This window comes from Salmo salar, chromosome 11 (genome assembly GCF_965601325.2).
Source record: "Salmo salar chromosome 11, fSalSal1, whole genome shotgun sequence".
Classification (NCBI taxonomy): Eukaryota; Metazoa; Chordata; class Actinopteri; order Salmoniformes; family Salmonidae; genus Salmo; species Salmo salar.
Genome location: NC_138301.1, coordinates 7420677 through 7536190, shown reverse-complemented (window position 1 = coordinate 7536190; position 115514 = coordinate 7420677). Strand labels below are relative to the sequence as shown.

Genomic DNA, 115514 nt, shown 5'->3' with positions numbered 1-115514 from the left:
GATCTCTGAGGAGGAGGAAGAGGGAAGATTTCTGCTCCATGGATCCCAATGGTGGCATCCTAGGGCAATGAGACTCACTTTTCCACCCAGGAGATGGGCTCAGCACAGGGACTGTTTAGTGTGTACAGATCCAAAATAATTGGATTGGTGTGACGTGGAAGAATATGGAGGAAAGTCCCCTAAGCCCAATTAACACACTAGGTGTAGCCATCAGCAATTGACTGCCTACCAAAGGTGTGTAGGGGCTAGGGGGTCTTTCCAGACTGACAAGAGAGAAAGAGAGGTAGAGAGAAAGAGAGTTGGATGGAGGGTAAGGCCTGATCTCCCACATTCCTTCTCTCCCCTCTCCTCCCCCTCCTCTCCTCTCAAGCCACACTGTCAGATGTCAGACATATGGGGCTTTAACGGTGGTGTGTATTCATGGATGCCAAGGGAAGCCAGGCTTCCCGAAAATAAAAAAAACATAATTTATCTTTCGTCTCTCTGTGTTTCATAATTTTCCTTCAATTTGCAAGAGGCTGTATGTATCTCACTGGAGAAAGCATCGGAGCGAGCTAAACAGCGCTTCTCTTTCTCTGTATGTGTAGCCCATCTATCTGAGCTCAACTGTGAATGGTCCTGGTGCACCAAAAAAAAAGTGTCAAGGGAAGCCAGTTTGGATGTGGCTTCACACCAACCACATCACATCAAAAGCAATACGTAATTTATAAAAAAAACTGGAATTGTTGTGTCTCGTGTTTTTGTCCTCCGGTGGCTAGCTAGCTAGCTATAATCCTCCTTTTCTTAAATTAACCATGGAGGGAGATAGGAATTTGGACTTGTGGGTTGACTTTATTCCCCATACTGGTCAATGATTATAACGGCGATTCTGGTCCAACAATAAATGCTGGCCTGAGAGGAGGGAAGTTCAATGTAGCTAGCTAGATGTAATAGGCTAGCGTTAACTTGCTGGCCTAGCGCATCAAATCAAATTGTATTTGTCACATGCGCGAATACTTACTTTCAAGCACTTAACCAACAATGCAGTTTTAAGACAAAAATACCTCAAAAAAGTAAATAAATAAAAGTAACAAATAATTAAGGAGCAGCAGTAAAATATAAAATAACAATAGCGAAGCTATATACAGCGGGTACCGGTAAAGAGTCAATGTGTGGGGGCACCGCATTGCCCATGAAAGGAAGTTAGGATAGCAAGCGAGCATTTTAGCCAGGTAGCCTAGGACAACAAAACAATTAAGTGTGTGCTGTATGACAGAGAGGAAGATGTCCTTGGCGTTTCTATACAAGTAGGGTGAGTCAACATGTTTTTTCAACTTGCACGCACGGACACACACACACACACACACACAAATCAGTGCCATGGACAGCCACATCATATTTAGCTTACGTTGATTGGATTAAATTGTTTTTGATATCTTTTAGTTGTCACTGTATTAGACTAAGCACAGGTGATTTGATGATGATGTTGAAATGGTGTTGGAATAGTCAAGGCAGCTCCTGTTTTCTTTTCGACTTGCGGTAACTCTCTGTGGTTCTAAATCAATGGTTGTTTAGTGGTACGAACATTTAGGAAACATTAACTTGCTGGACCATTCTGTAACTGTTTTCTACATGTAATATGCTATGTTGCTCTCCGGTTTTGTGATGAAACAAAGGTGCGATGGAATTTATTCTGCCACTGTCTTCATATTGTCTCGGCTTTAGGCCTATATACCACGGTAGCAAGGCATACTAACCATTATACGGTGGCACAAGTGTGACATCACTCGTGTATGTTATGGTTGTCATCCTATTGCTGATAACCATAATCATTTCTGGAAGCTTGGGTTCCTTCCCATTCCCATGCTTTTGGTAAATAACCACATTAGCCATCAGTCTCTGTGCTAGATCAGTTATTGTGTTGCTAACCATAGGTCGGTAAACGTAACAGAAATCATTGCTCTGTTTTCTGCTACCCATAGCACTGGAATGGTCTTAGCAAGAGCTAACCTGCAATTCACTACTGTTAGCCATAGCAAAGGATCACTAACAGTCCAGTGTGTTCTGATGTCCTCTGGGCTGCAGGGGAATTAACACATCCCGCTCCATTCCCTTCTCTCTCTCTTTCAACTGGCCCATTTATTCTCTCTATGCCCACTCTCACTCTCCCTCACTTTCTGTCATCTTACTCTCTCACGGTCTCTCTCTCTCTCGCTCGCTCGCTCTCTCTCTCTGTCCATGTCAATATTCCTGTTTTCTTTTATTTATTTTGTCTCTCTCTCAATTAAATTCTATTAAATGATGCTTTGTTGGCATAATTGCATAATACAAAATGCATTATGTCTTACCCTTCCTAGCTCCATCTCTCTGTCTCTCGCCATTAAAATAACATCAAATTGATCAGAAATCCAGTGTAGACATTGTTAATGTTGTAAATAACTATTGTAGCTGGAAATGGTAGATTTTTTATGGAATATCTACATAGTCGTACAGAGGCCCATTATCAGCAACCATCACCCTGTGTTCCATTGGCAAGTTGTGTTAGCTAAACCAAGTTTATCATTTAAAAGGCTAATTGATCATTAGAAAACCCTTTTGCAATGATGTTAGCACAGCTGAAAACTGTTTTACTGATTAAAGCAGCAAAACATCAGTCTCAACGTCAACAGTGAAGAGGCGACTCCGGGATGCTGGCCTTCTAGGCAGAGTTCCTCTGTCCAGAGTCTGTGTTCTTTGCACATCGTAATGAACGAAGCAAAGTACAAAGTTATCCTTGATGAAAACCTGCTCCAGAGCACTCAGGACCTCAAACGAAGGTTCACCTTCCAACAGAACAACGACCCTAAGCACACAGCCAAGAAAACGCAGGACTGGCTTCTGAGTTTCCTTGAGTGGCCCAGTCAGAGCTCGGACTTGAACCCGATCAAACATCTCTGGAAAAATAGCTGTGCAGCAACGCTCCCCATCCAACCTGACAGAGCTTGGTAGGATCTGCAGAGAAGAATGAAATAAACTCCAGAAATACAGGTGTCCCAAGCTTGTAAGGTCATTCCCAAGAAGACTCGAGGCTATAATCACTAGCGGAGGTGTTTCAACAAAGTACTGAGTAAAGCGCCTGAATACTTATGTAAATGTGATATTTCCGATATTTTTTATTTGTTATAAATTTGGAAACATTTCTAAAAACCTATTTTTGCTTTGTCGTTATGGGGTATTGTGTGTAGATTTAATACATTTTTGAATAAGGCTGTAACGTAACAAAATGTGGAAAAATTCAAGGGGTCTGAATACTTTCCGAAGGCACTGTGTATTGTACCAGTCAAAAGTTTTGACACAGCTACTCATTCAAGGGTTTTTCTTTATTTTTACTGTTTTCTACATTGTAAAATAATAGTGAAGACATCAAAACTATGAAATAACAAATATGGAATCCTGTAGTAACCAAAAAAGTGTTTAATTTTTTTTAAATATATTTTATATTTGAGATTCTTCAAAGTATCCACCCTTTGCCTTGATGACAGCTTTGCACACACTTGGCATTCACTCAACCAGATTCATGTGGTAGACATTTGGAATGCACAATTAACAGGTGTGCCTTGTTAAAAGTTAATTTTTGGAATTTATTTCCTTCTTAATGTGTTTGAGCCAGTCAGTTGTGTTGTGACAAGGTAAGGGTGGTATACAGAAGATATCCCTATTAGGTAAAAGACTATGTCCATATTATGGCAAAAACAGCTCAAATAAGCAAAGCGAAATGACAGTCCATCATTACTTTAAGACATGAAGGTCAGCCAAGGTCAGCCAAGTGCTATGATGAAACTGGTTCTCATAAGGACCGCCACAGGAAAGGAAGACCCAGAGTTACCTCTGCTGCAGAGAATAAGTTCAATAGAGTTAACTGCACCTCAGAAATTGCAGTCAAAATATATTTAGATTTGTTTAACACTTTTTTGGTTACTACATGATTCTAAAAATGTGATATTATTCTACAATGTAGAGTAGGTGTGTCCAAACTTTTGACTGTTACTGTATATATATTGGCAATAGGGGGGCAGATGGGGCGCAGCATGCCCCCTTTTTCCTGTCTGGCTGTTCTCACCCCCTCCCTGCGACACCCTTTTGAACCAGCCCTGGAGCTCTTGGCAGAGAGAACTCATTTCACACATTGCCAGATCAGAAGTACCTTAGGGCTGCCCCAAAGAATGCCTGTCAGAAAAGGGGAACACAGTATGGAAATAGCTAGCTAGCACAAACCCTCGCAGGGGCAGTCTCATCAAGACCGGGCCTTGCACGTGTTCATTCATTGCAAATGCATGGATAGTAGGACTTGTAAGTGTGAAGATTCTGATTGTCTACCTTACTTACATGTACTTACTTAGTACTCTATTTTATTTTTAAATGGAACAGTTTTTATATTGGCAAATCAGTAACTACCCAGCTTAAAATACTAGGGAGAGAGAATCTTTTTGTAATGTTACCCTTAATGTTCCCTAACATTTTCCATTAGTTAGATGAAAATTCAATCTATGTTAGCAAAAACCTTCTAAGAATCTTTTTAGGATGTTTTGGTGTTAAAGTTAGGAGAACATTCCCTTTATGTCAAGCATAAATTATCTAGAACGTGGTTACAAGGTTCGAAGTCGGTCCCTCCTTGTTCGGGCGGCGTTCGGCGGTCGACGTCACCGGCCTTCTAGCCACCGCCGATCCACTTTTCATTTTCCATTTGTTTTGTCTATGTCTTACACACCTGGTTTCACTCACCCAATTACCTGCTTATTATTTAACCCTCTGTTCCCCATGTTTGGTTGTGAGTGATTGTTTGTTGTATTGTGGTCTGTATTGTGGGCTTGGTAATTCTCTTGTATTTTGATGACTTTGACGTTACTTTTATTTACTCATCTCTGCTGTCCTGCGCCTGACTCCTCAGCACCAGCTACACATAGATCCTTACAACAATGTTCTAGACATGTTTTTTGGGATGTTGCAAGAATATTCATGTGTCCAGTTTTCTGTGTGTTAGGAGAATATCCCATCAATGCCCCACCAAACATGCGCAGAATAAAATCAAATTGTCTTGGTCACATACGCATATTTAGCAGATGTTATTGCAGGTGTAGCGAAATACTTATGTTCCAACAGTGCAGTAGTATCTAACAATTCACAACAATACACACAAATCTAAAAGTAAAAATGTTTAATTAAGAAATATATCAATATTGGGACGAGCAATGTCAAAGTGGCATTGACTAAAATGCAGTAGAATACAGTATATACATATTAAATGAGTAAAACAGTATGTAAACATTGTTAAAATGACTAGTGTTCCATTATTAAAGTGACCAGTGATTCCATGTCTATGTATATAGGGCAACAGCCTCTAAGGTGCAGGGTTGAATAACCGGGTGGTAGCCGGCTAGTGATGGCTATTTAACAGCTATTTAACAGTCCACAAATACAGTCTGATGGTCTTGAGATAGAAGCTGTTTTTCAGTCTCTCGGTCTCAGCTTTGATACACCTTCTGGATGATAGGCCGTGGCTCGGATGGTTAATGTCCTTGATGATCTTTTTGGCCTTCCTTGTCACACACTGATCTGTTTCACCTGTCTTTGTGCTTGTCTCCACACCCCTCCAGGTGTCGCCCATCTTCCTTATTATCCCCAGTGTATTTATACCTGTGTTCTCTGTCTGTTGCCAGTTCGTCTTGTCTTGTCAGGTCTTACCAGCGTGTTTTCCCGTCTCCCTGCTTTTTGAAGTTCTGTTTCCTAGTTTTGACTCTGACCCATTTATGAACCTCTGCCTGTCCTGACCATGAGCCTGCCTGCTGTTCTGTACCTTATTGACACTGCCCTGGATTACGGACCTCTGCCTGCCTTTGACCTGTCTTTTGCCTGCCCCCTGTTTGGGTCAATAAACATCTGTGACTGTAGCTGTCTGCATATGGATCTTATCCTGAGTTCTGATATTTGTGACATCGGGTGCTGTAGGTGTCCTAGAGGGCAGGCAGTGTGCCTCCAGTAATGCTTTTGGCAGACCGCATCACCCTCTAGAGAGCCCTGCGGTTGCGGGCGGTGCAGTTGCCATATCAGGCGGTGATACAGCCCAACAGGATGCTCTCAATCTTCCTAAAACATTAAATATTAGTGTTATAAATACATTTCATGGGAATGTTGCAAGGACTTTAATCTGTCCAGTGTTCTGATGGTTAGTTGAACATTCCATCAACGTCCCACCAAACCTACACAGAACATGGTTGCCATGTTCTCACAACATAATATATTTATGTTCTAGATACGTTTCATGGGAATGTTGCAAGAACATTCATATGTCCAGTTTTCTGATGGTTAGGAGAATATTCCAAAAATGTCCCTCCATACATACACAGAACATCAATCAATCAAATGTATTTATAAAGCCCTTCTTACATTAGCTGATGTCACAAAGTGCTGTACAGAAACCCAGCCTAAAACCCCAAACAGCAAGCAATGCAGGTGTAGAAGTACGGTGGCTAGGAAAAACTCCCTAGAAAGGCCAGAACCTAGGAAGAAACCTAGAGAGGAACCAGGCTATGAGGGGTGGCCAGTCCTCTTCTGGCTGTGCCAGGTGGAGATTATAACAGAACATGGCCAAGATGTTCAAATGTTCATAGATGACCAGCAGGGTCAAATAATAATTATCACAGTGGTTGTCGAGGGTGAAACAGGTCAGCACCTCAGGAGTAAATGTCAGTTGGCTTTTCATAGCCGATCATTCAGAGTATCTCTACCACTCCTGCTGTCTCTAGAGAGTTGAAAACAGCAGGTCTGGGACAGGTAGCACGTCTGGTGAACAGGTCAGGGTTCCATAGCCGCAGGCAGAACAGTTAAAACTGGAGCAGCAGCACGACCAGGTGGATTGGGGACAGCAAGGAGTCATCAGGCCAGGTAGTCCTCAGGCATGGTTCTAGGGCTCAGGTCCTCCGAAAGAAAGAAAGAAAGAAAGAAAGAAAGAAAGAAGAAAGAAAGAAAGAAAGAAAGAAAGAAAGAAAGAGAGAAAGAGAGAAAGAAAGACAGAATTAGAGAGAGCGAATTAGAGAGAGCATACTTAAATTCACACAGGACACTGGATAAGACAGGAGAAATACTCCAGATATAACAGACTGACCCTAGCCCCCCGACACATAAACTATTGCAGCATAAATACTGGAGGCTGAGACAGGAGGGGTCGAGAGACACTGTGGCCCCGTCCGACGATACCCCCGGACAGGGCCAAACAGGCAGGATATAACCCCACCTACTTTGCCAAAGCACAGCCCCCACACCACTAGAGGAATAACTTCATCCGCCAACTTACCATCCTGAGACAAGGCCGAGTATAGCCCAAAGATCTCTCCCACGGCACAACCCAAGGTGGGGCGCCAACTCAAACAGGAGTATCACGTCAGTGACTCAACCCACTCAAGTGACACACCCCTCCTAGGGATGGCATGGAAGAGCACCAGTAAGCCAGTGACCCTGTAATAGGGTTAGAGGCAGAGAATCCCAATGGAGAGAGGGGAACCGGCCAGGCAGAGACAGCAAGTGTGGTTCGTTGCTCCAGTTCCTTTCCATTCACCTTCACACTCCTGGGCCAGACTACACTCAATCATAGGACCGAGCGAAGAGATGAGTCTTCAATAAAAACGTAAAGGTTGAGACCGAGTCTGCGTCTCTCACATGGATAGGCAGACCATTCCATAAAAATGGAGCTCTATAGGAGAAAGCCCTGCCTCCAGCTGTTTGCTTAGAAATTCTAGGGACAGTAAAGAGGCCTGCGTCTTGTGACCGTAGCGTACGTGTAGGTATGTACGGCAGGACCAAATCGGAAAGATAGGTAGGAGCAAGCCCATGTAATGCTTTGTAGGTTAGCAGTAAAACCTTGAAATCAGCCCTTGCCTTAAAAGGAAGCCAGTGTAGAGAGGCTAGCACTGGAGTAATATGATCACATTTTTTGGTTCTGGTCAAGATTCTAGCAGCCGTGTTTAGCACTAACCTGAAGTTTATTTAGTGCTTTATCCAAGTAGGCAGAAAGTAGAGCATTGCAGTAGTCTAACCTAGAAGTGACAAAAGCATGGATACATTCTTCTGCATCATTTTTGGACAGAAAGTTTCTGACTTTTGCAATGTTACGTAGATGGAAAAAAGCTGTCCTTGAAACAGTCTTGATATGTTCGTCAACAGAGAGATCAGGGTCCAGAGTAATGCCGAGGTCCTTCACAGTTTTATTTGAGACGACTGTACAACCATCAAGATTAATTGTCAGAATCAACACAAGATCTCTTTGTTTCTTGGGACCTAGAACTAGCATCTCTGTTTAAAAGTAGAACATATGCAGCCATCCACTTCCTTATGTCTGAAACACAGGCTTCCAGGGATGGCAACTTTGGGACTACACCATGTTTAATCGAAATGTACAGCTGTGTATCGTCCGCATAGCAGTGACAGTTAATATTATGTTTCCGAATGACATCACCAAGAGGTAAAATATCTAGTGAAAACGTTATTGCAAACGTAATAAAATGGTGGTCTGGTAGTCCAGAATTATGAGGAAAAACATTAAGATCCACAACATTTATTCCACGGGACAAAACTAGGTCCAGAGTATAACTGTGGCAGTGAGTAGGTCCAGAGACATGTTGGACAAAACCCACTGAGTCGATGATGGCTCCGAACGCCTTTTGGAGTGGGTCCGTGGACTTTTCCATGTGAATATTATAGTCACCAAAAATGTGAATATTATCTGCCATGACTACAAGGTCCGATAGGAATTCAGGGAACTCAGTGAGGAACGCTGTATATGGCCCAGGAGGCCTGTAAACAGTAGCTATAAAAAGTAAATGAGTAGGCTGCGTAGATTTCATGACTAGAAGCTCAAAAGACGAAAACGTAATTTTTGGGGGGTAAGTTGAAATTTGCTATCATAAATGTCAGCAACATTTGCGGGATGCGCGGGGGATATGATCACTAGTGTAACCAGGAGGTGAGGCCTCATTTAACACAGTAAATTCATCAGGCTTAAGCCATGTTTCAGTCAGGCCAATCACATCAAGATTATGATCAGTGGTTAGTTAATTGACTATAACTGCCTTGGAAGTGAGGGATCTAACATTAAGTAGCCCAATTTTGAGATGTGAGATATCACAATCTCATTCAATAATGACAGGAATGGAGGAGGTCTTTATTCCAGTGAGATTGCTAAGGCGAACACCGCCATGTTTAGTTTTGCACAACCTAGATCGAGGCACAGATACAGTCTCAATGGGGATAGCTGAGCTGACTACACTGACTGCTAATGGCAGGCTCCACTAAGCTGGCAGGCTGGCTAATATGGTTGACATATTCTCAGAACATAAGATACTTATGTTCTAGACACGTTTAATGGAAATGTTGCAAAAACATTCATTTGTATTTGTATTTCTTATGGATCCCCATTAGCTGCTGCCAAAGCAGGGGTCCAGCAAAATTAAGGCAGTTTATACCATTTTTAAAAATTTTACATTTTAGTCATTTAGCAGACGCTCTTATCCAGAGCGACTTACAGTAGTGAATGCATACATTTAATTTCATGCATTTTTGTACTGGCTCCCCGTGGGAATCGAACCCACAACCCTGGCGTTGCACACACCATGCTCTACCAACTGAGCGACAGGGATGGCCTGTAAAACATTACAATATATTCACAGACTTCACAACACACTGTGTGCCTTCAGGCCCCTACTCCACCACTACCACATATCTACAGTACAAAATCAATGTGCACCGTAATTTCCGGACTATTAAGCGCACCTGAATATAAGCCACACCCACTGAATTAAAAATAAATAAATATTTTGAACATAAATAAGTCGCACATGTCTATAAGCCGCAGGTGCCTACCGGTACATTGAAACAAATGAACTTTACACAGGCTTTAACGAAACACGGCTTGTAACAAAAATAAATAGGCTTTAACGAAACACGGCTTGTAACCGATAATAAAGAATTTGCAGTAAGCTTTAGTTGTCTTTTTGCACTGAGTCAATTCCTTACGCTGCTGTTTCCAACGTCTTATCATCGACTCATTAAGACCAAGCTCCCGTGCAGCAGCTCTATTTCCTTTTCCAACAGCCAGATCAATCGCCTTCAACTTGAAAGCTGCATCATATGCATTTCTCCGTGTCTTTGCCATGATGAGGGTGACAAAATGACTACCGTAATCAGAATGATGGGAAGTTTGAGAGCGCTCGATTTAATCTAAACAGTAAACCAAAAAGTTGTTTGACCTTAACCTGTTCGGCAATTTCATTGGTCTAATGAAAGCTTCATGCCGCCAAAAAACTGAGCACGTCACAGAATGTGTTTTTTTGAAAGCGGGAAAAGTCCATATATTAGCCGCGTCATTGTTTAAGCCGCGAGGTTCAAAGCGTGGGACAAAAATTGCAGCTTATAGTCCGGAATTTACGGTACGTGTGTGTATAGTGCATATGTTATCGTGTGTGTGTATGCATGTGTCTGTGCCTTTTTGTTTGTGTTGCTTTACAGTCTCCACTGTTCCATAAAGTGGATTTTTATCTGTTTTATAAATCAAATTTTACTGCTTGCATCAGTTACTTGATGTGGAATAGATTTCCATGTAGTCATGGCTCTATGTAGTACTGTGCGCCTCCCATAGTCTGTTCTGGACTTGGGGACTGTGAAGAGACCTCTTGTGGCATGTCTTGTGGGGTACGCATGGGTGTCCGAGCCGTGCGCCAGTAGTTCAAACAGACAGCTCGGTGCGTTCAACATGTCAATACCTCTCATAAATACAAGTAGTGATGAAGTCAATCTTTCCTCCACTTTGAGCCGGGAGAGATTGACATGCATAATATTAATATTAGCTCTGTGTGTACATCCAAGGGCTAGCCGTGCAGTCCAGTTCTGAGCCAATTGCAATTTTCCTAAGTCCCTTTTTGTGGCACACGACTGAACAGTAGTCCAAGTGAGACAAAACTAGGGCCTGTAGGACCTGCCTTGTTGATAGTGCTGTTTTTTTGTAGGGGGTAGATCAGCTTTAATATTGCAGATAGAGAGTAGCTTCCATCAATGTAATTGTCTGCATCACTTCCAATTGATAGTGATAGTGCTGTTAAGAAGGTAGAGCAGCGATTTGTTATGGACATACTTCTCCCCATCTTAGCTACTGTTTTGAGCATGACAGTTTACAATCCAGGGTTACTCCAAGCAGTTTAGTCACCTCAACTTGCTCAATTTCCACATTATTTATTACAAGATTTAGTTGAGGTTTAGGGTTTAGTGAATGATTTGTCCCAAATACAATGCTTTTAGTTTTAGAAATATTTAGGACTAACTTATTCCTTTCCACCAACTCTGAAACTAATTTCAGTCACTGTAGTAGCTGACATGTATAGTGTCAGCTACTGCTTCGAGGCAAGCAACATTGAACCATGCATGAGAGCACCACCTGTTCCCGGGGACTGTGTGACCATGCTCTCCGTATCTGAGCTAGACCATCACTCAGACCATCACTGATATTTTCGACCTCTAACTGACGCAGCCTGTAAAGCCTACATGTTGTAAGTAGCCCACCATAGTCCCTGTGCCCAAGAACACCAAGGTAATCTTTCTGAATGACATCTGTAGCCATGAAAGGCTTTGAAAGGCTGGTCATGGCTCACATCAACACCATCATCCCAGACACCCTGGACCCACTCCAATTCACATACCGCCCAAACAAATCCACGGAATTTCTATTGCACTCCACACTGCCTTCTCTCACCTGGACAAGAGGAACACCTATGTGAGAATGCTGTTCATTGACTACAGCTCACCGTTCAACACCATAGTGCCCTCCAAGCTCATCACTAAATTAAGAACCCTGGGACTGAGCACCTCCCTCTGCAACTGGAGCCTGGACTTCCTGACGGGCCGCCCCCCAGGTGGTGAGGCTAGGCAACAACACATACGCCAAGCTGACCCTCAACATGGGGGCCCCTCAGGGGTGCATGCTTAGCCCCTTCCTGTATTGCCTGTTCACCCACAACTGCGTGGCGGTGCACGACTCCAACACCATCATTAAGTTTGCTGATGACACCGACAGTGGTAAGCCTGATCACAAACGACGATGAGACAGCCTATAGGGAGGAGGTCAGCGACCTGGCTGTGTGGTGCCAGGACAACAACATCTCCCTCAACATCAGCAAGGCAAAGGAGCTGAATGTGGACTACAGGAAATGGAAGGCCGAGCACGGCCCCATTCACATCGATGGGGCTGTAGTGGAGCGGGTTGAGAGCTTCAAGTTCCTTGGTGTCCACATCACTGAGGATCTATCATGGTCCACATACACCAACACAGTCCTGAAGAGGGCACGACAACGCCTATTCCCCCTCAGTTGGCTGAAAAGATTTGGCATGGGCCTTCAGATCCTCAAAAAGTCGAACAGTTGCACCATTGAGAGCATTTTGACTGGCTGCATCACCGCTTGTTATGGCAACTCCTTGGCATCCGACCGCAAGGCGTGCTACGGCCCAGTACATCACTGGGGCTGAGCTCCCTGCAATCTAGGACCTCTATACCAGGTGGTGTCAGAGGAAGGCCCTAAAAATTGTGAAAGACTCCAGCCACCCAAGTCATAGACTGTTCTCTCTGCTACCTCACGGCATGTGTTAGTTACAATGTTAGTTAAAAAGTTTGTTTAATAGTTAACCAAATAGCTACACGGACTATCTGCATTGACCCTCTTTGCACTACCTTTTTTGACTCATCACTTACGCTGCTGCTGTTTATTATCTATCCTGTTGGCTAGTCACTTTATATGTACATTTCTACCTCAATTACCTTGTACCCCTGCATATCGACCCGGTACTGGTACCCTGTGTATATAGCCATGTTTTCTTTACTTATTGTGTATTTATTATGACTTTTATTATTATGTTTTATTGCTTTTCTATTATTTCTCTATTTTCTCTCTCTCTGCATTGTTGGGTAAGGCCCATAAGTAACCATGTCACTGTTAGGCAACAGCTGTTGACTAACAGTGACAGCTGACTGTAACAGCTGACTGTCAGTCAATTACTTAAGTTAACACAATTTCTTTAGTAAAAAGACAGGCGCTCAGACTGGCCTCTGCCTGGGGGTATCCAAATCACTAAGTTCGCTCCTGGCCATCGTGGGTGGAAAGAGAGGAAAACAGAGGGAAAGACACAGACACACACACACACACACACTCACGCAGGTGTTTCTTTGAGAAAGAGAATGCCGCACAGACACAGGTCCTTATTCTCTATTTTGTATTTACATTTTTGGGGTGGGGTATTTTCATTTTCTCCTCCATTTGCAAGACAATTAAATATTGTATTGGCATGTCTGTATTTCTGTTTGTTTCAGAACTTCAATCATATAGTTGGCGTGCCTGTGCTGTGTAATCCCTCAAATACTTTAAGCCCTGCAAAGATGATTTATTACTCATAAATAATCTTTAATTTCTCTTGCTCATTTTGTGTCCTTTCCACTCCCCCAAACTGTGTAAGATTAGTGTCAGTAGGAGGGAGGGAACAAAGGAGGGAGGGATGGGGGAGGAAAAGTAGAAAATAGGGAAATGGAGGTCAATGAAGACCCCCCTTCACGTTGAACTGTAAGCAAATCAGTAACCATCCCCCCTCTTCCACACACACACACACACACACACACACACACACACACACACACACACACACACACACACACACACACACACACACACCACACACACACACACACACACACACACACACACACACACACACACACACATGCATCCACACCCTTCAATTACTCTACCAATCCCCCTGCACACCCACACAGCCAGATGTGTAGACACATACACACACACTAAGGAAACCTTCACTGCGACCAGACATGTACGTCATATACCTTCTCCATTGATCGGTGGTCATGGAAACAAACTCCCTACAGTACACCAGTGGTTGCTATGGAGTGGGCCTGTTGTAATGTAGTATTTATTTCTTTCTCCTCCCTCCTCTCTTTATTCTCTCTTCTTCTTTACATTATGTTCTCCTCTCAGCAGTAACCACAGATCTCAACCCGGATTCTATCCTTAACGCTTAGTGGGACTGCCTGTCTGGTTTTCCGGCTTTTCTCTAGACACTGTGGATTTGGGCATTTCTGGGCATTCAAGGCATGTCTCTGTCACTGATTGCATCTAAGAGAGAGGGATAGAGAGAAATATGAAGAGTGAGGGAGAGACGGAGAAAGAGTGTCTGAAAGAATGAGAGTGATAGAGAGGGTGTATGTGAAAGACATAAAGTGTGGGAGCGAAAGAGGGAAGAGACATTCAGGAGTGCAAATGGAAAAAACTGTCTCTATCAGGAGGAAAGTTCATTTTGGAGGTAACTGTATGTGTGTGTGTGTATGTGTGTGTGTGTGTGTGTGCGTGTGCGTGTGTGTGTGAGAGTGTGTGCTTGTGTGTACACGCACTTGATGGTTGCTTGAGTTGATTTATTGCTTAAGGGTTGTTTTTTTTTACCAAAGGAGATTGTAGTTATTTGTGTTTCAGTGGTGTACACTTCTGCAGCTTGTTGTTGTCATTGTCACTTTATCCAATCCTTTTTTTATTGTTCAGAAATGTGGTGGGTACTCTCTTCGTTCGCGGGACTTTATCCTGCTAACTGTTCCAAATGTCTGAACTGAATTTGGTCAAAGGGCTTTTATGTACTCGGTGCCATCGTCTTGGAACGCCTTACAAAATACTTTTAAACTGGAAGAACTTGTCCCGATTGGTATTTTTAAATCACTGATGAATGATCTTGAGACTGATTCCCTGACCTGTCACTGTTTTTAATTTGCTGTTTTTGATTTTGTTATATTCTTTGTTAATTCTATGGTTTTTACTAGATTACTTGTAGTTTTTCATGTTGTTTGTCTGTAATTTTTGTAATGACTTGGCGCTGCCTATCTTGGCCAGGACGCTCTTGAAAAAGAGATTTTAAATCTCAATGAGCCCTTCCTGGTTAAATAAAGGTTCAATAAATAAATAAATAAATACAATTTCAGATCTATATACTTGAAGTGCCTATAGGGTGGTAGGGGTCGGGGGTCGATTTGTAATTTGTAATTCGTTGTGTACCCTTAGAATGAAAACTGGAGTGTGTCCATATGTCTATGTTTGTTTGCACATTTGATTGGATTGCAGAGCTGCACTTTCTTGTACAGGAGTTTCACAGTTTGCATGTTGCTGCTGTTTGTTTTCTTTTTTTCTATTACTGTTGATGAAGTGATTTCTGTAGCCATGCATGCGGTCGGTGACTGATGTGGTCAATGACTGTTGGCCCTCCTGTTCTTCCACAGACACAAGGGCTGACCGCTCGGACAGGAGGAAACTCTTCCGACACTACACTGTGGGGTCCTACGATAGCTTTGACGCCTCCAGGTAAGGGTACACACACACACACACACACACACACACACACACACACACACACACACACACACACACACACACACACACACACACACACACACACACACACACACACACACACACACACAAACAAGTATAAGCTAAGTGGAGGTTTATGTGAAGTTGTAGCGTGTCTCGTTTTTTCTCTAGTTTTCAGTTGAAGTTATCCTTCAATTTTTCTCCTCTACATCTTCTCTCCCGTTGTCTTATCCACTCCCAGTCACAGGCTTAATTTCCAAGGTGTTGGATTTGACCACTAGGCAATTCCTCCACAGTGCCAGCACACACAGTGTTGGAAAAATTACTCAATAAAAAGAAAGAGTAAAAGAGTAAAAGTAAAGATACCTTCATAGAAAGGGACTCAAGTAAAAATGAGTCACCCAGTAAAATAATACTTGAGTAAAAGTCTAAAAGTATTTGGTTTTAAATATACTTAAGCATCAAAAGTAAATGTAATTGCTAAAATATACTTAAGTATTAAAAGTAAAAGTAGAAATAATTTCTAATTCCTTATATTAAGCAAACTAGATGACACCATTTTCTTGTTTAAAAAATGTGCGGCTAGCCAAGGGCATACTCCAACACTCAGACATCATTTACAAACGAAGCATGTGTGTTTAGTGAGTCCACCAGATCAGAGGCAGTAGGGATGACTAGGGATGTTCTCTTGATAAGTGGGTGAATTGGACCATTTTCCTGTGGTGCTAAGCATTCAAAATGTATGGACACCCAAAAGTATTTTTGGGTGTCAGGGAAAATGTATGGAGTAAAAAGTACATGACTTTACTATTTATATTTTGTACAACTTTTACTTTCACTTCACTTCATTCCTAAAAAGGTAAAGTATAGATACCCCAAGAAAACTACTTAAGTAGTACTTTAAAATATTTTTACTTATGTACTTTATACCACTGCGCGCACACACACACACACACACACACACACACACACACACACACACACACACACACACACACACACACACACACACACACACACACACACACACATAGAAACATCATGCAGCTAATCTTCAGGGAGCACTGATGGCACATGACCCCTCAGTTTCAATCGGCACACACAACACACACCGGGCCAAGCGTGTCACTCGGGTGTGTTCTTCATTGTGTTCAAATCTCATTTAGCTGCAGCAACCCAGCGGGTTGAGACAAATGTCCTTGTCCATACATGAATTTGAAAGCTGCTGGACACTATTAAGCTGGTTTCAGATAAGGCCCTTTGTATTTATTAGGCACCCGTTCAAACTAATCACAGACCAGAACAGAGAGCAACTACTGCTTGCCTAGTTAAATAAAGGTTAAATGAAAAAAATATATATAAAAAATACGCTAGCAGGGTGTCAAACCAAAGCATACAGCTACACAGCGTGGTGCCCGACCACTATGTATACCACGGACCATTATGGACCATTACACCACTACAGAGTGTTATAGACCTTTATAGCTAGACCATTACAGTCCATTTTAGACCACTACCCACAGCATGTATTGTGATATAGGCATATCTCCCATAAGAGACCGTTCGAAAATTACTGTGTGGGGGACCAAAATAGGGGAGGGGGATGCAACTTTTTTCTTTGCTTTGGGGAGGGTTGTTTTGTTTGTTATTGGGCACACTACAGCACAGTGAAGGGTATAGTGCATCCCCCCCCCCGATTTACATTCACCGTTTTGGCAGGTTTTCCTATATTCCATCCTAGCCAACTTTCCCATCTACTTACATATGCCTCCCTTTTGGAACCTGTGGTTCAACCAATAGAAAGTGTTCTATGGGACACTTGTTTTGCCACAGACAGGCCGTGCGCTGCAAGACACAGTTTTGTTGTGTGAATGAATGAAAGGATTTCCCTCTGTTCTGTGTAGGCTACGTTTATAATGTGCGGCAGTGTATCAATTTATCACCGCCAGATCACATCCCACCAGAGCTACATGTAGCCTACGCTCTCGTCATTCAATCTTCCCCGCTAGTTCATTACCAATTTTGTTGCCGTTTTATACTCAGCAAGCTAGAGTGCTCTAAATAAGTATATATTTTTATTAAAAAAAATGTTATGGACTAAACTATAGGCCTATATTGTTATTCTTGGACTCGCATTGGGTTGGGCTAGGCTAGTCGTTGAATAGCCCATTCATAGACGCTAACTACCTTTAGCGCCTATAGATAATAGTAACTTCTGGCCGGGGGAGTTTTGTTAAGAGCCCTCAACACTTGCTCTAAATGTTAAGACGTTGGTAACTAGCTGTTGCTAAATATCTCAAACTAAAAGCATCATTTTTGGGACAAATCACTCGCTCAACCCTGAACCTCATTGAGCAAGTTGAAGAGAATAAACTGATGGGTGTCACCCTAGATAGCAAGCTATCATGGACATGTCCCGCCGAACCGCTTTTTATCACCAGCCTGCTTAACCTGCAGGTGCCCGGCCCACCACAAGGAGTCGCTAGAGCGCGGTGAGCCAAGTTAAAGCCCCCCCGGCCAAACCTCCCCTAACCGGGACGAATGCTGGGACAATTGTGTGCCACCCTATGGGACTCCCAATCACGGCCGGTTGTGATACAGCCAAGGATCGATGTTGGGTCTATAGTGACGCCTCTAGCGCTGCAATGCAATGCCTTAGACCGCTGCGCCACTCGGGAGATCCTAGGAAAGTATCTTTCATAATTATTTTCTAAAAACTAAAGGTTAAATTACTACACACCTTTATTGGGTTAGGGTTCCCACACCAACCATATTTCCATGTTACCGCGCTTGTTTATGGAAAAAATGACGGAAGACAAAGTCTACTACCTGTGCTAATTAGCTATATGTGTCTCCAAACACCTGTGTGTAAACAGAAGACGGACGCAACAAACGTGTTGTCACTGAAAAATACTGGCGGATGCAACTGTGTTAAAACTGCATAAAACAGTGTACAGAAAGTGTATATTTTGCATTTGTCAAATTATTTTCATGTGATATGAAAGTAGAGGGCTTTATGTATCTAGAACCACACCACAATTGAGAATCGATTCACATTTAGATGGAGTATTTGGCTGTTTTGGCTGCCAGAGCCAATTTGCCTATAAACAAAACGTGTAAGGTCCTATAAGGAGTATTGTCAGGCTCCTTAAGTCCATCATTGGCCTAGTCGTTCAAGAGCAATAAGGAATAGAGAGAGGTGAATGTGAGAGAGGCCACTCAGGTCAGTGAGTCTGTGGAGATGCCAGTGGAGAATTGCACAAGAAGGGAACAGTGAAGTCAGAACGATATATAGACTAAATTAGAAGTTAGGCTAATTTATATATGCCTATTAATGCATAATGTGTATGCTAGCCTGTATATTCGGCCTTCGTAAACTATCACAGTGAATATGCAAGACAGACAAAAAAACGTTTGAACATATATAAGTGGGTTGTCAGGGGTGCGTAACTGGTGGCATGGAAGTCAAACGCAGGAGAGCAGAACTTGGTAAATAACCGGAGCCGTTTAATGTACATAACTACCGGCATACAAAAATAACAAAACACATGGGCAACAAAACCCGTATCACACCAGTCACAATAAGCACACGTACTTACAATAAACAATTCCCGACAAGGACATGGGGGAGTGTGACAACCAGACAAAACAAATGGAACATGGAAAATGGATCGGCGATGGCTAGAAGACCAGTGACTTGGACCGCCGAACACCGCCCGAACAAGGAGAGGAACCGACTTCGGCAGAAGTCGTGACATGGGTACACAGACTTAGATATCGTATAAGCCTTCACTCATTCAATTTTAAATGTGGTGTAAATTTAAGCAAAATTGACAAAAAATGTGGATACGGACAGGTTGCATGTTGTTTCAATTTTTTTATGGTTGTCAATTTCATCTTCATAGACTACTATTGCATAGATGTCTCTCTCCCAATCCCCTTTAAACCTGCCTTGTCAATTAATTTGATAGGTACATTGTTTTAGCATTATCCTAATGTAGTCTACTATCTGATAGCCTACAGCCAGGATTTAAAAGTAGGTCTGGGTTTTAATAGGATACATTTTCAGGAAAGGAGAAATGTGATTTGCTCTTGTGTTTGAGATGAGCTGGTAGCTTTGATTGATGGGTCATTTTGATGGGTGTGTGTGTGAGTTCAGAAAATTTCCTAAAGTAGTGTAGGTCTGTCTGGACTCCGTCTCTTTAATAAAAGAGGAGGCATGATCGATAGTCTATAACTGAAATGAGCATAACAAAAATGTAGGTATGTCATGATGATCAATCAATCAAATTTATTTATAAAGCCCTTCTTACATCAGCTGATGTTACAAAGTGCTGTACAGAAACCCAGCCTAAAACCCCAAACAGCAAGCAATGCAGGTGTAGAAGCACGGTGGCAAGGAAAAACTCCCTAGAAAGGCCAGAACCTAGGAAGAAACCTATAGAGGAACCGGGCTATGAGGGGTGGCCAGTCTTCTTCTGGCTGTGCTGGGTGGAGATTATAACAGAACATGGCCAAGATGTTCAAATGTTCATAGATGACCAGCAGGGTCAAATAATAATAATCACAGTAGTTGTCGAGGGTGCAACAGGTCAGCACCTCAGGAGTAAATGTCAGTTGGCTTTTCATAGCCGATCATTCAGAGTATCTCTACCAACTCTAGAGAGTTGAAAACAGCAGGTCTGGGACAGGTAGCACGTCTGGTGAACAGGTCAGGGTTCCATAGCCGCAGGCAGAACAGTTAAAACTGGAGCAGCAGCACGACCAGGTGGATTGGGGACAGCAAGGAGTCATCAGGCCAGGTAGTCCTGAGGCATGGTTCTAGGGCTCAGGTCCTCCGAGAGAGAGAAAGAAAGAGAGAAAGAGAGAAAGAAAGAGAGAAAAAGAGAGAAAAAGAGGGAGAATTAGAGAGAGCATACTTAAATTCACACAGGACACCGGATAAGACAGGAGAAATAATCCAGATATAACAGACTGACCCTAGCCCCCAACACATAAACTACTGCAGCATAAATACTGGAGGTTGAGACAGGAGGGGTCGGGAGACACTGTGGCCCCGTCCGACAATACCCCCAGACAGGACCAAACAGGCAGGATATAACCCCACCCACTTTGCCAAGCACAGCCCCCACACCACTAGAGGAATACTTTGAACCACCAACTTATCATCCTGAGACAAGGCCGAGTATAGCCCACAAAGATCTCCGCCATGGCACAACCCAAGGGGTGCGCCAACCCGGACAGGAAGATCACGCCAGTGACTCAACCCACTCATGTGACGCACCCCTCCTAGGGATGGCATGGAAGAGCACCAGTAAGCCAGTGACTCAGCCCCTGTAATAGGGTTAGAGGCAGAGAAATCCAGTGGAGAGAGGGGAACCGGCCAGGCAGAGACAGCAAGGGCGGTTCGTTGCTCCAGGTCCTTTCCGTTCACCTTCACACTCCTGGGCCAGACTACACTCAATCATAGGACCTAGGGAAGAGATGAGTCTTCAATAAAGACTTAAAGGTTGAGACCGAGTCTACGTCTCTCACATGGATAGGCAGACCATTCCATAAAAATGGAGCTCTATAGGAGAGAGACCTGCCTCCAGCTGTTTGCTTAGAAATTCTAGGGACAGTAAGGCCTGCATCTTGTGACCATAGCGTACGTGTAGGTATGTACGGCAGGACCAAATCGGAAAGATAGGTAGGAGCAAGCCCATGTAATGCTTTGTAGGTTAGCAGTAAAACCTTGAAATCAGCCCTTGCCTTAAAAGGAAGCCAGTGTAGAGAGGCTAGCACTGGAATAATATGATCACATTTTTTGGTTTTAGTCAAGATTCTAGCAGCCGTGTTTAGCACTAACTGAAGTTTATTTAGTGCTTTATCCGAGTAGCCGAATAGTAGAGCATTGCGGTAGTCTAATCTAGAAGTGATAAAAGCATTGATTAATTTTTCTGCATCATTTTTGGACTTTTGCAATGTTACGTAGATGGACAAAAGCTGTCCTTGAAACAGTCTTGATATGTTCGTCAAAAGAGAGATCAGGGTCCAGAGTAACGCCGAGGTCCTTCACAGTTTTATTTGAGACGACTATACAACCATCAAGATTAATTGTCAGGTTCAACAGAAGATCTCTTTGTTTCTTGCGACCTAGAACAAGCATTTCTGTTTTGTCCGAGTTTAAATTAGAACATTTGCAGCCATCCACTTCCTTATGTCTGAAACACAGGCTTCCAGGGAGGGCAATTTTGGGGCTTCACTATCTTTCTTCGAAAATTACAGCTGTGTGTCATCCGCAGTGAAAGTTAACATTATGTTTCCGAATGACATCACCAAGAGGTAAAATATATAGTGAAAACAATAGTGGTCCTAAAACGGAGCCTTGACGAACACGAAAATTGACAGTTGATTTGTCAGAGGACAAACCATCCACAGAGACAAACTGATACCTTTCCGACAGATAAGATCTAAACCAGGCCAGAACTTGTCCGTGTAGACCAATTTCGGTTTCCGATCTCTCCAAAAGAATGTGGTGAACGATGGTATCAAATGCAGCACTAAGGTCTAGGAGCACGAGGACAGATGCAGAGCCTCGGTCTGATGCCATTAAAAGGTAATTTACCACCTTCACAAGTCTCAGTCTCAGTGCTATGATGGGGTCTAAAACCAGACTGAAGTTTTTCGTATACATTGTTTGTCTTCAGGATGGCAGTGAGTTGCTGCGTAACAGCTTTTTCGAAAATGTTTTGAGAGGAATGGGAGATTCGATATAGGCTGATATTTTCTGGGTCAAGGTTTGGCTTTTTTAAGAGAGGCTTTATTACTGCCACTTTTAGTGAGTTTGGTACACATCCGGTGGATAGAGAGACGCTTATTATGTTCAACATAGGAGGGCCAAGCACAGGAAGCAGCTCTTTCAGTAGTTTAGTTGGAATAGGGTCCAGTATGCAGCTCGAAGGTTTAGAGGCCATGACTATGTTCATCAATGTGTCAAGAGATATAGTACTAAAAAACTTGAGTTTCTCCCTTGATCCTAGGTCCTGGCAGAGATGTGCAGACTCAGGACAACTGAGCTTTGGAGGAATACGCAGATTTAAAGAGGAGTCCATAATTTGATTTCTAATGATCAGGATCTTTTCCTCAAAGAAGTTTGTGAATTTATCACTGCTGAAGTGAAAGCCATCCTCTCTTGGGGAATGCTGCTTTTTAGTTAGCTTTGCGACAGTATCAATGAAGTTAATTTAGGATTGTTCTTATTTTCCTCAATTAAGTTGGAATAGGATGATCGAGCAGCAGTGAGGGCTCTTCGATACTGCACGGTACTGTCTTTCCAAGCTAGTCGGAAGACTTCCAGTTTAGTAGAGCGCCATTTCCGTTCCAATTTTATGGAAGCTTGCTTCAGAGCTTGGGTATTTTCTGTATACCAGGGAGCTAGTTTCTTATGACAAATTTTTTTTGTTTAGAATATACAGTGGTAAGAAAAAGTATGTGAACTCTTTGGAAATACCTGGATTTCTGCATAAATTGGTCATAAAATTCGATCTGATCTTCATCTAGGTCACAACAATAGACAAACACAGTCTTTATTGAACACACCGTGTAAACATTCACAGTGCAGGGTGGAAAAAGTATGTGAACCCTTGGATTTAATATCTGGTTGACCGTCCTTTGGCAGCAATAACCACAACCAAATGTTTTCTGTAGTTGCGGATCAGACCTGCACAATGGTCAGGAGGAATTTTGGACCATTCCTCTTTACAAAACTGTTTCAGTTCAGCAACATTATTGGGATGTCTGGTGTGAACTGCTCTCTTGAGGTCATGCCACAGCATCTCAATCGGGTTGAGGTCAGGACTCTGAGTGGGCCACTCCAGAAGGCGTATATTCTTCTGTTGAAGCCATTCTGTTGTTGATTTACTTCTGTGTTTTGGGTCGTTGTCCTGTTGCATCACCCAACTTCTGTTGAGCTTCAATTGGCGGACAGATAGCCTAACATTCTCCTGCAAAATGTCTTGATAAACTTGGGAATTCATGTTTTCGTCGATGATAGCAAGCTGTACAGGCCCTGAGGCAGCAAAGCAGCCCCAAACATGAATGCTCCTTCCACCATACTTTACAGTTGGGATGAGGCTTTGATGTTGGTGTGCTGTGCCTTTTTTCTCCACACATAGTGTTGTGTGTTCCTTCCAAACAACTCAACTGTAGTTTCATCTGTCCACATAATATTTTGCCAGTAGTGCTGTGGAACATCCAGGTGCACTTTTGTAAACTTCAGACGTGCAGCAATGTTTTTTGGACAGCGGTGGCTTCTTTCATGGTCTCCTCCCATGAACACCATTCTTGTTTAGTGTTTTACGTATCGTAGACTCGTCAACAGAGATGTTAGCATGTTCCAGAGATTTCTGTAAGTCTTTAGTTGACACTCTAGGATTCTTCTTAACCTCATTGAGCATTCTGCGATGTGCTCTTGCAGTCATCTTTGCAGGATGGCCACTCCTAGGGAGAGTAGCAACAGTGCTGAACTTTTTCCATTTATGGACAATTTGTCTTACCTTGGACAGATGAACATCAAGGCTTTTAGAGATACTTTTGTAATGCAAGTCAACAAATCTTAATTTTAGGTCTTCTGAGATCTCTTTTGTTCGAGGCATGGTTCACATCAGGCAATGCTTCCTGTTAATAGCAAACTCAAATTTTGTGAGTGTTTTTTAAAGGGCAAGACAGCTTTAACCAACATCTCCGAATCTCGTGTCATTGATTGGACTCCAGGTTAGCTGACTCCTGACTCCAATTAGCTTTTGGAGAAGTCATTAGCCTAGGGGTTCACATACATTTACCAACCTACAATGTGAATGTTTAAATGATGTATTCAATATAGACAAGAAAAATACAATAATTTGTGTGTTATTAGTTTAAGCACACTATGTTTGTCTATTGTTGTGACTTACATGAAGATCAGATCACATTTGATGACAAATTTATTCAGAAACCCCGGAAATTCCAAAGGGTTCACATACTTTTTCTTGCCAATGTATGTGTGAGGGCTGATGACAGGTGCAAGTTTTTCCTCTCTTATTTAATGGGAGGAACTGAAGCAAATGCTCCTTGTCATAAATGAATCATCTTGTAATATTTTTGGTAGCCTCCATTATTTCTCTCTCATTAGCCTCTCTAACCACATTGAACAACATATTGTAATGAAAATAGTAGGGAGAGTGAGCTCGCCTGCCGCAGTGGTGGGTGGATCCTCAATCTTCTATCCCGTAGCCCAGCGTGGCATCAACTGTGCCACACAACTATGCTTAAGTGGCAGATTCCATATCCGCGCTTAGAAACACAGGGTTGGTACACTATTGCCAAGGAAGTTATTGTTGTCATAATCATTATTACGTTAATTCAACAAAGGGGAGGGTAATATAATTATTTTCAAGTACAAGGGGTGAAAATATTTTTTCCGTTGGGCAGGGGGGTAAGAATTCATGACAACTTCAGTTGGACCCCTCTCCTCCTAATCATTTTCGAATGGTCCCTAACCCAACCAGATAGATTCTGTCAAGTATCGCGATCTTTTCTCTCTCTCTCTCGCTCTCTCTTTCCCTATAATACACACACACACACACCTTCCTTTGGATGATATACAGTGCATTCGGAAAGTATTCAGACCCCTTGACTTTTTCGGCATTTTGTTACGTTACAGCCTTGATCCATTTTTTTTTCATTTTTTAAATTATCCTCATCAATCTACACACAATACATCATAATTACAAAGTGAAAACAAGGTTTAAAAAATGTTTGCAAATTTAATTTAAAAAAAAACAGAAATACCTTATTTACCTAAGTATTCAGACCCTTTACTATGAGACTCGAAATTGAGCTCAGGTGCATCCTGTTTCCATTGATCATTATTGAGTTGTCTCTACAACTTGATTGGAGTCCACCTGGGGTAAATTCAATTGATTGGACATGATTTGGAAAGGCACACACCTGTCTATATAATGTCTCAGAGTTGAAAGTGCATGTCCGAGCAAAAACCAAGCCATGAGTTCGAAGGAATTGTCCATAGAGCCCAGAGACAGGATTGTGTTTAGGCACAGATCTGGAGAAGGGTACCAAAACATTTAGGCAGCATTGAAGGTCCCCAAGAACACAGTGGCCTCCATCATTCTAAAATGGAAGAAGTTTGAAACCACCAAGACTCTTCCTAGAGCTGGCCAAACTGAGCAATCAGGGGAGAAGGGCCTTGGTCAGGGAGGTGACCAAGAACCCGATGGTCACTCTGACAGAGCTCCAGAGTTCTTCCAAGGAGATGGGAGTACCTTGCAAAAAGACAACTATCTCTCCATCAATCCACCAATCAGGCCTTTATGGTAGGGTGGCCAGACGTAAGCCACTCCTCAGTAAAAGGCACATGACAGCCCGCTTGGAGCTTGCCAAAAGGAACATAAAGGACTCTCAGACCATGAGAAAAAAGATTCTCTGGTCTGTTGAATCCAAGATTGAACTCTTTGGCCTGAATGCCAAGCATCATGTCTGGAGGAAGCCTGGCACATTCCCTACAGTGAAGCATGGTGGTTGCAGCATCATGCTGTGGGGATGTTTTTCAGTGGCAGGGACTGGGAGACTAGTTAGGATTGAGGCAAAGATGAACGGAGCAATGTACAGAGAGATCCTTGATGAAAACCTGCTCCAGAGCACTCAGGACCTCACACTGGGGACAACAGGACAACGACCCTAAGCACACAGCCAAGACAACACAGGAGTGGCTTCGGGACAAGTCTCTGAATGTCCTTGAGTGACTCAATCGAGCATCTCTGGAGAGAATTGAAAATAGCTGTGCAGCGACGCTCCCCATCCAACCTGACAGAGCTTGAGAGGTTCTGCAGAGAAGAATGGGAGAAACTCCCCAAATACAGGTGTGCCAAGCTTGTAGCGTCGTACCCAAGAAGACTCGAGGCTGTAATCGCTGCCAAAGGTACTGAGTAAAGGGTCTGAACACTTATGTAAATGTGATTTTTTAAATTATTTTTTAAATACATTTTCTCTAACAAAATTGAAAAATATGTTTTTGCTTTTTCTTAGTACTGTGTGTAGGGGGGGGGGGAAACAATTTATTACATTTTATAATAAGGTTGTAACGTAACAAAATTTGGAAAAGGTCAAGGGGTCCTAATAATTTCCGAATGCACTGTAAATATACAGTTCAAGGTGAACAACTGATAGTGGCAAGTGACCATCATTGAATAGCCTATGATAACATGTCATTACATCCAAACCTGACTACTAAGCTACTATTATCTGTATCCCAAGTTGAAGTAGGACTTTAAAAAAAAAATGCTTCTAACTCTATTTTCTTTAGGCAGAGACACCAAGGCTCTTTTTGCTCTTTAAAGATTCATAATTGATTTTTAACAGACAGAAGGAGATTTAATTTTACATGAGCCAAGACATTTCCTGGCCGACGGGCACAGGGGGAGAAAAGGGCGCCCAATGTCGACCGGCAGAGGAAGGAATCTTTCTCAGATTTGTTGACAATGTCAACATCAAGGACAGGAAAGAGGAAAAACAAAAGGAACCAAAAATAGCCTGTAAAGATAGCTGTATACACTGAGTATACCAAACATTAGGAACACCTTCCTAATATTGAGATGCACCCCCCCCCACCCCATCCCCCTTTTGCTCTCAGAACAACCTCGATTTGTAGGGGAATGGACTCTACAAAAGTGTTCCACAGGGATGCTGGCCCATGTTCACTCCAATGCTTCCCAGAGTTGTGTCAAGTTGGCTGGATGTCCTTTGGGTGGTGGACCAATCTTAATGCACACGGCAAACTGTTGAGCGTGAAAAACCCAGCAGTGTTGCAGTTATTGCACCTGACTCCTACTACCATACCCCGTTCAAAGTCACTTAAATATTTTGTCTTGCACATTCACCCTCTGAATGGCACACAAACACAATCCTTGTCTCAATTGTCTCAAGGCTTAAAAATCCTTCTTTAAACTGTCATATCCCCTTCATCTACACTGATTAAAGTGGATTTAACAAGTATCATCAATAAGGGATGATAGCTTTCACCTGGATTCACCTGGTCAGTCTCTGTCATGGAATGAGCAGGTGTCCTTAATGTTTTGTATACTCAGTGTATATCCATGTGTACACATATCTAGCCTATACATAAATGGCTCTGCCTGTAACAGGAAAGGACAATTCAGGTATTTTGGTATTTATTTTATTAGGATCCCCATTAGCTTTTGCAAAAGCAGCAGCTGCTCTTCCTGGGGTGCACACAAAACATGAAACATGACATAATACAGAACATGAATAGACAAGAACAGCTCAAGGACAGAACTGCATCAATTAAAAAATCTATTAAAAAAGGCACACGTAGCCTACAAATCAATACTGGTCATGTGGTTCGACATTTGAATTAGTGCAGTGGTCACATCACCAGGACTACCATGCATTGATATCCCACAGAAGCCTATGGTGTGTTTATCCTCTGGCCCCACATTGTCCACGTTTTGACACTTGTATCTGTTATTGTCACTCTGCTGGTTGGATAAAGATGACTCTATCGATAACATGCAAACTCTCCTCCGTCAAACCATAGGACGTGGTTAAATCAACAAAGCGGCGATGCTTCAGGTGATAACGGTGCGATTCATGTCATTGACCACCTGACTCCATGTCTTGACAGGTCATGGGCGATAACCTCGTGTGCTATTTTAATGTGTGATCTTATTGTCTTATTGTTTTTGCTGATTATCCTGACAAGCTAACGTGACTGGGTGTTTTGAATAAACGTTTTTAAATAAAAAGTGGTGTTATTATAATAACAATAATAATAATAACAGTAATAATATAACCAGGATGTTGTCCTTTAAAAAAAAAACATATTGTGTTGCTAAGGCAACTCTGCATTTGCTGCTCTGTTGCTAGGAAGGCAGTTGCAGCTCTCTATCTCTCCTCTCATCCCTCAACATCCCTGTTTAATGTGTCTCATATCTCATCCAGTGTCTGGGTGGATTTGACTGTTTTCCCCCTTCATTTGCTATGGTAGAGTACACACACACACACACACACACACACACAAGGTGGCCATGGTGTGAAAGAAGAATAAAATGAGGGAGATTGTGAGAAGTGTTTACTGCCAAGTCAAAGTTCAATAGGTGCCTTTCATTCCCCCCTAATCCCAGCTCTCAAGGCAGATAAACATTAGCAAATGAGCATGCCACGCTAGTCACACTGTGAAAGGTTCAAGCTATGAGCCTTAAGTATATCGACTGAATGGTTCAAGCTGCAGATGTGGCAGGTAAAGGGTATATAGCAGTATTACTGGTAGCCTGGTAGGCCCACTGTGGTGTTGATGGGGCTGTATTGCTTGGACCACGTCATTGCTGTTTGTAGATGGGTTTTTTTTCTGGAGGTTATAGAGGTGAAGAGGTGTCTGAGAATTGAATTGCTTGATTGAATGTGGCTGTGACTGACGTGGTGGCATTCTGTTTTTGGAGTATTAGCATACAGGTTTGAGTGCCCAACCTTTGTGCCCAATCGCATTTGGAGTCAGGCTGGGGAAAGAGGATTCAACAAAAAAAACATTTTTATAAAAACTGTATCAAAGCCCCATCCATGATTTTAAAACCACAGCAATGAAACTGAAAGCAACATAATTACCTGAATATCTTTCCTTCCCTCTCCGTTTCTCTCGTCACGTTGCTTGGGCGCATCTGTCGCCTTGGATTACATTAATGAAAAATGTAATGCAAGCGCATGCGGGCTGCGTCCCTCTGTGTCACCCACCGCCACCCCACGCCATTGAGTGGGAGGACACCCACCTCTCGACTCGAGTGAAAGGGTCAATCACTCATGCATGGCCTCCTGTTTTCGTGCCCGCGCACTGCCATGCTGGTCACGCTCTCCCTTCTCTCTTTTTCTTCTCTCATTCGTTGCGCGCACTCCTCGCCCAGGACTCCTAACTGCCTGCCACCATCCGTTCCTTTTCTCCCCCCCTCCTCCGCGTCAAGCCACGCTTTCATCATCATTTATTTAGTCGGTAATGCTGCTTCTATCCGACGTCACGCTTCGACTTCGTCGCCATCTCCGGCCTCCGCTTGTCGCTCCCCCGAGTGGTTTTCGGCCGCAGAGGAGAGGAGCGGCGGCTTTTCTGGAGATGCGGGCGCCGGACTGCCACTGCCAGCGTTGTCATGCACTTCATTTGAGCTAAAAGGGGCCGAGGCAAGGAGCCCCTCCGTCGGGGGCTGCCCAGAGTAGCTTACCGCGATGAACCTGCACTCAGGGCGGGCGGCTGTGGCCGTGATGCGGATGATGGGCTGTAATAACGGGCGCTTTGCGCGGCATTTTCTCCACAGCGACTGCGTGGTCGAGGAGAAGACGGTGGTCTTGACCAAGAAGGAGAATGAAGGCTTCGGCTTCGTGCTGCGAGGGGCCAAAGGTAAGATTCTACCCTGGTCTCTCCCCCCTTCTCCTTATCCCTTTCTCATGGTTACTGTATATGTAGGCACTGCACATTAAACAAGATAATAACAGCCTATGTATCTTATATGTCTCTATATGATAAAACTTTAAAGAGATTAAAATGGTATTTCCCACCTGAAGTAACCACAGGAACCCCTCCGCTCTGTATGTCAGTCACCTATAGCCTACTGTATAATGTAAACAACTTATGAATATATATATGAGTCTGTCTGTCTGTCTGTCTGTCTGTCTGTCTGTCTGTCTGTCTGTCTGTCTGTCTGTCTGTCTGTCTGTCTGTCTGTCTGTCTGTCTGTCTGTCTGTGTGAGCGTCAATATCTAGCCAGCCAGACACCACCATAACTGAAGCAGAAACACACACACACACACACACACACACACACACACACACACACACACACACACACACACACACACACACACACACACACACACACACACACACACACACAAACAAAGACTAACTGCACCTCTGTCCACCTCTCTAGAACAGAGGCCCTCATGGGTCCAAATAGTTGGACCTGTTCCGAAATGGACCTGGGGCTTTCCCATCTGGACATGATTTGCATAAATTCATTTTTTAAATATAGAGACCTGTTCCAAACGGACCCAAGGACAACTAGACCCGTTCCGTATAGACCTGGTCAGATCCAGACCCGATCCGAGTGAGAGAAGCAGCAGAAAAGTCCGTTTTTAAACTACTTTATTAACTAGAGTTGATAAAGCGCAAGGAAGAGGGGGTAGAGAGAGGTGAGGCTCTTGCAGGGGCTGTGCTGTGTGTGTAGGCTACTTTGAGTGTGAGTGAGTGACACGGGAGGAGGGAGGGAGAGACAGCAACCAAGGAAGCCGATGCGCTTTATTAAACTAATAACTGCCATAGGTAAGTTATTTATCATCCAATATGATTCTGAGTACCTGTCTTGACTGCATCAAACCGGGTGAATCTAGTTAAGCTTCCTATCTAGCTAGTGCTAGGCTAATTGAGGCAGTAAGCGCTTTCTCATCTTACACAGTTACAAACAACAACAACATTTAGAATATAAAGTAGCAACCTGCCTGTTGGCTCTTGGTAATTGTAGCCTATTCTTCTCCTTTAACCTTTTATTCCGTCACTTTAATTGCATCTTCTATTGATTAATATCTCCTAACTTTTGCCCCACACGGAGACTCTATGACTGTAGCCTGTTTTTTATTTTTTTGTTTTGGGGACCTTTAACGGAATGTGACTGGCAGAATGGGTGTTATATGTGGAGGATGAGGGTTGCAGTAGATATCTCAGATAGGGGGGAGTGAGGCCTAAGAGGGTTTTAGAAATAAGCATCAACCACTGTGTTTTATGACAGGTATACAGAAATGAGCAGTTTACAGAAGAGTATAGAGTGCAGTGATGTGTCCTATAAGGAGCATTAGTGGCCAATCTAATAGCCAAATGGTAAAGAACATCTAGCCGATCGAGAGCACCCTTACCTGTTGATTTATAAATGAAGTGTCCGTAATCTAGCATGGGCAGGATGGTCATCTGAATCAGGGTTAGTTTGGCAGCTGGGGTGAAAAAGGAGTGATTACGATAGAGGGAACCAAGTCTAGATTTGAATTTAGCCTGAAACGTTGATATGTGCTGAAAGAAGGACAGTGTACCGTCTAGCCATACTCCCGAGTACTTGTATGAGGTCAATGACCTCAAGCTCTAAACACTCAGAAGTAGTAATCACACCTGTGGGGAGAGGGGCATTCTTCTTACCAAACCACATGACCTTTGTTTTGGAGGTGTTCAGAATAAGTTTAAGGGCAGAAAAAGCTTGTTGGACACTAAGAAAGCTTTGTTGTAGAGCATTTAACACAAAATCCGGGGAGGGGCCAGCTAAGTATAAGACTGTATCATCTGCATATAAATGGATGAGAGAGCTTCCTACTGCCTGAGCTATGATGTTAATGTAAATTGATAAGAGTGTGGGGCCTAGGATCGAGCCTTGGGGTACACCCTTGGTGAGAGGCAGTGGCTGAGCAGATGTTTTGACTTTATACACTGCCCTACTTGAGAGAGGTAGTTAGAAAACCAGGCCAAAGCCCCTCAGAGACACCAATACTCCTTAGCCAGCCCACAGAATGGAATGGTCTAACATATCAAAGCTTTGGCCAAGTCAAATAAAAATAGCAGCACAACATTGCTTAGAATCAAGGGCAATGGTGACATCATTGAGGACCTTTTAAGGTTGCAGTGACACATCCATAACCTGAGCGGAAACCAGATTGCATACTAGAGAGAATACTATAGACATCAAGAATGCCAGTCAGTTGATTATTGACAAGTTTTTCCAACACTTTTGAAAAACCGAGCAAAATAGAAATAGGTCTATAACAGTTAGGATCAGCTTGATCTCCCCCTTTAAATAAATAATTATTATGAAATAAATAATTATAATTATTTATTAAATAAATAATAAATAAATAAATATTCTGCTACAAGACCATGGTGCTTGCCTACGGAGCTGTGAGGGGAACGGCACCTCCGTACCTTCAGGCTCTGATCAGGCCCTACACCCAAACAAGGGCACTGCGTTCATCCACCTCTTGCCTGCTGGCCCCCCTACCTCCGCGGAAGCACAGTTCCCGCTCAGCTCAGTCAAAACTGTTCGCTGCTCTGGCACCCCAATGGTGGAACAAGCTCCCTCACGACGCCAGGACAGCGGAGTCAATCACCACCTTCCGTAGACACCTGAAACCCCACCTCTTTAAGGAATACCTGGGATAGGATATAGTAATCCCTCTAACTCCCTCCCCCCCCCAAAAAAGATATAGATGTACTATTGTAAAGTGGTTGTTCCACTGGATATCATAAGGTGAATGCACCAATTTGTAAGTCGCTCTGGATAAGAGCGTCTGCTAAATGACGTAAATGTAAAATGTAAATGTAAAGGACACACCGTGGCTGCCTTACAAGCAATGGGAACCTCCCCAGAGAGGAGAGACAAGTTAAAAAGGTCAGAGATGGGCTTGGCGATTATAGGGGCAGCAACTTTAAAGAAGAATGGGTCTAAACCATCTGACCCAGATTCAAATTTAAGGATTTCCTTTAGTACCTTGGACTTAGTGACTGCCTGCAGGGAGAAACTTTGTAGCGGGGCAGGGGAAAAAGAGGGAGGAGCATCGGGGCTAGTCGCGTTAGAAGGTGTGGGAGATGAGGAAATGTTGGACTGGCAAGGAGGCATGGCTGAGTCAAATAGGAATCCTGACTTAATGAAGTGGTGATTAAAAAGCTCAGCCATGTGCTTCTTGTCAGTAACAACCACATCATCATCTTTAAGGGACATGGGCAGCGGTGAGGAGGAGGGTTTATTCTCCAGGTCTTTAATCGTTTTCCAGAACTTCTTGGGGTTCGACCCACAGAGAGAGAACTGCTCCTTAAAGTAACTAACTTTGGCCTTCTGGGTAGCCTGAGTGCACTTATTTCTCATTTCCCTGAAGGAGAGCCAAACAACCTGAGTATGCGTGTGCCAAGCCTTTCGTCAAATGCAATTCTTGAGGTGGAGTAACTCTACAAGATCATGGTCGAACCAGGGGCTGAACCTGTTTTAAATTCTAATTTTCTTTATGCGGGCGTGTTTGTTAACAATATCACTGAAAATATAAAAAAAGATGGTACAGGCAAATTCGACAGAGGGGATCAAGCTGATTCTATACCAATTGACAGAGGCCGCTTATTGCCACTTTGAAGACTTATGATTGTCAAACAATTGCTACACGCGCCACTCTCGTGAAAAGCAAAGAGCAGAAGGATAAATTATAAAAATGCTCTCTCTCTACTGCAGCAGTCACGTTCGGATCTATATGGGTCCTTCTGGACAAGTCAGTCAAAATGACACATACCCGATACCCGTGACAATCATATCAGATCCTACCCAGACCCTTGACATTATTTTGAATTCTGGATCTCGGGTATTCGGGTACAGGTGGATCTGTGAAGACCGCTACTCTAGAGCACACACTCACACATCAATATCAACCTGCGTATAGGACATGTTGTCAGGACATTAGTGCGATTGTCCACACGTTGATATTACACCACCCATTGATGCTGTCTAAAAATAGCCCGCTGAGCGGCTGTTTTGGTTTCTATGATGATTACAGCCATGTCATAATCCGCACTGTCAAACGCTGCGAGGTGGCATTTTCTCATTGATCTGCACTGTTGAGAGGTACATTTTTAACTGTCTGGACATCCTTGTTTTTAGGGGGGGGGGGGGTGGAACAGACAGGGATAGAAGAAGAAAGTGACAGAGAGAGGAAGAGAACAATTTAGCCTAAAAAACAACAAGCCGAATGTACTTGAGTTGTTCTGACACTGCCATCACCCAAGGGAACTGAGCCAGCCCTCTTTATCCTCTGGCACTGTGCACTTCACACACACCTAATGCTCACAAACACACACAACGGAAACACACAAAATCGCACGAAAACACACACACAGACACACAATGCACCCACTCTCACATAAAATCACAAATGAATGCTTGCGCATACATGCACGCGCATACATACACGCACACGCATGTGTGTGCACACACACGTGCCTAGCATCTCTCTTACAGTAAGAGGGTGATGTATTAGAAGTGTCACTTGTCACCATTGGTTTCTGGCTGCCACGAGGACACAATGTGAATATCACTGGCCAGTGGAAGGTGGAAGAGAGGAGAAGAGATGGGAGAGGGGAAAGAGAGAGAGGGTGACAGGCGATAAGGGTGAAGGGAGGGAGATGGGGGAGATGAAATAGACAGCAGTATAGGAGATGGGAGAAAGAGATCTTACTGCCCCTACCACCAGAGCAAACCTTGTGTCTCACACACACACACACACACACACACACACACACACACACACACACACACACACACACACACACACACACACACACACACCACACACACACACACACACACACACACACACACTGCCATGCATAGACATTAGGACAGCAGTAATCTAATCTGGCTGTGTTGATGACAGCACAGTGTCTGCAGCCTTCCACCTTATTGAATTGGCAATGACCTTTGTGGTTTTATTGGTGATTAATGGATTATCTCTGCTTGTCTGTCGTTTGTTTGTATGTCTGCTGACCACAAAGTCAATGCTAAACCCTGTTGAAAATAAAGCTCTTTGTGTGTTTGTGTGTGTGTGTGTGTGTGTGTGTTCGTGTGCATGTGCGTGTGTATAGATCTGGAATGGGGCTAGATCTCCATAGACTCAGTATTGAGGAGGGGAGTGGTGTTCAGGATAAGGTGACCCACTTACCTTCTCTCTCTCTCTTTCTCTCCCATAGCGGACACGCCCATCGAGGAGTTTACTCCCACCCCTGCCTTCCCAGCCCTCCAATATCTGGAGTCGGTGGATGAGGGAGGAGTGGCCTGGCAGGCGGGGCTTAGGACCGGGGACTTCCTCATTGAGGTAAGTGTGTGTGTGCGCGTGCATGCATGTGTGTGCATGTATGCGCTTTTATGTGAGAGTGAGTGCATTGTGTGTCTGTGTGTGTGTTATTGTACGATTGTGTGTATCATACTACTATTCACTTCCTGTCCCTAACAGAGTTCTTTCTTCCTGCTGCTAGAAGCAATGAGATTGGTTGTAGAGATCCATTTTGGGATGAGTGAGAGCTGATTGGTGATGATATCTGTTGGCGCTTGAGTTTTGGTTCAACTTGATCTTAGGTCCCTCTTTACAGACTGCTATTTACCTGGTATTTATTTAAAAAGCACAAGCTAGTATGATCATTATGTAATAATAATGTTATAATTAAATGTGTCTTTGGGATTATTACAACAAGCCCGACTTTGCAGCTTTTGATACCAGGTAGTTAGCACTTGTCCTGTTTCTGCTCAATGCTTTGAGTTTTGGAGGGCTTTTGGATCAGACCAGTGATTCCCAAACTCTGGGTCAGGATCCACCACTAAGTTAAGGGTAGTTCCCTGTCTGGTGGCAGATGTGATTGTGTCCAGTAGCATTGGTTTGTTTATTGGTGGTGAAAGGCTTTAGGTGGGTCACAGCCAAGGATGTGGTGGAAAAAAACTACATCCAGGTAGTGATAGCCAGCTTAGGCTAGCATCACACAATAACATGGCCTTCCTGAGACCTGAAGTACTGTTTTTGTGGGTACTTTTTGGGGTCTGTTTTTGTGTTCTGTTTTTTTGGGATAATGCTTATGATGGTGCTGTTTGAGAATTGTTTTGAACATGGTTGTGAATCCCTGTTGGGCTGCGTGCACACTGTATGCGTGTGTAACGAGTGCGAACACTGCAATTGTAATCAGTGCAGTGCTGTGGTTGGGGTTTGTCTTGGCTCTTGCTAAATGGAGCATCTCTCCCTCGCTCTCTGCCTCCATCTCTATCTCCTCTCTCTCCCTCACTCCTCTCTCATGAGCTGTTACACACACTGCCCCTATCTTTCCCATCATCTCTCTATTACAGCATCTTAAACACAGATTACCCACTGGGCAAAAACTGGTTGAATCAATGTTATTTCCACATAATTTACACCCCAAAAATCAATGTGATGATGTTGCAACAATGTGGAAAACTGATTGGATTTGCAAAAAGTCATCAATGTAAGGGCATTTCGTATTTTTTCCACCCAACTTTTAACCTAAACCTTTTTTTATACGTTTAATTCACTTTAGTTGACAACTCAACCAAATGTAAATCAAACTAGACGTTCAACTGACGTCTGTGCCCAATGGGTACAGCATCCTTGGTCTTTCTTGATGTGAGAGGAACTAGTCATGGTTTAACTCGTCATCATTCTGCAAAGTTGGTATTGAGAGGCCTCCTTTACAAGCCATGGAGGAAATAGAAGATCAAGACTTTGTAACCCTGGGATTGTACAGAAATATCCTATAGTTGGGAGGGAGAAGGACATGTTTCAAGACTTTACTGCTTCCTGAGTTGTATTAAAAGAGAGAGAAAGAGAGGGAGATGAATTTGACAACCGTTTTTCAAGTTCTCATATTTTTTTACTGTTGTCAATGATTACTAATTGTTGTTGTCTCTGCTGTTCTGATGTTCTCATCATGTGCTTTTTTGGTAATGTATGTTCCGGTAACCCTTACTTCACTTGTCGTACCAATAAAGTTGATTCAATTGTATTGAGATGAGACAGAGTGGGAGGGATCAATCATATAAAGCGTGATAAAGCGTGATAAAGCTTGAAACCTGTCTAAGTGTTCTGTCAATGTTATTGAACTTTGTTTCTGACGTGTTAGAGTGTAGGATGACTTGTCTCGGGTCTGTACTGTTTGTCTCTGTTGATGTGACCTTTGCCCCTTTCGTTGTCAGGGTCAAAGGTTAAAGGTGACAGTTTTACTGCAGGCTGCAGAGTTCACCAAGCTGTTTTTGGAGATGAGGGATCTTACATTTACATTTACATTTAAGTCATTTAGCAGACGCTCTTATCCAGAGCGACTTACAAATTGGTGCATTCACCTTATGATATCCAGTGGAACAACCACTTTACAATAGTGCATCTAAATCTTTTAAGGGGGGGGGGGGGGGTTAGAAGGATTACTTTATCCTATCCTAGGTATTCCTTAAAGAGGTGGGGTTTCAGGTGTCTCCGGAAGGTGGTGATTGACTCCGCTGTCCTGGCGTCGTGAGGGAGCTTGTTCCACCATTGGGGTGCCAGAGCAGCGAACAGTTTTGACTGGGCTGAGCGGGAACTGTGCTTCCTCAGAGGTAGGGGGGCCAGCAGGCCAGAGGTGGATGAACGCAGTGCCCTTGTTTGGGTGTAGGGCCTGATCAGAGCCTGAAGGTATGGAGGTGCCGTTCCCTTCACAGCTCCGTAGGCAATCACCATGGTCTTGTAGCGGATGCGAGCTTCAACTGGAAGCCAGTGGAGAGAGCGGAGGAGCGGGGTGACGTGAGAGAACTTGGGAAGGTTGAATACCAGACGGGCTGCGGCGTTCTGGATGAGTTGTAGGGGTTTAATGGCACAGGCAGGGAGCCCAGCAAACAGCGAGTTGCAGTAATCTAGACGGGAGATGACAAGTGCCTGGATTAGGACCTGCGCCGCTTCCTGTGTGAGGCAGGGTCGTACTCTGCGAATGTTGTAGAGCATGAACCTACAGGATCGGGTCACCGCCTTGATGTTAGTGGAGAACGACAGGGTGTTGTCCAGGATCACGCCAAGGTTCTTAGCACTCTGGGAGGAGGACACAAGGGAGTTGTCAACCGTGATGGCGAGATCATGGAACGGGCAGTCCTTCCCCGGGAGGAAGAGCAGCTCCGTCTTGCCGAGGTTCAGCTTGAGGTGGTGATCCGTCATCCACACTGATATGTCTGACAGACATGCAGAGATGCGATTCGCCGCCTGGTTATCAGAAGGGGGAAAGGAGAAGATTAATTGTGTGTCGTCTGCATAGCAATGATAGGAGAGACCATGTGAGGATATGACAGAGCCAAGTGACTTGGTGTATAGCGAGAATAGGAGAGGGCCTAGAACAGAGCCCTGGGGACACCAGTGGTGAGAGCGCATGGTGCGGAGACAGATTCTCACCACGCCACCTGGTAGGAGCGACCTGTCAGGTAGGACGCAATCCAAGCGTGGGCCGCGCCGGAGATGCCCAACTCGGAGAGGGTGGAGAGGAGGATCTGATGGTTCACAGTATCAAAGGCAGCAGATAGGTCTAGAAGGATGAGAGCAGAGGAGAGAGAGTTAGCTTTAGCAGTGCGGAGAGCCTCCGTGACACAGAGAAGAGCAGTCTCAGTTGAATGCCCAGTCTTGAAACCTGACTGATTAGGATCAAGAAGGTCATTCTGAGAGAGATAGCAGGAGAGCTGGCCAAGGACGGCACGTTCAAGAGTTTTGGAGAGAAAAGAAAGAAGGGATACTGGTCTGTAGTTGTTGACATCGGAGGGATCGAGTGTAGGTTTTTTCAGAAGGGGTGCAACTCTCGCTCTCTTGAAGACGGAAGGGACGTAGCCAGCGGTCAAGGATGAGTTGATGAGCGAGGTGAGGTAGGGGAGAAGGTCTCCGGAAATGGTCTGGAGAAGAGAGGAGGGGATAGGGTCAAGTGGGCAAGTTGTTGGGCGGCCGGCCGTCACAAGACGCGAGATTTCATCTGGAGAGAGAGGGGAGAAAGAGGTCAAAGCACAGGGTAGGGCAGTGTGAGCAGGACCAGCGGTGTCGTTTGACTTAGCAAACGAGGATCGGATATCGTCAACCTTTTCAAAATGGTTGACGAAGTCATCCGCAGAGAGGGAGGAGGGGGGGGGAGGAGGATTCAGGAGGGAGGAGAAGGTAGCAAAGAGCTTCCTAGGGTTAGAGGCAGATGCTTGGAATTTAGAGTGGTAGAAAGTGGCTTTAGCAGCAGAGACAGAAGAGGAGAATGTAGAGAGGAGGGAGTGAAAGGATGCCAGGTCCGCAGGGAGGCGAGTTTTCCTCCATTTCCGCTCGGCTGCCCGGAGCCCTGTTCTGTGAGCTCGTAGTGAGTCGTCGAGCCACGGAGCAGGAGGGGAGGACCGAGCCGGCCTGGAGGATAGGGGACAGAGAAAATCAAAGGATGCAGAAAGGGAGGAGAGGAGGGTTGAGGAGGCAGAATCAGGAGATAGGTTGGAGAAGGTTTGAGCAGAGGGAAGAGATGATAGGATGGAAGAGGAGAGAGTAACGGGAGAGAGAGAGCGAAGGTTGGGACGGCGCAATACCATCCGAGTAGGGGCAGAGTGAGAAGTGTTGGATGAGAGCAAGAGGGAAAAGGATACAAGGTAGTGGTCGGAGATTTGGAGGGGAGTTGCAATGAGATTAGTGGAAGAACAGCATCTAGTAAAGATGAGGTCAAGCGTATTGCCTGCCTTGTGAGTAGGGGGGGAAGGTGAGAGGGTGAGGTCAAAAGAGGAGAGGAGTGGAAAGAAGGAGGCAGAGAGGAATGAGTCAAAGGTAGACGTGGGGAGGTTAAAGTCACCCAGAACTGTGAGAGGTGAGCCATCCTCAGGAAAGGAACTTATCAAGGCGTCAAGCTCATTGATGAACTCTCCAAGGGAACCTGGAGGGCGATAAATGATAAGGATGTTAAGCTTGAAAGGGCTGGTAACTGTGACAGCATGGAATTCAAATGAGGAGATAGACAGATGAGTCAGGGGAGAAAGAGAGAATGTCCAATTGGGAGAGATGAGGATTCCAGTGCCACCACCCCGCTGGCTCGATGCTCTAGGGGTATGCGAGAACACGTGGGCAGACGAAGAGAGAGCAGTAGGAGTAGCAGTGTTATCTGTGGTAATCCATGTTTCCGTCAGCGCCAGGAAGTCTAGGGACTGGAGGGTAGCATAGGCTGAGATGAACTCAGCCTTGTTGGCTGCAGACCGGCAGTTCCAGAGGCTGCCGGAGACCTGGAACTCCACGTGGGTCGTGCGCACTGGGACCACCAGGTTAGAGTGGCAGCGGCCACGCGGTGTGAAGCGTTTGTATGGCCTGTGCAGAGGGGAGAGAACAGGGATAGACAGACACATAGTTGACAAGCTACAGAAGTGTTGTTTCTTGTATTATTGTCTCTTGTGTCTTTAGAGAACTGTTTCACTTTGATATCCTTTTTCTTCTGTCCTGATTTTCTCTTTCTTTTCTTCTGTTAACTAGATATTCTTTGTTGTTCTTCGTTAGCTAGCTAGCTTCTTCCAAAAGAGTCCCTAGCAACTTCTTAGCAACTGGTAAACAATTCAGCTAGCTAAGATAACTACAATTTTATGAAAAATAGTTATTTTTCAAAAGCCTATCTTCTTTGTTTGTTGCTTGTTTTTTCTCCTATTCAGTCTTGCAGTTTTCTTTTGCTTTTTTCCGATGTACTTCACTCTTCTCCCCTCCCCTCTTTTCTCCTCTCCTCTGTTGGACTGTCTGTAATGGCGAGACTCCTTGCTGTTTATGTCTGACCTCTTGTTCCTCAGACACTGCAGTTTTTGGCAAATCTCCCCCAAAATCGAGATTCTATATGGAGTGGGCTGCGCTGCATTACTGTGCCCTTAGCTGATGGGCTGGACTGCATCTTAGATGGCACCGTAAAAATGGCACCGTATGAGTCTTGAACAGTATGCACCATATACCAAAACACACTTTTTATCCCCAAAATGATTTGGCAGATAAAACTTCCATTTCCTTCCAAGAGGCTGAATGTCTCTAGCCTTTTCAGTCTATACAAACTACGGCTTAGGAGCTAGTGGCTTACTAATGTTAAGTGGAGTGTATGGCCCAAAGTATGGAGTGATTTCAGTGCCAACAGTGCCAATTGTATTTCAATTTCATTTGTTTTAAGATTTTGAATTTTATATTTTAGAATTTGAAATGCGCAAATTGATTCATTGAATTCATAAATTGAACTTGTATTTCATGATTTGAAGCTAATTTTAATGAATATTGCATTTTTTTATTGAATATTCAAATTCAATATTTATATATTCATTTTCAATATGGTAGATATATTCATTGGTTGTGAATCAAGTTTACAAAATATAATTTCATGTTTATCAAAGTTTCAAATATTCAACTTCTCAGATGTATTCAGATTCAGTTTTTAAATCCAGTTCTCCAAATTCAGATTCAAAACCAGAGACAACATCCTGCTACTTTGCCAGCCAGGAACAGTAGGGGAGAACAGATAGAATCAAATGCTGTTTGTGGTAAACAAAAGCTCCTGGTGGTTTCTGAAGCCAATGCCGGAGACTTGAAACTAACAGTAACACATTTCTAACTCAAACGATGTCAAACTAACACGTCTTCCACTCTCAGGCAAGGTTCTCATGACATAAGCATAGATCACCAAACCACACTCTTTTAATGAGTAACCTTGCTGTCACGTTGGTATAAAGGGTCGGGAGACAGGCGCAGGAATGCGTAATAGTTTTTTTTTATTACACCCAAATTACACGGCACGGCGACGAAGACCAAACAAACACTATACAAAACACAGGGTTGAAACCCAAACAAAAGAGCAAGGAGCACCTCGAATAAATAACACAAGCGCACGATGATTAACACACGGGACGAGACCCGTAATCATCTGCGCAATCCACAATGGCACGAAAGCCAACACACACAGCACAGGTACACACACGCACCAACGGACATTGGAACAATAATCGACAGGACACTGGTAAACCAAGGGCACACTTATACAATTACTAATCACTGGGAATAGGGGCCAGGTGTGCGTAATGAAAGTTCCGGAGGGCTCCGTGACACTTGCTGGATCTTGAAGATTTGTATTAGTCTAGCAGGTGTGGATCTTCGAAACTCACTCAGGCTAAAGAGTCGTCCCCTGCACAATTGAAGAAGGCTTTTTTCAGTAACATGGTGGGTTGGAATGCTTTAGAAAGGTGATCATGTGTGTTTGTGAGGCAGAGGTCATGAGTTTGAACCTCTGTTTTTGTATTTCTACTTATTAGGGATCCCCATTAGCACTTACATCACACATAAAACAAAAGATAAAACAGTACATCATATAACATTATTACACCACTACATATCTACAGTACAAAATGTATAACACCACCATACAACAATATTACAATGTACGTGTGTGTAGAGTGCGTGTGCTAGAGTTTGTGTGCGTATGTGTGTCTGTGTGTGTGTCTTTTCACAGTACCTGCTGTTCCATAAGGTGTATTTGTATCTGTTTTTTAAATCTGATTCTACTGCTTGTATCAGTGACCTGATGTGGAATAGAGTTCCATGTATTCATGGCTCTATGTAGTACTGTGCGCCTCCCATAGTGTGTTCCGGACTTTGGAATTGTTAAGAGACCTCTGGTGGCATGTTTTGTGGGGTATGTATGGGTGTCCGACAGACAGCTCGGTGCATTCAGTTTGTCAACACTTCTTACAAAAACAAGTAGTGATGAAGTCAATCTCTCCTCCACTTTGAGCCATGAGAGATTGACATGCATGTCATTAATGTTACTTCTCCGTGCACATTTAAGGGCCAGCCGTGTTGCCCTGTTCTGAGCCAATTGTAAGAGAGGCTTCCATTAAAGAACACCCTCTGTTTTCTGTTAGATAGGTAACTCTTTATCCACAATATAACAGGGGGAGTAAAATCCATTACACATGCGTTTTTCCAGGAGCAGACTATGATCAACTATGAACTGAATCAGGGGGAAGCGGTACTCGTTAAGCAAGCAGTGTGTCTTCCCTTACATTAACTTCCATATAGGCTTCGGCTAAGTTGGCTAACACAGTCTTCTGACATACAGGAGACCTAGTTCAAACCCAGGAGGTCACAAAAGCAAGATTAAATAGGGAGTGGAAAGGCTATGACAGGGCTATTCATCTGTATATTCTTATCGGGGCCAAATTGTTATCATACTCCCTTCTAACGTGTCCTATGTGGCCTGTGATCATAATAGAGGGGAATAGAAAGGACGTCCATGTCCAGAGTCTTCACTTTTAAGAATGGGGTCATAATAGCTTATAGCCAAAACAGTTCAAACGCTAGAGCCAAATTCATAGGAAGAAAATACATTGGCTTCAGAAACCGCCAGAAGCGGTTTACCACAGAAAGCGTTTGATTCTAACTGTTCTCCACTAGCTTTCCTGGCTGGCAAAGTACCAGGATGTTGTCTCCGATTTTGAATCTGAATTTGGACACAGATTAGCCATTATACTGACCAGATACTCTTGTGGCTGCTCTAACAATGAAAATACATTTCATAAAAAATGAAAGGCAGTCGAGCGGAGGCAAGATCAGGGGGGACCATTATAGCCAATGAGAGGGTAGATATATACACATGTGAACAACAGGTGCAGCAGTTTCCACTAGTTACCACAGCCACAAAGTCAAAATTGCTTTTTGGTTTTAATTTAAGGTTAAGGTTAGGCATAAGGTTAGCAGTGTGATTACAAATTCTACATTTTGGAATTAAAATACAATTTATGATGGCACTGAAATCGCTCCATGCAAGCCAAGCATTTTGGGTATACTGTACTGAAAGTAGCTGCCACAGCAGTGGTGCTGACAGGGCTAAGTAAAATGGTGGTGGTTAGCCCAGATAAAGATTGTTAGCAGATTGCTACAGTACATTGTCATTTCTCAAATGTAGCAGCTTTCTCGCTCTCTCTCTCTCTCTTCCTCCCTCTCTCTCTCTCTGTCTCTTCCACTCTAATTCTCCCATAGCAGTCCAGGACACTGAATATGGTACAACACAGTACAGTACAGTACAGTACAGTACAGTACAGACAGCGCGTCCCCGTATCTCTCTGCCCGTGTGTGTTTGAATAGAGATAGAGAGATGGGGAGGAAGACTGTAACGCCCCTCTCTCCCGGGTCAGGAGAGTGCTGTGTGTGACCACTGTATGTATGCAAAGGCAGCTGCTACCCTCAACCCCCAGGTGTGTGTGTGTGTGTGTGTGTGTGTGTGTGTGTGTGTGTGTGTGTGTGTGTGTGTGTGTGTGTGTGGGTGGGTGTGGGTGTGTGTGTGTGTGTGTGTGTGCGTGTGCGTGTGTGTGTGTGACAGTCAGATCTCTTCCCCACTAATGCTACACAAACACAGCTGATACAAATACAAAGTCTCTTACTATACCATAATTCTACCAGTGGACTGATAACACTATGTCTTTTCCAACTTAGTTACAACAAACCAGTAAAGCCAGTCTACGTCATTTTAGCGCATTGCTAATAAACACTTTGCAGTGGGACGTTCTAGCACTGTGAAAATGCTACGTTGCTAGCTAGCTCAGTTCCCTGCTAATATAGCAGTCAACCATGCTTTCCCAACAGACCCCAGGTCTGTGCTCAGTGATATTGATGAGATTACAACCATTGCCCTTGACACAATTATGCCTGAGTGAGTGGCCAATTTTCTCTCTGACAAGCAGTATTGTGATGATAGCCAGAGGGTCTGGAATAGCTAGCGCTGGAACCTGTTAACTTCTAACCTGCATCCACTTAGAGCTATGGATATGCAGTGTTCAGCAGACTATGTTTCGGCCGGGATTAGTTTTACTGTGGGAGGTCAGGTAATAATGTATTACATGCACAAGCACAAAACAGCAATCGTAATTTTAGTCCCTTCTGAATCTGCCATGTCATTCGTTTTCACATGGTGGGAGAGTTTATTTGTTTATTCAGATTCCCATTAGCTTTTGCTGAAGCAGCAGCTATTCTTCCTGGGGTCCACACAAAAATATGAAATGCGACAAGTAACAAAACACTGGTAGACTAGAACAGTCACACAAATTTAAAATGCAATGATATACAAACAATACAACTAAAGAGTAATGTGTGTAGATTGTGTGTGTTAGAGTGTTTGTGTGTGTCATTTCACAGTCCCTATTGTGCAATGAGACATTGTTTTATAAAAAATAAATTAGGGAATTTTGCTGTTGGCGTGAATAATTAGAAATGGAAGGGAGTTCCATTCAATCATGGCTCTGTGTATATATACATTCGTTTTGGACTTGGGGACTGTGAAGAGACCCCTGGTGGCATGTCTTGTGGGGTATGTATGGATGTCTGAGCCGTATGTTATTTATAATGCAAACCATCTGGAATTTTCCTCACAGTAATATTTCTCATAAAAACTAGAAGAGAGCAGTTAATCTCTCATCAACCCTCAAGACGGGCATGCATGTTGTTGATGATGGTTCTGTATGTGCAGGTACGGACATGGTGTGCTCTGTTTTGAGCCAGCTGCAGCTTTGCTAGGTCTTTCTTTGCTGCAATTGACCATATTACGGACAGTAATCAAGATGGGACAAGACCAGAGCCTGAACAATTAGTACAGTTTTTTATAACAGACATACCCCTCCCCATCTTCACACCAACTTTGTGAATATGATTTTGTATTTGTATTTATTAGGCAGCAGCTACTCTTCCTGGGGTCCAAACACATTGTCACTTACATTACACATAAAACAAAAGATAAAACAGTACATCATATAACATTATTACAACACTACATATCTACCATACAAAATGTCACCATACAACAATTTTACAAAGTACATGTGTGTGGAATGCGTGTGCTTATGCGTATGTGCGTATGCGTGTGCCCGTACCTGTGTGTATCTCTTCACAGTCAGCGCTGTTCCATAAGGTGTATTATCATTTTTTTGTTGATCTGATTCTTCTGCTTCCATCAGTTACCTGATGTGGAATTGAGTTCCATGTAGTCATGGGGATTCTGAAGAGACCTCTAGTGGCATGTCTTGTGGCATATGCATAGGTGTCCAAGTTGTGTGCTGCTAGTTTAAACAGACAGCTCGGTGCATTCAGCATGTCAACACTTCTTACAAAAACAAGTAGTGATGAAGTCAATCTCTCCTCCATTTTGAGCCAGGAAAGATTGACATGCATATTATTAATGTTAGCTCTCCGTGTACATTTAAGGGCCAACCGTGCTGCCCTGTTCTGAGCCAATTGTAATATTCCAAGGTCCCTCTGTGTGGCACCTGACCACACGACTGAACAGTAGTCCCGGTGCGACAAAACTAGGGCCTGTAGGACCTGCCTTGTTGATGTTGATGGTGTTGTTAAGGCAGAGCAGAGCTTTCTTTATAATGGACAGATTTTTACCCATTTTATCTACTGTTGTATCAACATGTATTGACCATGACAATTTCAAATCCAGTGTTACTCCAAGCAGTTTAGTCACTTCAACTTGCTCAATTTCCACATTATTCCACATAGATCAGTTTACTGTTTACACTCCGTCTGCTGTTTTTATGAAATAGTTTCCATTAAATCGTTTTTAACTCCGGTCACAAACTCGGATACCTCCTGCGTCTTGACCTGTTGTTTTGGCCTGGTGTTTCCGAAGTTTTATTTTGTTTATTTTTATTTTGCTCATAAGTGTTTGTGTCAACACCTGCTACCAATTAGCCAGCCAGCTAGCTAGCTAACTATCTATGTTGCAATGGAGCCCGCTTCGCCTGGAATAGCTAACGAACGTTTCCAACGCTGTAGAAGCTGTGTTTATTACGCTCTTGTTGGGACAATATTGACAATCCGTAGTTCCAATACAGCAATTGTTTGTTTGCGGAAGATTACAGGAATGAGGTAGCTATACTTAGCAAGCAAATTTCAATGCTGTGCGAACTTTTGGGGAAAATGCAAATTGGAACTTTCTCCTTCTCAACTCCTGTGGCTGGACGCTGCTCGGGCCTGATGGATGTATCCCCGCCTTGTTATCTTTCCCTATCCAAATGGCCTGTGCTACCTGGAACTTGCCTGCCGAGGAAGTCGTCTTCATCTGCTTTTCCTACTCCATCTTGTAGTGGAGTAGACAGAGAAGAGCAAGAGGATTGTTCTAATCAGTGCTGGTTCCATGACACAAGTCATGGAAACCGAAGGCAGCGGCATTCTTCTAACTGGACTGAAGTGTCTGCGAGTGGTTCGGAGCAGATTGACATAAGGGATAGCTTCACCGCACTGGTACCTGATTTTTCTGCGCCTTCATCGCTGGGATTGCCTGTGTCTGTGGCGGCTGTGCTGACTCCAGCAGCGGCTTCGTTGCCGAGTTCGGCTCCTTTCCCTCTCTCTGGATCTGACGGACCACTGCCTGCTGTGGGACCTATCGCCGGGAGCAGCGGGCATGTGCTATGCTGCTTTTCGCGTGACTGTGAAAGGTTTAACGAATTGTGTGTGATGTTGGAATGGGCTGATTTCTCCGGCCATTGTATTGGGCAGATCAGTGGTGAGAAATGTCTCAGTCCCTGGAGCAAAAACTTTGTGCTATCCAAGACCACGAATACAGGACATCAATAAGCTGTTCCTAATGATTTTAAACAAGCATCAGGAAATTTAGTCTAGCATAGTTCATGTGGGATTCAATTACATTATGAAGGGCAGCTCAGAACAGCTGAAGATGGATTTTAAAGAACTGATTGGGTCTCTGTTTGACACCAACAAACACCCCATAATATCTGGTCCTGTGCCCTCCCTAAATTGTTGCCTTGAATGTTTAAGCAGACTATTAGCCCTCCATGGCTAGGAGACTATTGAAGCTCTGTGGTTGTGACATTTATTGACAATTTTGATACCTTCTGGAAACAAAGCTCATTTTATAAGGAGGATGGGATCCACCCAAATCATTTGGAGAATGGGATCACCTAATTTATGTTCCCCTAACTCTATGCAGTAATCATGTGCCTATGAACCAAAGTTATACTGTTAGCACTGAGGCGGTGTGCCCTAGTAGGAAGTGTGTGCAGCTCACCCTGCACTAACATAAATAACACGAGCATGTGTGCTTCTGCTCAGCTTCTCAGTAAAGCAATGAAAACAGTCAAGCATTCCAGAAAAGTGTTAAAAATAGCCCACGTTAACATATGTAGCTTAAGAAACAAGGTTCATGAAATCAATAATTTGCTATTTACAGATGACATTCATCTTCTGACATTTCTGAAACTCACTTAGATAATACCTTTTATGCTACAGTGGTAGCAATACATGGTTATAAGATCTACAGAAAATACAGAAATGCCAAAGGTGGAGGTGTGACCGTTTATATTTAGAACCACATTCCTGTAACGCTTAGAGAGGGTCTCATGATAAGGACTGTTGAAGTAATATGGCTACAGGTTCATCTGCCTTACTTAAAGCCCATTCTGGTGGGAAGCTGCTATAGACACCAAGTGCTAACAGTCAGTATCTGGATAACATGTGTGAAATGCTTGATAATGTATGTGATACCAAGAGAGAGGTATGTTTTCTTGGCGATTTAAATATTGACTGGCTTTCATCAAGCTGCCCATTCAAGAAAAAGTTTCATGATTCATATATACATTTCTTGAATCTTGTTTCTTAGGCTACACATGTTAATGTGCGCTGTTTTTAGCACTTTTCTGGGATGCTTGATTGTTTTAATAGCTTTACTGGGAAGCTTAGCAGAAGTAGATATTCTCATGTTATTTATGTTTGAGCTGATAGTGCAGGCTGAGCTGCACACATTGGACTTTCTACTAGGGCACACCTCCTCAGTGCTAACAGTATAACTCTGGTTCATAGGCACATGATTACTGCATACAATAGCTGAAGGATCAACAGAGGCATTCAGGGCAGTTAGAGGGGCATACATTAGGTTACTTACATTGTGTCTGCCAACGCCCCAGGGATAATGTACATTTGCTGCAGCATTATGACACCTCAGCAACACAATGGTAGGGATTAACTTGTTATGGATAGGGGGCAGTATTTTCACGGCCGGATAAAAAACGTACCCGATTTAATCTGGTTATTACTCCTGCCCAGAAACTAGAATATGCATATAATTAGTAGCTTTGGATAGAAAACACTCCAACGTTTCTAAAACTGTTTGAATGGTGTCTGTGAGTATAACAGAACTCAAATGGCAGGCCAAAACCTGAGAAGATTCTGTACAGGAAGTACCCTGTCTGACCATTTCTTGGCCTTCTTTGTCATCTCTATCCAAAACAAAGGCTCTCTGCTGTAATGTGACATTTTCTAAGGCTCCCATAGGCTCTCAGAAGGCGCCAGAACGTTGAATGATGCCTTTGCACTCTCTGGCTGAAAAACAGTAGCGCATTTGGTAAGTGGTCGATCTGAGAACAATGAGACGGGCGCGCGCATGCATGTGAAGACTCCATTTTGCCTTTTTCAGTCTTTGAACGAATACGACGACTCCCGGTCGGAATATTATCGCTATTTTACGAGAAAAATCGCATAAAAATTGATTTTAAACAGCGTTTGACATGCTTCGAAGTACGGTAATGGAATATTTTGAAATTTTTTGTCACGATACGCGTCCGCGCGTCACCCTTCGGATAGTGTCTTGAACGCACGAACAAAACGCCGCTATTTGGATATAACTATGGATTATTTGGAACCAAACCAACATTTGTTATTGAAGTAGAAGTCCTGGGAGTGCATTCTGACGAAGAACAGCAAAGGTAATCCAATTTTTCTTATAGTAAATCTGAGTTTGGTGAGTACCAAAATTGGTGGGTGTCAAATTAGCTAGCCCGTGATGGCGAGCTATCTACTCAGAATATTGCAAAATGTGCTTTCACCGAAAAGCTATTTTAAAATCGGACACCGCGATTGCATAAAGGAGTTCTGTATCTATAATTCTTAAAATAATTGTTATGTTTTTTGTGAACGTTTATCGTGAGTAATTTAGTAAATTCACCGGAAGTGTTCGGTGGGTATGCTAGTTCTGAACGTCACATGATAATGTAAAAAGCTGGTTTTTGATATAAATATGTACTTGATTGAACAAAACATGCATGTATTGTATAACATAATGTCCTAGGAGTGTCATCTGACGAAGATCATCAAAGGTTAGTGCTGCATTTAGCTGTGGTTTTGGTTTTTGTGACATTATATGCTAGCTTGAAAAATGGGTGTCTGATTATTTCTGGCTGGGTACTCTGCTGACATAATCTAATGTTTTGCTTTCGTTGTAAAGCCTTTTTGAAATCGGACAGTGTGGTTAGACTAACGAGAGTCTTGTCTTTAAAATGGTGTAAAATAGTCATATGTTTGAAAAATCGAAGTTTTCGGATTTTCGAGGAGTTTGTATTTCGCGCCACGCCCAATCATTGGATATTGGAGTGGTGTTCCGCTAGCGGAACGTCTAGATGTAAGAGGTTAACTGAGTTGGGCTTGGGTCATTGATAAGTCAAGAGGATTCAGCTGGACTCCATCATTCCTGTAGAGCATCTTCTGTTTCCAGAAAGTGTCAAAGTTATCTGTAAAAGTGATTCCAACAGAGCTACTGCAATCTTTTAGCCATGCGTGTAATGCCAGTAGCCTGAATCTTTCACACTCGCGGCCTAACGATGGTACAAGACCTAAAATAATTGGCCGCTTTTTGGTATCTTTCAGTGCTAGAAAGAGCTCTTTAAAATTAATTTTCAGAAGTTCCGAGCTAGCCCTCCTAATGTCGTTTGACACCACATGGACTACGACAGCGTCAACTCCCGGGAGCTGTCGTAGAATGGTCGGAAGCAGACTTTTAATGTCCTGTACTCATGCTCCAGGATATCGCAGGGTTTTTGCCCCGGGAACCATTGTGTTTCTTACCATAGAACTCGAGATGACGACAGCTGGTGCAATGGCTAAGGCGGTCCGGCCATTCTTTTGCCTCGAGTTGTTTCGCAAAAGTATTTATTACCTTTTAGTTTTATGTGTGGCGTAAACACAACCAGTCACAATGTTTTAATCTGATTAGGCTACTTCAAAGTCTTCTGTAGGCCACCTGCACACGTTCGTCCAATCCACTAATTCCAGCATCCAAACTGTACATTTGATGAATGGAAAGAGACATCTGTTACAAAAAAAAGAAAGTTTAATGGCATTCAGAGAATGTCAAGCCAAGCCTTCGATAATGGGTACAAGGTAAGGAGGGATGTATTTTCTGTTTGTCAGGAATGGCATACTCTTTGATTGTGATGTTGAAAACACAAATCATGATGTTGAAGTGCCTGAAGTCGCTAATCAGTATGCAGTTATGCTTTGCTTATTGGTTGTGTGGAGCATTGGCACAGGAACCTGTTGGTGGAAAATTCATTGCATATATTTTATATAATTATAAATATAGCATAAACATTTTGAGAATCTGATTTCCCCCTAGCTGATCATTGTCTGCAGCCAGCTCTGACTGTAGTGTAATGACACAGGCAGGGAGAGTGAGCTCGTCTGTTGTGGTCAGAGAACCCTCTACCTTCTGGCCCGTGCCACAAAAGCATGCTGAAGTGGTTAAGTCTATATACACATTTATTTTAGCATTTATTTATTGTTATTTTTGTTATTAACATACATTTTTTTGTTAATTCAATTGGGGGGGGGGGGGGGGGGTTGCATATACAGAGTTTAACAGGCGATGCACCTAGTTTGGGTAATAACATAGGAACCAATTGATGCTTAAATCTAAGTGCTATGTTTTTTTGCCCATTGCCTCATTCACGCGGCAATATGACACTTTGTTATATATTAACTTTTCCAGTGCCTATTTCTCTTTTAAAAGATGAATCCAATATTAATGAGCCAATGTATTTATAAACTGACAAATATGTCAATGAATTAAATGTCTGCATGCAGTTCATAGTTATTATTGATATTATTTAGACTTTCTCCAAACTGAAAGCCAGTATTAAGTTATCCCTAGACAAGTTGAAATATCTTCACGCCTAGAACAGCCTCCATGCTTCCGTTATAATGGTCAGTTATGACCGACTGGCTCGATTAGGTCTTATGTAGCTACATTTGAAATTGTGTTTTTTTACAATGGATAAAAGTAGAGACTCAGAGCTAGAAAATTGTTTATCATACACTACAGTTGAGGAACAATAGGAAAGGAATTCTGCTTTGAAAGTTGATAAACTTGTAACCCCACTTTTGAGAAAATGGGCCTTTTTGGAACACTGCCTGGAGAGCTCCTCTTTGTCTACACCCATTCAGCATTGTTCACACCCTCTTAAGCCTTAGCCCCACCCATCTCTTTATGTATTCACATGTGAGGCCATGTGTTAAACAGTGAATATGGTCGTGTACTAAGCAACCAAAGATTTCAAGACTAAAGGCTGGTTTATACTATGTCTATTGACATGTCTGTATACAGTTCATTATTACTTACAAGTTAATGGCTTGCTAATTACAGAAAATAGAGTGTGAAGAAACAAAAGAAGGGCATTCTACCAGAGAATTTTAAAACTGTCTCATTTGCCTAACATTACATCCATATTTGACTTTGGTGCAGGTCATGTTGTTCTTCACATTACTGTCTCTGGTAAACACACACTATATCAAATAAAATCAAACGTTTATTTCTCACATGCACCGGATACAGGAGGTGTAAACGGTACTGTGAAATGGTTACTCTTTTGTTTAGACATGTAGCTAGCTATCTAAACAATGAACCATAATCCCAACTCATAATGTTACTACCCTGCATGAATCTACAGGTAGCTAAAGCTAACCAACTAGGTTCAATGTTGGCTATCTATCTAACATTAGGGTATAACTATCAATGCAAATGGCTCTGAGATACAAATAGTATTACTACACAGATCATACACGTAACGTTAGCTAGCGGGCCAGCCAGCTAGCGGGCCAGCCAGCCAGCCAGCTAACGTTAGCTAGCTAGCTAACAGTACACTTTAACTTGCAATGAAAACAACTTTCTGACAAATTTATAAACGTATAATATCTGAAAATGTAGCTAGCTAGGCTCTCTTACCCGTATACATGGATGAACGCTTCTCCCTTTCTGTTAGGATGCCATGGTTGCCCTTAGTTTGAAGATGTGATCCGGAGACAGATGTTTTATACCTTCTCAGGCCTTCTCTGTTCTCTTTTCGACTCCCTCCGCATTTGCAATGAAACGCCTGAATTTTCTCAATTTCCTTAGCTATCATACTCTGCTTCCACCGAGCATTCCACTGATTTCAAAATTCTGTCCTCCAGAAAGTGGAGAGCTATCTTTCAAAAGAATCTGCATTAGAAAGGATTACCTACACATACTGATAGAAATAACATCTATGTAAAATATTCTGTAACAAGTAGCTCATTATAGACAGAAGCGTGCTACATGGCAGACCAATTCGAACTCATCTCTTGGCATGTCCAGCCCATCCATTATCTCAGCCAATAATGGCTAGCAGGAAAGTTCCTGACTTTTTCCGTGGCTAAACCAACTAGGCTTGTAATTTAACAATTTTATTCATATTTACAGATGGCATACAAGTTTGTTATTAAGGCTCATGAAAGTTCAAAATCAAATAAAATTTTATTTGTCACATACACATGGTTAGCAGATGTTAATGCGAGTGTAGCGAAATGCTTGTGCTTCTAGTTCCGACCATGCAGTAATATCTAACAAGTAATCTAACCTAACAATTTCACAACAACTACCTTATACACACAAGTGTAAAGGAATGAATAAGAATATGTACATAAAAATATATGAATGAGTGATGGCCGAACGGCATTGGCAAGATGCAGTAGATGGTATAGAGTACATTACCGTAATTTCCGGACTATTGAGCGCACCTGAATATAAGCCGCACCCACTGAATTAAAAAATAAATAATATTTTGAACATAAATAAGCTGCACATGTCTATAAGCCGCAGGTGCCTACCGGTACATTGAAACAAATGAACTTTACACAGGCTTTAACGAAACACGGCTTGTAACAAAAATAAATAGGCTTTAACAAAACACGGCTTGTAACAAAAAATAAAACATTTGCAGTAAGCTTTAGTTGTCTTTTTGCACTGAGTCAATTCCTCGCGCTGCTGTTTCCAACGTCTTATCATCGACTCATTAAGACCAAGCTCCCGTGCAGCAGCTCTATTTCCTTTTCCAACAGCCAGATCAATCGCCTTCAACTTGAAAGCTGCATCATATGCATTTCTCCGTGTCTTTGCCATGATGAGGGTGACAAAATGACTACCGTAATCAGAATGATGGGAAGTTTGAGAGCGCTCGATTTAATCTAAACAGTAAACAAAAAAGTTGTTTGAACTTAACCCGTTCGGCAATTTCATTGGTCTAATGAAAGCTTCATGCCGGCAAAAAACTGAGCACGTCACAGAATGTGTTTTTAAAAAAAAAAAAAAAATTGAAAGCGGGAAAAATCCATATATTAGCCGTCTCATTGTTTAAGCCGCGAGGTTCAAAGCGTGGGAAAAAAAGTTGTGGCTTATAGTCCGGAAATTACGGTATATACATATGAGATGAGTAATGTAGGGTAAGTAAACATTAGCATTGTTTAAAGTGGCTAGTGATACATTTATTATTATTTATTTATTAGTGATACAATTTTTCCTTTATTAAAGTGGCTAGAGTTGAGTCAGTATGTTGGCAGCAGCCACTCAATGTTAGTGATGGCTGTTTAACAGTCTGATGGCCTTGAGATAGAAGTTCACATGTTCCAGAAGGCATTTCTGCCAACAAAAAAAAATATATTATTTACCTTATTTTTTTACGTTTAGTGATGTGCGACCTACGCCTAGTTTCCTAAAATGAGTCACAATTTTGAATAAGATAAAAACAAGAATTACAGGGGGCAGTTTGGTAAAACTAATCCCATCTGAATTGTCCACTGGAAAAACTAACACGCTTGCGTAATAATTACTTAACTGACGTTCTATAGTAATATAAGTCCTGTGCAAATGGGGTTTTAGTTGCAACACAATGTACTTTTTTTTTACCAACCTAGTGGTAAGGTTTGAGGACTTAAATGACACGGACACTCCAGGAAATGTATTTGCTAAATTAGGTCATATTGGACTCTTTAGACAAGAGCTCTGTTAAAGCTCAAATTCTGTTGAAGATGCTGTATAAAAAACAAGAAACAATATGACTTAAACGGTATCAACAGGAGAAACCATTTAAAATTCCTGCCCATCCCAGCTCAAGACAGATGGCCCGAACAGACACATGATGTGTGTCTACGCTCGCCATTTAGAGGGCCAATCAGGCGGGCTTGTAGCTTCCCTGCCGAAGCACAGGGGTGTAAAATGAACACAGGTTCTCTTCGTTACCCAGGGTGCACCTGGAGCAGTGGGGAGCCATTCCATGCCTTTAGGCAGCTCTACTACTGAGGAGATTGAGACTACAAAGGTTTTCTCACAGCTGGCTAACTCTCTCTCTCTCTCTCACACACACACACACACACACACACACACACACACACACACACACACACACACACACACACACACACACACACACACACACACACACACACACACACACACACACACACACACACACAGGTTAAGAAAATAATCAGGTGAATTTAGTATTTAGCGCTTAGCATTGGGTCAAATCTTGGTTGTTTGGACAACAACATTGATAGACACAAGCTGCGGTTCAGCTAGAGTATTTGAACCTGGGTTATGGGAATGGCATAGTTGCGTTAATGTTGACAAAAATGTTGTGCTTTTTATTGCCAGACATGAAAAGGGTTGTGTTTGGATGCGTTTCATCCCCTCCCTACATGGCTATTAACTTAAAATGGGCATAGTACAGGTATTCCAGACTTGTTACTCCCTCACTAATATTCAAATTGGTGTTAGCCGGCTAATGTATTGATCTCTGTGAAACCCAATCCTGGTCTAGAGTCTTCTGGCCCACTGGTCTCTCCCAGGGTAACTGTTAGTTGTTGCGGTATGTGGTTTTAATGTGGTGAGTTACACTCCCCTTCCATTACACATATCAATACTGTAGCTCTCTTCCCTAGAGTCACACACACGCTTGCATGCACGTGCGCACACACTCACTCACACACAGTACACACACACACAGTCTTAAAATAGCATCGGGAGTGGATACGATCGTATCACATAAATAATTTAGTCACACAGATACAATCAAGATCCCGCATGAACACATTGCTGCTGTGGGAACTCCTTTCATCTTCTTCAAAAAGGCACCAAAACAAAACACACACTGTCAAAACCTGGAGTAATAATAAAATGTTAGGATGGCTGTCATATTGCCAGAGATTAAATGGGTTACATTTGTGAAAACACCATAGATGGAAAAACACAGAATGTCAACCCAACCCCTTTAATAATAAATGGTACTTGCCTTTTTTCATACAGCAACACCGCACTCCCACTTAGAAAGGTTATGCAGGGCAACGGTCATCTAGCAACCATCGGCGCATTGTGCCTGCTTGCATAATGCTGATGATAATGATGCACGCAGAGGGAGAAGCCTTCTGAGCATGTGCGTCAGAGAGACACTCGGTCATCGGCAGAGAGCGCAGGAATCAAACCTTATTGGTCAGGTCTGAAACCCTGGGCTCAGAGGAAGGAAATAAAGGCGGAGTAGACCAATGTTATGTCACATCAGTCCAAACCTTGTTTGATGTGTATCACTACACCCTTTATTCAGAGGAGGTTGTGGGCACCTTAATTGGGGAGAACGGGCTTGTGTTAATGCTGGAGCGGAATGAGTGGAATAGTATCAAATACATCAGATGGCTTCCAGGTGTTTGATGCCATTCCATTTGCTCCGTTCTGGCCATTATTATGAGCCGTTCTCCCCTCAGCAGCCTCCACTGCTTTTATTATAGATCATTTAAATGTTGGCTGATAGTTCATTAACTTATTATCATTACAGAAGCTATGGTCTTCGCTTTGGTACCTGATATGATGCATTTTAATGGATAAGTATAAATCTGTAAGAATTATAAAGCATTGATTAAAATCCATTATATTACAGGCATCCTGGTGTATAGTGTAATGCAACTACAATGATTCAGCCTCATCACCCATATCATGATGTTCCTTTCTCAAGAATATTCGAAATCATCCAGTTTATGTGTGTGTAAAATGTGTGTGCGTGCGTATATGCGTGCGTGCGTGCGTGTGTGTGTGTACTCATCCTTTGATAGTTCCGTGCTCAGCAGCATGATTCATCAGAATCCAGATTCTTCTAGCTGGAGTTGTGCGTCATCACTACAAGCACACTCATTCAGACACAGAAGGATTCACCATAAATACACAAACAAATACACCACGATGCGTACTCGCCAAACATTTACACACACATCATTTCTCTGCCTTAGGCACACAAACACACACAGTCAAACACACAATGATGCACTCACACACTCTGGAAAGCAGGTAACGTTTAATGAGCCTACTTTGAAGTCTCCCTGTTCCCACTTTCATCAAGGGAATACACACAAACACACACCACAAGATAAGAGGCTGTGCTTCTAATCTTCCACAAATGTACAGCCCCTCCATTATGGGTTTAACAAGTAACCTGCCTGCGTTCAACATAAAAGCCCCTCTTACACAACACACTCATATATTCACACACTCTGTCTCTCTTTAAAATAATACATTTAATGAAATCTCTGGATCTCAATGTCTCTCTGTCTCTGTCTCCCCGGACTCACTGTCTCTGTCTCTGTCTCCCCGGACTCACTGTCTCTCTCTCTCTCTGTCTCTGTCTCCCCGGACTCACTGTCTCTCTCTCTGTCTCTGTCTCCCCGGACTCACTGTCTCTGTCTCTGTCTCCCCGGACTCACTGTCTCTGTCTCTGTCTCCCCGGACTCACTGTCTCTCTCTGTCTCCCCGGACTCACTGTCTCTCTCTGTCTCTGTCTCCCCGGACTCACTGTCTCTCTCTGTCTCTGTCTCCCCGGACTCACTGTCTCTCTCTGTCTCTGTCTCCCCGGACTCACTGTCTCTCTCTGTCTCTGTCTCCCCGGACTCACTGTCTCTCTCTCTGTCTCTGTCTCCCCGGACTCACTGTCTCTCTGTCTCTGTCTCCCCGGACTCACTGTCTCTCTGTCTGTCTCTGTCTCCCCGGACTCACTGTCTCTCTGTCTCTGTCTCCCCGGACTCACTGTCTCTCTGTCTCTGTCTCCCCGGACTCACTGTCTCTCTCTGTCTCTGTCTCCCCGGACTCACTGTCTCTCTCTGTCTCTGTCTCCCCGGACTCACTGTCTCTCTCTCTGTCTCTGTCTCCCCGGACTCACTGTCTCTCTCTCTCTCTGTCTCTGTCTCCCCGGACTCACTGTCTCTCTCTCTCTCTGTCTCTGTCTCCCCGGACTCACTGTCTCTCTCTGTCTCTGTCTCCCCGGACTCACTGTCTCTGTCTCTGTCTCCCCGGACTCACTGTCTCTCTGTCTCTGTCTCCCCGGACTCACTGTCTCTCTCTGTCTCTGTCTCCCCGGACTCGCTGTCTCTGTCTCTGTCTCCCCGGACTCACTGTCTCTCTCTGTCTCTGTCTCCCCGGACTCACTGTCTCTCTGTCTGTCTCTGTCTCCCCGGACTCACTGTCTCTCTCTCTGTCTCTGTCTCCCCGGACTCACTGTCTCTCTCTGTCTCTGTCTCCCCGGACTCACTGTCTCTCTGTCTGTCTCTGTCTCCCCGGACTCACTGTCTCTCTCTGTCTCTGTCTCCCCGGACTCACTGTCTCTCTGTCTGTCTCTGTCTCCCCGGACTCACTGTCTCTCTCTGTCTCTGTCTCCCCGGACTCACTGTCTCTCTGTCTGTCTCTGTCTCCCCGGACTCACTGTCTCTCTGTCTCTGTCTCCCCGGACTCACTGTCTCTCTGTCTGTCTCTGTCTCCCCGGACTCACTGTCTCTCTGTCTCTGTCTCCCCGGACTCACTGTCTCTCTCTGTCTCTGTCTCCCCGGACTCACTGTCTCTCTCTCTGTCTCTGTCTCCCCGGACTCACTGTCTCTCTCTGTCTCTGTCTCCCCGGACTCACTGTCTCTCTCTCTGTCTCTGTCTCCCCGGACTCACTGTCTCTCTCTCTGTCTCTGTCTCCCCGGACTCACTGTCTCTCTGTCTCTGTCTCCCCGGACTCACTGTCTCTCTGTCTCTGTCTCCCCGGACTCACTGTCTCTCTCTGTCTCTGTCTCCCCGGACTCACTGTCTGTCTCTGTCTCTGTCTCCCCGGACTCACTGTCTCTCTGTCTCTGTCTCCCCGGACTCACTGTCTCTCTCTGTCTCTGTCTCCCCGGACTCACTGTCTCTCTCTCTGTCTCTGTCTCCCCGGACTCACTGTCTCTCTCTGTCTCTGTCTCCCCGGACTCACTGTCTCTCTCTGTCTCTGTCTCCCCGGACTCACTGTCTCTCTCTCTGTCTCTGTCTCCCCGGACTCACTGTCTCTCTCTCTGTCTCTGTCTCCCCGGACTCACTGTCTCTGTCTCTGTCTCCCCGATCTTTCCCTCGCTCTCTCTCTCACTCACTCACTCACTCACTCACTCACTCACTCACTCACTCACTCACTCACTCACTCACTCACTCACTCACTCACTCACTCACTCACTCACTCACTCACTCACTCACTCACATCACAAACACACACTGCTCTCGCACTTGTTATCCAAAGACAGTTCTGTAGTGTGTATGCTTTTCTGTACACTCTCATTGACGATGGTCTGTGCCCCTGGTCCTGTAATAAGGGAGATAACATTAGTGTGAATAGACTTTGTGGTTGGTTCATCTTTGAATGGGCATGACCTTTCTTATCTACAGGACAACCAACTTCCTCATAATGATCACTTAAAGGCAAAGTTCAGGATTTTACAACTTAATGTTAGATGGTTCCTCACTCTGAAAGTAGTCTATGGGCTAAGATAAACTGTTATGGTTCGGTTTTATTTAACACTAGAACGACTGTGCTTCAAGGGACCTCCCTTCAAGCTAATGAGCAGTCATTCTGACTGCAACATCTAACAGTGTAATTAATAAACGTCATATATGCTATCCCAAAAATAATAATTTGGTTGTGTTTATGAATGTCCAAAAATTAGAAGAATACCAAAAATTATAATTAATATAACATAAATGCTGATGTCGTTTTTTTTCTTGAGATGTAGGGTCTACTCTCTCAGTGATGACATTTTGTGCTGATAATTGGCCTGTAGCATTGTCACCAGCTTGTTCCATCCAAACGGTGCTGTCCCTTCCTCTCTCCTCTCTCACTGTTTCATTTGGTGGTGGTGCGGGCACTGGCTCAGTGCGCACCATTATGGCTTTTTTGTGCTTAAGCCTCAGAAGTGTAGGTTTAGGCTGAGGCTCAGAATCAGAAAAATAATCATCAGAGATGTCATGATTCATTTATTCTCCACCATCTGAGTCGTTTTCATTCAGATATTTTACAACGTGCAGCATGGGCACCCATTCGTCTTGGTCTTTTGCTATTGTAAATTATGCATGCTCTCACTGTGTACTCCAAATAGGCCAGAGTAGACTGATAAGACTGCTGGAATTCAGTGGACTGATACAGGGTACCTACCATTTTGAGATTAGAATTTTTTTAATATTTGTTTTATTTCACCTTTATTTAACCAGGTAGGCCAGTTGAGAACAAGTTCTCATTTACAACTGCGACCTGGCCAAGATAAAGCAAAGCAGCCCGACACAAACAACAACACAGAGTTACACATGGAATAAACAAACGTACAGTCAATAACACAATAGAAAAAAAAGTATATATAGAGTGTGTGCAAATTGCGTGAGGATGTAAGGCAATAAATAGGCCATAGTAGCGAAGTAATTACAATTTAGCAAATTCACACTGGAGTGATAGATGTGCAGATGATGGTGTGCAAGTAGAAATACTGGTGTGCAAAAAAGCAAAAAAGTAAATAAAAACAAAATGGGGATGAGGTTGAACGATTGGATGGGCTATTTACAGATGGGCTGTGTCCAGCTGCAGCTGGACACAGCAAAGAACTAGAAGCAAAGAACTGGCAGCAAAGAACTAGAAGGAAAGACGGCCAAAGCAGGTGTTGGCTTTGGGGATGAACAGAGAGGTATACCTGCTGGAGCGCGTGCTACGGGTGGGTGTTGTTATGGTGACCAGTGAGCTGAGATAAGGCGCAGCTTTACCTAGCAAAGACTTATAGATGACCTGGAGCCAGTGGGTCTGGCGACGAATATGTAGCAAGGGCCAGCCAACGAGAGCATACAGGGTGCAGTGGTGGGTAGTATATGGGGCTTTGGTTACAAAACGGATGGCACTGTGATAGACTGCATCCAGTTTGCTGAGTAGAGTGTTGGAGGCTATTTTGTAAATGACATGGCCGAAATCGAGGATCGGTAGGATAGTCAGTTTTACGAGAGAATGTTTGGCAGCGTGAGTGAAGGAGGCTTTGTTGCGAAATAGGAAGCCGATGCTAGATTTCATTTTGGATTGGAGATGTTTAATATGAGTCTGGAAGGAAAGTTTACAGTCTAGCCAGACACCTAGGTATTTGTAGTTGTCCACATATTCTAAGTCAGAACTGTCCAGAGTAGTGATGCTAGTCGGGCGGGCGGGTGCAGGCGGGTGCGGGCAGCGATCGGTTGAAAAGCATGCATTTTGTTTTACTAGTGTTTACTAGTTGGAGGCCACGGAAGGAGTGTTGTATGGCATTGACGCTCGTTTAGAGGTTTGTTAACACAGTGTCCAAAGAAGGGCCAGATGTATACAGAATGGTGTCGTCTGCGTAGAGGTGGATCAGGGAATAACCTGCAGCAAGAACGACATCGTTGATATGTTCAGAGAAAAGAGTCGGCCCGAGAATTGAACCCTGTGGTACCCCCATAGAGACTACCAGAGGTCCGGACAGCAGGCCCTTCGATTTGACACACTGAACTCTGTCTGAGAAGTAGTTGGTGAACCAGGCGAGGCAGTCATTTGAGAAACCAAGGCTGTTGAGTCTGCCTATAAGAATGTGGTGATTGACAGAGTCGAAAGCCTTGGCCTGGTTGATGAAGACGGCTACACAGTACTGTCTTTTATCGATGGCGGTTATGATACCGTTTAGTACCTTGAGCGTGGCTGAGGTTCACCTGTGACCACCTCGGAAACCGGATTGCACAGCGGAGAAGGTATGGTGGGATTCGAAATGGTCAGTGATCTGTTTGTTAACCTGTCTGGGAACCTGGGACGTTTGCGTCCCACCCTAGTCAACAGCCAGTGGAATCGCGTCGCGCGAAATACAAATACCTTATAAATGCTATAACTTCAATTTCTCAAACATATGACTATTTTACACCATTTTATAGATACACCTCTCCTGAATCGAACCACGTTGTCCGATTTCAAAAAGGCTTTACAGCAAAAGCAAAACATTAGATTATGTTAGGAGAGTACCCTGCCAAAAATAATCACACTGCCATTTTCAAAGCAACTAGCATGCATCACAAATACCCCAAAACACAGCTAAATGCAGCACTAACCTTTGACAATCTTCATCAGATGACACTCCTAGGACATCATGTTACACAATACATGCATTTTTTTGTTCGATAAAGTTCATATTTATATATAAAAACAGCATTTTACATCGGCGCGTGACGTTCAGAAAATATTTTCCCTCAAATGCTTCCGGTGAATCAGCGCTACAATTTACAAAATTACTATTCGAAAACATTGTTAAAATGTAATATTGTCATTCAAAGAATTATAGATTAACATCTCGTGAATGCAACCGCATTGCCAGATTTAAAAATAACTTTACTGGGAAATCACACTTTGCAATAAACGAGGTGCTATGCTCAGAAAAATAGACTAGGCGATACAGGTTAGCGCCATCTTGGAACCATCTAAAATCAAATATACTATTGTAAATATTCCCTTACCTTTGATTATCTTCATCAGAAGGCACTTCCAGGAATCCCAGGTCCACAACAAATGTAGTTTTGTTCGAAAAAGTTAATAATTTATATCCCAATAGCTCCTTCTTGTTAGCGCGTTCCGAAGGCTACTCATAATGTACGAGGCGCGCGGGACCTGTCGTCACGAATGTGCAAAAAAATATATATTTACGTTCGTTCAAACATGTCAAACGTTGTATCACATAAATCTTTAGGGCCTTTTTCAATCAGAGCTTCAATAATATTCAAGGCGGACGATTGCATTGTCTTACTAAACGTTTCGGAACGAAAGGGTACCCACAGGCGCCCGCGTCATAGTAGTAATGGCACTCCCCCTATGACCAACTTTCCAGGCCTCTAGTTCGGTCAGTTTTTACCAGAGAAGACTCATACCACTTTGTAAAGACTGTTGACATCTAGCGGAAGCCTTAGGAAGTGCTAAATGAATCCTAACTCACGGTGTGTTTCATAGGCAAAGTGTTGAAGGTGATTCCACAAATCAGATTTCCACTTCCTGCATGGAATCTTCTCAGGTTTTTGCCTGCCATATGAGTTCTGTTATACTCACAGACACCATTCAAACGGTTTTAGAAACTGTAGAGTGTTTTCTATCCAAATCTACTAATTATATGCATATTCTAGTTACTGGGCAGGAGTAGTAACCAGATTAAATCGGGTATGTTTTTTATCCGGCCGTGCAAATACTGCCCCCTAGCCCCAACAGGTTAACTTGGCTTTCGAATACTTTAGAAAAGCAGGGCAGGATGGATATAGGTCTGTAACAGTTTGGGTCTAGAGTATCACCCACGTTGAGGAGGGGGATGACCGCGGCAGCTTTCCAATCTTTAGGGATCTCGGACAATACGAAAGAGAGGTTGAACAGACTGGTAATAGGGGTTGCAACAATGGCAGCGGATAATTTTAGAAAGAAATCATCCAGATTGTCTAGCCCAGCTGATTTGTACGGGTCCAGGTTTTGCAGCTCTTTCAGAACATCTGCTATCTGGATTTGGGTGAAGGAGAAGCTGAGGAGGCTTGGGCAAGTAGCTGCGGTGGGTGTGGAGCTGTTGGCCGGGGTTGGGGTAGCCAGGAGGAAGCATGGTAAGCCGTAGAGAAATGCTTCTTGAAATTCTCGATTATTGTGGATTTATTGGTGGTGACAGTGTTTCCTAGCCTCAGTGCAGTGGGCAGCTGGGAGGAGGTGCTCTTATTCTCCATGGACTTTACAGTGTCCCAAAACTTTTTGGAGTTAGAGCTACAGGATGCAAGTTTCTGTTTGAAAAAGCTAGCCTTTGCTTTCCTAACTGCCTGTGTGTATTGGTTCCTGACTTCACTGAAAAGTTGCATATCGCGGGGACTATTCGATGCTAGTGCAGTCTGCCACAGGATGTTTTTGTGCTGGTCGAGGGCAGTCAGGTCTGGAGTGAACCAAGGGCTATATCTGTTCTAAGTTCTACATTTTTTGAAAGGGGCATGCTTATTTAAGATGGTGAGGAAATTACTTTTAAAGAACGACCAGGCATCCTCTACTGACGGGATGAGGTCAATATCCTTCCAGGATACCCGGGCCAGGTCGATTAGAAAGGCCTGCTTGCAGAAGTGTTTTAGGGAGCGTTTGACAGTGAGGAGGGGTGGATGTTTGACCGCGGACACATTGCGGATGCAGGCAATGAGGCAGTGATCACTGAGATCCTGATTGAAAACAGCAGAGGTGTATTTGGAGGGCAAGTTGGTCAGGATAATATCTCTGAGGGTGCCCATGTTTACGGATTTAGGGTTGTACCTGGTGGGTTCCTTGATCATTTGTGTGAGATTGAGGGAATCTAGCTTAGATTGTAGGACTGCCGGGGTGTTCAGTATATCCCAGTTTAGGTCACCTAACAGAATTAACTCTGAAGATAGATGGAGGGCAATCAATTCACATATGGTGTCCAGGGCACAGCTTGGAGCTGAGGGGGGTCTATAACAGGTGGCAACAGTGAGAGACTTATTTCTGGAGAGATTCATTTTTAAAATTGTTTGGGCATAGACCTGGAAAGTATGACAGTACTTTGAAGGCTATCTCTGCAGTGGATTGCATCTCCTCCCCTTTTGGCAGTTCTATCTTGACGGAAAATGTTGTAGTTGGGGATGGAAATCTCAGAATATTTGGTGGCCTTCCTAAGCCAGGATTCAGACACGGCAAGGACATCAGGGTTGGCGCAGTGTGCTAAAGCAGTGAGTAAAACAAACTTAGGGAGGAGGCTTCTGATGTTAACATGCATGAAACCAAGGCTTTTAAGGTTTGAGAAGTCAACAAATGAGTGTGCTTGGGGACACGCAGGGCCTGGGTTAACCTCCACATCACCCGAGGAACAGAGGAGGAGTAGGATGAGGGTACGGTTAAAGGCTATCAAAACTGGTCGTCTAGAGCGTTGGGGACAGAGAATAAAAGGAGCAGATTTCTGGGCGTGGTAGGATAGATTCAGGGCATAATATACAGACAGGGGTATGGTAGGGTACGGGTACAGTGGAGGTAAACCTAGGCATAAGAGAGGTTGCATCTCTAGATGCCGGGTGAGGTCACCGCATGTGTGGGAGGTGGGAAAAAAAGGTATCTGTGGCATGTTGAGTGGGAATAGGGGCTCCTCAGTGAACTAAAACAATGATAACTATGATACCTAAACAACAGTATACAAGACATATTGACATTAGAGAGAGACAAGTGAGGTATAAAGCAATCACAGGTGTTGATTGGGAGAGCTAGCTAAGACAACAACGGGTAAGACAACAACAGCTAATCAGCTATGACAACAACAACAGGTAAAATGGCGATGGATGGGCAGAGAGGGTCAGTTAACTACACACAGGGCCTGTGTTTGAGGCTGGGGCCAATAGATAAACAAAAATAAACAAAATGGAGTACCGTGATTAATGAACAGTTCAGCAGGCATCAGCTATGTAGCCAAGTGATCATAGGGTCCAGTGAACAGTAATAGATGAAACAGGGAAGCCGCTAGGTAGTCATTACTACGCTAGCAAGCGGGAGACACGGCGTTCCAAAAAAAAAGGTAGCAGGCAGGGTCTAGTAGAAGCTTCTGCTCCGACATCCAGCAAAGGCCGGTTGAGGGCACAACAGATGGAATTACATCGGCAGACCAGTCGTGATGGAACGGCGGGGCTCCGAGTCGACAAAGGGTCCAGGCCAGTTGGCAAAAGAGGTATTGTAGCTGGAGTAATTTTGTTTGCTAGCCGGGAGATGCGCCTGGCTCGCGGCTAACTGGTGCTAGCTTCGGGACAAGGGAATTAGCCACAATAGCCACTCGGTAGCAGCTAGCTAGCAGCGATGATCCGATGCAAAGGTCCAGAGCTTACGGCAAGAGTCCGGTGGTGTAGTGGATTCTAGTCGTGTTAGTGAAGAGTCCGGGAGGCATCAGCTGTGTAGCCGAGTGATCATAGGGTCCACTGAGCAGGCCGGGAGATGGGCCTGGCTCAAGGCTAGTTTCGGGGCTGGGCCACTCGGTAGCAGCTAGCTAGCTGTGATGATCAGGAGTAATGGTCAAGGGTTTACGGCAGGAATCCGGTGTTGTAGTGGAGAAAAACAGTCCGATATCTGCAGGCTGGCAAGTATTATCCAGGCTAAAAGCGTCTGGTGTCTGTGCAAAAAGTAAAGGCCGCTAGCAGTGGCTAACAATGACTAAATAGCTAGTAGCTACCGTAATTTCTGGACTATAAGCCGCAACTTTTTTCCCACGCTTTGAACCTCGCGGCTTAAACAATGAGGCTAATATATGGATTTTTCCCGCTTTCTATTTTTTTTTTTTTTCAAAAAAACACATTCTGTGACGTGCTCAGTTTTTTGGCGGCATGAAGCTTTCATTAGACCAATGAAATTGCCGAACGGGTTAAGGTCAAACAACTTTTTTGTTTACTGTTTAGGTTAAATCGAGCACTCTCAAACTTCCCATCATTCTGATTATGGTAGTCATTTTGTCACCCTCATCATGGCAAAGACACGGAGAAATGCATATGATGCAGCTTTCAAGTTGAAGGCGATTGATCTGGCTGTTGGAAAAGGAAATAGAGCTGCTGCACGGGAGCTTGGTCTTAATGAGTCGATGATAAGACGTTGGAAACAGCAGCGTAAGGAATTGACTCAGTGCAAAAAGACAACTAAAGCTTACTACTAATAATTATTTTTTTGTTACAAGCCGTGTTTCGTTAAAGCCTGTGTAAAGTTAATTTGTTTCAATGTACCGGTAGGCACCTGCGGCTTATAGACATGTGCGACTTATTTATGTTCAAAATATATATATTTTTTTTAATTCAGTGGGTGCGGCTTATATTCAGGTGCGCTCAATAGTCCGGAAATTACGGTAATTAGCTGGTTAGCTTCTGATTGCTAGCTTCTGATGGAGGTTCTGGCTATAATGTCTAAAAATAGCAGATCCGTATCACAATGGGTGAGGCGGGTTGCCGGAAGTTAAATTTAATTTAAAAATGGAAAAAGAGATTGAAAATATATTGAAATATATACAAAAAAATACGAAAAATACGAAATTTACACAGCAGAACGACAAACAACGTCTGCACTGCTACGCCATCTTGGAATTTGAATAGGTCAACACAATAGAATGGCCTGCCTAGGGATGGGTAGGAGTAATCGAGTACTCGAACGGACGTTAAAACTAGATGTTTAACCAGAGATCACTTTTTTTTTTTAATACTGTAAAACTTTTTAGTGGAATGTGAATTGTTGCTGCCCGAACTGGCAAGTGACATTTTGTCCACGAAATAAAAATAAATGTTGTCTTGAAGACAATGTTAATTTGCTTTGACTCTAGTTTTCCATTTGTACATGTGCATTTGCAGAGCACTACAAAAAATAAACCAAGCCAAGCATTAAACAGTTCTTCTCACTTTCCCTTTCTCACGCACTCCATTGCCTTCCGACCACTCCCGCTACACACACACGCATGCGGAGTGTGCACACAAGCTCCCGTTAGGTCTACAGAAATAAATGCCTATAAAATGTACCTAACTGATGGGATACTATACAAGCTACACTCCCGTTTAAAAGTTCGGGGTCACTTAGACGTTTCGTTGTTATTGAAAGAAAAGCACATTTTTTGTCCATTAAAATAACATCAAATTGATCAGAAATAATGTATAGACATTGTTAATGTTGTAAATGACTATTGTAGCTGGAAACGGCAGATTTTTTTTGTATGGAATATCTACATAGGCATACAGAGGCCCATTATCAGCAACCATCACTCCTGTGTTCCAATGGCATGTTTTGTTAGCTAATCTTTAAGTTTATTATTTTAAAAGGCTAATTGATCATTAGAAAAACCTTTTGCAATTATTTTAGCACAGCTGAAAACTGTAGTGATGATTAAAGAAGCAATAAAACTGGCCTTCTTTAGACTAGTTGAGTATCTGGAGCATCAGCATTTGTGGGTTCGATTACAGGCTCAAAATGGCCAGAACCAAAGAACTTTCTCCTGAAAATCAAAATCAAATCAAATTTATTTATATAGCCCTTCGTACATCAGCTGATATCTCAAAGTGCTGTACAGAAACCCAGCCTAAAACCCCAAACAGCAAGCAATGCATGTGAAAGAAGCACGGTGGCTAGGAAAAACTCCCTAGGAAAAACTCCCTAGAAAGGCCAAAAACCTAGGAAGAAACCTAGAGAGGAACCAGGCTATGAGGGGTGGCCAGTCCTCTTCTGGCTGTGCCGGGTGGATATTATAACAGAACATGGTCAAGATGTTAAAATGTTAATAAATGACCAGCATGGTCAAATAATAATAATCATAGTAGTTGTCGAATGTGCAACAAGCACGTCCGGTGAACAGGTCAGGGTTCCATAGCCGCAGGCAGAACAGTTGAAACTGGAGCAGCAGCACGGCCAGGTACACTGGGGACAGCAAGGAGTCATCATGCCAGGTAGTCCTGAGGCATGGTCCTAGGGCTCAGGTCCTCCGAGAGAAAGAAAGAAAGAGAGAAAGAGAGAATTAGAGAGAGCATATTTAAATTCACACAGGACACCGGATAAGACAAGAGAAATACTCCAGATGTAACAGACTGACCCTAGCCCCCCGACACATAAACTACTGCAGCATAAATACTGGAGGCTGAGACAGGAGGGATCAGGAGACACTGTGGCCCCATCCGATGAAACCCCCGGACAGGGCCAAACAGGCAGGATATAACCCCACCCACTTTGCCAAAGCACAGCCCCCACACCACTAGAGGGATGTCTCCAAACACCAACTTACCGTCCTAAGACAAGGCCGAGTATAGCCCACAAAGATCTCCGCCACGGCACAACCCAAGTGGGGGCGCCAACCCAGACAGGAAGACCACGTCAGTGACTCAGCCCACTCAAGTGACGCACCCCTCCCATGGTCGGCATGGAAGAACACCAGTACGCCAGTGACTCAGCCCCTGTAATAGGGTTAGAGGCAGAGAATCCCAGTGGAGAGAGGGGAACCGGCAATACAGAGACAGCAAGGGCGGTTCGTTGCTCCAGCCTTTCCGTTCACCTTCACACTCCTGGGCCAGACTATACTTAATCATAGGACCTACTGAAGAGATAAGTCTTCAGTAAAGACTTAAAGGTTGAGACTGAGTCTGCGTCTCTCACATGGGTAGGCAGACCATTCCATAAAAATGGAGCTCTATAGGAGAAAGCCCTACCTCCAGCCGTTTGCTTAGAAATTCTAGGGACAATTAGGAGGCCTGCGACTTGTGACCGTAGCGTACGTGTAGGTATGTACGGCAGGACCAAATCGGAAAGATAGGTAGGAGCAAGCCCATGTAATGCTTTGTAGGTTAGCAGTAAAACCTTGAAATCAGCCCTTGCCTTAACAGGAAGCCAGTGTAGGGAGGCTAGCACTGGAGTAATATGATACATTTTTTTGGTTCTAGTCAGGATTCTAGCAGCCGTATTTAGCACTAACTGAAGTTTATTTAGTGCTTTATCCGGGTAGCCGGAAAGTAGAGCATTGCAGTAGTCCAGCCTAGAAGTAACAAAAGCATGGATTAATTTTTCTGCGTCATTTTTGGACAGAAAGTTTCTGATTTTTGCAATGTTACGTAGATGGAAAAAAAGCTGTCCTTGAAACAGTCTTGATATGTTCTTCAAAAGAGAGATCAGGGTCCAGAGTAACGCCGAGGTCCTTCACAGTTTTATTTGAGACGACTGTACAACCATCCAGATTAATTGTCAGATTCAACAGAAGATCTCTTTGTTTCTTGGGACCTAGAACAAGCATCTCTGTTTTGTCTGAGTTTAAAAGTAGAACGTTTGCAGCCATCCACTTCTTTATGTCTGAAACACAGGCTTCTAGCGAGGGCAATTTTGGGGCTTCACCATGTTTCATTGAAATGTACAGCTGTGTGTTGTCCGCATAGCAGTGAAATGTAACATTATGTTTTCGAATGACATCCCCAAGAGGTAAAATATATCGTGAAAACAATAGTGGTCCTAAAACGGAACCTTGAGGAACACCGAAATTTACAATTGATTTGTCAGAGGACAAACCATTCACAGAGACAAACTGATATCTTTCCGACAGATAAGATCTAAACCAGGCCAGAACTTGTCCATGTAGACCAATTTGGGTTTCCAATCTCTCCAAAAGAATGTGGTGATCGATGGTATCAAAAGCGGCACTAAGATCTAGGAGCACGAGGACAGATGCAGAGCCTCGGTCTGACGTCATTAAAAGGTCATTTACCACCTTCACAAATGCAGTCTCAGTGCTATGATGGGGTCTAAAACCAGACTGAAGCATTTTGTATACATTGTTTGTCTTCAGGAAGGCAGTGAGTTGCTGTGCAACAGCTTTTTCAAAAACATTTGAGAGGAATGGAAGATTCGATATAGGCCGATAGTTTTTTATAATTTCTGGGTCAAGATTCGGCTTTTTCAAGAGAGGCTTTATTACTGCCACTTTTAGTGAGCTTGGTACACACCCAGTGGATAGAGAGCCGTTTATTATGTTCAACATAGGAGGGCCAAGCACAGGAAGCAGCTCTTTCAGTAGTTTAGTTGGAATAGGGTCCAGTATGCAGCTTGAGGGTTTGGAGGCCATGATAATTTTCATCATTGTGTCAAGAGATATTGTACTAAAACACTTTAGTATCTCCCTTGATCCTAGGTCCTGGCAGAGTTGTGCAGACTCAGGACAATGGAGCTTTGGAGGAATACCCAGATTTAAAGAGGAGTCCGTAATTTGCTTTCTAATGATCATGATCTTTTCCTCAAAGAAGTTCATAAATGTATTACTGCTGAAGTGAAAGCCATCCTCCATTTGCGAATGCTGCTTTTTAGTTAGCTTTGCGACAGTATCAAAAAGAAATTTCGGATTGTTCTTATTTTCCTCAATTAAGTTGGAAAAATAGGATGATCGAGCAGCAGTGAGGTCTCTTCGATACTGCACGGTACTGTCTTTCCAAGCTAGTCGGAAGACTTCCAGTTTGGTGTGGCGCCATTTCCGTTCCAATTTTCTGGAAGCTTGCTTCAGAGCTCGTGTATTTTCTGTATACCAGGGAGCTAGTTTCTTATGACAGATGTTTTTAATTTTTAGGGGTGCAACTGCATCTAGGGTATTGCGCAAGGTTAAATTGAGTTCCTCGGTTAGGTGGTTAACTGATTTTGGTCCTCTGACGTCCTTGGGTAGGCAGAGGGAGTCTGGAAGGGCATCAAGGAATCTTTGGGTTGTGGAAGCATGGGGTGAAATCTCTTCAGATTACCTCAACAAATTGACAACTAGAATGCCAAAGGTCTGCAAGGCTGTAATTGCTGCAAATGGAGGATTCTTTGACGAAACAATTATTATTTCAATTAAAAATCATTATTTATAACCTTGTCAACGTCTTTACTATATTTCCTATTCGTTTTGCAACTAATTTCATATATGTTTTCATGGAAAACAAGGACATTTCTAAGTGACCCCAAACTTTTCAACAGTAGTGTATTTATATATTTTTTCAGAACATTAACCATGTGTGTTCTCTTGTTGTGTACGGTTCTGTAGTTTCGACCCAATGATTCGTCTGACAAACAAAGAACTTTGCATGCTGCAGGCCCAGGCATGGATCAAAGCTGGCGAGACATTCAATGATATCATCAAGAGATATGCTGGACCCTATGTCAGAGAGGTGTTTTGGGGACCACATCTTGTCTATTGTCCTGCTAATAGCCCTTGTGAAAAACAGGTGTTTGAAATGTTTTCAAAATGCCTCCAGGGCCGACAGACATGTTCCTTACTTTGTCCCGCTTCCATTTGCGTCTTCCATTTTTGCGGTAATTCTGCAATTAGTTGGTTGTAGTTTTGGGTAGAGCAGACATTTCCATATACTTGTGTTAGCTGCATGTGTGACATAACTCCACCAGTCCTATTTATGATATCATTTACAAAGATTATACTTTTTTGTTATAGAAATATAATGTTTTTTTAATCAATTAGTATATTTGAGTTTAACCACAATATTTGTTGTATTATTTCATTTTCAAATAACCGAAAGTGAGCAGTTGTAATCTGAATAAAGGGGAAAAGGCCATTCTTAAACATGGGGTGAGACATTGTTACTAATTTGCTAGAGAACCAGAGAACCAACTTTTGTATGACTGACGCCTTGAGTGAGAGGTCTAATACTTTAATATTTAATCATTTCTGCCCTCCGAATTCATATTCATTATATAAATAGGCCCACATGTCGGCTAAAGCGATTTAGTTCATGAATGTATTTGAACGTTTTTAATATTGTGATAGTGAAGAGAAAAATAATCCTAACATTTCCAAATAAAAATCTGATTGATTTATCAAGACCAGTCCCCATGCTATGTCACTCAGTGATATTTATTCCCATAGTAATTCGTTATGGATCCATCAATATATTTTAAGTCCCTAAACTCGGCCAGAGTCTATTGTCCTGCTGATAGTTGAAATAAACATCTGCATTTTGAAAATAGTATTTTTATCATTATTTCATTAACGAAAGCATAAAGATATTGATGAAAAAATACTGTACGTGTATGCTTTATCCGACATTTTGCGGTTGCATGATGTTTAGATTTAGAAATGTAAAACTTTAGAGTACTTAATACATTGCAAGTTGGGGGGATTTTTTTTCACACCTAGCCGAGCTATCCTTTTGTAAAGGTTGAAGAGTCTATTGTCCTGCTAATAGCCTATAATGGAAACGTTGTTTGCACCCATAGGGTGATACCTCACCCGTAGGTTATAATAATCCATGCCCTCTGAGAATGTTTAAGTCCAAAGGTTATAGGTGGTGTTAGAATTTTGGCTGTCAGAAGTATTAAAATCAACCAATGTCAGTATTTAAATGCTTTATTATCAATATGTTTAAAGTGCAACACGGATCTGATTATTCAATATGAATAGAATTTATTTTGTTTACATTCTTCATTGTAACCACAATGTCACAAATAATTGAACACACACAACATGAGCAGATTAACTTGGTCAAAACAGTCAAAACATTTATTTTTTAAAGACTATCAGACTGAAAACACCTCCATTCATTTACGAACAGATAGTCAATTTGTGCCACAGTTTAGACTACTGATAGATCAGCAATATTTTGGAGATGATTTTGTTTTCAAATAACCGAAAGTGAGCGGTTGTAATCTGAATAAATGGAAAATGGCCGTTCTTGAACATGGGGTGAGAAAATAGGCCCTTTTAATTTTGTCTGGCTTGCTATTCCAAATAAAATTGAATCTTTTTTGCTCATATAATTTAAACAGGTCTCTAGGTGTAGGCAAAACCATAAGCAAATACGTAAACTGTGACATGACTAAAGAGTTTTTCCACAAATAGACAGGTATTTTCCTTTCCATGGTAGCAAGATCTTAACTATTTTTGCTAACTTTCTATAAAAATGTATTGGAGTGAGATCATTTCTTTCGTTCGGGTATGTTTGTCCACATCAGACCAATTTATTGGTAAACTACATGGTAATATAAAAGTTGTATTTTGTTGTGATCCAATACGTAATATACAGCTGAAGTCGGAAGTTTACATACACTTAGGTTGGGGTCATTAAAACTTGTTTTTCAACCACTCCAAAAATGTCTTGTTAACAAACTATAGTTTTGGCAAGTCGGTTAGGACATCTACTTTGTGCATGACACAAATCATTTTCCCAACAAGTGTTTACAGACAGATTCTTTCACTTATAATTCACTGTATCACAATTCCAGTGGGTCAGAAGTTTATGTACACTAAATTGACTGTGCCTATAAACAGCTTGGAAAATTCCAGAAAATTATGTCATGGCTTTGGAAGCTTCTGTAAGGCTAATTGACATCATTTGAGTCAATTGGAGGTGTACCTGTGGACGTATTTCAAGGCCTACCTTCAAACTCAGTGTCTCTTTGCTTGACATCATGAGAAAATCAAAATAAATCAGCCGACCTCAGAAAAAAATTGTAGACCTCCACAAGACCGGTTCATCCTTGGGAGCAATTTCCTGAAAGCACCACGTTCATCTGTACAAACAATAGTAGGCAAGTATAAACACCATGGGAACACGCAGCCATCATACCGCTCAGGAAGGAGACGTGTTCTGTCTCCTGGAGATGAACGTACTTTGGTGCGAAAAGTGCAAATCAATCCCAGAACAACAGCAAAGGACCTTGTGAAGATGCTGGATGAAACAGGTACCTATATCCACAGTAAAACGAGTCCTATATCGACATAACCTGAAAGGCCATTCAGCAAGGAAGAAGCCACTGCTCCAAAACCGCCATAAAAAAAGCCAGACTACGGTTTGCAACGGCACATGGGGACAAAGATCATACTTTTTGGAGAAATGTCCTCTGGTCTGATGAAACAATAATAGAACTGTTTGGCCATAATGACCATCGTTATGTTTGGAGGAAAAAGGGGCAGGCTTGCAAGCCGGAGAACACCATCCCAACCGTGAAGCACGGGGGTGGCAGCATCATGTAGTGGGGGTGCTTTGCTGCAGGAGGGACTGGTGCACTTCACAAAATAGATGGCATCATGAGGTAAGAAAATTATGTGGATATATTGAAGCAACATCTCAAGACATCAGTCAGGAAGTTAAAGCTTGGTCGCAAATGGGTTTTCCAAATGGACAATGACCCAAATCATTCTTCCAAAGTTGTGGCAAAATGGCTTAAGGACAACAAAGTCAAGGTATTGGAGTGGCCATCACAAAGACCAAAGCCTCAATCCTATAGAAAATCTGTGGGCAGAACTTAAAAAGCTAGTGCGAGCAAGGAGGCCTACAACCCTGACTCAGTTAAACCAGCTCTGTCAGGAGGAATGGGCCAGAATTCATCCAACTTATTGTGGGAAGCTTTTGGATAGCTACCCAAAACATTTGACCCAAGTTAAACAATTTAAGGCAGTGCTACCAAATACTTGAGTGTATGTAAACTTCTGACCCACTGGGAATGTGATGAAAGAAATAAAAGCTGAAATAAATCATTATCTCTGCTATTATTCTGACATTTCACATTCTTAAAATAAAGTGGTGATCCTAACTGACCTAAGACTGGGAATCTTTACTAGGATTAAATGTCAGCAATTGTGAAAATATGAGTTTAAATGTATTTGGCTAAGGTGCATGTAAACTTCCGACTTCAACTTTTGTAAGTAAAACCAAATCAAGCTTTCAACACACATCTGATTATTCATTTTGAATAGGATTTATTTCGGGTCTGTGAGAATATCTAAGGGGCTTTTATAAAATTTTAATGTAGGGTTAATAATAATAATAATAATCGTTGGCTCTCGGAACTCATTAAGAGGCTTCTATCTTCAATATGCTTTAAATTATTTATTATCCAAATGTTTAAAGTGTGTGTGGGCGACGGAGAGAATGCATTTGACTGTTTTTAATATTAGGGCTTTCAAGAGGAACGGAAAATTGCATGTCAATTCATAAACCATGTGCCATGGAATCGGTACATCGAAAATCTCTTCCCAACTATTTTGCAATCTATATGGCACAGCTGTGAATTTTACGAACAGTCAATTTGTGCCATAGTTTAGACTATAGATAAATCAGCGCTCTAACTCCCCCTTGTGGTAGTATGGTGCAATGACAGAATGCCACCATCTATCACTAACGGCCACGGCATAAGCTCAAAACTTTTAAAGGAAGAACCACTGTATATACCTTTCATAATTTTTCCCCTAATGTTATTAGTCTACCTCCAGTAAGTTCTGTCCTTATCTTCTTAATTCTAATGACATTCTTGAATAATATATGACTAGAATTATATGCAGAAGGCTTTCACTTCTCTTCACAAAGATTTAATGGTTATGGGTCTGAATAAATAACTGCTATAGTCTACCGCCATCGCCGTTTGCTCCTCTTTCAAACTTCCCGTGAGTTCTACTGGCTGCTGTATTTAACATTCAGCAAAAAAGAGATTGCGCCCCTTTTTGAATACTCTATTAGTATAAGAAATGCTAAAAACATCCTGTCCAGTTCTAGTCTAGCTTTTCCTGCATGGGACTCCAAGAGCTAAGGAAAAATTTTTAAGGAGAGGCCAGCGGAGCACAGGTGCTTGCGTATTGCGCAAGAGACAGAGGCTATAAATTAGAAGCATATTATGCATAACCCATCAACAATTAGCTAAATATAAGGCTAATACCGCATAGATTGTATTAACTGAAAGGAGGTAAGGTAGGACATCTATAGATAGGGCTATATATAACTCTAGAACAGGATTATCTAGTTTGGATGCAATTTGAATGGAGTTGATGGAGAGAGAGAAAGACTGCGAGAGTGCAATGATATTCGAGTGATAGGCTGTTTTAAAACTCTGCAGCTACAATTAAAAAAAGTATAATCTTTACAATTAAAAAACAAGGTGACCCCCGAAAGCCAGATGGCGATGATGAAATTAGACACGCATTCTGTCTTTATATTACTGTAGCATATGCTATGCTGCATCAAATGTAGGCCTACCGGATGATATGAATACTCTAAATCTACATGCATTGTGAACTACGCTCCATACTGAGATGAGCTGTCTGTCCCCACCTTGAGCGTTGATTCGTCATGCAGAAACCAGATTTAGACATCACATATAGCCTAATTTAACAGTTCCATTTCTCACCATGCTGTTTGTATCAATAATTTATTATAAACGTACCAGTACTCACAGTTATCCCGGGAAAAGGGAGTGACTTTATTGGTCACATACACGTGTTTAGCAGATGTTATTGTGGGTGTAGCGGAATGCTTGTGTTTCTAGCTCCAACAGTGCAGTAATATCTAACAAGTAATGTCTAACAATTTCACAACAATACACACAATACACACAAATCCAAAGTAAAGGAAAGGAATTAAGAATATGTAAATATTTGGATGAGCAATGTCGGAGCGGCATAGACTAAGATACAGTAGAATAGAATAGAATACAATATATACATATGAGATGAAGTGGCTTAGAAGTGTGGTTAAAGTTAGTGTTAAGGTTAGGTTAAAATCAGATTTTATGACATTGTGGATGTGCCAGCTAGTGACCATAGCTAGTAACCAGGATCCCGCCGTTCAACGCTAGTTAAGATGTTGTTGGAAAAACTCAAACTGGTACCCAGGGTTGGGTAGGTTAGTTTCTAAATGTAATCCGTTACAGTTACTAGTTGCCTGTCCAAAAATGTAATCAGTAACATAACTTTTGAATTACCAAAGCTCAGTAACGTAATCAAATTACTTCCAGTTACTTTTATACTTCTTCCCCCTAAGAGGCGCAGGTTCGCGTTTTTCGTCATGAAACTTGTTCTGGAGGCAGTTCTGCAGAGTGGTCCCTAGCTGGCACATCCACAATGTCATAAAATCTCATTTTTAACCTTAGCCCTAACCTTAACCACACTCCTAAGCCTAATGCCTAACGCTAACCTTAAAAATTAGTAAAAAAAACACATTTTTGTTTTCATTAATTGTTACAATATAGCCCATTTTTACTTTGCAGCTGGCCCATCTAGTGGAAATCGCTCAGTTCTGCCGCAAGGGCAAGACTCCAATAAATGTCAACCTGCTTAAGAGGCATTAGAAGAAGACAATAATGAATATTACCAATTGAAGTACATCTGTTGCAGGATAAATCAATGTTAGAGTTTACATAGCTGGCCATAAATGGTGTTGCATTTTACTTTATGGGTTGGTTATGTTGGCATCTCATAACCCATTGTTTTCTACTACAGATAATAATACGATTAGGCTATATCTTTACATAAAGAAACAGAGTATGTTAGATTTTCAGTCATTCCAATAATAATACCCCTTGATATTCAATAAGAGGACATGGAAATATAGATTAACCAAATTGTTTTACCTGAGCATAACCCCACAACGGAGGACTTATTAGCCTATTCTGTTGTTCATGAATTTGTTGTCATTAAGGACTGATTGAACTCATTGCTTCGAGTTGAAAAATAAATGCTGCACTCGGAATGGCATGCTACCGAGTACTACCGAAAGTGCTATTGTATTTGCATGTGAAAAATGTATGTTGTATGATGCATTTGCTACAGGTCTATATATTGTTTACATTTTTGTTGGTGTCACTATAATATCGCAATAATTTGCAGGTGTTAAGTCTATCAAAGGTGTGCGAGTTAGAGCATGTGTCCATTCCCACTGGGCAAAAACTGGTTGAATCAGCATTATTTACATGTCATTCCAACCAAAAAATTCAAATGTGATGATATTGAATCAACATGGAAAATTGATTGAATTTGCAAAAAGGCATGAACGTAAGGGGATTTAGTCTTTTTTTCACCCAACTTTTAACCGAACTCCAATGACATGGTGAATTATTTGGTTGATTTGACATTGAATTCACGTTAGTTGACAACTTAACCAAATGTAAATCAAAACTAGATGTTGAACTGACGTCAGTGGATTAGGCCTACAAAAAAAAGAAAATTCTGCATTAATTAGATTGAGCAATAAAATCCCCATTCGTGGTCTTCTTAAGTTAAACTTGTTTTCAACAGAATATAGCACAATACCATGGGGAAGTTAAAAGGGACGAACTCCCTCAAACGTTATATAGGCAGGGATCCGCACTATGCAGCTGTTGCAAGAGGCATTGGGCCAGTAACCGAAAGGTTGCTGGATCGAATCCCCGAGCTGACAAGGTAAAAAAGCACAGTAGCGCACACCAAGCCCACACCAACTCAACACCTGCTAGCCCACAACAATTCCTACACAGGCTAGCCCACACCAATCCCATGTAAACCCAACATGGGTTAGCCTACACCAGTCCAACACAGGCTAGCCCACATAAACCCAACACAGGCTAGCCCACACCAAACCCAATGTTGGTTATCCCGCACCAAGCTCACACCAGCCTGACACGGGTTAGCCTAGAATAGCCAAACACAGGCTAGCCCTTATCAGCCCTACACAAGCCAGCCCACACCAAGCCCCGTTAGAGGCAGGCGCTCATTCCAATGTTTGGGGGGGTTTGACATAGTTATTTTTGTGCAACCGTTACTGAGACGGTCATTCCAGTTTTAGTATTGTGTGATCCCCATTTCTTAAAATGTTGAATAATTCAACAGTTTCTCTTGTAAAAATATATGTGAGGAACAACTTGGTTGTCTTTCTGATACAATGTATCAAATTCCCTAAATACCTATTTTTCTCACTCTATCGCTCTCTCTGTGTGTGTTAGTATCACATGGGGTCTGTGCTCTGGCATTACAAGTGAACGTGGTGCCTGTGATTACTGTTGCCATGGTTTCACTCACACACATTCTGATCTGGAATGTCTGAATGGATTAGGTTTCCATGGATACTGGACCAAATTGTGTAGTATTGTGTTATACTGTTGTATTTGTGTGTTTGTGTGTGTGTGTGCATGCGTGTGTGTGTGTGTTAGAGCACAGATATATAAATATGTGTATTGTAAGAGTGTGTGTTGTGTGTGTTGTTAGGTCAACCAGGAGAATGTGGTGAAGGTGGGCCACAGGCAGGTGGTCAACATGATCCGTCATGCAGGGAACAGCCTCATCATCAAAGTGGTAACGGTCAGCAGGAATATGGACCCTGAGGACACCGCACGCAAAAAAGGTACTACAGCCCTACACCACTTTATGCTATGCTAGAAAAAGGTACGCACCACCTCAGTAGCAGCACAATGCTGCCCCAACAACCAATACTCATGTGAAAACGCTAAATGGATTTTGGGTGTTGAAATGTGCCAATAAAGGCCAAATTCCTAATTAATTTTTCTGTCTCTGCCTCTCTCTCTCTTTATCGCTCTCCATCTCTCTCTTTGTCTTAGCCCCCCCACCGCCAAAGAGAGCCCCCACCACAGCCCTGTCTATGCGCTCCAAGTCTATGACCTCTGAATTGGAAGAACTAGGTAAAGGAGCAATCTGATAGGCTCTCACAAAGGAGTCACTGAGACGAGCCTCTTTAACCACGCCCTCTTTTCGATCTTTCCCTTCTGTCCCTATTGGTTTGTTATTTATCTGCCATTAGTGGAAGTCAGTAAAGGTAAGGAGTGGTGCTGAACATACAGTATGTAGCATACTGGTGTGCCAATCCCATGTAACATATTCAACATGCTGATTCATTGACATTTTATTCATCTTTTGAACCTGTGAAGCTAAGCTGTATTGTCAAGCCCATTGGTTCAAACCAAAACATGCTGTTAATTATGTTAACCATGTATTATTTTAGATTGTCATATTTTTGCTATTATTCATTACGGATTTCTCACAGTGATTTGCTGCGTCATTGCATGAGGAGCGGTCGTTTGTGAAAATACCTCCACAGATCTTTTTTTTTGTTGCTTAACTACCATGGAAACGAGTATCTGGCTAGTTGTAAAGATGGCATTAGAGTTGCATTAGCGTCTTTGAGTTAGAAACACAGACACGGTTGTGTGTGTCTGTCTGTGTGAGAGCGTATATCTGCGTGTGTATGGGTGTATGTGTGGTGGGCTAAGATCTCATTTGAGGGCCCATGTGTTGAATGGGAGCGCAGTGTGATGCTAATGTGTTCTGACAGAGGGAACAGTCATCGCTTCTGAGACGGGTTGCTTTAGAACACTGGTGAGAGGAGGAGGAACTGGTGGGCAGCTAGGGATGCACGCTACACTATAGCACCACCCTGCTAACTCAGCTAGTGGAAAGAGAAACAGAAAGAAGAGGAGGAGGAGGAGGAGAGAGGCAGAGAGAAGAGAGAGCTCAAATACAAGGAATAGGGAGAAAGTGAGAAACAGAGAGGGAAAATGGGAGGGAACCAGGGAGAGAGAAGAGAGAGAGAAGACCGGGAGGAAAGACAGGGAGAGTGAGAAACAGAGAGAGGGTCAATGGGGATGAAACTTGTGGTGTTCATTTTGGTCGCTATTTTAAGATGTAGTTTTACTCTCAGTCATATTTTAGTCATGTCATCCTTCGTTAGTTTTAATTCAATTCGGGACAATTTCAGTGTAGTTTTTTTCTATTAAAGCTGCAATATGTAACTTTGGGTTACCGGACCAAATTCATATAGAAATTTGAGTTTAAATATCTGTCATTCGCTTTGAAAGCAAGTCTAAGAAGCAGTAGATATGTAATAAGTTGGCTATTTCTATGCTTCCTGTTCTTTAAGTTTAGTTTTTGCATCTTTTACTTTCGGCTTTGTACACCAGCTTCAAACAGCTGAAAATACAATATTTTTTGTTATGGAAAATATATTTCACTGAATTTTAGATGGTACTGTTAGCAGTTGATGTTATAACACAAATCCCAAAGCAAGTCAGGGGGAGAGAAATAGATTTATTTGAAAAGGACAAATCGTAGATGTTCTGCTGGGAGGTAGATGGTAGATGTTCAGTCTCCCCTGTCCTCAGCTTTTCTCCACAGAACAAAGAAACAGGATGTCATTTATAACCCCCCACCCTAGCCTGGGGTTGACTTCCATCATGTGCACATTCAGATAGTCTTGTCCAACTAGATCTACTATCCACTTGTATACCTTAGCTGGCAACATTGATATTGTGGCAGATTGTAATCAATGCCATTCATAATTAACCATATAGACCAGGGGTGGGCAAACCTTTTGCTCGAGGGCCACATCGGGATTTTGAAATTCAACGGAGGCGGGGCAAATTGTTTGTTAAAATCAATTTGCAGGGGCCTGCTGAGTGGCGCAGCGATCTAAGGCCTGCATCAAAGTGCTTAAGGTGTCACTACAGACCCAGGTTCGATCCCAGGCTGTGTCACAGCTGGCCGTGACTGGGAGACCCATGAGGTGGTGCACAATTGGCCCAGCGTCGTCTGGTTTAGGAGAGAGTTTGGCAGGCTGAGATTTCCTTGTCCCATCGCGCTCTAGCGACTCCTGTGGCTGGCCGGGCACATGCATACTGACACAGTCGCCAGGTGTATGGTGTTTCCTCCGACACATTGGTGCAGTTGGCTTCCGGGTTAAGTGGGCATTGTCAAGAAGCAGTGCGGCTTGGCTAGATCGTGTTTTGGAGGACGCACATCTCTCAACCTTCGCCTCTCCTGAGTCCGTACGGGAGTTGCAGCGATAGGACAAGACTGTAACTACCAATTGGGGAGAAAAAAGGGGTAATATATGTGTATGTTTTTTATATATATATATATATATTATGTCTCGTGGGCCAGATTGAAGCGCCCGGCAGGCAGTACTTTGCCCCCCCTTGATATAGACCATAAAGCCTTGGCTGCAGGTTAAACAATTTACATCTCAGATTTTTTCTCCAGGGGGTAAATAACAGCAGTTTCCTTGAAAAGGGGAGAATTTGAGATTTACAAAAGTGACAGAAGTATTACTGTACTCCTAATATTCAACATATAGCATTAGTTTTTCCCTTAGGAAAAAAACGCAACTTGCATTTGGGGAACGTGGCGTAAGAGCTGCAGCGCAGATGAATGAATAACAGTGCACATGGGAAAATAGAGCTTCTGATGTGATCAAAGCAAAAATAGCCTACATGAAAGTAAGAGAGAGAGTAAACATTGTTTCTAGTTGAGGGTAGTTACAGTGAGGGAAAAAAGTATTTGATCCCCTGCTGATTTTGTACGTTTGCCCACTGACAAAGAAATGATCAGTCTATAATTTTAATGGTAGGTTTATTTGAACAGTGAGAGACAGAATAACAACAAAAAAATCCAGAAAAACGAGAATGGCTAGGCCACTCCAGGACCTTAATGTGCTTCTTCTTGAGCCACTCCTTTGTTGCCTTGGCCGTGTGTTTTGGGTCATTGTCATGCTGGAATACCCATCCACGACCCATTTTCAATGCCCTGGGTAAGGGAAGGAGGTTCTCACCCAAGATTTGACGGTACATGGCCCTGTCCATCGTCCCTTTGATGCGGTGAAGTTGTCCTGTCCCCTTAGCAGAAAAACACCCCCAAAGCATAATGTTTCCACCTCCATGTTTGACGGTGGGGATGGTGTTCTTGGGGTCATAAGCAGCATTCCTCCTCCTCCAAACACGGCGAGTTGAGTTGATGCCAAAGAGCTCCATTTTGGTCTCATCTGACCACCCAGTTGTCCTCTGAATCATTCAGATGTTCATTGGCAAACTTCAGACGGGCATGTATATGTGCTTTCTTGAGCAGGGGGACCTTGTGGGCGCTGCAGGATTTCAGTCCTTCACGGCGTAGTGTGTTACCAATTGTTTTGTTGGTGACTATGCTCCCAGCTGCCTTGAGATCATTGACAAGATCCTCCCGTGTAGTTCTGGGCTGATTCCTCACCGTTCTCATGATCATAGCAACTCCACGAGGTGAGATCTTGCATGGAGCCCCAGGCCGAGGGAGATTGACAGTTCTTTTGTGTTTCTTCCATTTGCGAATAATCGCACCAACTGTTGTCACCTTCTCACCAAGCTGCTTGGCGATGGTCTTGTAGCCCATTCCAGCCTTGTGTAGGTCTACAATCTTGTCCCTGACATCCTTGGAGAGCTCTTTGGTCTTGGCCATGGTAGAGAGTTTGGAATCTGATCGATTGATTGCTTCTGTGGACAGGTGTCTTTTATACAGGTAACAAGCTGAGATTAGGAGCACTCCCTTTAAGAGTGTGCTCCTAATCTCAGCTCGTTACCTGTATAAAAGATACCTGGGAGCCAGAAATCTTTCTGATTGAGAGGGGGTCAAATACTTATTTCCCTCATTGAAATGCAAATCAATTTATAACATTTTTGACATGTGTTGTTCTGCATTTTTTGTTGTTATTCTGTCTCTCACTGTTCAAATAAACCTACCATTAAAATGATAGACTGATCATTTCTTTGTCAGTGGGCAAACATACAAAATCAGCAGGGGATCAAATACTTTTTTCCCTCACTGTACAAGTCAAGTGTCCTGGCTTCTCATCAGTTGAAAAGATTGACTGGGATAGCCAGGCAGATCAGCTCAATCGGACCGACCAACTGAAAGATGTCAATTCTGTCAATGAGAGGATTGCATGAAATATTATGGATGCATGTATGCTTAAGATTGGACAAAACAGATAAAAACGAAATTCATGTGAAATGAAATGTCCATTAGTCTCACGTGGAATTCTGGTCTCGTCACATTTTCATTGGCTAAAATGAAAAGTAACTTGTTATAGTTTTTTTCCAGGGCCTCTTGTCTCGTTATTGTCATAGTTTTTGTCAGGAAAAATAGGTAGTTGACAAGTGTTTTTCATCATAGTTATTGTTGATGAAATTAACACTGTGTGCAAGGTAGGAAACAGGAGAAACACTTAATACATCAATAGCACTGCTGAACGACCACAGTGGGAGGAAAGGAAGAGAGAGATTGTGATAGAGGGAGAAGATAAATGAAGGGAGAGGGGAGAGGCTGGGAATAGAGATAGAGAGAAGAGGAGACGTGAAGAGAGAGAGGGAGATTTTTCTGAACTGAAAGTGTCACTTGTACAGTATGTCCCTAATCTCAGTTGACACATGCATGAATTCTACTCCTAATTTTGCTGTTCATTGCTATTTTAATATCGTCTTTTCTTTGCTGTATCGGATAGAAAATGTCATAAAGTTCTATCTCTATGGCTGCTCATTACAAATTTGGTATTTTGCTTTTCATGCTTATACATTTACAAAAAGTATGTGGACTCCTGCTCGTCAAACATCTCATTCCAAAATCATGGGTATTAATATGGAGTTGGTCCCCCCTTCTGGGAAGGCTTTCCTCTAGATGTTGGAACATTGCTGTGGGGACTTGCTTCCATTCAGCCACAAGAGCATTAGTGAGGTCAGGCACTGGTGTTGGTCGATTAGGCCTGGCTCACAGTCGGCATTCCAATTCATCCCCAAGGTGTTTGATGGTGTTGAGGTCAGGGCTCTGTGCAGGCCAATCAAGTTCTTTCACACTGATCTTGACAAACCATTTCTGTATGGACCTCGCTTTGTGCACAGGGGCATTGTCATGCTGAAACAGGAAAGGGCCTTCCCTAAACTGTTGCCACAAAGTTGGAAGCACAGAATCGTGTACAATGTCATTGTATGCAGTAGCGTTAAGATTTCCCTTTACTGGAACTAAGGGGCCTAACCCGAACCATGAAACAGCCCCAGACCATTATTCCTCCTCCACCAAACTTTACAGTTTGCACTATGCTTTTGGGTAGGTAGCGTTCTCCTGGCATCCACTTAACCCAGATTTGTCCATCGGACTGCTAGGTGGTGAAGTGTGATTCAACACTCCAGAAAACGCGTTCCACTGCTCCAGAGTCCAATGGCGGCGGGCTTTACACCACTCCAACTGACACTTGGCATTGCGCATGGTGATCTTAGACTTGTGTGTGGCTGCTCGGCCATGGAAACCCATTTCATGAAGCGCCCGACGAACAGTTATTGTGCTGACGTTGCATCCAGAGGCAGTTTGGAACTCGGTAGTGAGTGTTGCAAGCGAGGTGTTGGGTGGTCCTTTGCATGGGGTGATGTAAGTTTCCTTCAACAATCAGTCTTCCAGATAGATGACACAGACACAGGAACCTTGGTATAAAACTCGAGTAACGAAATGCAATTGCAGACAGAGATTCACATACAGAATACCTCAGTAGTCTATAGTAAAGATCTGTGTGGCGAAACACGAGACAACCCTCCTTATACTAGTTGGTGTGGACAACCTACCGTCAATCATACCATAACATTGTTGCATTGGATTAGATACAAAGTATCTAAGATGAGAAAAACATGTCTAGACTGTGGTTTCTCACTACTATCTCGGCCTTGAGGCTGTGTGACTCAGCGGGTGCAGGCAGTTCTCAGCCTAAGAACTAAAGCAGTACATCTCCATTACCCAGTACTTTTCCATCATTGCGCATTGCAAGTATACAAAGGTTATCACATATATACAGTAATCATGGCATTGGTGTAGCCCCACACCCGACCCCCAGGGTAACCCCCAACAGAGGACAGTCAATTTTTACACGCTACGCGCTTCAGCATTCAGTAGTCCCGTTCTGTGAGCTTGTATGGCCTACCACTTTGTGGCTAAGCTGTTGTTGCTCCTAGACATTTCCACTTCACAATAACAGCACTTACAGTTGACCGGGGCAGCTCTAGCAAGGCAGAAATTTGACGAACTGACTTGTTGGAAAGATGGCATTCTACTGCAAATGTTTGTGTGCTCGATTTTATACACCTGTCAGCAACGGGTTTGGCTGAAATAGCCAAATCCACTCATTTGAAGTGGTGTCCACATACTTTTTGGCCATGTAGTGTACTTTTCATCAGACCCGGGTCAAATACACATATCAAATACAGAGCACTCTTTCTCTATCCCTCCCAAGCAACACTAAGGAAAAAGAAAGGTGGTAAGTTACGTAGGCATGTTTCACACAAAGTACAGTATGTTGGATGGATGACTTGAGCACTAACCCACAAATCACTGACTTGTATGGCTTGGTTTTATTGACTGTATTAACAATCTTTTTGAATTATATTTACAAAGTGGTTTGTTTCATTTACAAATGTGTTTTCCTCCTGAGAAAGATACCTACTCAGTATGTCATTGTCTGGTAATATTTGCATGATAAAGTCAGTACACCAAGCAGGGTTGGGGTCAGTTCCACTCAAATTCCGGTCAATAAACCCAGTCGGTATTAAATAGAACGTAGCGATCCTGTCCGACTGTGGGGAAAACAACCTGTGGATACCTAGGTTATCCCATTTCAAACCAATTTTGTTGTTGTCTGCTTGTTTTAGTTAATTCCAAAACTACATTTAAGAAAAGTACAACATGTCTGAAGATTACTTTTCAACATTGCCTGCTCTGTAGCGTTCTCACTACTTACACCATGCCCAAACGTCCGCGTGCGCCGTTGTGCGCAAATTGATTTTGTGCCCCCACACCAAACGCGATCACGACACGCAGGTTGAAATATCAAAACCAACACTGAACCAATTATATTAATTTGGAGACAGGTCTAAAAGCATTAAACATTTATGGCAATTTAGCTAGCTAGATTGCAGTTGCTAGCTAATTTGTCCTATTTAGCTAGCTTGCTGTTGCTTGCTAATTTGTCCTGGGATATAAACGCTGAGTTGTTATTTTACCTGAAATGCACAAGGTCCTCTACTCCGACAATTAATCCACACATAAAACGGCCAATCGTGTCGTTTTTAGTCATCTCTCCTCCTTCCAGGCTTTTTCTTCTTTGGACTTTATATGACGGTTCGCATCTAACTTTCATAATAAGGTGTATTACCACAACCGACCCACCGACCTCAGTTCATCTTTCAATCACCCACGTGGGTATAACCAATGAGGAGATGGCACGTGGGTATATGCTTCTATAAACCAATGAGGAGATGGGAGATGCAGGACTTGCGTCGCGTTCAGCATCACAAATAGAACTGACTTCTATTTTAGCGCTTGGCAATGCAGACGCTCGTTGGTGCACGCGAGCGGTGTGGGTGCAATGATTGAATAACATGTATGTGTAAATGTATTTTGCAACGCTCGCGCACGCGACAAGAGCGGTGTGGTCAGCATGTTAGAAAAACTTCCGTCATGCACCTTTTCATGACGATGCTAGCAGCCACTTGAGTGAGTTAGTGCTAGCTACCAACCGGATCATTAAGCTAGCCAAGATCAACAACACAAACAAACGGACTATACAGCTACAAGTAGTGGGTGGCGTTACAAAGGAGTTACAAACAGACTGTACTAAACAAGTTAAATGTCTTACCTGTGATTCAATGTTTTCCGCACACGTAGCCTACTTGGACACCACGTCTCCACATTTCCTGCTCTCCCACACCGAATAGACTGAAGCCACAGGGCTGTTCTCGTAGGCTTTATTTCCCTACGTGGGAGCATTGCGAACCGTAGGTCGGGATTTTTGACCTGGCTACATGTACTGTACATTGAACAACAGCTTTTCAACATGTTCTGTTATTTCTGTATAACAAAAAATCAACAACGAAGTTGCCTCTTTTACAATGGGGGTCAATAGGAAAGAATTTTGGTTTTCCCAAATTTGTGGCTGTGGTCGAGGGGAATTCCTTATTATTACGTGAATACCGACTGTGACTATTCAAAAAGTAAACGAAATTCCAATTCGCAATATCAGTGCACTTCCGGAATTGACTGGAAATTAAATGGAATTGACCCCAACCCTGACAACAAGTACTGCAACTTACAGTATGTAGTAAGTTGATTTGTCATCGAATGTAATTGTTTGCACCAATGAGAATGCATGATTTTATTCCAGTCTAATCTCTGTGCATACTGAATGGACATCAGACTCAATAACGTGATAACATGGTATTGTATTTCAAACATTGCTTATGTCAGACGCATCGTCACATAGGTGAAATGTTGAACTTTGGTTTATTCCACTAACTCATGAACTATTAAATGGATAGTTCACCCCAAAAGAGGTTTTCACATCTCAAAACTGGTCTGTAAAAACTGGAGTTCATGCCATCTGTTTTGTTGATCCTGCTACATGAATTATAATAAATCTGTAGGCTTCAATCCCATATGACTGGAAAAGTTTGCAACAGATTGGCAATAATGTTATATAGTAGGATCTACACGGCATAACAGATTGCATGGGATATGGATGAAATTGGAGTGTTTTTTTCAGAAACGGAATCTATACACATCAAGCCTCAGAAAATGGCCAGATAGAACAAGTCACCCATAGTTTCAGAATATATGTGTATGTTCGTATGGTTGTGTGTGTGTGTGTGTGTGTGTGTGTGTGTGTGTGTGTGTGTGTGTGTGTGTGTGTGTGTGTGTGTGTGTGTGTGTGTGGCTGATTCCACTCTCTTCCCTCTGTGTGTAGATGGTCAGAAGAAGAGGATATGTTTTCAAGTCACTCTAAGTACAGTAACATCCCCAAATGCATGGAGGCTTTCCAAAAACAAATACAACTAAATATTACATAATATAAGTTTAAAGGCTTGCACGGCTTCCAAGGCTGGCCTCTTCCCAAAGTTTTTTTATTTTATTTTATTGTGTTTATTTTTTCTCTGTTTCAGCCTCAATTAAGTTTGGAAACTGAGGAAGGGGTCATGAAAATGACTGGCTTGCGAACGCATTTGGCCCATGACATTTTTAGGATTAAAGAAGTTCCGCCCTATTTACCCTGTCACTCATAGGGGGTGGGGTTTGTTTTGCAGATAAAGTGGACGAGGTGTCACCTTCCCCGAATGCCGTGGACGTGAAGGTGGCCACCATTAAGCCACGCCCCTCCAGCCGCTGTTTGGTCACGCCTACTGACATGAATGTAAGTTACTCCACACAGTATAATATATTCCATTTAGCAGACGTTTCTATCTAAAGCATGGTATTGATCAATACTTAGTGTGTTGTGGACATGTTAAACTCTAACCCTACCCAACTCTGGTTTACAGTCCATGTACGACCGCCAGGGTGGTGTGGCAGTGCTACCACCCACCATGCCAGGCAGTCCTAGAGGGGGGGCATTCCTGGGAATACTTGCCAAGGGTGGCACCATGAGGAGACAGAAGTCCATAGGTGTGTGTGTGTCTAATGTATGGCCCCACTTTACTATGATTACCGTTTCCAGAGAGTAACTGGCTTCATTAAATGTGATGTGAACAAATTAGAGTGATCCACTTGCCAAATTGTGCTCTGAGGCGACAGTATTATAACCCATTACCCATACGCTGAAACCACAGTCGATGATGAAGCAATAGTATTTCATTGAAACTAATTCTATCCATGTTCCATCCAATTCATCACGCCACTCAGAGCCAATAGTAGCCCAAAGGCAGGTCTGTGTGTTATGACTGCACTAGCTTCAGTAGCTAGTAACTTCAGTATATGCAGTAGCTTGAGCATACTTTGTAATATTTGGAACATAGAAGGCAATCCTCACACCTGACCCATAGACAACTTTCTCAAACTGATTACAGAATTTAAAAAGTTAAGTGAACTATCCAAAAAATGTATCTCGATAAGAAAGATGAAATGAAATAGAATCACACATGTACAATTGACAGATCTCTCTTTCTTTCTCTCTATCGCTCATTCTCTCACTTTATTTCTCTCTCTCAGGTATAACAGAAGAGGAGAAGACGCTCCTCACCCCTCCCCCACTCAAGTTCACCCGCAGCCTCTCCATGCCCGACACGTCCGAGGACATCCCTCCTCCCCCGGCCATCTCTCCCCCGTCTCCCCCCTCCTCCTACAACTCTCCATCCATCTCCCCCACGCCAAGGGGCTTAGGCACCACCCGACCGGGCCTCACCCTCAATTCTGCTGGAAAATGTTCCAACACCACTATCCTTGGCAACCGCATGGTAGATGTAGGGACACTAAGGCGAGGTTATCACCGCCAGAGCTCAGAACAGTACGATAGTAGAAGCCGAGGACGGGCACCCGTGCCCGAGAACCCGTACTCGGAGGTGGGCAACAAGGCGCTGTACGTGCCTGCCAAGCCGGCGAGGAGGAAGGGCATGCTGGTCAAGCAGCCCAATGTGGAGGACAGCCCAGAGAAGACCTGCTGTGCCCCGCCCTCAGACACCATTTCCATGCCGACCACACCCACTGAGAGGACCTTCTCGTCCATTCCCATCCCCACCATCATCGTCAAGGAGCCGTCCACCAGTAGCAGTGGAAAGAGCAGCCAGGGCAGCAGTATTGAGATCGAGCCCACCACGCCCGAACACCCACCCTTAACGCCCGGGGCAGGGGGCAGGGGGCTGAGGCCTGAAGACCCCATTGTCAACAATCCCTTTGCGGCTGCCATCGCAGGGGCAGTGAGGGACCGGGAGAAGAGGCTGGAGGCGCGGAGGAACTCGCCCGGCTTCCTCTCCACCGACATGGGGGATGAGGACTTGGGAGACCCGGCCCAGTGCCTACGCCAGTCCAAGTCTATCGATGAGGGGATGTTCAGCAATGACGAGCACCTGCAGAGGATAATGGCTCCCCCGCCGGCCGCCAACCTGCTGCAAGAAGGGGGTGATCGTGGGGGTAACGTGACAGACTTCAACACCCCTGAGCCCACCCAGGTGGTGAGGGAGCCCCTGACCGCGCGTACCGGCCAGTACCCCAACCTGGACAGCCCCGTCAGTCTCCCGGCCACTCCGCCCAAGACCTACAGCTCCAACGGAGGAAGGGACTACCTGCACCCCGTCACAGGTAAGGCCCTGGACCCTAACTCGCCCCTCGCCCTGGCGCTGGCGGCCCGGGACAGAGCCATGAAGGAGCAGACACAAACAACCATGGCGACACAAGCCCCACCCCCTTCTCAACCTCAACCGCTCCCCAAGAGCGATGCCCCCCAGTCCCTCCCTCCCAACCCCCACAAACCTGGCCTCAATCAGCCCCTCTTCATCGATACCAAGCTCCGCTCCAACACCGAGACAAGCTTCGCTACCTCCACGACAACCCTGGGGCGAGGCAGAGGGGTAGGTCTGAGGAGGCAGATGACGGAGCAGAAGTACAAGTCGGATGGAGTGAGGGAGGAGAGGCAGCAGGCGGAGCAGGATGCCGGGCTGCTGATGGTGCACACCAAAAACAGCCCAGAGGGGGAAGACAGGGGGCAGGAGAACACACCAGCCCAGGACAACAGTATCCCCAGTGAACTGAGAGACCCCAACCAGCCAAACCCCCCCACCAACAGCCACAGTACCATGCCCCTGCCCCCTGTGCCGCGGGGGAAGAGCATCACGGCTGGGGGGTCGGTGGACGAGCCAGTCAAGCTGCCCTTCCGCATGCCCCCTCCCCCGCTGGCCTCGGTGGACATCGAGGAGGTGGAGGAGTTTGTCTTCTCCGAGCCCTTGCCACCGCCACTGGAGTTCGCCAACAGCATCGACATCCCTGAGGACCAGGCAACGGCCATCGCTGAGTTGCTCAAGCAACGGAACCAAGAGAGACGCAACGGGATGGGGGACAGGGGGCCAAATCCACCCCCATACTACACCCACGGCCCACCCCCTGTCGGCCAGTTCCGACGGGGAAGCGGGATGTCCAATTGCGTGCCCCCACCCTCCTATCCCCCTCCGACCCCTGACGGTGGCTTTAAGCAAGGTGTCACTGACTCAGGCATCGAGGAGGTAGACAGTCGCAGCAGTGGAGACCCCCATATGGAGACTACCAGCACAATTTCCACAGTTTCCAGCATCTCTATACTGTCGTCGGAGGGCGGGTACAACAGCGCCCTGGAGAACACTTCCATGGTCTATACTGATGGCCAGGCTTACCTCGATGACCGACCCCCCGTTCCCCCCAAGCCCAAAAACAAGCCCATCATCAACAAGAACACTGCACTTTACCACGACGTCCTCATGGAGGAATCCCTGGACTCCTTCGGGGTGCCCCCTCCTGTCCCTCCTCCTCCACCCGGGTCCATGTCCCCCCCGGACCTCCCCAGGACCCCCTCCCATCGGTCGTCCAAGCTGTGGGGCGAGCCCCCGGAGCTAAGGAGCCCGCCCACGTCTGACCCTAAGGCCACAGTTATCAATGAGTTGAGCTCCATCTTATCACAGATGTACCGGCCCAAACAGGGGGACTCCTTCGACTCACCCACCACAGGGGCCAGGGGCGGCTTTGGAACTAGGTAACACATAAATCTACCTTACCTTTGACCTTTAACATTTACGCTGACACATCTCACCTTTGACCTTTAAACAAACCCCCTACCCTCCATCTCCAAAGAGCCAAGCTACGGCATTAAGAATATTAGATGGTCTATATCTTCTCTTTTTATATATCCATTTGCTGATCAATTATTCCCTATAAAACAGCGAGATAATGAGCTGATGTGTTGCTAAGACCAACCAATAGTCATTTGGAAACATAAGCCTAGCTAGCTACTGTCATCGTTTTAAAGTGCTACTCTAGCCCAAGGTTTTCCAAAATCGGTCTTCGATGTTACTACTCAGCTGATTGAAATAACCAACTCATCATCAAGCTTTGATTATTTGAATCAGCTGTGTAGTGCTGGGGGGGATACCCAAGACACCTGCTACTGGGTCATTCCACCAATAGAGTGCCTTTTGGGTACTGTAATTTGGTAAAAAAGAAAGAACGTTTTTATTAAATTTGTATTTCTAAATTTTAACATTCTGTCATAAGGAGTACATGTTCAACTTCATAAAAAAGGTGTTCCCCATCTCAAGAAAAAAAAAATACTAGAGTAAGTGCCAATTAAAGTAACATGGTTGACCGTATCTGGGTTAAATATTTCATCTTAAATCAGCTGTAAATTCTATGTGAGAATGCTATTCATTGACTACAGCTCAGCATTCAACACCATAGTGCCCTCAAAGTTCATCACTAAGCTAAGGACCCTGGGACTAAACACCTCCTTCTGCAACTGGATCATGGACTTCCTGACGGGCCACCCCAGGTGGTAAAGGTAGGTAACAGCACATCCGCCACGCTGATCCTCAACATGGGGGCCCCTCACGGGTGCGTGCTCAGTCCCCTCCTGTACTCCCTGTTCACTCATGAATGCATGGCCAGGTACGACTCCAACATCATCATTACATTTTCCGATGACACAACGATGAGACAGCCTATAGGGAGGAGGTCAGAGACCTGACCGTGTGGTGCCAGGACAACAACCTCTCCCTCAACGTAAACAAGACGAAGGAGATGATTGTGGACTACAGGAAAAGGAGGACGAGCACGCCGCCATTCTCATCGACGGGGCTGTCGAGCAGGTTGAGAGCTTCAAGTTCCTTGGTGTCCACATCACCAACAAACTATCATGGTCCAAGCACACCAAGACAAAACGACCCCAAGGCACTACAGAGGGTAGTGCGTACGGCCCAGTACATCACTGGGGCCAAGCTTCCTGCCATCTAGGACCTTTATACCAGGCAGTGTCAGAGGAAGGCCCTAAAAATTGTCAAAGACTCCAGCCACCCTAGTCATAGACTGTTCTCTCTGCTACCGCACGTCAAGCGGGACCGGAGCACCAAATCTAGATCCAAAAGGCTTCTTAACAGCTTCTACTCCCAAGCCATAAGACTGCTGAACAATCCATCAAAATGGCCACCTATTTACACTGACCCCCCCCTCCCTCCCTCCCCCTCCATTAGTTTTTTCACTGTTGCTACTCGCTGTCTATTATCTATGCATAGTCACTTTACCCATACCTACATGTACAAACTACCTCGACTAACCTGTACCCCTGCACATTGACTTGGTACCCCCTGTATATAGCCTCGTTATTGTTATTTTCTTGTGTTACTTTTTATAATTTTTCACTTTAGTTTATTTAGTAAATATTTTTTTAACTCTTTCTTGAACTGCATTGTTGGTTAAGGGCTTTTAAGTAAGCATTTCACGACATTTCACGACCTGTTGTGTTCGGCGCATGTGACAAATACAATTTTAGTTTATACTAAGCCTTCTGCCACCATTACATCAACTATGGCATCAACCTTATTGGCAATGGCCAGAGCTCCTGCTGGCACAGCATGTTTATGCTCCCTCCTCAATAAGACCATTGAAAACTCAGTATTTCTGCCCATTTGATAACTTGGCTAGTGCCCCTTAATGGAGGTCCAACATAACATACACAATGCACGGATGACCTATAGCATATGCATAATGTCAGAGGCTTAGCTAGCATTGTGGATATAGTTAGCCATAGCTATCATTGTAGTTAGCACATAGCTAGTGTAGCATTGTGGCTAACGTTAAATGCACAATTCAGAGGACTTAGCTAGTATTGCAGCTGAAACCATCTATAACAGCGCACAACAAATATAATTTTGCTAGCATTGGGCTAATGCAAACCATATCAGTAGATATAGTAGATAAGGTAGCTCCAGGAATAGAGTGCCTTTTGAGTCCCTTTGATATTTTAAGTAGAATGTTTGAACCAATATTGAATTTTGAAATCATGTTATATTAAATAAAGTGCCCTTTAATATAAACCACATGGAAAATTCAATACATCTGATTTATAATATAAATCAGCATTGTCCACCGTCATGTTTTTCCGACTTCTAGGAAGATTTTAACCCACTTAACCCAAACATTTTTTGTTTTGTGGTAGAAAACTGAATGCTAGAAATATGTTCACAATTTAATTTCTTGCATTCAATTGCCCCTTCCTGTTGCACATATCAAGCTTCCCTTCCCCCTGCCACAAAGGGATTTCCAGTCAAATCAAATATCATTTGTCTTGATCATGTTGAGGGAGAGGTTGTTATCATGGCACCACACTGCCAGGTCTCTGACCCCCTCCCTATAGGCTGTCTCATCGTTGTTGGTGATCAGGCCTATCACTGTTGTGTCGTCAGCAAACGTAATGATGGTGTTGGAGTCGTGCTTGGCCATGCAGTCATGGGTGAACAGGGAGTACAGGAGGTGGACGGAGCACGCACCCCTGAGGGGCCCCAGTGTTGAGGATCAGTGTGGCAGATGTGTTGTTGCCTACCTTTACCACCTGGGGGCGGCCTGTCAGGAAGTCCAGGATCCAGGTGGGAAAGGGCAGTATGGAGTGCAATAGAGATTGCGTCATCTGTGGATCTTTTGGGGTGGTATGCAAATTAGAGTGGGTCTAGGGTTTCTGTGATAACGTTCTTGATGTGAGCCATGATCAGCCTTTCAAAGCACTTCATGGCTACAGATGTGAGTGCAGGTTACCTCGGTGTTCTTGGGCACAGGGACAATGCTGGTCTGCAGACTCGGTCAAGGACAGGTTGAAAATATCAGTGAAGACACTTGCTAGTTGGTCAGCGCATGCTCAAAGTACACGTCTTGGTAATCCTTCTGGCCCTGCGACCTTGTGAATGTTAAACTGTGTAAAGGTCTTACTCACATTGGCTACGGAGTGCGTGATCACACAGTCGTCCGGAACAGCTGGTGCTCTCATGTATGCTTATAGAAGTAATTTAGCTCGTCTGGTAGGCTCGCGTTACTGGGCAGCTCGCGGCTGTCCTTCCCTTTGTAGTCTGTAATAGTTTGCAAGCCCTGCCACATCCGACGAGCATCGGAGCTGGTGTAGTAGTATTCAATCTTAGTCCTGTATTGTACGCTTTGACTGTTTGATTGTTCGTCGGAGGGGATATCGGGATTTCTTATAAGTGTCCGGGTTAGAGTCCCACTCCTTGAAAGTGGCAGCGCTACCCTTTAGCTCGTGGGGATGTTGCCTTTAATCCATGGCCTCTGGTTGGGGTTTGTACGTATGGTCACTGTGGGAACGACGTCCTCGATGCACTTATTTATGAAGCCAGTGACTGATGTGGTGTACTCCTCAATGCCATCGGAAGAATCCCAGAACATATTCCAGTCTGTGCTAGCAAAACAGTCCTGTAGCTTAGCATCTGCATCATCTGACCACTTCCATATTGAGCGAGTCACTGGTACTTCCTGCTTTAGTTTTTGCTTGTAAGCAGGAATCAGGAGGATAGAGTTATGGTCAGATTTGCCAGATGGAGGTCGAGGGAGAGCTTTGTATGCGTCTCTGTGTGTAGAGTAAAGGTGGTCTAGAGGTTTTTTCCCTCTGGTTGCATATGTAACATGCTTGTAGAAATTAGGTAAAATGGATTTAAGTTTCCCTGCGTTAAAGTCTGCGGCCACTAGGAGCGCAGCCTATGGATGAGCATTTTCTTGTCCATGTGACTTAAGAGGTCCAGATAACTTTTTGGTAAAGAATACAGTGATGAGTAATAAAACTGTCTCCTGTGATAAAATGAAGGGCACTAAGAAAAACGGCATCCAGAGGTTTAAGAGTAGAGGCAACTGCACTTTGATAAATAGTATCCACATAATCAAGAACAGGTAAAGGTTGACTGCACAATTGCCTAGAGAGAAACAAGATATTCTTCTGTTCCCTATGAGAATTTCATTAAAATACATTTCAATTCAAGAAGCTGAATTTATTTATTGGCGTGTGTTAGGTTTTTATTTTGACAGATAATACAAGAAGGTTCCCTGTAGCTTTGAGGTCTTTCTGGGAACTGTTGGGTCTAATAGATTAATGAGTCCTCAGTGTTTGACTATGGAATGTGTTAGAGCCAGAAGGGAGAGTGTGGCCTATATAGCTACCTGGTTGGGGGGAAAAAACAATCCACCTGCCTAGTGAGTAACTTCTCCAGTGTTTGTGTTTTTGTTTTTTTTAGAGGGTAGATCAGCTTTAATATTGCAGTCTTACTGTGGCTTCTACCACTGTAATTGTCTGCATCATTTCCAATCCCCCATATATATATATATTTCTGTATATATACAGTACCAGTCAAAAGTCATTCAAAAGTCACCAGTCATCACTCATTCAAGGGTTTTTCTTTATTTTTACTATTTTCTACATTGTAGAATAATAGTGAAGACATCAAAACTATGAAATAACACATATGGAATCATGTAGTAACCAAAAAAGTGTTAAACAAATCAAAGTATATTTTGTATTTGAGATTCTTCAAAGTAGCCACCCTTTGCTTTGATGACAGCTTTGGACACTCTTGGCATTCTATCAACCAGCTTCATGAGGTAGTCACCTGGAATGCATTTCAATTGACAGATGTGCCTTGTTAAAAGTTAATTTGTGGAATTTCTTTCCTTCTTAATGCGTTTGAGCCAATCAGTTGTGTTGTGACAATGTAGGTGTGGTTTTTAGAAGATAGCCCTATTTGGTAAAAGACCAAGTCCATATTATGGCAAGAACAGCTCAAATAAGCAAAGAGAAATGACAGTCCATCATTACTTTAAGAAGGTCAGTCAAGAATATTGCTTGGGCCAAGAAACACGAGCAATGGACATAAGACCGGTGGAAATCTGTCCTTTCGTCTGATGAGTCCAAATGTGCGATTTTTGGTTACAGCTGCCGTGTCTTTGTGAGACGCAGAGTAGGTGAACGGATGATCTCCACGTGTATTTCCCACCATAAAGCATGGAGGAGTAGGTGTGATGGTGTGGGGTGCTTTGCTGGTGACACTGTCTGTGATTTATTTAGAGTTCAAGGCAGACTTAACCAGCATGGCCACCACAGCATTCTGCAGCGATACACCATCCCATATGGTTTGCGCTTAGTGGGACTATCATTTGTTTTTCAACAGGACAATGACCCAAAACACACCTCCAGGCTGTGTAAGGGCTATTTGACCAAGCAAAGTGATGGGGTGCTGCATCAGATGACCTGGCCTCCACAATTACCCGACCTCAAACCAATTGAGATGGTTTGGGATGAGTTGGAACACGGAGTGAAGGAAAAGCAGCCAACAAGTGCTCAGAATATGTGGGAACTCCTTCAAGATTGTTGGAAAAGCATTCCTCATGAAGCTGGTTGAGAGAATGCCAAGAGAGTGCAAAGTATCAAGGCAAAGGGTGGCTACTTTGAAGAATCTAAAATCTAGAATATATTTTGATTTGTTTAACACTTTCTTGGTTACTACATGATTTCATATGTGTTACTTCATAGTTTTGAAGTCTTCACTATTATTATTTTTTCCCCCCCACACCTTTATTTAACCAGGTAGGCCAGTTGAGAACAAGTTCTCATTTACAACTGCGACCTGGCCAAGAAAAAGCAAAGCAGTGCGACAAAAACAACAACACAGTGTTACACATAAACAAACGTACAGTCAATAACACAATAGAAAAATCTATGTACAGTGTGTGCAAATATAGAAGAGTAGGGAGGTAAGGCACTAAATAGGCCATGGAGGCGAAATAATTACAATTTAGCATTAACACTGGAGTGATAGATGTGCAGATGATGATGTGCAAGTAGAGATACTGGGGTGCAAAAGAGCAAGAGGATAAGTAACAATATGGGGATGAGGTAGTTGGGTGTGCTATTTACAGATTGGCTGTGTACAGGTACAGTGATCGGTAAGCTTCTCTGACAGCTGATGCTTAAAGTGAGAGAGGGAGATAAAAGACTCCAGCTTCAGTGATTTTTGCAATTCGTTCGAGTCATTGGCAGCAGAGAACTGGAAGGAAAGGCGGCCAAAGGAAGTGTTGGCTTTTGGGGGTAACCAGTGAAATATCAAATTGAATCAAATCAAATTTTATTGGTCTGCTGGAGCACGTGCTACGGGTGGGTGTTGCTATGGTGACCAGTGAGCTGAGATAAGGCGGGGCTTTACCAAGCATCGACTTATAGATGACCTGGAGCCAGTGGGTTTGGCGACGAATATGTAGTGAGAACCAGCCAACGAGAGCATACAGGTCGCAGTGGTGGGTAGTATATGGGGCTTTAGTGACAAAACGGATAGCACTGTGATAGACTACATCCAGTTTGCTGAGTAGAGTGTTGGAGGCTATTTTGTAAATTACATCGCCGAAGTCAAGGATCGGTCGGGTAGTCAGTTTTATGAGGGTATGTTTGGCAGCATGAGTGAAGGAGCCTTTGTTGTGAAGTAGGATGCCGATTCTAGATTTAATTTTGGATTGCAGATGCTTAATGTGAGTCTGGAAGGAGAGTTTACAGTCTAACCAGACAGCTAGGTATTTGTAGTTGTCCACATATTCTAAGTCAGAACCATCCAGAGTAGTGATGCTAGTCGGGCGGGAGGGTGTGGCAGCAATCAGTTGAAGAGCATGCACTTAGTTTTACTTGCATTTAAAAGCAGTTGGAGGCCACGGAAGGAGTGTTGTATGGCAATGTAGAAAATAGTAAAAATAAAGAAAATCCTTGAATGTGTATATAGGGAGGTAGAAGTTGTAAATTGATTTTATTTTTACTTTTTTATATATATGTGTGTGTGTATATATATATAATATATATATACAGTGCCTTGCGAATGTATTCGGCCCCCTTGAACTTTTCGACCTTTTGCCACATTTCAGGCTTCAAACATAAAGATATAAAACTGTAATTTTTTGTGAAGAATCAACAACAAGTGGGACACAATCATGAAGTGGAACGAAATTTATTGAATATTTCAAACTTTTTTAACAAATAAATAACTGAAAAATTGGGCGTGCAAAATTATTCAGACCCTTTACTTTCAGTGCAGCAATACTTAGCACCACAATACTTAGCCTTCTACTTCCAGCTTATACATACAATGTACATTATACAGACACAATATATTTTACATTACTTATCTTTTTTTGTTTGTTTTTAGTCCCACCTTCCAGCTACCCTCAACCCCTCCCATATACATCTGAAGACCATCCATTTTTTATTTCTAATTGCCATATATTTTTCAACTGTGCTGTGATGTTTCACAAACCTTTCTATTTTCATAGTTTCTACAGATTGTAAAGTAAAGATACATTTTTTTCAGTATTATTATATTATTGATTGATTGACTATGACTTTTCAAATCAACCAGCAGTGCTATTTGCAGAGTTAGCTCCAGGTAATTCTTCAGCCATTCCTGAACCTGCAACCAAAAGGAAGCATATGGCCAGTACCAAAACAGGTGATCTAATGATTCTTTCTCTTCACAGCAAAATCTGCAGAGGTATTATGGTTGTATCCCCCATGTATATGACATTCTATTGGTTGCAAGAATTTTGTATAATAATTTAAACGAACAAAATTCAAGTGTTTAATCCAGTGTTGTTTTGTGTATCAGTTCATAAGCCATGTGCCATGGAATCGGTACATTGAAAATCTCTTCCCAACTATTTTGCAACCTGTTTGGTTCAGATGTATTTTTTTTGGTCCTTAATAACATTTTAAGGATTGGCCCATTTTTCAATTTTCACCTAAAATGACATACCCAAATATAACTGCCTGTAGCTCAGGCCCTGAAGCAAGGATATGCATATTCTTGGTACCATTGGAAAGGAAACACTTTGAAGTTTGTGGAAATGTTAAAGGAATGTAGGAGAATATAACGCATTAGATCTGGTAAAATATAATACCAAGAAAAAAATAAAAAAAATGTGTACCATCTTTCAAATGCAAGAGAGAGGCCATAATGTATTATGCCAGCCCAGGTGCAATTTAGATTTTGGCCACTAGATGGCAGCAGTGTATGTGAAAAGTTTTAGACTGATCCAAAGTACCATTGTATTTCTGTTCCAAATGTTGTATCAAGACTGCCCAAATGTGCCTAATTTGTCATGTTCAAAATTGTGCACTCTCCTCAAACAATAGCATGGTATTCTTTCACTGTAATAGCTACTGTAAATTGGACAGTGCAGTTGGATTAAAAGGAATTTAAGCTTTCTGCCGATATCAGATTTGTCCATGTCCTGGGAAATGTTCTTATTACTTACAACCTCATGCTAATCACATTAAATTAAACTCGGATACTTTTTTATTTATCACAAATTTCTTTAACCAATTTTGGTCTTCATTGCAAGGTCGACAGACAAGGTCCTTACCTTCTCCCCCTTCCACTTGCCTCCTCCATTTTTGCGGTAATGCTGCAATCAGTTGGATGTAATTTTGGATAGAGCAGACATTTCCATATATTTTTGCTAACTGCATGTGTGACATAACTCCACCAGTCCTATTTATGATATAATTTACAAAGATTATACAGTTGTCTTTTTTCATTAAATTTTATATTTTTTTATCAATTAGTATATTTGAGTTTAACCATAATATTTGTTTTAATATTTGTTCTGTCTTTTCTGGTGGATTAAAGTGAAATTGCAACCAGCTTTCTATGGCTTGTTTTTAAAATAGCGGTATTTTGGAGATTATTTATTTTTCAAATAATGGAAAGTGAGAGGTTGTAATCTGAATAAAGGGAAAAAGGCCATTCTTGAACACGGGGTAAGCCATTCTTACTAATCTGCTAGAGAACCAGTTTGGATTTAAGTAAAGCTTTTGTATGACTGAAGCCTTTAGTGAAAGGTGAAATGCTTTAATATTTTATAATTTCTGCCCTCCGAGTTCATATTCATTATATAAATATGCCTGATTAATTTTGTCTGGTATGCTGTTCCAAATAAAGTGGAATATATTTTGCTCATATAATTGAAAAAACAAGTCATTAGGTGTAGGCAGGGCCATAAGTAAATAGGTAAACTGGGATATGACTAAAGAGTTAATCAGGGTGATTATTCCACAAATAGACAGGTATTTTCCTTTCCACGGTAGCAATATTTTATCTATTTTTGCTAACTTTTTGTTAAAATGTATTTTAGTGAGATGATCTATTTATTTCAGGATATAAATACTTCTCCAGTGTTTGCAGATCTGTTTGTTAAAACTAGGCCTTTCCCTCCAATGGACTGACCAGAGCTTCCTTCCACTATATTGCTTACAGCTGGTTCGCCACATATCTGCAAACACAGAAGAGATAAGGGCTAAGGAAAGGTTGGAGGTGAGGGAAGAGTCAGGTGTTTGGGACTGGCGTATTCTACCCATTTCAAGCTGATTGGAATAAGTTGAACCAATGATATGGACCGAGTTTTCCATAAAACTTGTTTTATGGAAAACAGATTCACTACACAGTGTAGGTTAAAGGGAAAGATGGCACGGTACTGTTTAGTACAGCCTGAGGGAAGGAGAGAGATCATATAGAACAGTTGAAGTGAGGAAGCGTGTGAGGAATTAGGTAGCAGAAGGGGCAAGGTGCCCTGTAGCTGAGCACATGGAGCAGATGGATATGAAAGAGAGGGTGGCCTATATTATCTGTCTCTCTGTCTCATTCTCGGGCCTTCCATGTCTCTTTATGTCTCTGTATCTTTCTCTCTCTGTCTGTTTCTTTTTGTCTCAGTTTCTCTCCCCCCTCTCTCTCTCCCCCCCTCTCTCTGACTTAAACAGGTTCATAAGAAACAGTCTCTCTCCGTCTTAAGCATTCAGCACAGCAGAACCAGCCCAGATGAACGCCACGACATGAAGGATTTGCTCTCCCTCCTTTTTAGCATTCTTACATTTTTCCTTTCACTTTATCGCCGTCTTTTAGGTTCACAGATTAGTGTGCCAGCGAGCGAACGGGGTTGCCTAGCAACGAGTTGATGAGAGCAGCCTTGAGGCCCGCTGGAGTGATGTCAGTCCGATTATAGTGTGTGGGGTGGGGGGGGGGGGTGGGGGGGGCTAACCCTCAGTAGAGTTCAGTGTCATCACAGTGTGCACATCCACATCATGTGCAACATCCATTACTAGGCCACAGTTACATAACATTTCAGAGTGGGGGATTGTGTGTGTGAGTGCATGCAGAGTGGGGGATTGTGTGTGTGAGTGCATGTGTGAGGGTGTGTGGTGAGATGGAGAAAGAGTCTCTTGACTGTTTTTGTGTGTGCATTCGTGTGTATATGCGTGTGTACAGTACAGTATATCTATAATGGTTAAATTCACTGCACTAAGTTGAAGCATCCAGTACTACTCTGTAGAAAATGGCTCCGATGATGTTGTGTATGATCTCTAATGACACAGTCAAAGCAGACCCATTTATATACAGTAAAACCATTCCGCTTCTGGGCTGTTATATCTGCTATGGAAGGTTGGAGCGATAGGTTGGTCATTAAACTCGATAAGCAAGTAAGTCAGAAGGTATCATTTCTGCTTTCATTGCTGGATAATGTTTGGTGTGTGTGCGATGTGTGGTCCAAGGTATGTGTTGCTCTGTCACAGTAGGCTATTGATACCCTCATCCCTCTCCCACCTCGTCAGCCTGATGGTATTGATTGTGATCACAGGTTTAACAGCAAAGTATTGATCAGTTAGAAATGGATCAGTGTGTCAGATAACGAAGCATCAACTTTTATTATGCAAAGCTGCTCAAGTGCATTCATGGGGCATGCACAGTATATGTGAAATGGACCAGACTATGACTGTTAGATGAAATTACGAGATTTGACCTCTGTTCTGTGAAGTGAATTTTTAGTGTCCCATCTTCACAAGGAGGTTATCACGTTGGAGTGAGATGTCAGTTTAGAAGGACATATGTTCATTCACTGCATTTTGTCACATTTTCTGTCTCACTTTTTTACCCTTTTTGTATGTGTGTGTGTGTGTGTGCGTGCGTGCGTGCGTGATAGTGTTTGTGTCTCCCCATGTGTTTTGTCGTTGTCTCATCTTTTCATGTGTCCTCTGTTTCACGCCATTCTCCTTACTCCATCACGATGACTGCATGTGGAAAAGCTGGTGCTGAAAAAACAAGCTGTAAGTTTTACCCATGGTGCAAAGTGCTACAGGTCCAGAGGGGGGGACTTAGTGCTTTCACTTTGGCCCAATCCATTTGGGCCAAATAACGCCCTTGCCCATTTCACTTCCCCTCCCTAACTTCCCTCAGGGTTATCCATATAGTACAAGGGAAAGAGGGGACAACCAACCTGGTCATCAAGGGCTGCTGTGTCTTCTGGTTTTGTCCATACTTAGGAGTGTAATTACAGTATATTAATTGACTTCTACACATACATTAGTCAACAAATTAGCAGGCATTGCAGCCCTTCAGAGCCCGATCAGTATGGAACCACAGAAGGAAGTTTAGAGGGGGAATTGAATGAGGGTGTTAATCTGAATTGAATGGGGCATAGTTGTGTGTGTTTTTGGGGGTGATGGTTTGCCCTGTGTGTCCCTGCTCTCACTTCATACGCCTCTTCATCCATCTCCCCATCAATCCATCACTCCATCTGGTGCTGCACAAATCTCTGTGGTCTGTAGGGGACTGATATGTACACTACACATGACTACACTGTTCCAAAAAATATTAGATTGACATTAGATTGCATACCAGATCTAGGTTCTCTCTTCTGTCCCTCTTGTGTTGTCAAGCCCACTGCATGTTTGTGTTAGGTATATTGTTTTGTGAGTCGAGGATACTGTGATGCTGATGCCAGATTGTCAAATGGTATTCTTCTGGAATGAACTGCTGGATATGAGAGTAATAACCACTTTATAATGATTATTCCCAGCAGAGCTGACCTCAAATACTGTATAATCCTCTTCCTCGATATGCTGCATTGTTGTTCTATTTAGAGTTCAACTACCAAAAGACATGCTTGTCTGAACGCATGCACATAGATGTACTCTCTCAACGCTCACACACACACACACACACACACACACACACACACACACACACACACACACACTCTGAGATAGAGAGTGAATCACATTAGGACATGCTCTGTGGACTTAGTGCTGCAAGCTTCCCTCTGGCCCCTCGTGCAGTCCGAGTTTTTTTTCTACATGCTGTTGTGTGTGTGTTCCTGGTTATCTGCGTTCTTCTTGTAAACAGAGTTATTGTTACTGTTTTGTTAGACTTCAGTGCAGCTTTTGACATTATCGATCATAGTCTGCTGCTGGAAAAACGTATGCCTTTACACCCCCTGCTATAGGTCAGATGCCACAAAGAGGGACTTAGGAAAATAACAATTGGCTCAGAACAGGGCAGCACGGCTGACCCTTAAATGTGCGCAGAGAGCTAACATTAATGATATGCATGTCAATCTCTCATGGCTCAAAGTGGAGGAGAGATTGACTTCAGCAGTACTTGTTTTTGTAAGAAGTGTTGACAAACTGAATGCACCAAGGTGTCTGATTAAACTACTAGCACACAGCTTGGACACCCATGCATACCCCACAAGACATGACACCAAGTCCAGGACAGACTATGGGAGGCGCACAATACTACATAGAGCCATGAATACATGGAACTCTATTCCACATCAGGTAACTGATGCAAGCAGTAGAATCAGATTTAATTAACAGATACAAATACACCTTATGGAGCAGTGAGTACTGTGATGAGACACACACATAGGTACAGACACACACACACAAACGCTAGCACACGCACTCTACACACACACACACAGTACATTGTAATATTGTTGTATGGTGGTATTATACATTTTGTACTGTAGATATGTAGTGGTGTAATAATGTTATATGACGTACTGTTTTATTCTTTGTTTTAACAATCTCAAAAAAGTATACTTTAAGAATTTTTTGGTAAATATATTCTTGCATTTTTTACTGTTTAGCTCACATAATATAATAAATGTAGCCAAAACGAATGTAGCCATTAATAAATGCATTTCTATAGCTTCAAAAATATTTGTTTAAATGGTGAGGGAGTGCCAAGATGTAGTCACGGTGGCTTGAACACAGCGACTCCTAGTCATCTAGTATACAGTGCATTCAGGAAGTATTCAGACCCCTTGACTTTTTCCACATTTTGTTACCTTACAGCCTTATTCAAATATGGATTAATTAAAACAAAATCATCATCAATCTACACACCATACCCCATAAACAGGTTTTTAGACATTTTTACAAATGTATATTTTTTTTTAAATAAATACCTTATTTACATATGTATTCAGACCCTTTGCTATGAGACTCGAAATTGAGCTCCGGTGCATCCTGTTTCCATTGATCATCCTTGAGATGTTTCTACAACTTCATTGGAGTCTACCTGTGGTAAATTCAATTGATTGGACATAATTTGGAAAGGCACACACCTGTCTATGTAATGTCGCACAGTGCATGTCAAAGCAAAAACCAAGCCAAGAGGTCGAAGGAACTGTCCGTAGAGCTCTAAGACAGGATTGGGGGAAGGGTACCAAAACATTTCTGCAGCATTGAAGGTCCCCAAGAACCTGTCCTCCATCATTCTTAAATGGAATAAGTTTGAAACCACCAAGACTCTTCCTAGAGCTGGCCGCCTGGCCAACTGAGCAATCGGGGGAGAAGGGCCTTGGTCAGGGAGGTGACCAAGAACCAAATGGTGACTCTAACAGAGCTCCAGAGTTCCTCTGCGAAAATAGGAGAACCTTCCAGAAGGACAACCACCTCTGCAGCACTCCACCAATCATGCCTGGCAGAGTGGCCAGACGGAAGCCACTCCTCAGTAAAAGGCACATGACAGCCCACTTGGAGTTTGCGAAAAGGCACCTGAAGGACTCTCAGACCATGAGAAACAAGATTCTCTGGTCTGATGAAACCAAGATTGAACTCTTTGGCCTGAATGCCAAGCGCCACTTCTGGAGGAAACCTGGCACCATCCCTATGGTGAAGCATGGTGGTGGCAGCATCATGCTGTGGGGATGTTTTTCAGCGGCAGGGACTGGGAGAGTAGTCCGGATCGAGGGAAAGATGAACGAAGTCAAGTACAGAGAGATCCTTGATGAAAACCTGCTCCAGAGCGCTCAGGACCTCAGACTGGGGTGAAGGTTCACCTTCCAACAGGACAACAACCCTAAGCACACAGCCAAGACAATGCAGGAGTGGCTTCGGGATAAATATCTGAATGTCCTTGAGTGGCCCAGCCAGAGCCCGGACTTGAACCAGATCAAACATCTCTGGAGAGACCTGAAAATAGCTGTGCAGCGACGCTCCCCATCCAACCTGACAGAGCTTGAGAGCATCTGCAGATAAGAATGGGAGAAACTCCCCAAATACAGGTGTGCCAAGCTTGTAGCGTCATACACAGGAAGACTCGAGGCTGTAATCACTACCAAAGGTGCTTCAACAAAGTACTGAGTAATAAAGGGTCTGAATACTTATGTAATTGTGATATTTCAGGGGATTTTTTTATACACTTCTAAAAACCTGTTTTTGCTTTTGTCATTATGGTGTATTGTGTGTAGATTGATGAGGGGAAAAAAACGATTTCATCAATTTTAGAATAAGTCTGTAACATAACAAAATGTAGAAAAAGTCAAGTGGTCTGAATACTTTCCGAATGAACTGTAACTAGCTACCAAGAAGCCATTTCAGGCTGTCGATCAAGTCAGAGTAGCTATAGCTTGTCTGTTTTAGCTGTTATGCCTGCTGACAAGGTTGATAGACTTTAGAAAAGCAAGCAATTACTAAATATACTGAATAAGACTCACATTCCTTTAAATCTGTACCCAGATTTTAGCAGAGATGCAAAGAAGCATATTTAGTTTCTTTAACAAAATAACCACCAGTCAGGAGGATACAGACAGCTCAAGTGGTTCGCTTAAATATGCAGAAAAATATACATATTTTTTTACACAAAATGTATCATAATGATTATGGCTCTAGATTGCAGGAACAAGCTTTTTCAGGAGTTTGAAAAATGCTAAATATGGACTGCCTAATTGGTAAATAGTAGACTGTAAAATACCAGTGAAGTAAAGTATGGTTTAGGTAAAAATCCACTGACAACACTGCACCCTAGTGGCTCTTTCAAGTATTTCAGTAGAATTCTGTGCTTAGATCAGTAAGATACTTTATGTTCATGAACTTCGTGTTTATTTTGAAAGCTCTCAGCGATCCCCACTTCCACACCAAGCCTCAGCAGGTTTACCACACGTCAAGGTCAGCAAACACTACATCTGTTTTACACCAGCCAGGTCTGAACGCACACACACACATATCCTGTAGTGGGGGGTTGGTTGTGAGTCACATGTGGAGGGGGAGGAGTTTGCTTCTTGCTAGAGGTTTTTATCTGCCCAAGTTTCTCTAGGGTGCCATGGTCTTCTTTGGTTGCCATGTTCTGATCATTATGGTCTGGATTAGTTTGGTACAGCCACTCTATACCATAGTTCATCACTGTGCCATATGTATGTTAGGTTCTCATTATCTCTCTTTTCTCCCTCTATTTTCTCTTTCTCTCTCTCTCTCCAGCTCTCCAGCCTCAGGAAGCCAGCGGAACTCCAGCGTGTCCTTCAGCCTGCCCCCCTCCTCCTGCACCCCTCCTTCCAGCCTGCCCCCTCACCTCTGCAGCCCCCCGGACACCTCGAACCTCTCCTCGCCCCCCTGCCCCTCCTCTTTACCCCACTCTGCCTCGGCCAGCCTCAGCGACCTCTTCGGCCTGCCCACCCCACCCATGGGGAGTGCGAGTGGCTTCGGCAACATGGGTGGTAGCCTTGGTGGAGGGTCCTCGTGCGGTGGCTCGCGCTCCCCCTCACCACTCACCCTAATGCAGGCCGTAGCCACCTCAGGCAAGCCCTTCGCCTCCAAGCCCGTGGAGCTGTGGAGCAAGCTGGACGTGGCCGACTGGCTGGACAGTCTGAATTTGTCGGAGCATAAAGACGCCTTCCTGGACAACGAGATCGAGGGCGCCCACCTGCCCTCGCTGCAGAAAGAGGATCTGATTGACCTGGGGGTGACGAGGGTGGGCCACCGCATGAACATCGAGAGGGCCCTCAAAATGCTGCAGGACAGATAAAGCCAGGGGGTGTGGATTTATCTGAAACACTCTCTCTCCTACCTGTTCTCCTTTTCTGTCTGGGACGATTTAGGACTCGGTCTCTGACTCCTCCCTTCCTGCCTCGACTCTGTGGTGTGTTTGTGTTTGACCATTCCCATTCTGCTTCCCGAGTATCAAGGGATGTCGGAATCCTGGAGAAACTACATCAATCCAGAATGGAGAAAAAGTGGGAAAAATCCTGCATCTTTTTAGGGATGCTCATGTCACCACACTTTGGAATATTCTTGAAACGTAGCCCTCAAACACTTTGAAATACTGATAGAAATCCAACCTGGACATTTTTGGAATACTAAAGACTACAACTCCCAATTTGCTTTGGAATACTCAATACTTTTTCAAGCTCCCACCGTGCGGGTGTTTGGAACCAGCTGAGCTGGTTGGCGCTCCTTTTCTATCTTTGCTAGAGTTTCTTCAGAGAATATTTCTTCACTAGAGTCAAACCGTGGGTTATGTTTATGGATGCATCTGACGTTGTAGAGACATTTGAAAAACATTAGAAACGAGAACCTTTGCAGAAATGTTTAGCTTAATCCTAAACCATATCACTCGTTGCAAGCAAATACACACACACACACACACACACACACACACACACACACACACACACACACACACACACACACACACACACACACACACACACACACACACACACACACACACACACACAGATATCCGGCGATGGCCTTCTCCTGAGAGAGAGAAACATACTGATGTGTTAGTCTTTTCTAATGCATGGCTGGAGGGGCTCTACTGTAGCAGGCACCACTGTCCCCTTCACATCCCTGTTCACTGTGGAAGGTGTGTGTATTTGCGTTTTGTCAGAGACATGTTTGTGAGGCGTGTGTGCGCACACTGTGGGAGGTTTGTTAAATGGGTTTTAGAAAGACATGAGTGAGAGTGTAAGGTCTAGATTCAATCAAATCAAGCGTTAAGCGGTGCTAGCCGACACCCACATAGCTGATGTTTTGGCAGTGTCGGAAGTGTAACTGTGTTAGAGCTGTCAAATCGGTGATCATTGTCACAAAGCCACACCCATTCCTTTTGTGTTGTAAGTTCAAAAAGAGAAAGTGTATGCTATATAGAAATAATATAGCATACAATAATATGCTCAAATTGAAAATCATGAAACAAAATAATGAGGATTTCTATCAGCCTAATCAAGGTGTAGACTGCATCTCACATTCTGGTGTTCGAACTTGTAAACAGGGCTGCGTGGGATTTCTCTTAATGCGACTCCATGCCGCCAATGGCAATGTCTGTTTTAGGAGCCGCTTGTGGATTTGACAGCTCTAACACAGTTCCACCTCCGACACTGCCAAAACAACCCTACGCTGGTGTGGATCTGATAGAATCTAGCCCTAAGTGTTGGCGTCATGTGTGTTTTCATTGTCTTCCACACAATTGACAGTGACCTGGACAGGAGTGGAATGCCAGACCCCTACTCCCTATCCCCGAACCAACCAACCTCCCTTCAGGCCTATGACAGAAATAATCCACCTATCACAACAACAATTTTCCTGCCATAATATCACCATCTCTCTCCAGCCATCTTTAATCATGTCTAATCACTGAGTGATTCCTTTCACAGATCAAACATTGTTTTTATATTAATACCAGTGTGTGCTGTTGTGTTATAGGTGAGGGTTAAAAAAAAATAGTTGACACAATGATTCTCGGCGGGTATTTGAAGACAACCATTTAAAGGATGAGTGCAAAACGGGTGTTACTTTGTGATCTGGGTTAACATAGGACAGTGTGGTTGACTGTGTGCTTGTTTTTAGACAGCTAACCTATACTGTTCATTGCAGGGGCCAAGAATACTATGAATAATATTAATTCACTCAAATCTGCTACCCAGACATTCACACAATCACCGAAGAGGATTTAAAAAAGATTTATAGGAACGTTTACAAAGTTTGTGTATAATCAGTGTTTGCATTGCCGATGAATCACAAAATGTAATTATTAACAAGAAGAGGTGTTAATCCTAACTGCTGTTTCCAGAGGGAAGAAAAGAGGTGTGACACAGCAGCACCGACTGAGCAGCTATTAGAGGGGTATGGTTTGATCCAGCCAATAAAGGCTTTCGAGGATGCATTTGGTTCCTGTTCATTTGAGAATGAGAGGGAGAGTCCTCCATAACACTTTACATAAGCCTGCAGGTATAAACCTTTTATAAGGCTTGCTTATAAAAAGTTATAAAGTATTATTACTACAGGCTTCAAGTAAAATGTTACTGAGTCCTTTTCTCAACACCAGTGATGAGCTCTCACACCAATGAGCAGGTAGAACAAGATTATCTTCCAATCAAAGCTCCAATCTGACAGCCAATCAATAGTTTCCATCCTTTTTCATGAAACACCATTATGTCAATGTTAATATGAGAACTGCTGATAGGTCACTACCCAGGAAGTGTTTGATGGCATTGATTTTAAGTAAATTGAATATATTTATTGTTTTGAATGTGTATTAAGGAATGATTTAAAGAAAAGAGTACATCTATAGAATAATTATATGTATAATATTTCTAAAAGGTTCAGAGAGAGAATTTCTATGAAAGACTATGGCCATTGCATCCACCCTCAGAACTTATTTTCTTGTCACTATCCCTGTTTTATGTTTGGATAGTGCCTCAAATAGCTCATTATTCTCTACATAGTGCCCCATTTCTGGCCTCTCTGCCTCTGAACTAGATTAGAACTACCCCAGAATGGACTGCAAAGAGAAGTGTGGATGCCATGTATGCCACTGTACCCAGATTACCTATATATTATAACATATCACTAAAAAGTGAACAGTATTTTGTGGTCATTCGAGACATATCCATGATTCTATCAGTTCACAGTGATGTTCTATGAACATAACCATGATTGTTTGGATTGTGTGCAATTTAGGGGCTCCTGTTGGACAAAAAAAATCTACCTTGGTGAGATTCCTTTTTCTCTCTCCTGGTCCCTGTGTGCAACTGTATGATGATGAAGGGAAGACAAAGGGATGATAAAAAAGAGGACTTGCAGGAGTTATAACGCTGCTATAATCCATTCATTATTTTAAAAGACTCAACAAAAGTGACATAGAAAAAAGCACAGTATTTTTTATGATTTATATAGAATTATATGGAATTTTATAAAAGACATTTGGAGAAAAATATTCAACTCTGAAGTGTGGTTTGCCAAAAAGTGAAGAAAAAAACCAAGAACTATATTATATATAAATATATATTAATAGAAATTAATATTATCAGATTTATGAGGAAACTAAGAAGCAATATTTATACTGAATGGATATCCTTGGTGGTGTTTTTTCCCAGTTTTAAGATGAACTATCATTATATATTATCACCTGTTGATGTTATGAACACTGATAGATGAAGTGGACAGAAGACATTTGTCCAATCAAAATATATTTTATATACTATCCTCTGGCCATCACCTGCCTATCTTGAATATTGTAATTTTTGACAATTCCAATCGCTTAGTCTGTATAAAATGTGTGTATAAATGACTGAAACGCTTTACATTTATACATATCCTCACAGTCCACTGGATCGAAAACTGTCCCGATGACACTTTTATGCTCAACTTATATAGAAATGTACAAAAAAAGATTCGTTGTGACTGTTGATTTCATGGAAAAAAAAACAACATATCACTAAGCTAATTTATATGTGGAATCGTAGAACTGAGTAGTAGTATTAAGATGCTATACAAATCATCACTGTGTGACTATAAGGCTATGCTACATAAGGACTGGCATGGCTCACTATCCCCCCTACCATCACAACACAGTTCTTCACTTACCCATCGGCAACTATTTGGATACTTTTGCTATTTTCTCTTCTTCTTTATTTTCTCTTCTCTTCTTTTATTTTTCATTCTACATAAATACCAAGACGTTTCCGTCTCTTTTGTGTATATTTGTGTTCATGTTCTCTATGTTGTAATTCCTCATACGTAGAGTCGACTATCTAATTATCAATATGAATAAGAAAGAGAAGTTTCTTGTAACTGCACTCTTCCTTCCCCCCAAATCCTCAATACTTCTTGTATGGCAACCAAAAGTTACTGTAAGAAATAAATATAATATTGCACTATGGTTGTATTAATTTAATTCCTGATGTGCCTATTTTTGTGTTTGTGCTTCTTTGGATCCGTCTCGAAGGACCATGAAAAAGAGCGGCACCTCCCGAGTCCACTACAAGGTATCCCAGTCATGACACCACTGTAATGACGGTCATGCTGCCGCTGAACAGTATAGCTTCCTTCCTCGTGAGCCCTTACTACTACACGAAAACACCCTCTCACTGCACATGCGTCCTTTTTTTAATTCCTTTTTGATGTGCTTTTCTCTCTGTGTATTCTCACCATGAGAATCGGGTGCTATACACCTGCTATTCATTGTTGGTGAGATGGAATAAATGAAGGTGTGGCGGAGGTGTGTCTATAGATATTCCATATTCTGACCTTGACTTAATAAGTCCCTGATAATTCCACCACCTTTAAATCAAAATCAAATCAAATTGTATTGGTTGCATACACATATTTAGCAGATGTTATAGCGGGTGTGGTGAAATGCTTGTGTTCCTAGCTCCAACAGTGCAGTAATATCTTAACAATACACAACAATACACACAAATCAAAAAAAGCTAATAATAATGGAATTAAGAAACAGAAATATTAGGAAGAGCAATGTCGGAGTCCGGAGTGTGTATGTATATACAGTGATTCAGACCCGTTTACTTTTTCCACATTTTGTTACGTTACAGACTTATTCTAAAATTGATTAAATAGATTTATAGATCAGTCTACACACAATACACCACAGTGACAAAGGAAAACTGTTTTTTATCTCTTTTATTTCTTACAAATTAAAACTGAAATATCAGTATTCAGACCCTTAACTCCTTTGACAGCGATTAAAGCCTAGGTTTTTCTTGGGTATGAAGCTACAAGCTTGGCACACCTGTATTTGGGGAGTTTCTTCCATTCTTTTCTACAGATCCTCTGAAGCTCTGTCAAGATGGATGGGGAGTGTCGCTGCACAACTATTTTCAGTTCTTTCCAGAGATGTTCGATCTGCTTCAAGTCCAGGTTCTTACTGGGCCACTCAAGGACATTCAGAGACTTATGCCGAAGCCACTCCTGTGTTGTCTTGGCTGTGTGCTTAGGGTCGTTTTCCTGTTGGAAGGTGGACCTTCTCCCCAGTCAGGGCCTGAGCTCTCTGGAGCAGATTTTCATCAAGGGTCTCTCTGTACTTTGCTCCGCTCAACTTTCCCTCAATCCTGACTAGTCTCCCAGCCGCTGACAAACATCCCCACAGCATGATGCTACCATTACCATGCTTCACTATATGGATGGTGCCAGGTTTTTTACATACGTGACACTTGGCATTCAGGGTAAAGAGTTCAATCTTGGTTTCATCAGACCAGAGAATCTTGTTTCTCATGGTCTGAGAGTCCTTCAGGTGCCTTTTTGCAAACTCCAAGTGGGCTGTCATGTGCCTTTTACTGAGGAGTGGCTTCCATCTGGCCACTCTGCCAGGCCTGATTGGTGGAGTGCTGCAGAGATGGTTGTCCTTCTGGAAGGTTTTCCTATTTTCACAGAGGAACTCTGGAGCTCTGTGAGAGTGACCATGTGGTTCTTGGTCACCTCCCTGATCAAGGCCCTTCTCCCCCGAATGCTCGGTTTAATTGCATGGCCAGCTCTTGGAAGAGTCTTGGTGGTTCCAAACTTCTTCCATTTAAGAATGATGGCGGCCACTGTGTTCTTGGGGACCTTCAATGCTGCAGAAATGTTGGTGTACCCTTCCCCAGATCTGTGCCTCAACAGAATCCTGTCTCGGACCTCATGGCTTGGTTTTTTCTCTGATATACAGTGTCAACTGTTGGAACTTATATAGACAGGTGTGTGCCTTTCTAAATCATGTCCATTCAATTTAATTTATCACAGGTGGACTCCAATCAAGTTGTAGAGACATCTCATGGATGATCAATGGAAACAGGATGACGTGAGCTCAAGTTCAAGTGTCATAGAAAGGGTCAGAATACTTTTGTAAATAAGGTATTTCTGTTTGAGATTTTTTTTCTAAATTTGCAAAAATGTCTTAACCT

At 43.0% G+C, this 115514-nt stretch overlaps 1 protein-coding gene across 1 annotated transcript; it reads left to right on the top strand.

The window, feature by feature from the left end:
* Positions 1–29326: 29326 nt before the first annotated feature.
* On the top strand, positions 29327–113500 carry LOC145858981 (SH3 and multiple ankyrin repeat domains protein 2). The gene is made up of 8 exons (XM_082957688.1): positions 29327–29844; positions 35203–35327; positions 79890–80025; positions 80240–80320; positions 89552–89658; positions 89786–89909; positions 90453–92958; positions 108817–113500. The coding sequence occupies exons 1-8, from the start codon at positions 29673–29675 to the stop codon at positions 109358–109360; spliced, it is 3795 nt and encodes a 1264-aa protein (XP_082813814.1). The 5' UTR covers positions 29327–29672; the 3' UTR covers positions 109361–113500.
* Positions 113501–115514: the final 2014 nt, after the last annotated feature.

What these genes read in the sequence shown, in the direction of transcription:
- LOC145858981 (XM_082957688.1), top strand. Translation starts at nt 29,673, where the DNA reads ATGAACCTGCACTCAGGGCGGGCGGCTGTGGCCGTGATGCGGATGATG. An exon ending in CGTGCTGCGAGGGGCCAAAG is followed by an intron (nt 29,845 to 35,202) that starts GTAAGATTCTAC and finishes TCTCTCCCATAG; the next exon opens with CGGACACGCCCATCGAGGAG. An exon ending in TCACGCCTACTGACATGAAT is followed by an intron (nt 89,659 to 89,785) that starts GTAAGTTACTCC and finishes TCTGGTTTACAG; the next exon opens with TCCATGTACGACCGCCAGGG.